General features: G+C 56.8%; 6 protein-coding genes across 11 annotated transcripts; 1 reads left to right on the top strand and 5 right to left on the bottom strand.

Moving 5' to 3' along the window:
- The first annotated feature begins 13,062 nt into the window (after positions 1-13,062).
- On the top strand, positions 13,063-19,077 carry CDK5R2 (cyclin dependent kinase 5 regulatory subunit 2). The gene is made up of 2 exons (XM_064165009.1): positions 13,063-14,335; positions 14,448-19,077. Exon 2 carries the CDS (start codon positions 17,201-17,203, stop codon positions 18,164-18,166), a length of 966 nt encoding a protein of 321 aa, XP_064021079.1. The 5' UTR covers positions 13,063-14,335; positions 14,448-17,200; the 3' UTR covers positions 18,167-19,077.
- Positions 19,078-26,514: 7,437 nt separating this feature from the next.
- Positions 26,515-30,522, bottom strand: FEV (FEV transcription factor, ETS family member). Its single transcript, XM_064166158.1, has 3 exons — positions 30,471-30,522; positions 29,392-29,466; positions 26,515-27,026 (listed from the first exon to the last, which is right to left on the bottom strand). The coding sequence occupies exons 1-3, from the start codon at positions 30,520-30,522 to the stop codon at positions 26,515-26,517; spliced, it is 639 nt and encodes a 212-aa protein (XP_064022228.1).
- Positions 30,523-35,391: 4,869 nt separating this feature from the next.
- On the bottom strand, positions 35,392-37,648 carry CRYBA2 (crystallin beta A2). Its single transcript, XM_064167621.1, has 4 exons — positions 37,488-37,648; positions 36,977-37,118; positions 35,791-35,933; positions 35,392-35,542 (listed from the first exon to the last, which is right to left on the bottom strand). Exons 1-4 carry the CDS (start codon positions 37,646-37,648, stop codon positions 35,395-35,397), a joined length of 594 nt encoding a protein of 197 aa, XP_064023691.1. The 3' UTR covers positions 35,392-35,394.
- Positions 37,649-54,564: 16,916 nt separating this feature from the next.
- On the bottom strand, positions 54,565-95,082 carry CFAP65 (cilia and flagella associated protein 65). Of its 6 annotated transcripts, XM_064164948.1 has the most exons (31): positions 94,749-95,075; positions 93,066-93,168; positions 89,783-89,949; positions 88,449-88,648; positions 87,362-87,507; positions 85,615-85,837; positions 84,758-85,023; positions 84,305-84,505; positions 82,833-83,195; positions 81,776-81,913; positions 80,950-81,195; positions 80,132-80,356; positions 79,532-79,684; positions 78,269-78,434; positions 76,933-77,061; positions 75,352-75,577; positions 73,226-73,354; positions 72,738-72,914; positions 70,830-70,896; positions 67,433-67,543; positions 65,575-65,766; positions 64,305-64,463; positions 62,880-63,023; positions 61,659-61,775; positions 60,929-61,066; positions 60,005-60,070; positions 58,138-58,352; positions 57,437-57,586; positions 56,636-56,914; positions 55,901-56,038; positions 54,565-55,153 (listed from the first exon to the last, which is right to left on the bottom strand). In XM_064164948.1, exons 1-31 carry the CDS (start codon positions 94,889-94,891, stop codon positions 55,117-55,119), a joined length of 5,214 nt encoding a protein of 1,737 aa, XP_064021018.1. In that variant the 5' UTR covers positions 94,892-95,075; the 3' UTR covers positions 54,565-55,116. The 6 variants fall into 6 exon arrangements, with proteins under 6 accessions (XP_064021018.1, XP_064021055.1, XP_064021027.1 ...); XM_064164985.1 differs by lacking the exon at positions 57,437-57,586 and having other exon boundaries at positions 94,749-95,077; XM_064164957.1 differs by lacking the exon at positions 67,433-67,543.
- A 6,248-nt stretch (positions 95,083-101,330) lies between these two features.
- LOC135186780 (motor neuron and pancreas homeobox protein 1-like) lies at positions 101,331-111,464 on the bottom strand. Its single transcript, XM_064164800.1, has 3 exons — positions 110,860-111,464; positions 102,403-102,563; positions 101,331-101,870 (listed from the first exon to the last, which is right to left on the bottom strand). Exons 1-3 carry the CDS (start codon positions 111,293-111,295, stop codon positions 101,559-101,561), a joined length of 909 nt encoding a protein of 302 aa, XP_064020870.1. The 5' UTR covers positions 111,296-111,464; the 3' UTR covers positions 101,331-101,558.
- Positions 111,465-126,440: 14,976 nt separating this feature from the next.
- IHH (Indian hedgehog signaling molecule) lies at positions 126,441-136,923 on the bottom strand. Its single transcript, XM_064167607.1, has 3 exons — positions 136,621-136,923; positions 131,227-131,488; positions 126,441-128,064 (listed from the first exon to the last, which is right to left on the bottom strand). Exons 1-3 carry the CDS (start codon positions 136,921-136,923, stop codon positions 127,403-127,405), a joined length of 1,227 nt encoding a protein of 408 aa, XP_064023677.1. The 3' UTR covers positions 126,441-127,402.
- Positions 136,924-137,373: the final 450 nt, after the last annotated feature.

Below are 137,373 nucleotides of genomic sequence, written 5' to 3'. Positions count from 1 at the left end.
TTCGGCTTTAGGCAAGTCCTATCACATACCCAAGATGGTGTTGCCCTGAATCACCAAGACTGCCTTCTGCTGCTGCCCAGTGGCTGATAGCCTTTTTCAGCAGAATCATAGAATCAAGCAGGTTGGAAGAGAGCTCCAAGCTCAGCCAGCCCAACCTAGCACCCAGCCCTAGACAAGCAACCAGACCATGGCACTAAGAGCCCCAGCCAGCCTTGGCTTCAACACCTCCAGCCACAGCAACTCCACCACCTCCCTGGGCAGCCCATTCCAATGCCAATCACTCTCTCTGCCAGGAACTTCCTCCTCACAGCCAGCCTAGACTTCCCCTGGCACAGCTTGAGACTGTGTCCCCTTGTTCTGTTGCTGGGTGCCTGGCAGCAGAGCCCAACCCCACCTGGCTACAGCCTCCCTTCAGAGAGCTACAGACAGCAATGAGCTCTGCCCTGAGCCTCCTCTGCTGCAGGCTGCACCCCCCCAGCTCCCTCAGCCTCTCCTCACAGGGCTGTGCTCCAGGCCCCTCCCCAACCTTGCTGCCCTTCTCTCAATGCCTTCCGCCACTGCAACATCTCTCTGGAATTGAGGAGCCCAGAACTGGACACAGCACTCAAGGTGTGGCCTGAGCAGTGCTGAGCACAGGGGCAGAATGACCTCCCTTGTCCTGCTGCCCACACTGCTCCTGAGCCAGCCCAGAATGATATTGGCTTTCTTGGCCACCTGGGCACACTGCTGGCTCATCTTCAGAGCCAGAAACAAGCCAAGTGGTCTGTTTTCCAGGGTTCTCTGATCTCTGAAAATCCCTCTGAGCTTCTAATGCCTGCCTCTGAAGGCAAATTGCTCTGTTCCCAGCACAGCTCAGGGAGGAGAACCCTGAGCTGAGCTGATGGGGTAGCTTGGCTCCTCTGCTTCATGGCTCCTTAGCAGGGACATAATCTTTCAAGGCTTACTGTTGGCTGTGCCTGCTGCAGAGCTGACCTGGTGAGCCAGGTCCTGGTGACTGGGATGTGCCTACCTCCAGTTGAAGCAGCAGGAGCTCTGCTGGGCAGCGAGCAGGGACAGAGGGCATGCAGCAGCTTCCTGCCATGCCTTAAATGGGGGCTATACACACAGTCTCAGGGCCTTGGGATAGGATGGGAGACTGTTCCAAGAGAGTTTTCCAGGGAAGGGATGCTAAGCCAGGCTCCTCAAACTGGATGTCCCTCAGCGAGGCAGACAACAGCTTCCATCACAGTGGACTGAGAATCTCTTCCAACCAGCACTGCTGCAAGCTTCCCCAGTGCCCAGCACAAGCACATACAGCCCAGCATCTGGAGAGGCTCTGGCTCAGCCTCGGCTGGGCTCAGCCCAAAGTGCTGCATCGACTCACTTCTGGCCGGGACAGCTCCCGCTCTACAGCGAGCACAGAGGCTGACTGCAGCCCAGCCGGGGATCGAATGGCAAAGGCAGCATCCCACAAGACCTCAACGTCTGTCCAGCTCCCAGCGCTCTTCCTGGGGCCAGCCCGGCCCGTGGAGCAGGGCTGGTGTGGCTGGGGCTGGGAACACCCTCTCTGTGGCTTCCCCCCAGATGAGGAGCGGATGACGGCATGCGCAAGCTGTTCCGACGGCAGGAATGTCCTTTCTTCCTCTGCCATGTGGTGGCTGCCTGAGTGCAGGCCTCCAGATCAGCAGCTTCCGTGTGGCTTTGCCACTGCAAAGTGTGCCCTCCACATCTGGCCTGGATGCTCCACAGCTGCAGGGGCTGCACCTTCCTCTTCCCAGCGCATCTGGGTCAGGTGAGGCCAGAAGTACGGGGAGAGGGGACAATGGTGCTTCACCTCCCACAGAGAAGGGTCTGGGGTCACAGACCCTCCTGCAGCTGGAGAGGGGACCCTGTGCTGTCTGTCATGTGCCCTACTCTGCTATAGCAGTTCTGCTTACAGGGCCAGAGGGTATTCTTTACATAACTATAGGGACCTCCAATTATATAGTCATGGAATCAGAGAATCACAGATTCAGATGGGGTTGGAAGGGACCACAGGGAGCAGCCAGTGCCAACCCCCCTGCCATGCCCAGGGACACCCTACCCTAGAGCAGGCTGCACACAGCCTCAGCCAGCCTGGCCTCAAACACCTCCAGCCATGGGGCCTCAACCACCTCCCTGGGCAGCCCCTGCCAGCATCTCACCACTCTGCTGCTCAACGACTTCCTCCTCACAGCCACTACGAATCTCCCCTCATCCAGATTTGTTCCATTCCCTCCACTCCTTGCACTCCCTCACAGCCTCAAAAGTCCCTCCACAGCTTTTTTGTAGCCCCCTTCAAGAGAGCTTGGAGCTCTCTCCCAACCTGGTTGATTCTGTGATTCTGTGATGCTTTAGAAATGCAGCCCCACTGATTGTGGCATCTGTTCCAAGCGTGTGGAAGGCTCTTTGGGTGGAGGATCTCCCAGGCAGGGGAGAGCAGTGGGACTCTTCACTGCAGATCTTACACAGTCAGTTCTGAGACGAAAGTTAAGGAGAGTTTCCAGGGCTGGGCTGTGGGACAGCAGGCAAAGGAAGGGTTTGGAACAGATCCTGTGGGTAGGGTGGGGTGAGAGTTCATCCACCCATAGCACAGGAGCACGGCAGCCGCTCTGCCCCCAGCCTGTCTCTCCTCTGCATCAACAGCGGTGAGGTTTGGGCACACATTTATCGAAACCCCGCAGTGACCGCAAAGGGCTTCCACACCCCGAGACACTGCTTGCACCGCGGCTGCACGACCCAAGCTGCTTTTGCACACCTGTTGGACTGGATCACCTTGGAGGTCTCTTCCAACCTCGTTGATTCTACATGCTTCTACATGCTTCTGGTGATGGGGGGGCAGGAGGCTGGCACACGTGCCTGCATGCGTGTGTGTGTGTGTGCACAGGCGCCGGTGCCAGGTAGGCGCCCTTGGCGTGCCACACGCCTGTGTTTGCGTTGTGCCTGCCATGTGTGTTTCAGGGCACGTGTGGGATCTGGCAGCACGGCGCGGGCGCTGCGCGTAGGCTGGGGGGTGTGTGTTTCACACAAGCCCTCGTCTAGGGCTGTGGGTTTCATTCAGAGAAAGGCAGGGCCTTTGATGTCTGTGTGTGCATGGTTGCTCTGCGGGCATCTCCATCGCTGCACGCAGCCCACATGGGCGGGGGAGTGCTTGCACATGTGTGTGTGTGAATGTGTGAGTGCATGTGTGTGTGTCTGTGCATGTGTGTGTGTATGTTTGTGTGTATCTGTGCTTGTACATGCATGTGCGTGTGTGTGCATGTGTTTGTGTGTGTGCATGTGTGCATGCATGTGCGTGTGTGTGCATGTGTTTGTGTGTGTGCATGTGTGCATGCATGTGTGTGTGTGTGCATGTAAATGTGTGTGTTTGTGTGCCTGTGTTTGTGTCCGTGTGTTTCTGTGTGCATGCATGTAAGTGTGTGTTTGTGTGTGTGTGTTTGTGTGTGCGTGTATGTGTTTGTGTGTGTTTGCATGTGTGTGTTTGTGTGTATGTGTATTTGTGTATGCATGTGTATGTGTGTATGTTTGCATGTGTTTGTGTGCATGCATGTGTGTATGCATGTAAGTGTGTGTTTGTGTGCATGTGTGTGTGTTTGCATGTGTGTTTGTGTGCATGCATCTGTGTGTATGCATGTAAGTGTGTGTTTGTGTGCATGTGTGTGTGTTTGCATGTGTGTGTGCATGTGTGTTTGCATGTGTGTGTGTGTGCATGTGTGTGTGTGCATGTGTGTGTGTGCATGTGTGTGTGTGCATGCATGTGTGTGCATGCGTGTGTGTGTGCATGTGTGTGTGCATGTGTGTGTGTGCATGCGTGTGTGTGCATGCATGTGTGTGTGCATGCGCGCGTGTGTGTGTGCATGCATGTGTGTGCATGTGTGTGTGTGTGTGTGCATGTAAGTGTGTGTTTGCATGCGTGTTTGTGTGCATGCATGTGTGTGCATGCGCGCGTGTGTGTGTGCATGTGTGTGTGTGCATGCATGTGTGTGCATGCGTGTGTGTGTGCATGTGTGTGTGTGCATGTGTGTGTGTGCATGTGTGTGTGTGCATGCATGTGTGTGTGCATGTGTGTGTGCATGTGTGTGTGCATGCGCGCGTGTGTGTGTGCATGCATGTGTGTGCATGCGTGTGTGTGTGTGTGCATGTAAGTGTGTGTTTGCATGTGTGTTTGTGTGCATGCATGTGTGTGCATGCGTGCGCGTGTGTGTGCATGTGTGTGTGCATGCGCGCGTGTGTGTGTGTGCATGCGTGTGTGTGTGTGTGTGCATGTAAGTGTGTTTGCATGTGTGTTTGTGTGCATGCATGCGTGTGTGTGTGTGTGTGTGTGTGTGCAGCCCTGCCCGGTGTCAGCTCAGCGTCTCAGCCAGCCGCCACTCGGAATGCCTGCCTCCCAGGCTGCGCTGCAGACGCATCCATTTGGAAGGCATTTCTGCAGACACTTGAAAGCGTTTCCCCCGTAGCCATGCTATTTCGCTGGGAGAAGAATAGGAACTGGGCACTTTATCTTTGTTAGCAGCTGGGAGCCTCTTGGGGCAGGTTTTGTCTAGGCGAGGCTTCCCCCGCCCCTGCTCTTATCCCTTGTTCTCACTCGTCAGCCCTTTCCAGAGAGGAATGGGTCTGGCTGGTGGGGTCCTGCAGCTCTGCTGCATCCCAGTTTCTGTCGGTGGTGTCCCCCAGCACCGTGGGCCACTCCAGCCCACTCCGGGAGCAGAGCTGGGACAGAGCAAAGCAGGTCTCCTTCCTTAGCTGCTTGGTGAGACCCGAGAGTCATTGTAGGCCCCAAGAACCCCTTTAATTGCATCAGTGGGTTTGGATTTGTCTTTGGCTGTGGCTGGCTGGAAGTCTCGAGGGGCTGGGGAAGGGGATGGAGGTGGGTCCATGACTATGTCCCTCTGGGAGGACTGGAGCTGGATGGGTTGTCAGCAACCCTTCCCTTCTGGAGCTGCTCATCACCAGAAGAACTCAGGCCTGCACCATTAATACCCAGTAACCATGACAACTGCCGTGGAGCTGTCATCCTGTCCTCAGGCCAGCCACCACAGGGGTCCTCACAGAGGGGTCTCTGGGCAAAAGCTCTCTCTGAATCTGTGCTGGGTGGTATGGGGGTTGTGCTTTGTCCACTGCCAAGCCCTGCGGTAGTTTGGATGGGATAAAGCACTGCTCCCTGCAGGGTGCTAAGGCATCCCTGGGCAGGGCCAAGTCTGCTGCCACCAGGAATGGGGCAGGATGCTGAGGCTACCTTGGCTGTAAGGAGGGCTTTGAGAAAAGATGGGTGCAGAGACAGTCTCTGCTCCCCTTCTGCTAGCCCAGATGCTGGGGATTCAGTGAGACAGCAGGGCGGGGGTGTTGGGGGCAGACTGCCTCAGGTAACATTCCTTCCCACTTAAAAGGAGCCATAAATCACTCACTCTTTATTAAAAGCTCTGCCCGACTGGGAGCGAAATGTCAGGAGCATAAATCAACTCCAATGCTCTCTTGCAAGGGTCCTAGCTTGCCAAGGACTGCTCCCTCCGCGTCTCCAGGTAGGGCAGGCCGTGGGCATGCTCTTTGAGGCCATCCCCACCCGACAAGGAATGGGATGCAGGTCAGAGGCCGGCGATGGCAGCTTGCAAGAGCCCAGCCTGCCCGTGCAAACCCTCGCCGCGGCGGGAGGTGAGGAACAAAAGCACGGCCAGTCTAGGGGACACGGCTTGGATTGTTTTTGGCACGACTCCTCCGCTTCCTCCGGCACCCCAAGGCCGCAGGGCAGCACCCGAGCAGCACCCAGGGTAGCACCCAGGGTAGCACCCAGGGCAGCCCCAGGGCAGCCCCCGCAGTCGGGTGCGGTAACGCCGCCTCAGCGCCGGTGCGGCTCCGGCGCAGCCGCATGCAGAGAGCACCCTCTCCTGGGGCCACCGGAGAGGAGAGCTCTTCTCCCACCTTCTCGGCGGCGAGGAAGATTTGCCTTCTCCAGTCACCCCCTGCTCAAGAACAAAAACAACGCAGGTGAGGCCAAACACCACTCGCAAAGCCACTGCTACCCTGCTACCAGCAAGGATTTTGCCCTGAAAGATGGAGGCTGGTCCCATTTGGCATTTCCTCCCTGGCCCAGAAGCAGGTCTGGGGGAAGCAGGCTGCAGCAGGAGGGAAGCACCCTATCCCAAAACCCTAAGGCCAGCTGTGCATGGCAGGCTGCCCCTGCCTGCCTCCTGCCTTGATGAAGCTGGGCCTGGCAGGAGGAGAGAGGCAGGAGAGAGTGTGAGCAGAAGGAGTTGCTTATGCAGTGGTGAAGCAGCCAGCACAGAGGTAGCTGTGCTTGCTTCCCCATCTCCTGTTTTTCCAGTTAGATGTGTGGCTTAATATAGCAGCACTTACATTGTAAAGCATCGCTCATAAAACACAGAGGATGTGCTGTGTGGGAGCATTTGCAAGCCAATCCCCATCTGCCTTTTGATGTTGGCTTGGAAATCACAGCGTCCTGGCAACGGCTGCTGGCTGGGTTTTGCTTGCAGCTGGGCTAGACCTTCCCCGAGTGTCAGCCTGCAGAGTTCTCCAGGCTCTGGTCAAGCTTTCTATCCATTCCAGGATCTCTGTCTGAAGCAGAGTGGATGGGAGCTGCTGGTGGATACTGGGAGAGATGTGTGCAAACTAGCTGCAGACCTCAGGCCATGCCTGGTCCCGCAGAAGCATTTCCTGAGCAAGGAATTGTTGAAGGTCAGGGACTGGGCAGTGCCCAGCGGAAGTCTGAGAGAGGAGAACTAGATGATCTTCAACATCCCTTCTAACCCAACCCATCCCTGGTGCCCAGCCTCCCAGAAGAGGAGGCTCAGGGCAGAGCTCATTGCTGTCTGCAGCTACCTGAAGGGAGGCTGTAGCCAGGTGGGAATTGGTCTCTTCTGCCAGGCAAGCAGCAACAGAAGAAGGGGACACAGCCTCAAGCTGTGCCAGGGCAGGTCTAGGCTGGATGTTAGGAGGAAGTTGTTGTCAGAGAGAGTGATTGGCATTGGAATGGGCTGCCCAGGGAGGTGGTGGAGTGGCTGTGCCTGGAGGTGTTGAAGCCAAGGCTGGCTGGGGCACTTAGTGCCATGGTCTGGTTGGTTGGGCAGGGCTGGATGCTAGGTTGGACTGGAGGAGCTTGGAGCTCTTCCTATCTGGTTGATTCTATGATTCTGTGAACTCATTGGCGCCGACAGCACCACCTGTGCATACTGGGGATGCAACAAGGACTTCTGCAATGAGTTTGGTCTTTCCAGACACTCAGCTCCATCAGTTCTGTTGGTAGGAGAAATCACTGCCTTGGCAGCACCCAACAGTGCTGGCCTTTCTCAAGTTACTTCCTCAGAGGGGAAGCAGCCTGACAGAGAAAGTTACTTGGGCAAAATCAGGCCAGGCTCAGGCAGCTTGCATGCAGTCATACTATGTGGGAAGGCTGAGCACGGGGAGGAGGGCTTGGCTCTGTGGGGTACCACCGGGCTGGAAGAGGCAGCCAAGGATAGCTCATCTTACTATCTCAGACCAGGCCTTGGCTGTAGAGGGAATGGGCTGTGGCAGGGTGGGGGAAGGGGAGAGGAGGAAGGAGCTGGGATCTTCTTTCTTGGAAACAGCTGGGACTCTTCCATCAAAGGGAAGGAAGCCCTAGGCGCAGGGCCACAGCCTTTCATGAGCCGCTCACTGCAGTCCCTGGCCCTCGTGGATCTGTTTATCCTGGCACAGGAGATACCATAAACTGCAGCCCTGAGCTGGCCTGTGGAGCACGACTTTCCTCCCTGCTGCAGCCCCAGCAGCGGGGCTGGCATGCCTGCCAGAGGCTAGGAGGGAACCACCGCCTGGGCAAGGCTGCCAAGCCCAGACGGTTTGTGGCCATTGCCCAGCTGGGCTGTGAGAAAGGTGTCCCCATCCTGTGTGCCCATAGTTGGCAGTGAACCCATCTTGCTCCCATCAGCTTTTCAGGGCCATGCCCAGTCCCCATGCAGCATCACTGCAGCAACTGAAGGTCACCAGGGAACACAGGACGTGGGGTCTCAGCTCAGCTACTCTTGAACCTGTAAGTTTGTCTGAACTCAAGGGGCCAAAACCAGCACTGGGAACTGGTCACCATAACTGTCCAGCACCCCCAAAGGGTCTATTTAAGAGTCTTTTCCAGCTGGGCTGACCCAAGGTGTCCTGTAGTTTCCCACGTTCCCTCCTGTCTGCCACCTATCATATTTTGCATTTCTCCCTCTATCTTATCTCCCTCCCAGCTCACTCCTTTTCAGCTGGTCTCTTGTTTTCCCTCTGCCCTCTCTCTTGCTCCCTAGCCCCACCTGCTCCAGCTTCAGCCCAGCTCCTAAACTCCCGTGCTGAAGGACCTCGAAGCAGGACCCTGATAAGGGGCAGACCAAACAAGAACCTTTTGTGCCACGTTCAGCTCATCTGCAGAGACTGGTCAGAGACCTCGTCTGGGAAGAGCAAGAGTGATACATGGAGGGGCCGAGCAGCTCAATGCCTTCATGCAGTGCTAGGCATGCAGCATGATCCTGCCTCGGTCTCCCCATGTCTCCAAACATCCTTCCCCTGCCCCTGCTTGCAGCAGCATCCCTCCTTCGAGCAGGGGAGGGAGCAGGGCCGGCAATGAGGACTGAGTCAGGGAGGGAGGGCACACATCCTGCTGAGAGATGCTGTCAGCACCGAGCCCTGTGTGCACAGCAGGCCTGGCAGCCAGCAAGTGCAGGGAATAAAGTCCTGCCCCCTCCCATCCCGCAGCCGGGTTAATATTCGCTCTAACGACAGACGGCTCCTTTTATCCTTTCTCGCGCTCCCGCCAGTGATTTAATCTTGGAACAAGTCGTGATTATTTCCTGTACAGCTGCCTCCCTCGCTCCCACCGCAGAGCAGGCTGCGCTGCGTCCCACGGGGCAAGGGGCAGACCCTTCTGCAGGCACTCACCGCTGAGGGCAGGAGCGATCCTTTACAGCTCTTTGATTGCTGGGGCCCTTTGGCTCTGACTGTCACATGCTGGGAGTCCCATGAGGAGATGAGAGGAGAGACAGGATGCAGTGAGATCCCTGCATGGAGCTGAAGAGCATCAGAGGGGAAAACGGACTGTGGAAAGCAGAGGACCATTGAGTGCACCCTCAGCAAGCACTGAGTGCACCCTCAGCAAGTTTGCTGATGACACCAAGCTGCATGGTGCATCAGACAGGCTGGAGGGCAGGGATCTGGACAGGCTGCAGAAGTGGGCACAAGCCAAGCTGAGGAGGTTCAACAAGACCAAGGGCAAGGTCCTGCAGCTGGGTCGAGGCAATGCCAAGCACCAATCCAGGCTGGGCAGCGAGTGGCTGGAGAGCAGCCCTGAGGAGAGGGACTTGGGGGTGCTGCTGGAGGAGAAGCTCAACAGGAGCCAGCAGTGTGCACTTGCAGCCCAGAAAGCCAAGCAGAGCCTGGGCTGCAGCAGGAGCAGTGTGGCCAGCAGGGCCAGGGAGGGGATTCTGCCCCTCTGTTCTGCTCTGCTGAGATCCCACCTGGAGTACTGCATCCAGCTCTGGAGCCACTATGACAAGAGGGCTGTGGAGATGCTGGAGAGTGTCCAGAGCAGGGCCAGGAGGATGCTCAGAGGCTGCAGCAGCTCTGCTGTGAGCACAGACTGAAAGAGTTGGGGCTGTGCAGGCTGGAGCAGAGGAGGCTCCATGGGGACCTTCTGGTGACCTTCCAGGATCTGAAGAGGGCTACAAAAAAGCTGGGGAGGGACTTTTAGGCTGTGAGGGAGTGCAAGGAGTGGAGGGAATGGAACAAATCTGGAGGTGGGGAGAGTCAGAGTGGCTGTGAGAAGGAAGTTGTTGAGCATGAGAGTGGTGAGAGGCTGGAATGGGTTGCCCAGGGAGGTGGTTGAGGCCCCATGGCTGGAGGTGTTTGAGGCCAGGCTGGCTGAGGCTGTGTGCAGCCTGCTCTAGGGTAGGGTGTCCCTGGGCATGGCAGGGGGTTGGAACTGGCTGCTCCTTGTGGTTTCTTCCAACCCTGAGTGATTCTCTGTTTCTCTGATTCTGATTCTATGACAAAGGGGTTTTCCAGGTCCCAGCTTCATGCAGCATGTCTAGGTCTCTGAGAGGAGGTTAGAATGTCTCAGATCGGCTCCCTGGAGGTAGCACAGTGTCAGCACAGAAACACCTAGCCCTGGATCCCTCCAAGCTAAAGTACAGGACAGATGGATCTCAGTCAATCATTTTGCAGCAATCCCAAGCCAAAGTGCCCAGAGGCAGTGAGAAGGCAGACAAAAGATTTAGCCTCATGGCCCTTATCATCTCACAGGGCTGCAGTGCTTGCCTCGATGGACTCCAGGCTCAGAACCACAGAGCGCACGGCCTGGGATCCCATCAACAGTCACATCAGAGGTGGCAGCATGGCCTGCAGCAGTCCCAGAGGGTCGGGGGCCTTGGGGACCCCCATGCAGCTGGGAGATGCAAGGTCAGCTTTACGTGTAGAGCTTGGCAGGGGCTGCAATTGACTGTACAATGAATGCAGTCAGCCTGAAGCGTGGGGAAAGCATGCGGCCAGGACATCAACGAAGACAATCTCCTGAGCCTCCCTTGTGTGACTGCTGGGGAGAAGGCTTCCGAAATACCGGCAGTATCCACTGTTTACCTGCACGTGAACGTCCCTATCCTACCAAGCAGGTGGAAATAGTGGGAAGTACCACCCGGGACTTGCTACCAGAGCATGTGTACAGAGCGTGCACACTTGTCCTTCACGGCCGCGCTGCCTGGGTGGCTGGGGGAGACGAGGACCGCTGCTTCCCAGGGCACGGGAAAGCAGCAGGAGCCCAAGGCTGGCCCAGGGCCATCGCAGCAGCAGCAGCAGCAGCAAAGTGCGGGGTGCAGCGCCACCTGGTGGGCTGCAAGGCTCCCTCCGCCAAGGTGTCGCCGGCTCCTTCTGCCTGCTGCGAGGTGCCCTAAGAGCTGGAACCGATGGCCCTGCCGTCCCTGCCACCACTGAGAAACAGAGCCAGGAGACAGCAGCCTCGCTCTGGTGTTTGGGCTGCTCTGTCACTTAGGGATGCTGGGGCAGCGCTGGCCTGCGGACGCATGTGCGAAAGCCACTGCATGCACGCAGCTGCATCTACACGCACACAGCCTTTACAGGGAGCACCGGGGCAGCTGGTCCAGACCCGACTATGCCCTCGGGACCTGGTCTTTGCATGCGGTGGCTCTCACGTGTCTGGAGGAGGAGGTTAAATGAAAGGAGCTACACTGTTGCCAAACGGGAGCAATCCTGGGGAGCTTCCCTGTTGAGCTCCTACTCACCAGGAAGGTGTGGGAACAAGTCGCTTCTGGAAACCAAGAGATTTCAGCTCAGCACCTGATCCGGATCAAATCCCTGCTGCCTGCTGAGGAGAAGCACTTGTGCAGCTGCTTTCCTTGCCCAGTGCTTCCTTCTGCCCTGGTCCCACAGCTCTGGGGTGCCCCTCACACACGGCACTCTGTAGCATCCCTTCCACCCCACCACCGACACCTCAGCCCCTTCACCCACAACCTTTTCCTTAACAGGAGACCCCAGAGATGCACCCTGATTCTGTGCAGGCTGCAAGCTGGGTCTTCACAGGCAAGAAATGGATAGTGGGGAAGAACTACTACCAGGGCAGCAACCAAACACTTTCCCACGGACAACGAGCAAATTCCTCCAGCCTCACCAGTGCCCCTGACAGCCACAGAGCCTCCCCAGAGCGGGGAGGGCAAAGAGCTGTAATAACGAGCTGGGCACGGATCCGCTGGAGCAACGTGTGCCAGGTTGTCTGGAGCCCCGGGCAGGGCAGACCGTGCCCCGCCGAGCTGCGAGGAGGACTGCCGCGAGAGGGCAGCAGAGCGCCGGCTCGGCACCGACCAGGCGGCCCCGCAGCGGTCACGGAATCGCAGAATCAACCAGGTTGGAAGAGACCTCCAAGATCATCCAGTCCAACCCTGTCCACTTGATTAGACCATGGCACTAAGTGCCTCATCCAGTCTTTTTTCAAACACCTCCAGGGATGGTAACTCCACCACCTCCCTGGGCACCTGATTTAGTTGGGCAATTAATGAGGCAGGAGTTCCAGCACCACTTCGCCTTTTCCACCGCACCTGCCCCTGCCCCACCCTACATCTAATTTTCCCCTTTTCACCCCAAACCCAGAGCACCTGGGCTCTGTTGGAGTCTCCTCCCACCCCAGGTGTGACCACTTTGTCCTCCTTTCCCACTCCCCTTTATAATCCCCCTCAGGAAAGGCAGAAGCCCTAAGCTTGCCCAATTGGGCAGAGGATCCTCCTCCCATCGTGACTGGTGAGTGCCCATGGTGCACGCTGGGTGAGTGGTGGAGGTGATCTAAAGGCCGGGGGGCCTGCTGGCCCCCCGGTTAGGTAGGCTAGAGACTCAATGATCGCTCTAACATCACCCACGGGTGCTGGCTGGGTCTCCTTACTCTCCTATGTTTAGCTGCTGCTTTCTGCTCACTTACGAGGGTCCCGCAGCGCCCCCTGCGCCTGCCCCGGAGCCCCTCCCGAGCAGCTCGGGGACTCGCACGACGACACCCCACCGCTTCGGGGGCTCAAGTTCAGAAGCCCCCCAGTGCCTCCCCACGCTGAGCTGAGAGGAGTTCTCCTCATGAAGCCCTAAGTGCCTGCAGGGACGCAGACAGGTGGCCTCTTCATTAACCTCTCCCAGCCTGCTGGCACAAGACCGCAGAGATGTGCCGGCAGGCATTTGAATAGCCCATGGCTACACTCGGGCCTGTTTCCTGCAGAGCTGAGACCTTATTCCCTCAAGGGCTTCCATAGCAGCAGTTCTGGAAGGGACACGGACTGTGGGGACTGCCCCTGCCACAATCCCAAGCTGTGTCCCATGCGGTACCTGCCTCCTCACCAGAGAGTGAGGGCTGCCCAGGGTTGAGGAAGCTGAGATGTCTTTCCGTGCCAGTTCAAGGCCTGGCTCTGCACTGCATGTTTTCCACCCAGAAGAGTTGTGTTTCTCTGGCTCTCCAACCCATTCCCAGCACTCCAGTTTAGCAGCTTGACAAAAATAGCTCCTCTCCAGGAGCTGCAACAGGCCTGCTCGACTCATCTGTGCTCAGCTCTGCTGCATGAACCCAGGACTCGCCTTGGAACAGGGACTGCACAAGCTTTGGTGTCTCTGAAGCCATAGCTGTAGCCCTTCTCTACTGAGAACCAGGAAGGTAAAACATGGAGGAGGACCAGGGATGAAAAAGGGAGAAGTGCCTGGGTGAGGGCGCTCAGAAGCACAAGCAGATTTCTCCTGCCTGGGTATTGCAGGCAACCAGCCAGCTAGGTCCTCTGGGGCTTCCCAGGGCTTCCAGCTCAGGCCAAAGCTCTGCCAGAGGTTGTCTGCCTTCTGTGAGGGCTTGGGTGGGGGAGCACCAGAGCTGTCAGATCTGCTCACTGAGAGATGCATCAAGACTGTGAGCTGTGTGCCCACTAGTAAAGCAGTGCAGCTCAGGAGCTGGCTGGCCATCCGCTGCCAAGGAGACAGTGCTTTTCTCTGTCTGTCTTTGCCAGTGCAGACAGACCACAGCACAGCAAGTGAGCTATTAAAGAACAGCTCCAGCCAGCCAACACATGCTCATTCATCATCCTGGAGCAGGCAGAGGGATGTGCCAGCTGCCTTCAGCCAGTACCCCTTCACAAAGCCCATGCCAAATAGCTCAGCATCATAGAGGGAGTTTGGATCAGACTAGAGAGCCAAGAACCCTCCAGCATATCTTCTTATGTCCTGAGGGTGCTGAGAGACCTGTTCTTCCCCAGGCTCGGAGCTCATGCATTTCTTAGTGACAGCCCCAGCACAGAAGCATCACTCAGAGGCAGTTTGGAGAGGATGTGTGGGTTGGCATGGGATTCACCAAGGTGTTACCTGCCTCTAGGACCCACCCCAGGCAGGTAGAGCTGCATGGGAGATTGGCTGCCAAGCACCTGCAGGGAACACTGTGGTTCCTGCAGGTCAGCACTAGTTCTTTTAATGTCTTTGTGCAGTACAGCCTGGTTTTACCCCTGCTTCCCGCCCCTGGTACCATTGTCTAGCTGCCAAGTATCCAATCCTGATGCCCAGCCAACATTGCTGGGTACCAGTGTGCTCCAGCTCCCCATCTGGAACACCTCTCTTTCAGGAAAGGGATACCCTTTTACCTAACTCATATTAGGGGCTTGGACAAGAAACAATTCCTTTATTGCTGCTGCACATAGCTAATGTGTATGTTGCCTTAGTTAGGGTAGCAAAAGATCTGTGTATACCAACAGCTTCTGAGCAAAGCCACCAACAGCTGAAGATTTGGCCAAGGGCAGGAGCCTGAAGGCAGCTTTGGGACTGACTGTGCCTGAAGCCCTACTCTGTTCCTCCCTTGCATCAAAGGGTATGTCATTCCAGCTGCCTCAGGTGGAAGTCTCCATTCTCTGGGGAAGAGAAATGCTGCCCTTCTCTCCTGTTTTGTGCCTTTCCCTGACAACTGCCCATTTACAACCAAGATCTAAAGGAAGAGCCAAGAAGAGATCGCTCCAAGGACAGAGTTTGTGATGCATCATTGCCTGTCAGCTTCAGGGCTGGAGCCTGAAGAGTAAAAACTGAAGAGGAAGGAAAAGATTCCACTCTTTCACATGGAAAAGCAACTGCCTCCCAGGTAAGCTGCAAAGCTGCTTCTTTGCTTGCTTGAGAAACATTCTGCTGTTCTTGCAGAGCCTGGGTAATTCCCCAGTGCTTTCAGGAAGCCCTTGAGCTCACTGACCTCCTCTATGCCAGAGCTGCTCCCACAGCAGGACACAGGCAGCTGCAGGCACAAGGGAAAAACTGCCCCTGGAGCTCTTCTGCTGCTCACAGACAAGGCCTCAAGCTGCATCACTGAACAGCCCTAGGATGGACTTCAGCCAGATTTTCCCTGCTGTGAGGGGTAGGAGGTGCACACAGGCTGACTGTGTCATAACTGCAATCCCAGCCGGAGGAGGCAGGGAAGCTCTCTGGGCCCCATCCTCTTTGTAACAGGTTGCAAAGTCCAAGTCATCACTGACAAACACAAATAACTCCTCTTAATGAGTCTGGGGAGTTCAATTTGGGAGAGCTCACAGAGTCTGGGGGCGGCTTCATATGTTTCAAACACTGCAATCTGAGAGCTGTTTTGCTCCAGCAGGAGCAAGCAAGTGTGCAGGAAGGTCTCTGCTTCCTCACCTGCAAATTTCAGCTGTGGGTTTCTAAGGAGTCCATTTTTTGTACACCTGAAAAATCAGTCTGTCCTTAAATGTGCAAAGACAGTGAAGACTACAAGCTCCTTCCCATCCCCTCCCCAGGGCTCCTCCATCTTCTCGGCTAGGTTGAAGCCAGCTCTGTATATTTAAACATTCTGACTTAATCTTCACCAGGATCCTTGTCCTGATTTTCTTCTTCTGCATTTGTACCCCTTTACCAAATGCTCCTGGTTAATTCAGACCAGCCTCAGCTGGCCTCAGGTTGGGGATGCTGGCCCAGATACACTTCGATTCTGGCCACTCCCAAAGCAAACCTCTGTGTGTGGTAGTCTGCTTGCATACGTGCATGTGCATTGCAGACCTCACTGCAGGTTCCTGCAAGGAAACAGCAGGATATGGCTACCCATAGTGCAGGACATGTGGGAATGGGACTTTGTCCCTGTTCCCTGCCACACTACAGAGGACACACTCTATGCCCTGTCCCCAGATACGCAATGTTAACTCCAGGCATTAGGAGGCTCAAATGGAAGTCTGAAAACACGGCTCTAAGCTTGTGCTTTCCTTCATTGAAAACACCTCCAGCATCAGCAGTGCTGGAGGAAGTGGGGACGCTGGCTTAGCTCCTCCCGGTTGGTAATTCATTACCGCCTGTTAGCTCAGATCCATCCGGCAGCACCTACATCCTGGCACAGACGTGTTAATTTCACACATAAAATGCTGTATCCAAATGCATCACTGAGACATTCTCCCCGAAACCTTTACCACGTGCCTGCTTTCACGGCACTTTACATGCAGCAGTCCTGCTAATGGGGGTGTTTTGTTCCCGATGCATGCCTGGCACCCGCCTTAACAATCAGAGCTGCAGAATCCATCTTCCGAGAAGGACAAGGGGGAATCTTCCTGCAAGAGGCAGGGAGGCAGCAAGCGGAGGCCACAGGTTTCACCCATGGAATGCTCAGATGAAGAGAGGGAGAAGCAGCTCGCGTGCGTACGGCTGGTTTATCTCATAGCATTGTGCAATGATGCAAAGGTGCAGCCTTGCTTCCCGGCTCCCTCAAGGGGTCTCCCCTACAGACCTGGACAAGGTCCCTTCCCCCTTCTCCTGACTTTGGTCTGACGGCTGTGACTGACAGTGTGGTGGTAAATCCTGCCTCCAGGAAAAGCCAGTGTGGGTGCGGGACCCAATGCTTTGTTCGTTCGCACAGCAGGTGTCGGAGGTGCTCCCGCTGCAGACAGAGGGTAGCCCAGGCTGGCTGCAGCATGGCTTTCTGTAGAGGTTTGTCCAGGGCCGGGCTGGCTCTCACAGAGCCGAGGCTCTCCCAGCAAGCCTGTTCATGGCGGCTGCCAAGCCACAGCCCAGCTTTCCCCAGCGTTATGCCTCCTCCTGCAGCTCCCCCAACACAGCTCACATGCTTCTGGTTCTCCATTCCTTTTCATCCTCCACTCTCTCATTACCCAGAGCTTTTCTTTCCTTCTGTGTCCCCCTAGAGCATACAGGGGAGGGTTCTGCTGGTCTGGGAAGGTTCATCCCTCGCCTTGTAGATACGAATACAGAGCAGGACCCGGGTGACCAGTGGAGTTCAGAAGATCCCCCTAGACCCTTCCTGTACCCCCTGTCCTCTCGGCTGGGCCCTGTCGCCCTCGCAGTCCCTAACACTGGAGTGCTGGGACATCATCGCAGACCCCAAGCCCCTCGCACCGCCAGGAGCACCAGGCGAGCTCCCCGTCGGTGAAGGTCATGCCGGGGCGGCGGCTGCCCAGTAGAGCCGCGCCGGCTTCCCCCGCCTCTCCCGCCCTCACCGGCGAGAGGGCGGGCCGCACCGGGTGCCCGTACAGCGGTGATTGGCTGGCGGCGGGTGGGCGGGGGAATAGCGGGGCCGCGGCTGGCTGCAGCGACGGGCGCGGAGCCCAGAGCGGGCGCCGCGGAGCATCCTCGGGTACCGAGGCCCCGGTGCGGGCCGCTTTCCCCTCAGCCGCCGGTCTCCTCCTATGGGCGGTGCCGGTGCCCCGGCTTCCGCACGCCCGTCCCGTTCGGCGTTAGCATGGGCACGGTGCTCTCCCTCTCCCCCGCCGCCTCCTCGGGCAAGGGCGGAGGCGGCGGGGGGGGGTTGCTGGCCGACAAGGTGCCGGGCAGGGTGCCGGGCAAGGGCGAGAGCCGGCTGAAGCGCCCCGGCGTGCTCATCTCTGCGCTCACCTGGAAGCGTCTGGTGGCTGCCTCGGCCAAGAAGAAGAAGAATACCAAGAAGGTGACGCCAAAGCCCGGCGGCGGGGCCCCGGGAGGGGGCCCGGGCCAGCCCGACCCGCTGGTGGTGCAGCGCAACCGCGAGAACTTGCGCAAGTCGGTGGTAGGGCCAGCTGATGGTGCCAAGCAGGGGCCGCTGGCCGTGCCGGTACCTACCGTGCCCTCGGCACCTCAGGAGCTGCACCCGGGCTCCGGCGGGGGCAAGCCGCCACCGCCACCGCCGCCAGCCGGCAGCCGCGGCGCGGGGTCCCCGCGGCGGGTGGTGGTGCAGGCGTCCACCGGCGAGCTACTGCGCTGCCTGGGGGACTTCGTGTGCCGCCGCTGCTACCGGCTGAAGGAGCTGAGCCCCGGCGAACTCATCTCCTGGTTCCGCAGCGTGGACCGCTCGCTGCTGCTGCAGGGCTGGCAGGACCAGGGCTTCATCACCCCCGCCAATCTGGTGTTCGTCTACCTGCTGTGCCGGGAAGCTTTGAGGGGAGAAGACATCGGGAGCCAGGCCGAGCTGCAGGCCGCCTTCCTCACCTGCCTGTATCTCGCCTACTCCTACATGGGCAACGAGATCTCCTACCCGCTCAAGCCCTTCCTGGTGGAGGGCGACAAGGGCCGCTTCTGGGAGCGCTGCCTGGGCATCATCCAGCGCCTCAGTGCCAAGATGCTGCGAATCAACGCGGACCCGCACTACTTCACGCAACTCTTCCAGGACCTCAAGAGCGAAGGCGAGGGCGGAGACGGGTCCAAGCACTGGACGATCAGCTTGGACCGTTAGGGAGGTACCGGGCCCCCGGAGCTGGGGCGGAAAGGGCCGCGCACCGAGGGGCGGGGGAGGCGAAGGACTGCCGGTTCTCCCCCCTCCCGCATCCTCCTCGCCTTCCCCCCTTCCCGGCCGCCAGCTCCACGGAGACGCTGCCTGGACCCTCCCTGCTCCGGATCTGGCCGCTCCGCGCCTCCCCCTTGCGACCCCAGCTGGGGGCTGCGCTCCGAGACACCGAGAGAGCAAAGAAGACCGGGGTCGGGGGGTGTTGAGGGTGCCTGCGTGCCCCTCCTGCCTGAGCGATGATGAGGGAGGGAGGGAGGAAGGCTGCTGAGGAGCGGGGGCCCCTGAGTGCATTTCTCTAGAGCAAAATGGAGCTGGAGACCCAGGGCAGAGGGTAGCGGAGGAGTCTCCCGTGTGCATGCCAACGGCCCCCCAGCCTCGGGCAGAGCGGGGCCCCGCGCCGCCGGAGCCGGGCCCGGAGCTCTCCGTGGTGCTGGAGCCACAGCGGCTCCGCAAACAAAGGCGGGGGGGGGGGGGGGGGGGGGGGCGGCGATGTGGGCGCTGCCTTCCCTAGGGCCCTCCGCGGGGGGACGCGGACTCCCCCGGGCACGGACGACATCGCCCCTGACCCCGCGGGAGCCGCCCGCTTGTCCCTTTGTTCGAGCCGTCGGGGAGTGGGGCGCCCACCCCTCCTACCCCCCGGGTAACACACACTTTCCCCCCCACCCTCCCCTGATGCGCCCCTCAAAACAGGGTCTTGGTGGAGTGATGCCCCCCTCCCCCCCGCCCCTGTCTTGCTGCGGGGAAAGAGATCTGTGCCAGAGGAGGCATAGGGAGGCCAGAGGGAGGGGGCCTGCTGTGGCGGGGGTGGGGTCCCCTCTCCTCTTGCTTTGCTTTGCTGGAGAATAAAGTGGTGGCCTGGATGGGCCTGGTGGTGGCTGCCTGGACTTGCTGGGCTGTGGGGTGCAAGGGCGGTTGAGGGGGCACCCCAAGCTCACATTCGTATCCCCTCTCCTCTCTAAGAGGGACTGGGAGGGTGCTGGTGCCCAGAGGAGATTTTACTCTCTGGTGTGAGTTTGGGGTCAGAGTTTCATCCCTGCTTATTGTACCCAAGGGTGGTCCTGGTCCACCCAGATGTCTTTTGGCTGCCTGTGAGCTCTTCTGGCCTCCATTCCAAATGGAAATGCCTGGTGTCTGTCTGCCCATGTAACCTCCATTTTTTAATTCATTTTTTCTTATTTCCTTCCTTCCTTCCTTCCTTCCTTCCTTCCTTCCTTCCTTCCTTCCTTCCTTCCTTCCTTCCTTCCTTCCTTCCTTCCTTCCTTCCTTCCTTCCTTCCTTCCTTCCTCCCTTCCTCCCTTCCTCCCTTCCTCCCTTCCTCCCTTCCTCCCTTCCTCCCTTCCTTCCTGTCCTTTTGTCTTTTCCCCCCCGCCCCTTCCTTTTCCTCTCACCTCTTTTCTCCCTGTCTCTGCCCTGCAGGCCTGGGCTGCGTTCCCTGGCAGCAGCAGGCTGTGGGAGCTGTGTTGCTAGCCCAGTTACCAGCCCTGTAGTTCTGCAACCCCCCCCCGGGAGAGGGGTGGAGAAGAGAAAGGCTTTGCCTTTCTCATAGCTGATTGCTATGCTTCAGGCTGCAGGGCTTCTTTAGCAGGATCCACAGCACATGCTCATGGGTTGGAGCCTGCATCCAGTGTTTCCCAGCCCCTCCAAGCCTGGTGCTTGGGCTTCCATCAGCCAGGAAAAGCTGTGCTGGCTCGGCAGGTCATGGAGGGTAAGCTGGATTCTCTCTACCTTTGTGTGCATCAGCAGAGCTGCTAATTAGGCCCAATCTGGCTCATTCAAGCAAAGCTGCGCTGCCAGGAAGACAGCACAGATGTCCCTGTGACGGGGCCTGACCTAGCAGGGTGCTGTGCAAGGCTTTTCTGTGGCTGCATAAACCCAGCAAGACTTGTTCTGCTTCCCTCCTCCCTGCTCCTAATGGGTGCTTTTGCCCTTGCCTTTAGATTGACATTCATGTGACCTTATGGTGAGCTGTCTGGGCTAAAACATGCTTGCAGCCCACCCCACATTTAGCCATATCCATGTCTTGTGATGGTAAAAGGTCAGAGCTCTGACATGCTCTGGCTTAAACAGAGGTGGAATTAGAGCCTTAGAGCTCCTGGCTCTCCCTCGTTGGCACTGCAAAGAGGGAAAATGAGGCAGCAAGAGATAAAGCAGCAAGAGTGGTCTGTGGCATTGCAGGGTAACACCCAAGCCCTTGGTGCTGGCTGCCTCCAGCCTGAGCCAGGTGTGTTTGTACAGCGACCCCCTTGCCTCCACAGCTGTAGGGTGTTAAAGACTCATTTGCAGAGCTGAGCAAACTGCCAGCACTGGTGGAGGTTTCTCAACCTACAGATCCCCTTCAAAGACTCTCAGAACCCTTCCAGCCTCAAGCTCTTTTGAAATGCTTGCAGCTGCAGTGAAGCTGTGTCCTTCCCCTCCTCCCTTATGTTTCATTGATTAAGAGTGCTGGGGTTCATTGGGGGATTTAGGAAGAGCTAATTGCAGACTGGTGATTGAAGACAGCTTGGAGTCTCTGGAAATGTCAAGGAACGAGAGATGAGCTCAGATGCTTCCATGCATTTAAATATGTATCATTGACTCAGCCAGAGCCATACTGAAGCAGGAGATGTCTGGTTTTCCCTCCCCCAGAGGACCTTGTGCAGCTGCTGAGGGCAGCAGGGTGGGGCAAGCACTAACCTTACCTTGCCCGGGAGCCTCCTGCTCCCCCCATAGCACAGGGGAGGTAGGGAGGATGTAAGAAGAGGGTTGGTACTGAGAGTGGGAATCCTCAGGCAGGCTTGGAGCCTTGGATTTTTCCTATACCAGAAGCTGCTGCACAATGCCAGAGGGGTCTAGGCTGCAGTGGGTTCGACCCCTCCTCTCCCAGGGATGTCTCTTCTCAAGCCATAGCATCCTTCTCTTGCTCCCCAGGGGTGCATGCTAGGTGGTCCCCAGGATGTGTGAAAGGGGAGGTTCTGTCCAGAGCTTGTAGAGCAACAGCTCTGTGGGACTCCCCTTGCCGTGCTGCTGTCTGTAGAGCAGACTCCACGCACTGGACATGCTGGCTGTGGCACTGGGGCAAGGAGGAGTGGTGGGCAGCTGGAGCAGCCAGCCTGGCAAGCTGTGTCCCCTCCTGCTGGACAGACAGCATGGAAGCTATGCTCTTGCTATTAAAAGAGTCAGAAGCATCCCTCAGAGTGACTTGAGCTGCTCCATGGGGAGGAAACTGCTTTGGCTGAGATAGATCCAGTCCCCAGGTGGCTGGCAAAGGACCTGTCTCACCTCAGCTTTCTGTGCAAGCCTTTCTCCTCTGTTGGGCTGTGAGGATGGTAGAGAATGTGTTCCTCAAGGCAGATGGACGTGGGAGGTCTCTTTTCTGCCTCTGTGGGAGCTACTTGGACGCTGGCTCTACTGCAGCTTCCAACTGTAGCTGCTCTGCTGAATTTGGGATGATTTGTGAGTACAAGTTTCAGGTCCCCTCCCAGCTCCATGGCACTTGAGTCACAGATGCTGGCAAGGTATCAAAAAGGGAAGATGTGGACAAAGTGACCCAGGGAGATGGTGGCAAACATCAGAGGGAACATGAGAGGTCTTAGACTAAACTGAGTGAGGAGATATTTGTAGCCATGTAGTCACCACAGGGTCTCAGCTGCTGCAGGGTGCATGTAGTCTGCAGTAGGAATGTGCACAAGGCCTTGAGCTCTGCCTGTGCCCAAGGTAGCCCAGTGTCAGGCAGGAGACTCAGGCAGGTGCAACAGAAGACATTTGGGTCCTTGCTCTAGTCAAAACATGGCCTGTGGCATTTCCTGGCTGGGGGGTGTGGGACTGAGGAGCACAGTCTGGGGACAGCTCTGTGCTAAGAAGCTGTGGCAGGAGGAGTAGTGGAATCAAATGAATTAGAGCCCTGCTGTGATGGTTAATTCCACTGCCACAGAGCCTGGCAGAACAGAGGGCCAGCACACTGAGAGCTGAGCATGGAGTTTACCCTGTGCTGTCCCCCCTGGCTGTGCCACAGTCCTGTGTCACCCCTGAGGACAGAGGTTCTTGGATAAGAGCCAGACAGGACCAAGCTGTGGCCTGGGGTAGTGAGGAATGGGTGCCCCTCAGGGCTGTGCTCTAATGCAGGACTTCTGATGAGGGAAGTCCTGCATTAGAGCATAATCTGGCATTAGCACATTAATCCAGTCCTCCCTGCTGCCCAGCCCCTGTCCTCGGCTGAGGCCAGCCCAAGGTCTCAGTGCACCGCTGGGCAGGAATAGCACCAGGACACTGTCACCCCAGCAGCCCTTCCCTGGGCACCAGAGAGCAGCTGACAGCAGGGTCAAGGTTTGGGGCTCCATCCAGAACACCTCCAGCTCTGGGGAAGGCAGTGCACAAAGTTCCCCCCAGGTGCATCCAGGACCTGAGAGAAGAGAAGTCCAGGCCAGGAGAAACCTGGGGCAGTACAGCCCCAGTCCTGAGCATGTTTGCAAGGGAGAAAGCAACAGCTTTTGGAAGCAGCATGGTTGAGTCCTTGGTGGGGGGGGGGGGTTCATGAAGGGTTTTGGACCCCAACTGCCTGCACCTGCGGGCTCCATCTGAGCAGCACTGTCACAAAGTGCTTTGTGGGGAGCAAGGCCAAGGGAAGGTGGTGTCTGGAGAGAGGATATGAGTCAGCAGCTTTGGGGGAGGGGGAGGAGGTGGGGGCGAGCTGAGGAGCCAGCACAGCCAGCATGCAGAGAAGAGGAAATAGGTGGAAACTGGGAGACTTGGAGGGGGAGCAGGGGTGGGCAGGAGGCAGCCCACATCCTCCAGGGCAGACGTGACCTGATTGTGCTGTGAAGGCTCTTCCCAGTGTGAGAAATGAAGCCTGTTAAAACAGCAGAGGCTACTCTGTCCCCACTCTGATCTCTTACTTTGGGGCAGGGAGGCTTTGAGGTAATCGGAAGGGTCCTCCTCACCATCCTGGCAAGAGGCTGAGACCAGAGCAGAGCTCAATCCTGCCCTCTTGCAGCTAAGCAAAGCCAGAGACATGACTTTTAAATTTGTATTTTTTTTATAAGTAGGCAAAATCTCCTCTGCTTTTAGTCAGAGAGCAGCAGTAGAAGCTGCCAGGCCACACGCTCTGCTCTCTTGCTCTTCCCAGCGCAGGCTGACTCTTGGAGACTGCACTCCCGCATCTCACCCTGGGCAGGGTACCCAGGAGCTCCCCACAGGTAGGTCTGAAAGCCGGGAGTGCACCGGGTCCACGCAGCCTGCTGCCAGCCACCTGGGACATGCTCCCCACCCAGCCGCTGCCAGGGACGGTGCTCCCCCAAGCAGCGCCCCAGGCTGGGCACCCCTGGCTGGGGTCAGGGATGATGCTGTGCGGGGAGCCGAGCCGGGCTCAGCCCCGCTCACCCATTGGCAGGATTTTGCTGCAGTCTGCTCCGAGCCGGCGGTTCTGGTGACTGAAGAACGCAGCACTGCTGGCAGGCTGGGTCAGACGGGGCTCTGGGGAGGCAGGAGGCTGCATTGGGTGGGAGGTGATGCTCGGTCCCCCGCTCCGGTAAGCACGACATCGGGTGGGTGGGCTGTTCCCAGCGGAGCCTAGGGAAGGGAGCATCCGGCGTTGCCATGGTGACACTGGCTGCATTCTCAGGCAGGTGATAGCATCGCTGGTGCAGTCCCGCATGGGTGTCCCCTAGCTTCCCTCCTGGCTGCTGTTCCTGGGGAGTGCAAGGCTGGTTCCTGGCTTTTGCGGTGGCACTGGTGGGTACAGGGCAGGGGGGCCGTGCTAGGTGAGCTCAGAACAGATCAAAGCAACCCCTCAGCTGCAGCCTGTTACACTGGGCGTGTGCTGCAGTCCTCCCTCTCTAAAGAAGGTGACTCCTCCCTTTACCCAACGAGTCCAGCTTCTGATCCAGCAGGGACCTGGATTCCAGGGCCCAGAATGAGAAAGGAACTGGGCTCACCTGAGCTTTCCTGGAGCAGACACTGGAAGAAGGACAGGAGGGATAGGAGCAGGATGGGGGGTGGGGAGCTACTAGTGACCCACATCCCTTAATCCACATCCTGGCCTGCGTCATGCAATTAGCTGAGCCCCAAAGCAGGCCTCTGGGGGGGCATGGCCCCCTGCCCAGGCTCTGAGAGAGCCAGCTGTGGCCAACCCCCACCCTTACCGTTTTGCCCTTGCAATGCCAAGCTTGGGGAGTGTGTGTGTGTCTCCAGCCTGAGTGCTGGTTGCAATGGGTGTAACTACTTTCCCCCTCCGTTTCACCTCCTGCCATCCCTGGGGACCAGACTGTACAATGCTCAGGGACCCTGGCACGAGGGACTGCCCCCAAGAGGAGACCCTCCCAATTCCTGTAGCTCTTTCCCATGCATGGCCTAACTGCTGGCAGCATTAACTCTCCCACCCTGCAGCCTGAGCCCTCCCAAGAGGAGACATCAGATCCCACTCCCTTAAGCTGATTAGGGTAGTAAAGACACGTCCAAGCAGATGCCAACAGGGCCATGTGAGTGATCAGAGCCTGGGGGGATGCAGATGGGGCAGCAGGCAGCCCCCAGATCTGGGGACTGCTCCAATCTGGGAGGTACCTGGAGAGGGACTGAGGGATGGCTACCCCTAGATGGGCTGGGTAATTGCACACCACCAGCCCACACAACTCGTTTGCTCCCTGCAGCGAGCCTGGCCCCAGCCATGGGCACGTTCCTGCATTTGGGCAAGCAGTGTTTCCTTGCTTACCCCCACATCAATGCCACATGTGAGCCTGGACCCGCAGCTTGGGATCTCCTCACTCCTGGCACAGCACAGCAGAGGCGCTCCTGCAGGATCAGACTGTGCTGGGCCCAGTGCATTGCCCCAAGGCGGTTGCACAGCACTCTCTGGGTCATGGGAGCTCTAGCTTCTAGTGTTCTAAATGTCCCTGGGTGATAGCAAGGTGGCAGACATCCCACTAAGCCAACGGCATCTCCTTTTTACCTCCATCTGCCACATCCCCTTGCTGGCCTGGGAACAGGGTATGTGGCTTCCCTGGAGGCCTGTCTCTAGAAGCACAGGGGTTTAAGCTCTGTCCTATCTCTTGGGGGCTGGAAGAGCCAGAGGTGATGCAGCATGGTGGCCACACCCTCCCCATCTCAGCCCTGCAAGTGTTCTGCCTTAGACAGGAGGAGATTTGCTGCAGGGTTTCTCCTCTCACCGAGCCCTGCGGACACGAGAGGACACAGGTCACAGCACCTCACTGTTTTATTGAAGACCAGTGCCTCCCCACAGCCAGCCCAGAGCCCAGCATGCTCAGCCTTTCTACATCTGCCGGGCCAAACTCTTGCTTTGGAGGATGGAAATACCTCCTTCAGCCTGAGGGGAGAGACTCAAGGCTGCCCCTCGGTGCCTGGAGCTCCCAGCTCTGCTGTTATCCTCGCTCCATCTCCCACCCAACCTTGTCCCAGGGGATGTCCCCACCCATGGAGAGTGTCCCACGAAGCCTTGCATGCAAGGGACTGGAGCCACTGGAAAACTGGAGCATTAAACTGGTAAGTGACTTCTAAGTAAAGGCATGTGTTCATGTGCAGGGCACCAGGGACTGTTCCAGTCTGTGGTGTGCTCCTCAGGCATTGGAGAGAGGACAGAGTTGCAGGGGCCAGGCTCTGCTGCCTTTGGGCCATGCCCTGAGGGCTGGCAGTGCCCCTCACACCTGTTGCTGGCACCTCCAATTCCAGAGTCCTGCCCTGGGTAGGAGCTAACCCATGAAGGCCATCTGCTTTCCAGACTGTGGTTACTCATGAGGTCTGGAGGGAGCCACCATCAGCAGGAGATGGAGGAGGGCTGGAGGAGAGGAAGGCTTTGGAGACAAAAGTGGGGGAGAGACCAAGATGCTGCAAGAAGGGTCCCCTTTCCCTGTCCCTGCTCAGTGGGACCCTCACCCATTGAACACAGCTGTCTTGGAGCTCCAAATCCTGTCTCTGCAGGGAGAGGGGAGGGGAGGGGAGGCAGAGGCTGGGGACAGAGCTGAGGACATTTATGGGGTGAGCTGCATGTTGCAAAGGAAAGGGGAGACACAGCCCTTGCCAGGAGGTGAGTCCAGGGTTTCTTCCATTTACACCTGTTTTTAGGTATCCACATCCTCTCCCAGAATCATGGATCCCTCTTCACCCTAAATTCAATGGGCTTCCCTCCTCCAGCCATTGACATCAGGGAGCCAACCCAGCTATCCTGTGAGCACCTCTCACTCCCCCATGCCACTTTCCAAGTCTAAAAGGGGGCAACTGAGAGCAAGGCATATCCCCCCCCACCCCCCTGCCAAGCTCCACAGCCCCATGCTGCCAGGAACAGGGAGGTCTGCCTGGCATGGCCCAAGCTTCTAGTGGTAGTGGTTGTTCATGTTGTTGAGGTGAGAGGCTGCCATGGCACTGAACGGGGCAGAGGGCTGCAGCCCGTGCCCAGGGTAGAGAGATGGGCTGGAGCCAGGCCAGTAGGAGAAGCCAGCCGGCGTCACGCTCGAGGTCATGAGGTTGAGTTTGGAGATGCCAGAGAAGGGCAGCGGGGCCAGGTTGCCCTGAAACTTGTAGAGGGCGTGGTCGGGGGCGGCCGGCTGGCACACCTGCGCCAGCCCGTGGAAGTCGAACTTGTAGGCGTAGCGCTTGCCGTGCACCTTGGTCATGATGTTCTTGTCGTAGTAGTAGCGCAGCGCCCGGCTCAGCTTGTCGTAATTCATGTTGGGCTTGCTCTTGCGCTCGCCCCAGCGCCGCGCCACCTCGTCGGGGTCGATCAGCTTGAACTCCCCGTTCGTGCCTTCCCAGGCGATGCAGTTCAGGTTGGCACGGTCGGAGAGCAGCTCCAGCAGGAACTGCCACAGCTGGATCTGCCCACTGCCTGCAAGGCCAGGCCCCGGAGAGGTTAAAGCTCCCTCTCAGGCCACAACGAGTGGGGCAGGATGTGCCCCGGTCTCCTCAACCCCCTGCTACGTTGTCCCGTCCCAGACCCAGGCATCAGACATACCTCACTGCATCTTCCCTGTTCCAGAGACACAGAAGATGTCTGTTTTGCAGCATCCCTGCTCTATCCTGTCTCCCAAGCAAGAGCAGGAGAAGATGTCCCTGCACCTCAGGACAGCAGTAGGAGTGCAGTGGGTCTAGTTCCAGGGTTCTCATGTCCCTCCCACCCTCATCCACACCCTACTGAAGATGGATACCTGCTCATTGGCTTTGTTGTGAGGATCTGATTCTCTCTCTTGCAGCCCTAAGAAGGTGCTGCCTTGACAGTACTTAGATTGATCCCAGCACCAATGTTCCCCAATTTCACCTCAGCTTCAAACTGGGTGGGTGACACAGCACTGCCTTTGCCCATGCTTAGGGGCACTGTGCCCTGCAAGGATTTCCCCATAGTGAGACAAAGACAGGGTGGGAACACTACTCTGATCCGTACCTCTGGCAGTTGCAAGCAGATAAAGGAGAAGGAGAGACCAGGGCAGGGCCTGTTGTAGCTTTGAATCAGGCACCAATGGTCCTTATTTACAGAGGAAAATTGCTCTCTGTGCCATGGCCCTTGCACCCACAGCTTGCACTGAGAACCACCTTTGGTAAGCGCCCAAGATGCCTTTGTGCCCAAGATGTCACTGTGTGACAGGAGCCTGTCACGCTGGGACACATCCATGGTGAGGCATGACAGGCTCCACTGAGTCTGTCCTGAGGTCATAAGAGGTGAGGGTCCCTGGGCACAAAGGTGATGAGCAATCCAATTTCTAGGACTTATCCGCCCTGCAGAGCAGTCCTGCACTTACCAAGATGCTCCTCCACCCCTCCAAGCATCATCCCCTGCACGTCCCTGCTCCCAGCCCAGGCTCCTGCAGCACAGGCCCTTCCCACAGCAGAGGCAGGATCTGCCTCTCATCTTTCCTTCCCACCGTTTTGTCTAAAGGTGCTTGGATCCCCCACGGAAGTTTGGCACCCACAAGCCCTGCAGCAGGCAGTCCCACAGGTCAGCTACATTTCCCACAAAGAACCACCTTGTCCTGCTTGCTTCACACCCACCTATTTTTCCTAGTGCACCTCAATTCTCCTTCTGGAAGAAGCAGGGAGCTGCTATTCCTTACCCATCCTCATTCCACCAAGTGGTACCCAGACATCCCAACCCAGGCACATAAGCTCAGGACTTATGTGCTAGGTTGGACTGGATGATCTTGGAGGTCTCTTCCAACCTGGTTGATTCTATGATTCTATGACTTTCCAAGGTATTGTGTTTGCAAATCTCCCATCCTGGAAGGAAGGTGCAATATCTCTCCTCCTCAGGGTACGCTGACAGCCCTTGCCTCTTATCTGGCTCCACAGCCCTCACCCTGAGCTCCTGCTATCCCTCGGCCATGGGGTTCCCTCCTCAACTGCAACTGGGTGGGGTGGCGAGGTTCAATCCTTCCTACCACAGAAGGGCAGCACCTAGCAGCTCCCAGAGAAGACCTCCTGGGATCCAAAAAGAGTCCTTCTCAGCATAGCTCCATGCACAGAATACAGATGAGTCAGAGTCCACAGTACAGAGGCAAAAGGTTCCCTGCCCACTCAAAGTCCCAGCTTTACCCTCCCTCCAACTCCTAAACCAGGGTTCCCCTTTGCCCACCTAGAGCATCCCCTAGCCCCTTGTTAGGCAGGCAAGCCACATGGCCCAAACGCCACGGCTCTGGCCCTGTGACTCCCTGATGGCCAGCCCTGCTGCTCTCCCCAGCAGGCTTCGGGCTGCTCCCTGGCAGACCCCCAGGGCCCCTGGGCAGCTCTGCCCGGCTCCCGGAGACGGCTCGTCTCCCTGCCTCAGCTTCAGCCCCTCACTGGCACCACCCTCCCGGGTGAGTTCTCGCCTAATTCCCTGGCTCCAGAGTACAGCTTGCCCAAGCCCGAACGAGTCCCACTAGCTCCCGGGCTGGCTGACAGCTGCTTCCCCGTCAGATGTCCCCGGAGCACTGGGAGAACCAGCGGGGTTCCCGGGGCGATGGGCGCCCCCACTCCCTTTCGCTGCAACGGGCCGGCGGTTCGCGGCCGTCGAGGCTCTGCCGGCGGGGCTCAGCCGCTCTCCTAGTGGGTTTCGACGGCGAGATGTTCCCCGCACAAGCAGCCCGTAGCCATGTCCCGTGTGGGTACTGTTCCACACACGGACGGGGGTCCCCGACGGCTGCGGGGCTGGGGAGGGTGCGTGTGCCCCGAGAGGTGCCGGCTGCGGGCCGGTCCCGAGGAAGGGGCAGCGGTGCTCTTACCTTTCTGCACGCCTGGGCTGAGAGACCCCCACGCCTGGCTCTTCCCGTCTTTGAACAAAGTTTCTCCGACTGGATCTGGGGGTGGGGGGTGGGGGGAGGGGGGTAAAAGGGGAGCGTGTGGGAGTGGAGCGGGGGCTGGAGCCAGGCGGGACTTCGACCCCCCGGCGCCCACCCGCGGGCAGCCTCCCCGCAGCCCCCGGCCGCTCCCCCTTGCCTGCCCAGCCGCCGCCGCAAAGCCAGGAAACGCGTCCAGGAAAAAGGAAATCCGATTTCCGACCGAGCAGGGGAAGCTTTTAAATAGGAATAGAAAATCCCGCGGGCTGGGGCAGGGAGAAGAGACGGAGCGACGGAGAGAGCTGCGGAGCAGACGGAAAGGGAGAAGAGACGGACGGGGTGGAAAGAAGGACATGTGTCAGTGTTTGAGGAGCAGATGGCTGGGGAAAGGAGAGGTAGATGGAAGCGTGGATGGAAGGAGGAAAGAAGGAGAGGTGGGTAGATGGAGGGAAGGACAAGAAGAGGCAAAGAAGGATGAGAGATGGATGGAAAAATGGATGGATGGATGGATGGATGGATGGATGGATGGATGGATGGATGGATGGACGGACGGACGGACAGACAGGCAGACGGGCAGCTAATGGGTAGATGGGTGAAAGAACAGGATGATGGAAGAGTCAGAGGGGAGATAGAAGAGATGACTTGTAGAATAGACAGAAAGAGGGATAGAGGGACAAGTGGGTGGGGTGGAATGATAGAAGTACAGAAGGATGAGTAGGTGGATGGGTGAGTTCGAAGGACAGAAGGGTGGATGCAGGGACAGTAGGACAGGGAGACAGTGGGTGAATGAAGGATGGAAGGGAGGATGGATGTGCAGGCGTGGAAGGCAGTGAGGGTGGCTGGAAGGAAGGACGAAGGGATGGTTGAGAGGCTGGAAGGCAGGAAGGGAGGACGGACAGAGGGAGAGGGGAAGGCAGGGTGGGCGCTGGAGGAAGACAGGACAGAGAAGGGCCCCGGGGCAGCCACCGGGCAGGGCGGGCGGGGCCCGGGTGCAATGCAGGGCAGCGGCCGGGGTCCGCCCGTACCTGGCAGGTACATGTTGAGCAGCAGTGGCACCGCTCCGGCGCCGTGTCTCATGGCAGCTGTGGGGGCGGCCCGCAGGCTGCATGTTTTAATATTCCTGCCCCTATTATTATTATTATTATTCCACTTTATCAGGGAGCAGCTGATGGCGAATAAATGGCAGCGGGACGGGCAGGGGACGGGAGAGGCGGGGGTGAGGGGGGGGAGTTTCCAGGCAACTCGCAGGGGCTCGGGGCCCCGGCTCCAGCAATTTCCTTTGCTGTAATTAAAGCGGGCGCTGCCCCCCCCCAACCCCCACCCCAACCCCCGGCTATCGGGCCCGCATCAGACTTTAATCACGGCCGCGGGTTTCTATGGAGAGAGCTCGGGCCGCTTCCTGCCTCTTCCGCCTCCTTAACTCTTCGCAAACACGGCGCTGCCACCCCGCCGGCAGCGGGGCTCGGGCACTGCTTGGAGACCGCCCGGGCCCGGCCTCCTGCTACCGCCACCGCCGACCCACTCCCCGGCCCGGCTGGCACGGTGCTCCCCGCGCTGCTGGCATTGCCTGCTTCTCGACGTCTCACCGCATGGAATCGGCATCGTCCCACCTCGCCTTCCTCCCTCCCTTCCAGCCACCCTGCACTGCCACATCTGGGGCTCACTGCCCAGCTCCGGGATCTGCAGCACAGTCCTGGGGGCTCCTTGCAACTGCCAGAATAGGTCAGTTTGGCGTCTCCTGTATCCCTCCATCTCCAGGACATTGGTGATGGGTTCCCTTTGCAGTGCCCAGTGCTCCAGGGTGCATAAGTGCATCTCCGGTGACATTAGGAGGTACCACAACCTCTCTGTACCCTCTCGTACAGTTCTTGCCTCGGGAAGGGTTAAGCCTGTGACCGTTCTGGGGTCCCCAGCCCTATTCAGATCTCTTGCTCACACTTATTAGGTGACCCCAAACACCCACCCAAACCTGTCCAACTGCTCGTCCTTGGCAGCCCTGGGTGTTGTAAAGGCAAGAGGGTGATATGGGGAGAAACAAGGAAAGGGTCTGGGGTCATCTCAGCTCCCCAAAGGCTTATCTGATCAGGCTTCCCCCCCCCCTCATCCATGATTCCATTTGCTATATGCAGCTGCAGGGAGACAGTGGAGTGTTGGCTCTTGACTAGGGAGGATAAAGCCATCAGTAATGGATTTGGCTGGTCTTGTCCCCCAGCCAAGAGTTTACCTTCCTCCTGCACCCTATGGCTTGAGGCAGCCAGGCAAGGTGCCAGCTGTGGGCACTAGCTCTGTTCCAATGCCATACAGTCAAGCTGTCCATCAGCCCATGAGCTCTCCCGTGGTGCTTCAGTGATGTCTAGTGAAAAGATGCTCTCTCATTCTGCACCTAGCCACACTGCCTGGAAGTGGTCATCACAACATGTGAATCCAAAGCAAATAGGATACACTGATGTTAGACTTACGGATACAATTTACCCTGCAGCTGACCTGTGTCCTGCATAAGAAGAAGCTGCAGTCCACGGGCAGCAACAGTCAGCTACTGTGTCTTGGGATATCACAGCCCAGTGGTGTTGGTGGGGGTGTCCAAAAGGTTTAGAAAACAGAGGGTCCCACGGGTACTAAGCTGGGCTCTGGATGCTCCACTGTTGCTGCCCATCTCCATGGGGGACAGAGGGCAAATGCTGGCAGAATGATGCACAAGCACAGAATAGAATCAACCAGGTTGGAAGAGACCTCCAAGCTCAGCCAGCCCAACCTAGCACCCAGCCCTGCCCAACCAACCAGACCATAGCACTAAGTGCCCCAGCCAGGCTTGGCTTCAACACCTCCAGGCACAGAGACTCCACCACCTCCCTGGGCAGCCCATTCCAATGCCAATCACTCTCTCTGCCAACAACTTCCTCCTAACATCCAGTCTATACTTCCCCCTGCACAACTTGAGGCTGTCCCCCCTTGTTCTGTTGCTGGTTGCTTGGCCCCTATGGTACTCCCCCACCAATCCTGTGTGGATATAACAGCCCTTAAAAAAAAAATCTGTCTTCCCCCAGCCTGTCCCTTGAGCAAACCTGAACCCCACAGAGGGCTGTTCTGTCTCTGTGCAGCCCAAGAGCCCTGGCTTCTCCCCTCACCCCTCTCCTCCCCAGCCTTTTGAGCCCCATCAGCCATTGTGCAGCTTTCCTGGCAGTGGCTCCACAGCCTCTCAGACTTGCTTTCGCTGCCTGAGTCACTGCAACAAACCGCAGGCAACGGAAAACAAGCCCCAGAGACAGCGAGGTGAGTTGGGAAGAGAGCCAGATCCACCAAACCCTTCTCCTTCTGGTAGTCCTGGTGACCGGGGTCCTCCCCCAGCAAACCTGCATGGCACAGAGCAATAAGTCAGGGAGTTTGGGCTGAGGACTCTGTGTCAGCCCAGAAGCAGTTTGGGATCACCCTGAGAAGCAGAGTTCAGACTGTGGGAGCTGGAGACAGGGACCCCCTGGGGGCACAGGAGCTGCAGATTCAGGGGGCCCTGGTAAAGCCAGAGTGCAAAAAGATCTACAGTGGAGCATAAGGGGACTGAGGGCTTCGAGAGCTGATGGGTGCAGAGGGGCAGGGAGTGTGGGGTCCCTTGGGAGAGATCCAGGATGCAGCAGAGCTGGGGCAGACTCGCAGGATTGGGAAGGGGCAGGGTACATGAGGAATAGGGGCCCAAGTCCACGAGAGAGCCAGAGGATTTGGCTTCAGGTCTATGGAGGATTCAGGGAGGTGAGGATTCAGGTCTGTGGGGACCGGACATGTGGAGCACCCAGATGGCAGCAACAGAAGGTCCCTTTGGCTGCAAGCAGGCAGTTTGCCTCCCGACCTCCCAACCCAGCACTTCATCCCTCTAGGACAGAGCAGTAAAGACCCCACATTTTGCTGTGCCCCCTCCCCAGCTCCCCCCAGTAGCAGCCCTCTGAGCAGGCGCCCGGAACAATTTCACCTGTCTGCTGGCGGTGTCGTGGAGTGGAGCCGAGCTGACGTGGCCTTGGGCTGGCTGCAGCCCGGCTGGGTGTGCAGGAATGTGTTTGTGCAGGGGGAGAGGCCATGGGGCCGTGGCAGGGTGGGGCTAGAAGGGACACGAAGGGGACAGGGGAGGGCCAGGGGCACCCTGTAATGGAGACGCCCCGAGGGGTGGGGACGTGCAAGTTGCTGGGACTTTTGCAAGGGGCTCACTGAGGTGCAAGAGGAGAGGGAGCAGAGGTGTGCAGGGCACACATGGCCACACTCGTGTGCACACTTGCACGCCAAGTCCTGTGTGCAGCGCACATGCCCTCGCACACACATCCCCCCCGGGCTCTCTGTGCAGCCCTGCGTGCAGGGTGTGCACACATCCATTGCCAGCCGAGTCTGTCCCCATCTCCTAGCACCCTTTGGAGCACCCACAGCTCCGGTGCCCCGAGTGTTTGTAGCGGCGTGAGTATGCAGGGACCCGGGTATCCAAGAGACCCAGCACTGTTCCACCATCCTGCGGCTTTAGAGTGTATGTCGTGGGTGATGAGACCATCTTGGGATCAGTACCTGGCCCCAGGAGGGCTCAGGGTGCTGAAGCAGGATGGAGGAGGAAGAGGCCAGGAAAGGGTGCTGGAAAAGGAGGAGGAGGCTGGGTGGGGCTCCAGGTGTACCTGAGCAAGCAGGAGCCGGATGCTGGCACGGATGTGCTGGTGTGGCCAGGCTGGGGGTGGGGGGACCTGTATCCTAAGGTTGCTGGGAGTAGTGAGCTGAGGTCCCTGCCAGGTCTGGGACATGCTCCTGAGGATCCTCTTCCCCTTCACGGTCCCTCTATAAACCGGTGGCTCCAGCCCTGCGGTAACTGTGGCCATCCTGTTCCTGGCAGTGTCCTGTCCCCCAGGGTGATCCCAAAGCTCCTCCCCGGGCTTGAAGCCTGCAGGGACATTCTTCTTTGCTCCAAGCTAGGGTGCAGAGAGCCCTGCTCTCTGTGAACACCTTATGTTCACAGGCTTTGTGGCAATCACTTTCCCTAGCACTGACCCTGTGAGCAAGTCCTGGGGCACAACCCTACTGAATGCACCCTCTTGGGAGCCCCCATTACAAGAGGGATGTGGAGATGCTGGAGCAAGCCCAGAGCAGGGCTAGGAGGATGCTCAGAGGGCTGCAGCAGCTCTGCTGTGAGCACAGACTGAAAGAATTTGGGCTGTGCAGGCTGCAGAAGAGGAGGCTCCCAGGGGACCTTCTTGTGGCCTTCCAGGATCTGAAGTGGCCTACAAAAAAGCTGAGGAGGGACTTTTGAGGGTGTCAGGGAGTGACAGGACTGGGGGGAATGGAGCAAAGCTGGAGGTGGGGAGAGTCAGAGTGGAGGTGAGGAGGAAGTTGTTGAGCAGGAGAGTGGTGAGAGGCTGGAATGGGTTGCCCAGGGAGGTGGTTGAGGCCCCATGGCTGGAGGTGTTTGAGGCCAGGCTGGCTGAGGCTGTGTGCAGCCTGCTCTAGGGTAGGGTGTCCCTGGGCATGGCAGGGGGGTTGGCACTGTCTGCTCCCTGTGGTCCCTTCCAACCCTGACTGATTCTGTGATTTATGATTCTTGGCTCCAGTCCATTTTTTTGCCCAGTGAGGCCACTAAGTTCCCATCTCCCCACATGGCAGAGGACAGAACCGTTCTGCATTCCCTGTTTGCTCTGCATGGACCAGAGGCAGAGCGAAGAGAGCTCAGGCCAGGGGGCATGTGGCCACAGGTCCAAAACCACCCGGGAAAAGGCAAACTTCTCACAGCTGCTGAGAGCTGGTGGCCAGCAGGGCCGGGAGTAGGCGCCCTGCATCCCACCCCCTCCCCCAGCGTGTCCCTCTGCATGGCAGCCCCTGAGGAGCAGAGCAGAGGCAGGAGCACTCCTTTTTTTGACAAATGCCTTTATTTGCTACCGGATAGAGGTCTATTGCACAGCAGCCCAGGGGCTGCGGGGCACGCAGCGCCACCCCTGCTCAGTGCTGGACACGGCGGATGGATTGGATCTGGTTGGTGTGAGCCTGGCTGCTGTATTCATTGTACTTCTTGAACTCACCGTTCTGTCTGTCCCGCTCCAGCACGTACTGGTAGCCCCTGTATCCTGGGTACTGGTATGCCACCCACCTGCAAGCAGAGCCTTGACTCAGAGCCCCAACCCGAATCTCCCTATCCCCTCCCCTCCTCTCCCTTCCCCTCTCCTCTCTGGGAGGGAAGGGACAGAAAACATCCACATCTTGACTTTTCAAGGGAAGGGGAACACTCTTTCATTTTCGACATCCCACTTGCCCACCCTTGGGGCTGTACAAGAGGGAAATGCTTGCCAAAGCTCTGCTCTCAGCTCCCCCTTCCCTCTCCTTGCCAGCAGAACTCACGCTCCAGCATTCACTTTGATGGATGCCACCTCCTTGTTGCCCCAACCCATGGCCTGCAGCGAGGGGTAGTCATCACTCAGCTCAAACTTGTGCCCTTGAAAGTTCTCAGCCTCGTAGAGGATGACTTTGCTGTCATTGTGGTTCTGTGGAGGAAAGAGCTGGGATGTCAGCGAGGATGAGGTGGCTCGCAGAGTGATAGGGGGTGCAGCATCCGGGGAACATACACCAAGGTACCACGGCTAGCCTGGGACCATGCCCAGCTTTGGCACAAGGCATGGGGGTGTCCTTCAGCTCAGCATCCCCTGGCTGTGCCATGTCAGGGCTGCCCAGAGGATGCTGCTGTCACGTCCCTGTGTTTCCAGTGGACATCTGCTGGTTAGAGTGACAGTGGCCACATCCTCTGTACCCACACTGTCTCCCGCCCCCCGCATCCTCACACTCCCCAAGGCTGCAGGACAGTTTCGGGGCAAGATGGGCTGTGGAGAGCGGTTCTGCTCCTGCTTTGTGGGGCTTTGCTGGGTGCTGGGCACCAGGGGGTTAATTGCTGGGACACTGAGCGATGCGGCACTGTCCCCCTCGTACCCAGCCCCCACATGCCTCTATCTGCACCGAGGAGCAGTCCTGCCAGTAAGGATTGATCTTATCACATCCCCTTTATTAAAGCCCAAGCATATCTGCCTGGTGATTATTAAAAGTTGGGGGGGCCCCCCCCGCTCGGAGGCACAGACGTGCCGCTGTTGCAAGCACCAGTGTCTCTGCAGATGGAGCGATAGAGGCTGCATCTGCCTGGGCACGGCTCGGGTACTCCATCGGGAGGGGGACAAACCCCACCCACCAAATGCACCAACCATCCCTTCGCTCCTGCCAGCTCCTCTCTGCTCATCCCATCCACAGGTATCTGAGGTGAGGTGACAAAGCCAGAGGACCCCAGCCTGGGAGGTGGCTGTCCAATGCACCAAGCAGAAGGATCTGGGATGGCTTTGCAGGATAAATTTCATCCCTAAGGAACATCCCAGGAGCCTTGCGGAGAGGCAGGAACCAGCGGGTGCAGCCACCCCTCCTGCCCCACAGCCCCTCCGTGGCTGCCTCGCCCTCCATGCCAGTCCCAGTAACCTCATCTCCTGCTGGGCTGCCCAGAGGAGGCACTGCCTGCCCAAGGCCTAATCATGGTGTCCTCGTAACTCACCGCACACTTGACGGGCCGGAAGGAGAGGAGGTGCTCGGTCCGGTAGCCGCTGTTCCCGCTCCAGGCCTCCCACCGGGGATAGTCTCCCTTCTCCAGGATGAACTGCTGCCCCTGGTACTCAGGGTACTCGAAGCCCACCCAGCTGGAGGGGAGAGGAGGGGGGAACTCAGCCTAGGGCTGGCTTCTCCCTCCTGCACGTGGGACAGAGATGTCCAGGCAGGGCATGGGTCTATCATGGAGGTTGGGGTTCTTGCTATCAGGAAACATCCCTTTTGAGAGTGAGCCCCCTCTCTCCAGGGCCACAGCCCTGCCTTCAACCCATGCCTTGGCTCAGCAGAGTTCTCCCTTCTTTGTAAATGGGGAAACTGAGGCACCACAAGAGGAGCAGGGAGAAAGAAGTCTCAGAAGGAGGCTGTGCCTGAGCAATGGCTCGGGTGTCCTGGCTTCCCGGCAGCCCCCTGGGATCAGAGCGGTGTGCGCTAAGGGGCCGCGGGGCTCAGAGGGCACTTACGGGCCGGACTCCACCTTGATGGAGCGGATCTTGCGGAAGCCGCGCTCCATGATGCTGGGGCACTCCATGAGGAACTCACAGCGCTTGCCCTGGAAGCTCTCCTCCTCCCATACTGTGATCTTGTACTGCCCCAGGGTGTCCATGGCTTCGCTGCTGGTCATGCGGGTCGCTCAGCTGCTGGCAGAGCCCCATGCATCACCCCGGGCAGGTGCCCACCATCAACCCCCAGCCATTCCACTGCTTGCCACCGAGCCTGGGATGCTGACCGTGCTGCCGTCACACATCCCGTGTCGTCAGCCCCTCGCCCTTCCGGGCTGCCCCATTCCCCTTCCCTTGGTGCTGGGGGATCTCTGTCCAGTGCCTCTCGAACTGCAAGGTGCACTTGCTGTGACCTATCACTCTACGGGACGTACCCAGGACTGATCCCAGCCTCCCTGCGACTGCTCCTGGAGTCGGCCAGGTGCAATGCCACCATACCCGCTGCGGGAGTGGCAGCGACCCAGGCATGGGTGTGGGGTGTAGCCCTAAGGCAGAGCAGCCCGACTCTTGCAAAGATAGGTGCCAGCATCCCCTCCTGTCCACACAGGGCACCCCTGTGTGCCATGCCACACCCCGCGGCTCACCCTTCCCCAGAGTGTGCACTGCGGGGTGGAGGTGGGGGGGGGGGGGCTTGGTGTAGGGGTCCAAAGGCAGCATGGCAGCGCCTATGCAGTGGGGGGGCTTGAGGGTTCACAGCCTGGTACTTACTTGGTCGGCAGGGCACAGTGGCGAAGGTGGCGGTGCCGGCGCCGGCTTTTCCCCTTGCCCTTTATAGGCGGGCGCCGAAGTGCCGATGGTGCATGCGGGAAGGGCGCTGTGTCAGCAGGCAGGGGATGGGGGGGCACGGGGGTGTGCGCCCACCCCAGACTCCAGCTGTCCATTCCAGTTAGGCAGTGTGGCGAGAGCAGCCCCCCCGTGCCCCGCAGGGCTGACAATGAAAGTGCTGGGCTGTGTTTGCGAAAAGGCTCAGGGCACAATGGGCAAAGGGCCTGACACACTGCTTTCCTTTCTGCCCCCGGACAATGTCCCTGTTTGGCCCGGGGATTAGGTAGCCAGCCTTTCCCAGGGCACACACAGCCTTTGCCAGGGTTGAGGCTGGTGGGAAGGAGGTGCCAGGGTGAAGCTAAGATTTGCCTGCTGGATGCCGAGGGGACGCTAATATCCTCACACTGGGACGCAAAGCTTGCCTGGGGCTGCATCTGCCCCTCCGCCTGGGGCTCTGCCGCCGAAAGTCCCTCCTCTGGCCAGACTCTGCCTTGCACGGCCAGAGCTGGCAGGGCAGGGACTCGGTCTGCACTGGCAGGGCTCCGTGTGAGGTGGCTGAGGAGCGGAGGAAGTGTTGGCAGCGGCACAACTTGGTCCATCCATGCTCTGGGAGATGTGCAACACCCTTAAGAGGTTCCTTTGTTGGCTCTGAAACGGACACTGATGTACACCAGTGAATGCTCCCTGCTTTTAGTGCCCTGGGCATGTCCCCTGGCCTTGCAATGGGCTTCCTTTGCTCCTCACATACCTCTTGCCCATGCATAGTGTGAGGAGACCAGCTTGGGGGCAGAGCTATGTCCTTCACCTGGGCAGCAGGATCAGCCCTGCCTAGGACTGCACCATGCCATGCAGACAATTTCAGTGCCTTCCACGAGGACTTGGACTGGATGAGGCCAGCTCAGGCTCGAAAGGAAGAAGAGTGCCTCGAGGAGCCTTGCAATCCCAGACCTGTTGGCAGCAGCATTTCCTGCAGCATCCCTCTGTAGCCTGCAGTGGGCTGTGTGCTCCCCACCCTCATCTCTGCAGGCACCGCGCTGGGCTGCGCGCAACGGCTGGACAGAGCACCCCAAACCTTCCCAGCTAAACCCCAGCCCTCCTGAGGATCCTGAGCAGAGGGTCAGCATTCCATGAGAGCCTGGCAGCGCTGGTGACACAGGTGCAGCTGGCACGGGTGTTAGGACGCCTGGCATCTCTGCCCCATTTTCAACCGGAATCGGGGACTGAGGGGCGATAGCAGGACCGAGCTAGAGGCAGGACCGGCCAGTCGCCTTCGTGTGTCCTCCACTGCTCGACAACGCAGAGGTTACCGCCCTGCTCCGGGGCCCGGAGCGCCGATGCCGTCAGGTCCCAGCAGAGGGTGCAGCCTGGCAGCGGTTGGAGCTGGCTCCAGCTAAGGAACCGTGGCTGGGAACAGCTGCTGGGGGGGCAGCCCTCAGCTTGCGATGCCCTGAGTTCACGTAACAGGGTTTGGGGGAGACACCCTGGGACGTGTCCGGGAGTGCAGAGGATGGAGGAAAGAATAGGAATGCTCTCCAAGGAGGGAAGGGGATGCATGAGGACAAGCAGACTCAAAGTGCTGGGGACACACACGCAGATTTGGGCAGCCCTTAGGGAAGCCAACAGCCTCGGGAAGGTGAGGCACGATGCAGAACTAGTGCACTAGAGGGCCAACCCATGCTGCTGCTGCCCCTCACCAGGACACTGTGGGCAGAGTGTCAGGCACTGGTTAGTTTGAGGCGCTATGGGGTGTGAGGACAGTCTGGGATGCAGTTATGGGATGCAGTACACTGCAGGACGTATTACAGAGCTTCAGGGTGTGAGGCACCACAGGATGTGTGGGGATGCTCTGGGCTGTTAATGGGAGTGTGTGGGGGGCACTCTCTAGTGTGCTAGAGGATCTATGGGGCATTGGTGGTGTGCCATGGGTGGCATCATAGAGTCATAGAATCATCCAGGTTGGAAGATTCTATGATCTTCCAAGATCATCTAGTCCAACCTAGCACCCAGCCCTGTCCATCCAAGCACCTCAATCACGTCCACACAACTCTTTGGATAAAAGAATTGAGGAGCAGGCCAGAGGCAAAACTGGGGGGGGAGCAGAGTGCAGGGGAGAGATAAACTGTCAGATGCAGGCTGTCCCCTCCCTCACTTCTCAGCATGTGCCACACGCTGGGATGTGCCTTCAGGCACCGCTCACCTCACTCCTATCAGCCACAATGGAGCCACAGCTGCGTCCAGGGACAGCGGATTGGGACGGGTCACCTATGAGGTACCATGCCAAAGGTCCTTCCCCACTGCACCCCAGAGTGCTGGCATGACCTGGCAACCCTGGAGCATCTCCCAATACCACTGGGCAGTCCCCGTCACCAGTTAAGCCCCACTGTGGCTGGTTGCCTTCTAGCCCCCAGTCACAACTGCCCAGCCAAGGGCAGGGGCAGGAGGAGGCTGGTGCGGGGGCGGGCAGCAGCCCTGCTCAAGGGCAGCTGCTAATCTTGGCTCTGGGAGCTGGGTAGCAGCAGCCCAGGGCCTCCTGCATAGGCTAATTTAATAAGGACCCCGTGTGGCTCCCGGCTCAGCCTGTTCCCTGCGCTAGCAAAACAGATCAGGTTTCTCTGTGCCACCCGGCACAGAGCGCGCAGCCGGCGGTGCTGGCAGGACAGACTTGCCCAGGTGTGCCATGCCGAGCCCAGACCGTGCCACCCCTAGTTCCCAGCCGTGGGGCTATACCTCTCACCCTGTTCAGGCAACGGTCCCAGGACGGTGCATGGCTTAAGGGGCTGAGCAGACTGAGAGGCAGCCTCAAGGGAGGTGATGCCAGCAGTGCCAGGGCATCCTATCCCTATGCCACATCTGGGACACGCCCAGAGTTCCTGGTGGCATGCTGCCTTGCTCATTGCTGTTATGAGGATCTGGGCTAGCTGATCAGGCTGTGACAAGTGCAGCATTTGGCTAACACCATGGGCTGAGTCCTGGCCACCATCCCCAAGCCCTGCTAGCTCCTCTCTCTTTGCCCTATGGGCTACACTATCACCCCAAGGGTCTGGAGGCCCAGGGGCTGGGCCAAGCAGGAGCAGATGGAGCTGGTGCCGGCCCCTGTTTGTCTTTCTTGCAGTTGCCTGGTGCTCTGTTTGTTCTGGGGAGAGCTTCCTGCTGCCAGGGCCAAAACAGGTGGCTTTTATTTGCAGGGTCTGGCTGATTAGATCAGGGGCAATATGTAATCATTCCCTCCACCCAGTCCCACCTCTGCCGTTTCTTCTCCTTTCTCCCCCAGCCTCATTTCCCTGAGAGATCATTCTCCTTGTCAGAGATGCAAGAACCTCCTTCCCTCCTCAAGCATCTCCCCTTCAGGATTGCTCTGAAGGCGGCCACCAGGATTGGTAAATCCCAGCCAAAACCTTCACTTGCACCTGCTGGGTTCCCAAATCCTGGAGCTGAGAGGCTCAATGGGGTCCCCAGTGCCACTTCTCCCTTTCTGGACACAGAGAACACACATGTGCAGGCAGATACCCACCAGGGAAGCCCTGCACAGGCGCTGCCTTGCACAGGTTGCCCAGCACATGCCAGCTGCTCTGCAGACACGTGCCCCCCACGCACCCAGCCCTCCCCTCCCTGCGGCCAGGAACTCCTGGGGTCACAAACAGCCTGGCAGATGTTGCTGGGATTAGCTCCCACACAGGCACAGGCTCCTGCCATGGGCTGCCAGCCCTTCTGTCCCGGGCACTCGTGCTCTCCAGGGACAAAGCTTGGGGTGTACCTGCCCCAGCCCCTGCTGCACCCAAGGCTGGATGAGTCCTTAGGGTAAGCAGACGGTGGGAGAGGAGCCCCAGTAAGGGTCAAGATGCTGAGTGGTCTCTGGGTACGACCACTAATGATCAGAGAAGGGTAGGGATTAGGTGAGGGGCACAGGTACTTGCAGCGTGAGGGGCACTCACATATTCCTGCTCACAGCTCTCTCTCACAAAGAGCCTGCTGAGGTGGTTTTCCATGCAGCACCTCTCACCCCAGGCTTGACTCTCCCCATGCACCCAGTCATCACTACCACCATTGGGTTGGCTCTTCAGACTTGCATGCCAGGTGCCCCTATCATGCTGGCCACCCTAGGCTCCATGTTGATAGCCCCTGGGCACTGCTGGTTGCACTATTCCCCCTCTCCCTGTGGAACTGTGGGTGCCCACTCTGCCCTGTGATGCCCACAACTCCAGAGGCAGACCCACAAAGACCATCCAAGACAAAGGTACTCCCAGGAAACACATGTGTGCTCCCTGACGCCCATCCAGGACCTGCCTGCTGTGTCTCCTTCCTGGCCCCGGCTGCAGGCTGCCCCTGGCACAGGACTGTGCTCAGTTCCCAGGCTCTGCCAGCCTTGCTCAGTCCCCAGGAGTTGTTGGGGAAGCTGTGGCCTCACCTGCCTGCTCCCCACTGTTCCCATGGGTACTAATCCCACCTGAAGGTCAGGGAGGCTCAGCCAGCTGCTCACCTCCTGCCTGTGGATTACAGCCTGGGTGTGAGCAGGTGGCAACTGCTGCATCCCCGGGCTGGCCCAGCCCCACTGTGGGACTGGCAGAGGAACAAAACACAGCCAGGCTGATCCAAAAGGGGCCCCAGCGTGGCAGATCCCTCGCAGCTTTAGGTGTCATTCCCCCCACTGTCCATCATACCCTATTCAGATGGAGATGCAAGGCACCAGGACAGAGGAGCTGGTATCTGGTCCTCATGTCCAGATCCTAACCTGAGATGCAGCCTGCTGGTGCCAGCCGCTGTGACATCCTGCCTGTTAACCCAAACAACCCTAGCTTGGCACCCACAGGGCACTCCACAGCTGCAGAGTGCTGAAGAAACATGCTGGTGCCCACAACAGTGCCCAGGCTCAGGGAAGGACTGATGGAGAGGAGGGAAGCATGCCCAACCCCAGCCACAGGCTGGCCTCAATACAGCTGCAGGTGCATCTCCTTCAGTGCTTTGCGTCATATCTGGAGGCACCATGGCATGGGCACAGCTTCCCAGGTGTCAACTTTACCTGTAGCACCTGAGGCACTGCCATAGGGGTGCAGGCTGCAAGGACAGTGCTGCAGGGGTTGTGGGGTCTGTGGACTTCCCTTCTCCAGCTCCTTCAGCTCCACAGCCAGGGGATGGTAGCTCAGTCAGCACCTGGCCAAGGTCCCAGTCCCCTCTGGTGCTCTTCCACATACTTGTTGACTACATCTGTAGTGTCAGGTGCCCTGGGCCAGTGTGACACTCAGCAGTAGCAGCAGCAGCTCCCCTCCTCCAGCAGCTTTGAGCTTGTAGTGCAGGTGAGGCTGAGCCAGGCACTGCAGCAAGATAGAACATCCTGCCTTGGGGTTCCCGAATCCAGCAGCAGCTGCACCAGGAGCAGTGGCCCTGGCACCCTGCTCAATGTCCACCCCCTGGGTAGGCTGCTCACATGCTTCCTGAAGCCATTGGCTAGCTCAGGGGAGGGGACCCCCATGGCTCAGCCCTCCCCCAGAGCCCCCATGGGAGAATGGGACTGATGCAGGACTAGGGCAACTTGAGAGATTCTCCCTCTGGCATCTCGAGTCCTTCAGCAGCAACCTCCACCCTTACCCCTTTCACTCAGGGGCATTCAAAGCCCTTTCCTGGGGCAATGGCAAAACTTGTTCCCTTGCCACATGGCCTGTGGATCCAGAGGGAGGATGCCAGGTATACCAACCCTGTGCCTGATGCTGCCCACAGCCAGAAATGGGCTGAGGGTGGGCAAAGCTACTTGCTTTCACCATGGCAGGATGTCACTCCATACCTGAGACCCACCTCTCTCCCACTCTGTCTGCCAAAAAGCAATAAGCTTATCCCAGACCCAGCTGGATTGCAGGCTGCCTCTCCCTGTGGGAATTTGTGGGATGAACCCATTGCCTGGGAATGGTATCTGACACTACAGCCTGACATGGGGAGTGCAGGACCCCAACACAGATCCAGGACAGTCATTTATGCTCCCTGCCCCAGTCCTTACCTCAGCCAGGGGCAAGCTGAGAGGCTAGAGACAACCAGAGGGTGTTCAGCACCACTATGACCTCCAACAAGCCCAGGGCTGGGGACAGAAGTAGCCTAAATCTCCTTGTGAAAGCTGGCTGGGTACCTACAGCACTACTGTACGAAGTCACCTTCAGGGACAGGAAGGCTCTGCTCAGCTTGAACATCTCCTCTGTGCACAACAAAGCCCTGGCAAGTAGGCTGAGTGGTGGACAGTGTGGGTTTAGGCATGCCTGCACTCCATGGTGCTCAGCCCCTGGGGTGCCCTGGTGAAAGGCCTGGAACACAAACCCTTTGAGGAGAGGCTGAGGGAGCTGGGGGTGTGCAGCCTGCAGCAGAGGAGGCTCAAGGCAGAGCTCATTGCTGCCCACAACTACCTGAAGGGAGGCTGTAGCCAGGTGGGGTTGAGACCTTCTGCCAGGCAAGCAGCAATAGAACAAGGGGACACAATCTCAAGTTGTGCCAGGGGAGGTCTAGGCTGGATGTTAGGAGGAAGTTGTTGGCAGAGAGAGTGATTGGCATTGGAATGGGCTGCCCAGGGAGATGGTGGAGTCACTGTTGCTGGAGGTGTTGAAGCCAAGCCTGGCTGGGGCACTTAGTGCCATAGTACAGTTGATTGGGCAGGGCTGGGTGCTAGGTTGGGCTGGCTGAGCTTGGAGGTCTCTTCCAATCTGCCTGATTCTATGGTTCTATGACTGTAACAAAGCCCTGTGTGCAGTGGCAAGCAACCTGGACTGATCCACCCAGGGTGCTGGGGTTGGGAAGGTAACCAGCTACCTCTGCCACATCCTGCAGTGATGAGGAGCTGCCCTGGGATGGCACACCCCATCCGGGCTAGGCAGGATATGCAGCCCACAGGCAGCACCACACAGGTAGCCAGCCACGAGGCACACCTCTGCTCACACCCACACCTTCGTGGGACACACACAGAGAGCAGGACATGGAGCAGCGGGCACGGCAGGGGCATGGCCAGCTCCATGCGTTTTGCTCTGTGGGAGCCCACACGCATCACTCACATGCACACAGGGCAGTGAGTGCAGCAGGAAGATGCACCACTGCCACGCTGCCTGCCTGCCCCAGACAGGCACACCCCGGGGCACACCCCCCCCCGCCCCCAGGCAGCTGCACCTCTATGCAAATGCACAGCATGGCACCCCTGCCACCCAGCGCTCTGCCTGCACCCTGCCCTCCACACACAAAGCCTCCCCGGGCAGAGCTGCACCCTGGAAATCCCTTGCCCAGGTTCTCAAAGCCGTGCCAATGGCTACCCAGGGCCCCTTTGGCACAGCTGTGGGACATGTGGATGCTTGAAGCCCCCACCTCTGCCCAGCCTGGGGTCCAGCTCACCCTTGGGTGCTAACCCTGCCACAGGACCATTGCCCAGGCAACACAGGCTGTAGGGTGATGTGGCTTCCTGGGTCCACCCCCAGCTCTGAAGGGTGTCAAACCTTCCCAGTGCCATTGGGCTGGCAGAGCTGGGACAGAGAGAGCTTGCTGGGAAGATGGCAAAGGATTGTGTATAGGGGGACAATTTCCAGTGCTCCCACTTGTGGCTGTCCCCTTCTGCTTGGACACACATTCTGTCCTGCACACAGACCTGCTGCTGGTACCAGCACAGGGTCTGGCTCCCTGGATGCTGCCTGGATACTCTCAAAGCAAAGCAAACCAAACCCCAAACCAATCAAACAAAACCCAACACAGGAGAGGTTTTCTGGAGCATCTGGGCCACGTACAGGGTGCACCATGGGTCCCATAGGGTTGTCAGGTTGTAGAAGGACACAGTGCAGCCCTGTGGAGCCATCAAGGGAGAGCAAGGCAGCCTGGCAGCATCTCCACAGGCCACTCTGCCAGACACCATCTCCGCCAGGCTCTGCCGCCGCAGGGATGCACGTGCAGGGGCAGCAGCAGCATGGGCAGCAGGGTCTGGCTTTGCTCAGTGTTATTAATTGGGCTCTCTTTGATCCCAGCCTGTCTGGGGCAGCTGCAGGGGGTTAGACATATCAGGCATGTGTTGTGCTTGCTTAGTTTTTTCAACTTTGCCAGGCTGGTTGGCAGAAATCATAGAACAGAATCATAGAATCACAGAATCAAGCAGGTTGGAAGAGACTCCCAAGCTCATCCAGTCCAACCTAGCACCCAGCCCTGTCCTGTCAGCTAGACCATGGCACTAAGTGCCTCATCCAGTCTTTTCTTGAACACCTCCAGGAATGGTGACTCCACCACCTCTCTGGGCAAGAGACAGAGCCCAAAGGCATGACCCAAGGAGGATCCTGATCCAGGGTAGTGTGTCCCTGCCCATGGCAGGGGGGTTGGAAGCAGATGATCCTTGTGGTCCCTTCCAACCCTGACTGATTCTGTGATTCTAGGCCTGTGGCCAGTCTGCTGGCCAGCCACCACACAGTGTGGTGGCTGTCCCCAGAGTAGGATGAGCACTCGGCTCTGGAGAGATACAGGGAGCTCAGCACCCTTGGGGATGCTCTTTGATTTTGTAGCTTTCCCACAGTGCCTGATGGAAAGTCTCCAAACATCTGCACAGGCAGGGAGCCCAGGAGTCCATCCCTTGCAGGGGTACCCCAGGGAGACAATAGGTCTCTCTCTCTCCAAGACAGGGGTTCCTGAGCCTGGTCCTGCATTGGATGGGGAAATGGGAAAGAAAAGGAATCATCTTCTTCCCTGGTGTATTTCTGGGCTTTCTTGCCTCCAACATCTCCTCCCTGCATGCTGTGGAGCTGCACTCAGCCTTCATGGCATTTGCAAGAGAGGCTGCAGAAAGGGCTCAGGATGCACCTGCAAATTCAGAGCATCCTTGAGCATGGCAAGTCCAGAACCGGATCTTGTCCTACAAGAGAAGTGTCTGTGGGCTAGGACAGGGCAGGAGCATGCTCAGAGCTGTCAGAGGAATCACAGCCAGGTGTGGCCAGACAGGGCTGTGTGGAGCTCTTTCCACCCCTCAACATTCTGAAGCAGGAGGAAAACAGGTCCTTTGGTGTCCCATCTCCAAGCTCTTGGGGATTCTGTGCTATCTCCATCGCACTAGGAGCACCTCTGAGCTTTGAATGCCTCTGTGCTGGTTGCAGGACAATGAGTTAAGGGACAGGACACACGATGGAGCAGGAGTCCAGGTCAAGCACTACACTGTACTATGAGAGCAGGGCAGGCAGTGGTCAAGGCTGTCCTGGAAGAGACCTTCCAGCTTGTCAGATCCACCCACCTCATACCCTTCAACAGCAAGCACAGGCAGAGGGATTAACACCAGCAGGAACCAGTACCCAGCCTGCTGGGTGAGGGTGAGCAGCAGGCTACACCTGCTCCGGGCAGCCCAGTGCACAGGCCAGCAAGGGCAACTCCTGGGAGCAAGCCAGGGCAGAGATGTGCGGGAAAGGATGTGACACCCTCCCATCTGCTGCCCTGCTCCCTGTTCCTGCACTTCATCCCCACTACCCACACTGTGTCACCAGATAAAGCTCTCTCGGTGTCAGCAGACTGTTGAGACCTACCTGGGCATTTGGCAGAGCTCCACCCTGGGCCAGCTCTGTGCCAGAACAGGGCAGTGCTGCCAGGCCTCCCCATGCCTGCCACGGCTCTGCAGCACTACTGGGGTGCCAAGACCAGGCTGCCCTTCTCTACAGACAGCTGCAGGCAGTGGTCAAACACAGGAGCAGAATGCATGTGTCTAGCATGTTACATGTGCCTACTGTGCTGTGGGCACACAGACGTGGGTCCTGCAACATCACAGCCTGCAAAGCTGAGCGTCCAAAATACCACAGGTACCGACGCCAAGCGGCTCTCCTGTCCCGTGGGGTCCGTGTGATGCATGCTGCGTGTGGCTGCCATCGACCTGTGCGCACTGCCTGCCCACTGGCACGTCAAGCAGGGCTCACACCCCGCCCGCTGCGTGTGCTCGGGTGGGAGCTGCACGGCGTGCCCGGGGCACGGAGGCTGCTCGCTCATCCTGGCAGCTGCCGCGGGGCTGCAGGTCGCGGGCAGGCTGCGGAGGGGTGTGGGGGATGTGGCACGGGTGAGTGCCAGCTGCACCCTCGCAGACTGGGCTGGACCTGCCTAACGCGAGCCGAACGAACAAAACGTTCAGGTCAGGTCTTGCACGTGGGGCTCGACGCCAGGCAAGTGCAGAGTCGTTGCAGGCTCGGACAGCGCGGGCGGGAGAGGTGCTCTGCTGTGGGCTGCTGCCGGCCCCGTCCCATCCTTTCTCCCGAGCCGGCTCCCTGCAGGCTGGGAGCGGTGTCCTTGCTGCACCCACTGCTCCAAACCAGCTCCTCTGGGGGTAAAGTCCGGAAGGTGGATGCTTGACACCTGCCGCCTGGGAAAGCCAAACAGAGCAGGGGCTGGTTAAACTGGCACGGCAGGGTGGGGAGGGAGGGAGGGTGAGGAAGCAGGGAAGGAAGGGAGGAAGGAATAAAGAAAGTAAATGAAGCCGGGGAGGGGAGCAGAAAAGAACAGAAAATAGAGGCGAGAAAGGAAGAGTTAAGGGAAGGGGACAACCAGCACAGTGTCCCCCAAGCCCACTCCCTTCCATCCCGAGAGTTTGGAGGTTCCATTGGACTCACAGTGCTTGTCCGGGGAAAGTCCTCATGGTGTCCTCCACATCCAGCACTCAGCTCCCAGCCAGGCAGGCAAGACACTGGCCCAGGTGTGCCAGGCTACAGCATCTCACCTGGCTCCGGTGACACGCTGGCAGCTGGCAGGTGAGTGGCTTCGCCTTCCCCTGCTGCCTCAGGAGTAGAAAATGAGGGTGATGCCGGCTGGATGGGGCTTTTATAGCCCTGATAAAAATAGCGCTGGCTGGCCGATGATCGGGGGGCCGGAGAGATGTGTCTGAGCAGAGACAGGCGAGAGGGCTGGGCTGGTGGCGGTGAGCCTTCTCCCCAGCACACCTGTCACGGCTCTGTGTTTGCTCAGAGCAAATATTGACCCAGGGAAAGCAGGCTGGGCAAGGGAGGCGATTAGCCCACCTAGATTAGAGGCAGAGCAGGTCTCTATGCAAACTCTCCAGGGCTGCCTTTGTTAATGGGAGCCTGATGGGCTGATAGGAGCCAGGAGCTTGGGTGCTGGGGCGGGCTGTGGAGAGGAGGAGGGGGTGGGAGGGTTGGGGAGAGGGAGAGGAGGAGACATTCATTAACCTGTACTGGAACAACACCAGCTGTCACTTTTCCACCTACCTGCTTGGCTCACTTTATAGATGGAGATTAGGGGAGGCAGGTGTGGGGGTACCCTACCTGGGCACCCCTGGTATGGGGGCTGCTGAAAGGTGAGGGAGCAGTAAGGTCTAAGGGCAGGAAAGCAAAGCTATTGCCTACCCCAAGCAGCCTAGCACTCAATGCCTATGATGGCAAGGACCCCCTTGCCCCAGCTAACCCTCACATGCTGAAGACCCCTTGGGCACACCAGAGGCAATGCACATTTGGTTGACAGGAGCCCACAGCCATCTGAGGCAGGTGGCAAAGCAGAGCCCAACAAAACCACCTCTGCTTGCTCTCTCTAGAAGCTGTTCCAGCATGGCCCTGTGGGCCAGGAGCCAGCTCTCCCAGCACAGCCCCAGGAGCAGGGTGTGTTTGGCTCCATGTGCACACGCCTGCCCGCGGGGTCACTGCATCCCAGTCACAACACTCTCCCGCACCCTGGCTGTGTCACTGCCCAGCAGGGCAACCACTGCTGACACCCCTGTGTTGGTTCTGGGAGAAGCATGCAGAGCCCATGGGGGGCAGGAGAATTTTGAACCTGCTGCCACAGCACTCAGCCCTGCCCGTCCTCAGCTGATCTCAACCAGAGCCAGCAGGAGCTGAGCTATCTCTCTGGGTTACTCTGGCACCCACAGCTCCCTGGACAACAGAGCATGAAGTGCAGTTGCAGTGGCAGGAGAAGCTCCTTTGTGCGAGTGCACTGGCCTGTTTGTTTGCCTAGGTAGGTGTGTTTGAGGGTGGGACAGGGGCTAATACTGCTCTAACCCCCACAGTAGGCACCTGCAGATGTCCTGATCGGGACTATCCTTTAGGAACCACCACATTGTCCTTTCCAGAGCCAGAGTGCTTACAGTGGATTCCCAAACGTAAGTGGACAGTCACAGGTCCTTATCAGTCACTGCCACTCAGCTCTTCTTTGGAGACATAGCACTTTCAGAGTCAGGACTTTGCAAGGCAGGCTCCATTCTTCCTGCCTTCTGCTGTCTCCGGGACTGGGGTCCTGCAGGCTCTCAGCCCAGCAAAGCCTGGCATGGGAACGAGTTGGAGTGATGCCAGCCTGCTGGTTTGGTGTCCCTGATCCCCTTGTCCAGTTTTGACAGCAAAGGAAATGCAGAACCACCTCTGCCCTAGATTGTGTTGCTAAGAGGAAATACGATGTGCCCTCTCCAGCTGACACTATGCAGGTCCTGCCACTTGGGCTTGCCCACTTCTCCTTCCCCAGCGTGGGAAATACACTGGGCAGGACTCCCGTCTGGGCCATGCACCGACAGAGCGGAGCAGCAGCTCCTGGCATAGGATGCTTGGCTGCTCCCACACCTTCCTGTAGAAGCCAGAAAGAATAAACCAAAACCAAACAGTGCAGTGGTGCTGCTGCAGTTCCAGCAGACATCTCCAAGCCCAGGTGTTGCATCAGAAATGCTCTCTCACCCCAACCCCTCCCCTGTGAAAGAGCATAGCTCCACCACGCAGCAAATAGCATGCAGAGCTGCCCTGTGGAAAGTGAGAGAGGAGCAGGTCCCTTGAGCTTGGAGAGCTCCCTGCACCAGACAGCTATGCTGGGGAGCATCTTCCACATGGCCTGACCCTGGCATCCCTAGGATTGCATCTACTGGCATGTGCCCTTCCCTGGCACGGCAATGCCAGGACCAAGCCCCTGCTCGTGGAGGCTCAACGTCCTCTCACAGCAGCCAAAGAGTTTGTGCTGCCTCACATGAGACAGTTCCATGACTGACCAGTGCTCATCAGAGCAGCTCTCCTGTCCCTTGTGCCTTGGCCTGTCCAGAGCATGGAAAAGAATGTGCCCATTCCCAAGCACCAGAGCAACAGCACACAGCCGAGCCAGCGAACTCCAGGATCTCAGACATGGGAGGTCAGGGCCCAAGGATCTCCCTCTAGCTCTGTCTAGGGTTTTGGGAGGATCACCTTCACGGTTTTGCTCTCCAGATTTTGCCCTGCCTGGGCACAACCTTTCCAGTTTTCTATCTAATACTCAGTCCAAAGAAAGGTCTGATCCCAAGCGGGGGTTGTGCACACCTGCAACAAGAGCCCCGTGGAACTGCTCCCTAACACTGCCACCTTCCCCACACGGACACACAGCCGCAGCCAGTGGGTCTTTGCAAGAGGGCTCAGAGTCCCCAGCCGCAGTGGGACAACACAGCCTTGCAGACACCCTGGCAGAGAAGACGGAGAGCAGCTTTGTTCCCTTCCCTTTATCTCCCAGACAATGGCACAATTCAGCAGGTGTTAAATGTTTTAATGGGATTCAGGTTAGCTTCTGTTGCCCACCTGCCCGAAGGCCATTTCACCCCTCCCTAGGAGCCAGGACTAACAGCCAGGAAGAAAAGACCTGTTGTGCGTTCCATTAACTGCCTGATGACTGAGCACTGCTGATAACCAGCACGGGGAGAAGGGGAGCCCCATCAGCCTGCCAGGCTCACGCTCGGCCATCTTCACGCTGGCTGCATGTCCCCAGCGGCCTGGCCATCAACCACAGGAAGGAACATCACCCCAGTTCGCCACCCAAACACCGGTGGTGAGCAGCCAGACCTGTATCCAGAATATCTGTCAGAGACACGCATTAGACACATGGGTGGCGTTGGAGCGGGGCCCAAATCCAGCCCTGGAAGCCACTGCAACAGTCTTAGACTTCCTCCTGCCTGAGAGTCAAACGCAGTCAGCAGAGCCTGTCCCTCTTCTGGAAGCCAGGCTGTGCATCTGGTGCAGTCTCACAGCTCGTTGCCTTCAACCTTGGCAGTGGGCAGCAACAAAGTCCCTTGCTAAAGGCAAGTCTTGCCCACCAGCACTGCACAGCTCTGCCTGCACATCACCTCACCACTGCCCCGGGATCCAGACTCGGGGAGAAGCAGCAGGGAAGCATCGCAGCCCCCGGGGGAGTGCACTGCTGTAGGCACTCCACCCTGCAGAGCTCTCAGGCAGTGCCTAAGGTGCTGCTGCCTCCCTTTGCCCAAGGGGTTCATAGAATCAACCAGGTTGGAAGAGACCTCCAAGCTGGTCACCCATGCCAACGATTTCTAAAACCAGGGCCTGGGTCAACTTCCCAGCCTGAGAAGAGGAAGCAGGGATTTCCCCACCCTGGGGAGGGAGCTGTACCTGGTATCATTTTAACTTAGGATGGGCTAAAATAAGAAAAGTGTGTGGCAGCTGCTGGTGGCTTTGCTTAGTGCACGCTGAGAGGTTCTGCTGGACTGGCACCAGGGAAGACCTACAAGAGAGGTAACACACTACCTTCTCACCCCACCTGCACAGGGGGGAAAGATTTCTCTTTCAGACAGATGGGTAGCTCTCAAACTTCTTGTTCCCTGACTCACCTGTTGTTCAAGGCACTATTTCAGGGCCATCTCCTACCAGAGAGACAGAGAAGTTAATTTACTTCTGGTACTGCTCCAAGAGGCAAGCAGAGTGTGAGTTTCATTTCCTCCAGGTCCAGGCTGTGTGAGAGAGTGGGACAGACAGGAGCTCTAATGACAAATATTCTCTGCACGTAGAATCATAGAATCAAGCAGGTTGGGAGAGACTTCCAAGATCGTCCAGTCCAACCTAGCACCCAGCCCTGTCTGCACTCAGCCTCCATCCATTCACTCCTGGGTGTTACAGCAGACTAGCATAGAGCCTGTGCCATGTTGACCCATCTGTCTCACAAGGCAGGGGAGTTAAGCAGTGACACAGTCCAGAAGGCACAGATCATGCAGCAGATCTGAGGATGGACAAACTCAGTGAACCTGTAACTGCTGCACCAGACTGCCCTTGGGCTCCTGCAGGCAACTGCATCCAGCCTGCTTTAGGACAACCACGAGGCTCCTTCTCCTGCCTGTGTTGCCAGTCTGGGAATCCTGTCACAGGGTACAGAACATTTGCCATGAGCAGATCCTAGTGAGGAGCCTGTACCAGGCAGAGCCATCCCAGCTGGACTGCACAGTTAGGCTGTGCTGCTGCCTTGCGCCGGAGGGGCAGGACATGGCACTCTGACATCTGTTCAGCACCAGCTTAAGCCCGGAGGAGGAAAGAGAAGTGGGTGTGACACTGGAGAGCTGGCACCCGGAGTGCCGGGGGGGAGGAGAGGACCTGCACTCCTGCCGAGAAGGATCCAGGCCCCACGCAAAGGCTGCAGGCAGCCAGGCTGTGCTCCGGAGCTGGCAGTGCCTTTGCCGTGTCTCTGACAAGGGGAACAGCCAGGCCCTCGGGCTGAGTAACACTCACACGTCCAGAGCTCCGAGCAGGGCGCTGGGGTGCTGCTGGGTGAGCTGCAGCACCTCGGGGCACGGGAGGCACTTGTCCTCTGCTAAGCAGGGCAAAAGCCTCCTGTGGTAACTTGTGTGGCTCGGGGGCTGCAAGGGGAGAAGATGCAACTGCAGTCTTGGCTGGTTACCGGCACTGGGAGGGTTCATAGAATCATCCAGGTTGGAAGAGAGCTCCAAGCTCATCCAGTCCAACCTATCCCCCAGCCCTATCCAATCAACCAGACCATGGCACTAAGTGCCCCAGCCAGGCTTTTCTTGAACACCTCCAGGGACGGTGCCTCCACCACCTCCCTGGGCAGCCCATTCCAATGCCAATCACTCTCTCTGGCAACAATTTCCTCCTAACATCCAGCCTATACTTCCCCCGGCACAACTTGAGACTGTGCCCCCTTGTTCTATTGCTGGTTGCCTGGGGGAAGAGGCCAACCCCCACCTGGCTACAATGTTCGGAGTGGGACACCAGCTGCATCCCCACCAGAGTGGTGAGCCCGAGGCAGGACTGAAGGAGAGGGGAGATGCTGCCTGGCACGACAGCCTTTGCCAGGGAGCAGGCAGGCGGTGCCCAGCAGCAGCTGCAGCTCTGCGCTCTCGCTGGTGGCTTCCCACAACTAACACTGCCACCTCCCGGCTGTGCCCATCCCTGCTCCTTCGCCGTGACCCCTCCCGCAGCTCGCCCACTCCCCTCTGCCGCACCAAGGCTCAAGACATGCACGTCCCCGGGGCACAGCCTCGCAGCTTGGAAAGAGAAGAACCCCTCCAGGGTGACCCCAACCCCAGGCGCACGGATGACATAAGTTACACTCTGGCGCCTGTGTGCCCAGAGGCCAAGCTGCTTTTATTGGGCTGCCGAGTGTGCTGCGTGGGGCTGCAGAGGCTCTCTTGCACTGGGTCACTCCAAGCAGGGCCCGCAGCAACCACGGAGCAAGGAGGGGAGAAGGATTCAGGACCTGCATCCTGCTGATGGTGGCAGGGGCTCAGCACCGAAATGCCCACCTGTCAGTCCCTCCTCAGGACTGACACTGCAAAGCAGATCCCACTCCTCCCCTAGCTGGTACAGACTGGGGGCAGTGGGAATAGTCACAGAGGTTGCCCACATGCTCCATGTAGCCTAGGGATGTTCTTCTCTGATGATGTGGCCAGCCACAGAGAGAAGAGATCTCACAAGCCCTGCATTGGAGTGGCCAGAGGACTCAAACTGGAGCTGAGGACACAACCAGGACACAGGTCCTTAGAGGCAGCCAGCACTCTGAGCCCAGGTCACGGTGTGGCAGGATCAGGGTTGGTCTGGACATCAGAGGGACAGGATGAAGAGTGGAGACAGCTGATGTGCTTAAAGAGCTCAAGCAGCACAGCGTCCAGCAGCTATGCTCTTGAGGGTGGAGGTGCTGGACTGGTGATTCTAAAGAAGAATAAGAGATTTTTGGGGGCAGGGAGAGTGCAGCCTGCTGCTGCCTACCCCCCCAAGGCAATCATTCCTTCCTATGGGATCATGAGAAGCAGCACTTATTGTTCATCTAGACGAGACTCCTCCAGCTCTGGTGATGACAACATCAACCCTCTCTCATCATCCCTCAGTTCCATCTCCCCAAGGCTCCAAATCTGCCTCCCAGTCAGTGGCCATTCCCTCAACCTAGACTGATCCCAGACCATCTTGGACTGAAAGAGCTTTGATCTTCCCCCCTTCCCCCCCTCTATCAGAGGCTGTGCTGCCTGCACCACACTTCCCAAGACATCTCCTTGTGCTGGGCTCTCCAGTGCCTCAGGCCAGCCCCTTCTGCCAGCCCCTCACTCAAGAGGTGATGTGCCAAGAGCGGCACGATGGTGTCAGGCCCACGGGAGGAGTGAAGCATTATCACCTCTGGTCTGTGGCTCAGAGCAAGCCAAGAAGGGGCAGAGGCTTTGGGAGTGGATCCCTCCTTTTGCCCAGGAAGCCTTGGCATTGATAGGCAGCAATGACTGAATCAGTCAGGGCTGGAAGGGACCACAAGGGTCAGCCAGTTCCAACCCCTCTGCCATGCCCAGGGACACCCTACCCTAGAGCAGGCTGCACACAGCCTGAGCCAGCTAACCCACGTGGCAGCTGTGCTTCAACCTGACACATTAAGGACAAGTCCTGTCCCACCACAGCACAGATACACTCCACTACCTGGGGGAAGGGGCAGTGGGCACAGCAATGACCATGGGCCGGGCAGTCAGCACCACCTCCCCGCGGCTGGCTTCGATCAGGATGTTCTGCAGAGTGTTCTCCAGCACCAGCTCCACCAGGCTCCCGAGGGCCGACTGCCTGGGGGGACAGAAGTACAGGCAGAGGACAGCTGTCGGAAGGCAGATAAGGCAGGCGGCTCACCGTGACTCCTCCCAGGACACGTCGAGCACACTCTGCTACGCTGTTTCCTGAGGCCAAGGCACCAACGATTGCAGCGATAAGCTGCTGACTCTCCTCCCAGAGCTGCCACCAGCTGGCATCAGGTCCTCGCTTCAGACAGAGCTGGCTGACTCTGGTTGTGCTGCTTTCTCCCTCCAAGCTGTGCTGTGTTTGTGCCTGTGTATGTGGCCTGCAGCAGTGTGCAAGGCTGTAGCCACAGCAAAGTCAAGGTGCAGTGAAAGGAAAAGCTGAGGGAAGCAGAGAGTGCACTCTAATGTCCCATACAGCCAGGAGTGTCTGAGTGTAAAGCAGGCTTCACTCACCAGCTGGCACTGCCCAGGGCTCAACCCAACACAGCAAAGTGGCACTCTTCAGAAGCCACCGTCAGGACAGGGAGGCCAGCACTAATTTCCCCCCAGAATTGCCCAGCAGAAATGGGTTTCTGCCCAGGCAGTGTGCTGCCATGGCTCTTTTGCCTGTGCAGCTCTTGCCTTTTCTGTGTGACCTCCTCCTCACCTGCTCATCATCTCCTCATGCTCCTTCAGCTGCTCCTTCTTCTCCCAAGACACCAACAAATCACAGCTGGGAGAGTTTTCCTGTCTCAGTTCCTTCCTCTCTCCATCCTTCTCAGAGTAAGGATCTGGCAAAGTAGAGACCCTGGAGGGGAGGCTGGAGCACAGCCTCCTGTCCTGGAGCTCTGCTGATTCTGCAGACTGGAACTGGGAAAAATATGGGATGGGCTCATCCAGGCTTCTTCTCATTGCATCATGGAACTGAGTGTCCTCCAAGAGACCTCTGGTAAAACAAGGGATGAGTCCCAGGAAATGAGATATCTGTATGACCCCAGAAGATGATTACAGGACAGTACAAAAAAGGAGGAAAAGCCTGTCTGATGCCAATGCTTAGCTGGTCCATTCTTTCCTTCTGGGCCTAAGGCAGGCAGCAAGATGGCCTGAGCTAAGCAAACCATCTCTGCCTCCCCAGCACTGGTTCTTTGGTTCTTTACTGCTCTAGACAACTCAAGTGGATCCCAGTGCAGCCTGCCCCCAAGATCATGGCAGGCTTCATTCCTGGGCACTGACACTGATCACTATGCAGAGAGAGGTGCAGTCCCTAGCTGGGGAGCAAGGTTTTGCTTTTAGGTGTCACACCAGGCCTCCCGAGCCCATAGTCCCCAGGGCAGCATTTGGCAGGCTGAGTACCCTGTTCTGGAACCTCCTGAATGCACAGACTCCTCTGGTATCAGCGGAGGGATGGTTATGCTGCACACACTCCCCTGGAGGACAGGGGCTGCACAGCAAGCAAAGGCACACTCACCTGATGACACCTGTCAGTATGTCAGCCACTAGCTGCAGCTCCTGCTTGGAAACAGCACCCAGGGACAGCCTTTTGGGATCCATGTCTAGTCTGGCTCTATCCCTGCTCCTATCCACAAGCTTTCCTTCCAAGGTCTGGTTGGTGAAGGGCCTGGGAAGGAAGAAGTTGTTCCACTAATGGCATCACTACAGAACTGAACTGCCAAAGACCTTCACTCCCCTGGTTGAGCAGCAGCACTGCAGGCAAGTGAGGTCTGCTGCACTTGTGACAGCAGCACAGAATCACAGAATCACTCAGGGTGGGAAGGGACCACAAGGAGCAGCCAGTTCCAACCCCCCTGCCATGCCCAGGGACACCCTACCCTAGAGCAGGCTGCACACAGCCTCAGCCAGCCTGGCCTCAACCACCTCCAGCCATGGGGCCTCAACCACCTCCCTGGGCAACCCATTCCAGCCTCTCTCCACTCTCATGCTGAAGAACTTCCTCCTCAGCAGGGTCACTGCTACAAGAACTGAGCTCTGACAGTATCTCCTCTTTGAGGGAGGGAGCCACTGCCAGCTAATATGCTGGGGAAAGCAAGGCACCTCCTGCCTGATGCTGAAGCACTGGAGAGGAGCACAGCTCTAACTTCAAGTACACATCACAGCATGGACAGCCCTGGCTCAGCTGAAGAGGTCAATCCAAGAATCTGGATCTCTTACCGGGAGAAGAAGTATTTGGGGAACTCTGAGGTGAAGCTGCTGAAGAAGTCCTCAACACAGTAGGACCTGGCTGTCACAGCAAGGTGTAAGAGCATGGGTTTGGGAGGCTCTGGTTTGACCCACACCCGACTGGATCCTTTGTCCAACAGCAGTCTCCTCTCACAGCACCCAGCTGGCAGATTTGGCTTAGGATGGGGTTTAATAGGAGGCAATATCTATTGGAAGGAAAGAGATGGCAGGTAGTTAATTGCTCCTTTGGCCACAGGCAGGCTGGTGTAGATGTGAGCACAGGCATGACAACTGGAAAGCCCAACAACCAGAGCCACCTGGTCAGGAAAGAGCATCAGAATGATCTTGGCACCAGTGTATAGGTACAAGGCACATGCAGACACATAGGAAGTTTGGTCCAGTCCCTCCTCACTGCCCCTGTGCCAGCCCTGAGTGTCTGCAGGGCTTCGGATTCCCCAGGGCACTCAGGGCTGTTGCACTCCGATCCTTGTCTGTGGAAGCCTGGGATACCATCTCTGCTCTTCTGAGCACACCAAGAGTGCTGTGGGAGGAGGGATGTGCAGGAATGCATGCAGAAATTGTCTCTAAGCCTGGGAGCAAACCAGGAACTGACTCCAGCTGCACTACATGGACTGGCTTAAGACTGCATCAGCAGCAGTCATCTCAGGGCCATTTTCTTAAGGTAGGCAGGAGCAGAGCAGAAGCCTGGTCTAGATGGACACCACCCAGTTCTGGAGAAGCCCTCAGGCATCACAGGACTTCAATGACCTTTGAGACAGAGATGTCCAGCCCCTGGCAATGAGGTCAGAGGCCTTCCACCATTCCTGACAGACACAGCAGGAGATTTCAGGCTCCAAATTGTCACTAGGAACCAAAACCCTAGAGGATTACATGAGCCTGGTTTTACTTTTCCCCAACCACCCTTATGTTCATCTCAGTGAATGCTTTAGCCTGCACCACTGATAATTAGCAGCACAGGACAGAGCTGCCCAGAGCTGACACCTTCACTGGACAGTGCCTGGCATGCAGAGGAAATCTGCAGGGTCCCTGTGGTGGCAGTCCTAAGAGAGCAACACTGCCTCCCAGCTGAGGCAGTCTACTCCAGCACAGCCTCCTGGCAGCTCCCCTTAGCCCTTCTACAGCTTGAGTTAGATGGTTCTCCATCAGCCCTGTCATTCCTACAGCATGGTCTTGCTGACAGCTATAGATGCAGCACAGCTCAGCCTTGGGGCCCAGGCAGTTGTGCAGAGCATCCACTGGGACCTTGTCTCACAGCTTGCCCACTGCTGCTGGCAAAGCAGTGCACACTTGTGCAAACTTGAGGGGACACAGAGATGAAGCAGGCAAAGTTGAGGGGACACAGAGATGAAGCAGGCAAACTGAGCTTTAAAGCCCTTCACACAAGCCAGTTCTGCCTGCAGCTTCTCCCAAGGCACACAGCACAGCTCTCTCAGCAGTGAGGACAAAGTCTGCACCATGTCACACCAAGGTCCTGTCACTGCCTGTTGTGGCACATATTTCACTGTGGCCCCAGCCTGAAACCAGTCCAGGTCCCAACTGCCCTGCCCAACAGCATCTTCTCTGCTTATTCAAAAGCCTTTCCCCTTTCTCCAGTCATGGGTGCACATTTGGTTCCAATTTTACTTTCCATTCACCTCAGCTGGAAAGTTACTGCCCACAGGCCACAGCCAGACAGTCTGATTCTTCTGGCTCCTCCAGACAGTCTGTCTCCCAAAGCCTGATGCTACAAATCCTGCTGTGCTCTCTGCCCAGGCTCCCACGCTGTGACATCCAGCACTTGCCTCTTTTCTAAAGCAGTCAGTTTAATTCTGTTATGGGTGAGACAGGCCTGACTTACTTTGTATTTCCTGAGCACAGCTGAGGATTCAGGATGATTTTTTATCTCAGCAGAATCTGATGAGCTCTGAAAAGAAGAGGAAAAAAGGGAAAAATGAAAGGAAAAAAGAGAACAAAAAGAAAAAAGGAAGACAAAATTGACATGTAGGAAAGATATGGGATAGAACAAGGCTCCAGGGCTCTGTTTTACTTTGTCCCACCCCAAGAGTCAGTGACCTGATCCCTTCATCCTTCACTCATGTCACATTCTTGCTGGCAGTTACACAACTTGTCTCCAGTGTTTATTCATGGTTAAAAAATTCCAGTCACTGATTTTCAGAGCCACTGGCTTTGAGTTTCCTAAGGCTTCTGATCCACTTCCAAATTGCAGATGACCATCAGCAACTCAGAGTTTGCAAGGTGATGCTTGGCTAGAAAATGAGATCTCATTTGCCACTATCCACAGATCAGCTATGAGACCTTGAGGAGATCAGCCCCTCCTGGCCTGTTACCAACTTGGCAGATTTTCTTTGGTGACTTTCTGGTGGCCTTCCAGGATCTGAAGGGGGCTACAAAAAAAGCTGGGGAGGGACTTTTGAGGCTGTCAGGGAGTGACAGGACTGGGGGGAATGGAGCAAAGCTGGAAGTGGGGAGAGTCAGAGTGGAGGTGAGGAGGAAGTTGTTGAGCAGGAGAGTGGTGAGAGGCTGGAATGGGCTGCCCAGGGAGGTGGTTGAGGCCCCATGGCTGGAGGTGTTTAAGGCCAGGCTGGCTGAGGCTGTGTGCAGCCTGCTCTAGGGTAGGGTGTCCCTGCCCATGGCGGGAGGCTGGAACTGGCTGCTCCTTGTGGTCCCTTCCAGCCCTGACTGATTCTATGCTATTCCATGTTGACACTGGTTGCTCTTCCTGAGCTGACCTAAGGTGGTGTAAAGTTCTGGCAGCACTCACCTCTGCAGGTGACTTTGGCTTCTTCTTAGTCCCAAAGTCCTCCTCTGTGATGGTGAATTCCATGGCTTGGTGTTTCTTTGCTTTTTCCCACTCCTGCAGGTCACTCTGGTACTGAACCAGTGACTCCTGGATATAAACCTATGAAGCAAAGCAGGACTGCAGGCCTAGAAGGGAGCTGCAAACAGCACAGCCTCTGGCCAAAGTCCATGCTTGTCACCAATTCCTCCCTTCCAGGAGGTCCCATCCAGAAGCTCAGACACTTTCCATGTTTTCCAGTGGCAGGAAGGGGAGAGAACAGTGCTATTATAAGACTTGTACAGAGAAGAAACAATCTCTTGCCAAAGGACACCTGGACACTACTGCAAGTCTCTGCCCTTGCTGATATTAAAGAAGCAAGACTTGCTTTTCACAGACACTTAAGGCTTCAACATCCCACTGAAAACCACTCCCATTCAAGCTGTGACTTCTAGTAGCTGAGTTCAGTGCACAAAGCCACATGCTGCACCAGCAGACCTCACCTAGTGAGCTGCATAGACAGAGAGACACTAAAAGTATCAGCAGAGATGAAGCTCAGGGTGCTCAGGAAGGAGAAGAGCTGCTCAGTGTTATGCAGTGAAGGCCTGTTCCTGCAGCTGGAAGCAGCAGGCTGCTGACTGCTGGTGCCAGCCATCTGAGAAGTGCAGTGATGTTCCCAGCTGATGGAAATGCACAGGGACCTCTTAGCTCTCACCTCACACACCAAATCTGTGCTACAGATGGAAGCACTCCCTGAAGGTTGCAGTGTGATGAAGCAGGGGATGCTCTCTCCAGGCTGCAGAACCCCAGACTCTGGAGCAACCTGCAACAACTGATGGGAAAAAAACAAACAACAAAACAGAAAAACAAGACAGAGAGGAGCTAACTGGAGTGCTGTGTCCAGTTCTGGAGCCCCTGGGACAAGAGGGATGTGGAGATGCTGGAGCATGTCTAGAGCAGGGCCAGGAGCATGCTGAGAGGGCTGCAGCAGCTCTGCTGTGAGCACAGACTGAAAGAGTTGGGGCTGTGCAGGCTGGAGCAGAGGAGGCTCCCAGGTGACCTTCTGGTGGCCTTCCAGCATCTGAAGGAGCCTACAAAAAAGCTGGGGAGGGACTTTTGAGGCTGTGAGGGAGTGACAGGAGTGGGGGGAATGGAGCAAAGCTGGAGGTGGGGAGAGTCAGCCTGACCATGAGGAGGAAGTTGTTGAGCATGAGAGTGGTGAGAGGCTGGAATGGGTTGCCCAGGGAGGTGGTTGAGGCCCCACGGCACCTTCCAGCACCTCAACATCTCTCTGCAATGGAGGAGCCCAGAACTGGACACAGCACTCCAGGGGTGGCCTGAGCAGTGCTGAGCACAGGGGCAGAAGAACCTCCCTTGTCCTGCTGCCCACACTGCTCCTGAGCCAGCCCAGGATGCCATTGGCTCTGCTGCCCACCTGGGCACTGCTGCCTGATCTTCAGCTCCTCTCTCCCAGCACCCCCAGCTCCCTCTCTGCCTGGCTGCTCTCAGCCTGTAGCACTGCTTGAGGTTGTTATGGCCAAAGTGTAGAGCCCTGCATTTGGCCTTGTTCAATCTCATCCCATTGGCCTCTGCCCACCCATCCAGCCTGGCCAGGTCCCTCTGCAGGGCTCTCCTACCCTCCAACAGTTTTCAGGTTACCCTTCTGAATTCCTGTCTTTTCCTCTCCAGTCATAGAATCAGTCAGGGTTGGAAGAGACCACAAGGATCAGCCAGTTCCAACCCCCCTGCCATGGCCATGGACACCCTACCCTAGTTCAGATCTAGTCCTAATCCTTGTACCTTTCTGTGCCCTGCCCTCTCATCACAATCAGCAATTCCCTAGAACAGTTTCTGAGTATCTGATTGAAATGGAGTTGCAAGGTCATGGTATGACAGAGGTGGGCAAGAAGGCTGTGGAGGAAAGAGGAGGACTCACCCTCTTGCTTTTGGAGGCACTCATCCGCCAGGAAAACACAAGAGCCCTGCTCGCCGAGGCGCTGTTGAGAAAGACGAGCCGGCTGGCTTTGCTGCAGCTGGGGACATCCCCAAGGCAAATCTTGTGCTGTGACAAGGTGGCTGCCTGAGGGAAGCGAGGTGAAACCAGGAGGAAGAGCAGAGCAGGAAGATGGAATGTGGGCATGGGGGGAGGAGAGTCACAACAAGGTCACCTTTAAGTTCCCCAGCGACTCACAAATAAACCACCCTCTTACTTTCACCACAGCCTGAGGGAGTGCTGTGTTTCTTGTGTTTCTGCTGCAGCTAGAGTGACTTTACAGCAAGAGGACACCCCTGCTGCTGCCAGATGTGAGTGAGCAACGAATGGAACATAACTCTGGTGCTGGGGCATGAGAGGATCACAGAGGGCAGTAACACCTAGATCCTCTCGGAAGGCTTTCAGTCCAGACCTTTCCCTGTTTCAGGTGGCAAACACAGGAGGTGCCTTCTTGTGCAAAATCCTCACCGGCCTGAAAGCCAGCTGGGGGAAACTGCTCCCTACCCCACCCTGCTGTCAGTAGGATATTCTGTCCCACTCTCCAGGCACAGAGCAAACTCCAACTCATGAGCCGGATGATTAGAGAAGTTAATGGCTCTTGTGAACAGACCACAGAGCCTTGTGGAACGGTGTCTTTGTTAGCAGCCCAAGATAGGTTTTCAATCACCTTCTCTTTGCTGTTCCCAGGAATGCAGTGGCCCTCCTGAAAGCCAAAGCTGTGGCTAGGCTCTAAGGCAGGCACATTAGTGTCACACAGAATGAGGCCTTTACCTGCCTCTGCTGATGCTCCTTGATGTGGGTTCACCACACTGGCATCTGTGGCTGAGTTTAACAACGGATTGAGCAGCCTGGCAGGACTGCCACAGCCACGCAGAAAAGGCTCCTGCTGAGCCAGTGGAAGGTCAAACAAGTCCTTGGGATGTGCCTGCATTAGTGAGCAGCCTGCAGCCCGTGTTCAAGTGACACATCAGCTGGGTTTGGCTGTGGAATGGTGGCAGCCAGAGTCTGTCAGGAGTATAATGCTGGTCTTGTGAATGAATTACCAAAGGAGTAAGTGTCATAGTGGCACATAAAAAAGGTAGCTGTGACTGGGGGAAGAGGGGGGTTAACCTTTAATAGAAAACTCAAAGCCTTTTTGTGTTCTAATGGCAGTGGAAGCAGCAAGCTGGAAGGAGAGCACATTTCAGAACTGCTACAGTGAGTTAGGCTCTGGATGTCCTACTGGAAAGGAAATGTCTTGTTCTGTCTCATGGCAAAAGAACTCTGGTGCAGAACAGGCTACTGCTAGGTGGGGCCAGCTTAACGTTTCAGCCTCTCTCACACACCTCTTGGTGATCATATTGCTCATATCAGCACTCCCAGCCTTACCTGCCCAGGCACAGCTAGCTTGGTAGAGCCTGGAAAGACTGAAGGAGACAAAACTTCACTCCATGTCTCAGTGTCTCTTGCAGCATTTGGATCGTAGCCTACTCCCTGGAAGGTGATCAGAGCTGGTTCACCCCCTAGGATGTGGATGGGAACATCAACCTGCCTTGGACAAGACAACAGCTTTAAGCCCAGAGTCGTGTTTGGCAGTGGTGTGCAATACACAAGTACACTCCCCGAGGGACTGCTCTGAACACACCACACAGCTGGAGAAAGAGAAATCCAGTCTCCTTTGCTCTCTCAGGCCTTGAGCTGCCCTGCTCACTCAGGGAAGCTGCTTCAGTAGTCAGTTAGGCAGTGACTGTTTGAGATGGGCAAGGGACTCCCTCTGGGAACAACAGTGCAGCTGTGAAGTTAAATGTGTTTCTTTTTCCCATGCATCCAGCACAGAGTGAGGCAATGAGCAGTGCTCAGTCCAGCTCCAAGCCACCCCTGCAGGAAGAGCCTGGATGGGGCACTTAGTGCCTTGGTCTAGCTGATTGGCTTAGGGCTGGGTGCTAAGTTGGCCTAGATGAGCTTGGAGGTCTCTTCCAACCTGGTTGATTCTACTCTGTGAGTCTATGAGCACAAGGGGGAACTTCTTTGCTGTAAGGGACCCAGAGCACTGGCACAGGCTCCCCAGGAGGGTTGTAGAGTCTCCTCCTCTGGAGACTCAAGGCCTGTCTGGATGTGTTCCTCTGTGACCTGAGCTAGATTGTGTGGTCCTGCTCTGGCAGAGGAGTTGGACTCAATGATCTCTTTGGGTCCCTTCCAACCCCTGACATCCTGTGAGCCTCTGGCCCTGCATCCCTGTTGCAGCCTAGGACTTTGGGAAGGTCTTTGGGAAGATCTCTTTCAGACTAAGTATTTGGGAATGCTGTCTCCAGAGAGCTACAACAGTGTTCACTGCAACAACAAGACACCAACTTCAGCCTCTTTGATGGAAGTTACTGGAGGCCAACAATGGACCACAAATATCAGAGCAGATACTTTTGACTATCTGATCCTTGATTGTGGGAGACTCTGCTCCTTGGGAAGAAGAAACCTATGAGACAGTGACTTATCTGCTCCATTTTCTGACTGCACCACCCACTCATCTGCTCTCAAGACTCAGAAATGGAGCTCAATTCAGCTCCTACATGACATGGACCAATCATTAGTAAGAGATCTAAAGGATTTTAGGCACAGCAGAACAGAAAGAAATTGGTTTTGTCAGCCATGAGGAGGGCCTTACCATGTACTTTCTGGCTTCCAGTGGTGAGAAGAGCCACTCAATGTGGCCTGTTGTGCCAGGAGGGATTTCTCCCCTGGGAGTTAGACAGACAAACACAGGATGCTGAAAATTATCCCTCTGGAGCCCCAGAACATTGTCCAGCTGAACTTCAAACATCACAGGCACAGAACCAGCATTGTAGAGTTCATAAATCTGAAACAAATCAGACAGAGCAGTGCTTCTGATGCCAAGCTCAAGCTAAACTACTTAACACTTCCCCAGAGGGCTGTCAGAAGCATCAATAATTAATTAGTCAGCTTGTCTGCTAAGAACTGAGGAGACCTCATGGAGGATTTATCACTGAGGCTGTGCTGAAGGTTTATCTCTACATGTGCCTTGATAACTGCACTGCCTCTCCAAGAGGTGCTCTGCAAATTCAGCCTAGGAGAAAATGAATACAAATTAGCTAAAGGGATGAGTGCAAAGCAGATTGTTTGCAATGCAAACCACTCACATTCAAGTGATCCTAATTCAATTCAGCCTTTGTCATTTCCCAAGTAATTTAGACAGAACAGAATCAAGGATGGCTCTTTTTTTCCCTTCCTCTCTCTAAGTGTTTAAGGAAGTTTAATTAATTTACTAAAAAACTAATTAGGATTTCTTTCCAGAGTGCCTTGAACAGCTCTGCAAGTTTTAACTGGTATCCAATGCAAGAGAGCAGGAGACTGGCAAGAGAACTGGGGAACAGCCCAACACACCTCATCGGTTCTGCACTTTGGCCACAGCAACCCCAAGCAGCACTACAGGCTGGGGCCAGAGTGGCTGAGCAGCCAGGCAGAGAGGGAGCTGGGGGTGCTGGGAGAGAGGAGCTGAAGAGGAGGCAGCAGTGCCCAGGTGGGCAGCAGAGCCAATGGCATCCTGGGCTGGCTCAGGAGCAGTGTGGGCAGCAGGACAAGGGAGGTTCTTCTGCCCCTGTGCTCAGCACTGCTCAGGCCACACCTGGAGTGCTGTGTCCAGTTCTGGGATCCTCCATTGCAGAGAGATGTTGAGGTGCTGGAAGGTGCCCAGAGAAGGGCAGCAAGGCTGGGGAGGGGCCTGGAGCACAGACCTGTGAGGAGAGGCTGAGGGAGCTGGGGGTGTGCAGCCTGCAGCAGAGGAAGCTCAGGGCAGAGCTCATTGCTGTCTGCAATTCCCTGCAGGGAGGCTGTAGCCAGGTGGGGTTGGGCTCTGCTGCCAGGCAAGCAGCAACACAACAAGGGGACAGAGTCTCAAGTTGTGCCAGGGGAGATCTAGGCTGGATGTTAGGAGGAAGTTCCTGTCAGAGAGAGTGATTTGCATTGGAATGGGTTGCCCAGGGAGGTGGTTGAGGCCCCATGGCTGGAGGTGTTTAAGGCCAGGCTGGCTGAGGCTGTGTGCAGCCTGCTCTAGGGTAGGGTGTCCCTGGGCATGGCAGGGGGGTTGGAACTGGCTGATCCTCGTGGTCCCTTCCAGCCCTGACTGATTCAGTGATTCTATGAAGTGCTCCACCTGGAGTGAGTGCCAGACCTTGCCACACCAGAGATTATACAATCACAGAATGGTTTCGGTTGGAAGGGACCTCAGAGATCATCTAGCTCCAACCCCCCACCACAGGCAGGGACACCTCCCACCAGAACAGGTTGCTCAAGGCCTGAGATGGTGAGAGGTACTCTCCCTGCTGCCATCCCAGCAGCCATACCCAGGCTCTGTCTTGTACTGGTCTCACAGTTCTGCTGTGATGCTTTCCTGTGGAGGCCATTCTGCTCCCTAGGCAATGCTCCAGGCACTGCCTGTCTTTTAGCCACAGTAACACTAACTCATTCCCTCTTCCTGCTGCTGGGCTGGGCCCCAGGATGCTCACCTGTGTGGGGGGCTGGGTGGTCCCAATGGCAATGGGTGTGAAGTGATGCTCAGTGGATGCAAAATGAACATATGGCTGGTCCCGGTCCACCGTCACACCACTGAAGTTCAGCTGCAGTGGAAAGAAAGGCAGTGTGATGGTTTGGGTGTTACCCCCCACACACACACACAAGAAAACACCCAGAGCAGACTCAGCTGGCTGGAAGTTAAGGAATGGAGCTATACTTACAGCTTAGCACAATTTACAAGCAGATATATAGAGAACAGTTACAGTTATATACAAGTTAAAAGTAACACAGAAACACAGAACCCCTCCCAGAAAGAGTCAGATTGCCAGGAGGGCTCCTGACCCAAACCTCCTCCCCCCTCCCCTCTTTCCCACCCTTCAGAAATAAGCAGATCAATCCATGTAGTTCTCACAGGATCAATCTGGAGAGATCTGAGATGAGAAGTAAAAAAGACAACAAGGAGGTTAGAGGGAAAAGGGTTAGGTTATAATATCTTTACTGATGATCTGGACCAGGGGATTGAGTCCAGCATCAGCAAGTTTGCAGATGACACCAAGCTAGGAGCAGGTGTGAAGCTGTTGGAGGGTAGCAGAGCCCTGCAGAGGGACCTGGCCAGGCTGGATGGGTGGGCATAGGCCAGTGGGGTGAGATTGAACAAGGCCAAGTGCAGGGTTCTATACTTTGGCCACAACAACCCCAAGCAGCACTACAGGCTGGGCACAGAGTGGCTGAGAGCAGCCAGGCAGAGAGGGAGCTGGGGGTGCTGGGAGAGAGGAGCTGAAGATCAGGCAGCAGTGCCCAGGTGGGCAGCAGAGCCAATGGCATCCTGGGCTGGCTCAGGAGCAGTGTGGGCAGCAGGACAAGGGAGGTTCTTCTGCCCCTGTGCTCAGCACTGCTCAGGCCACACCTGGAGTGCTGTGTCCAGTTCTGGGCTCCTCCATTGCAGAGAGATGTTGAGGTGCTGGAAGGTGTTGAGAGAAGGGCAGCAGGGCTGGGGAGGGTCCTGGAGCAGAGCCCTGTGAGGAGAGGCTGAGGGAGCTGGGGGTGTGCAGCCTGCAGCAGAGGAGGCTCAGGGCAGAGCTCATTGCTGCCTGCAGCTGCCTGCAGGGAGGCTGTAGCCAGGTGGGGTTGGGCTCTGCTGCCAGGCAAGCAGCAACAGAACAAGGGGACACAACCTCAAACTGTGGCAGGGCAGGTCTAGGCTGGCTGTGAGGAGGAAGTTGTTGGCAGGGAGAGTGATTGGCATTGGAATGGGCTGCCCAGGGAGGTGGTGGAGTTGCTGTCCCTGGAGGTGTTGAAGCCAAGCCTGGCTGGGGCACTTAGTGCCAAGGTCTGGTTGATTGGGCAGGGCTGGGTGCTAGGTTGGGCTGGATGAGCTTGGAGCTCTCTTCCAACCTGCCTGATTCTATGATCCTAATGACTCAAAGCCTATTCCCTCACTGGTGTGAGCTGGTAAAATGCTCACATCCAAGCTCAGGATTGTGCCAGGCAGGCAGAGCACAGGGAGCCTGTCCAAGGGCTTTGAGGGAATGCACAGTTAAGCCACTGTTTGAACAGCTTGGTGAAAGGGTTGGATTTTCAGCTGACAACAGTCCTGAAAGAAAAGGAAAATAAAAGAGATGGATGAAAACAATGCTCTCATTGGGAACTTCAGAGGCAGACAGGAAGGCTCAACTGGGCATGAGCTGTGCCCGGCAGAGCACAAGGTGACTTTGACTCTAACTGACAGTTTGAGAGAGGGAGAAATTAGTTCCAAGCCTGAGGAAATGTTCAGGGAAAAAACCACTTTGGATCAGTTCTGGGATGTTTTGTCAACCAGTGAAGTAGGGAGAATCTGTAGGAAGCTTCACTGGAAGCATCACTGGAAGGGAGTGGACAAAGGCAGCAGGGCTGCAGGGGGAACTCTGACTGACAGCTTGAGAGAGGGAGAAATAAGTTCCAAGTCTGAGGCACTTTGGATCAGTTTTGGGATGTTTGGGCAGCAGGTGAAGTAGGGAGAATGAGTAGGAAGCTTCACTGGAAGCATCAGTGGAAAGTGAGTGGACAAAGGCAGCAGGGCTGCAGTAGGAGTGGTCAACCAGAAGCACAGGGAGCATCTTCTGGGCCTGGAAAAGTGGCTGACTGTACCTCCAGAGCCAGTGGAAACTGTGCCACCCTGTGCCAGCAAGCAAACTACAGCCAGGGCAGGAGGCAGTTCTAGAGAGAAGCACAACCCATGGGGGTTTGAAGGACACAGAGATGTGAAGAGATGAAGGCATTCAGGAAAGCTGGAGAAGAAGAATGGGCTGCAGAGCTGAACTCCAAGGACACCGAATGGAAGAGCTCACAGTGAGGCATGTGCAGAAATCTTCTCCATAAGGAATATACCTGAGCATGGAAAGCATGCAGGGACTGGAAAGCCCAGGGGGCTCTTTGGATTTGCAGCTGGCTTAGAGAAGAAGCAAATCTGCACTAACACCACCAATAACATCACTGTAAAATAACCATGTAAAAAATCCCCTTGCTGGGGAAAGCAGCAGAGGCCACATCTGAGGGCCATTTGTCAGTGCACTGCCACAGCACACTGCTGGAACCACAAGTTTGGCAGGATGTTGGCTTTGTGACTCTTCTGGCCCTCATGCTACTGCCTCACCAGGGCAAACTCCAGGAGGAGTCCACAGGCCATGCAGCTTCTGGGGAAAACACTTTGTAACTCACCATCACAGAATCAAGCAGGCTGGAAGAGAGCTCTGAGCTCATCCAGCCCAACCTAGCACCCATCCCTGGACAATCAACCAGCCCATGGCACTAAGTGCCCCAGCCAGCCTTGGCTTCAACACCTCCAGGCACAGAGACTCCACCACCTCCCTGGGCAGCCCATTCCAATGCCAATCACTCTCTCTGACAACAACTTCCTCCTAACATCCAGCCTAGACCTCCCCTGGCACAGTTTCAGACTGTGTCCCCTTCTTCTGGTGCTGCTTGCCTGGCAGCAGAGCCCAACCCCACCTGGCTACAGCCTCCCTCCAGGTAGCTGCAGACATCAATGAGCTCTGCCCTGAGCCTCCTCTGCTGCAGGCTGCACACCCCCAGCTCCCTCAGCCTCTCCTCACAGGGCTCTGCTCCAGGCCCCTCCCCAGTCTTGCTTCTCTGGGCACCTTCCAGCAACTCAACATCTCTCAGCAATGGAGGAGCCCAGAACTGGACACAGCACTCCAGGTGTGGCCTGAGCAGTGCTGAGCACAGGGGCAGAAGGACCTCCCTTGTCCTGCTGCCCACACTGCTCCTCTCCTCACAGAGCTGTGCTCCAGGCCCCTCCCCAGCTTCATTGCCCTTCACTGGACACCTTCCAATTCAGCTCCTACCTGCTGCTGTTGTGCAAACAGGAGCAAGAGGCACCTACTGCCTTACCAGAATCTCGTGGCCATAGGAAATCTTCATCAGGACAGGGAGGTTATCAGTGCCAATGAAATCATGTCTAGGAGTGCAGGGAGAAAGAGAGGAAAACATCAGAAATCAACCCTGTGCCCAGGGTGGCAGAATCAGGATCACACAATACATTAGAGACAATTCACTTCCCAGCTAAAGAGTCACTGTTGCATAAGGGCCACTGAGAGAGGGAGGGGGACAGTTGTGTTTGAGTGGGAACAAGTGATGTGATATTGATTTTAGTCACACACCAGTCCAAGGAGCTATGTTTCTAGGCCAAGGCCAGTTGAAATGCCCACACTTCCCAGATCAGCTCTGCTGTGAAAGAGAAGCTTTCTTTGTGCCCTCCACATGACCACAAATCCTCACAGCTTGTGACTGTTTGGGTGTTCCCTGCCCCCCTACTCTTATGAAATCACCCAGACTAGACTCAGCCAGCTGGAAATTAAGGAATGAAGCTTTCTATTTGCAGCTTAGCACAAGATACAGGCAGATAGTTACAACCTACACATAAATATACCTGTTAAAGGTAATACAGAAACACAACAGCCCTCCCAGAAACCAGTCCTCAGGATGGGCTCCCGACCACCCTTCCACCTTCATTCCACCTATCCACCTTATCCCAGGGTTTGCCATGTGTGCAAAGTGAGCTTGGAGGGCCAGCAAGGGGAGTTAGAAAGCAGAAGGATTACACAGAAGCAGGCCAGGGAGAAAGCACAGGCACCAGCTGTGACAGAGACCCACACTGTGTTATCTGTGTTTGTGTCCTTGTTTTTATACACCTCAGCAAGCCTATGAGTGCAGCAGACATCAGCATTGTTTCCTTTTCATGGCCTAGAATCACAGAATCAAGCAGGTTGGAAGAGACCTCCAAGCTCATCCAGCCCAACCTAGCACCCAGCCCTGCCCAATCAACCAGACCATAGCACTAAGTGCCCCAGCCAGGCTTGGCTTCAACACCTCCAGGCACAGCCACTCCACCACCTCCCTGGGCAGCCCATTCCAATGCCAATCACTCTCTCTGACAACAACTTCCTCCTAACATCCAGCCCAGACCTCCCCTGGCACAGCTTGAGACTGTGTCCCCTATTCCAGCTAGCCTCAAACCAGCACACAGCTCCAGCTGCTAACAAAGGGTTTAGGTATCACTGTTTCACCCAAAGCCCAGGAGGTGCAGCATCTCCTTTGTCTCTTCAGCTGTCAGGTCAAGGCAGAGCAGTGTCCCCAGCACGTCACACTAAATGCCTTTTGCACTGCAGTGTAAAAGGACAGCAACAACATTTCTCCAAGGGAGACAAGGTTTGAGTGGGCCCAGAAATTGAACACACTCAGGGATTGTTTAACTTGCCCAGTCCCTGCTGGGCATGAGGAATGTGAAGGGAGAAGATTCAACATGGAAACAGAGGACTCAGATGGTATTTACTGTCCTGATGCACAGCATGAGCAGCTCTGCTATGAGGACAGGCTGCAAGAGTTGGGGCTCTGCAGCCTGGAGAAGAGGAGGCTTCCAGGAAACCTTCTAGTGGCCTTCCAGTATCTGAAGGGGACCTACAGGAAGGCTGGGGAGGGACTATTGAGAAGGTCTGGTGATGACAGGACAAGGGGGAAGGGGTTTGAACTTGAATAAGGGAGATTCAAAATAGATATTAGGAAGAAGTTCTTTATAGTGAGGGTGGTGAAACACTGGCACAGGCTGCCCAGAGAGGTTGTGGCTGCTCCCTCCATGGAGGTGTTTAAAGCCACTTTGGATGAGGCCTTGAGCAACCTGCTCTGGTGAGAGGTGTCCCTGCCTGTGGCAGAGCATTGGAACTGGATGATCCTTGAGGTCCTTTCCAACCTAACCCATTCTATGAATCTCTGAAGCTCTGAAGTACAGGAGCTTGCCATCACCTGTGTGAGAGCTGGACAGGTTCCTCCTCTCCTGGAAGAAGTTTCCCTGACTTTGGGGAAACACTGAAGAGCTCATTATCCTCAACTCTCATCTGGTGTAGCTCCTGGGGACTTAAATCAGCATCCTCTGCCCAGTGCTCCACGTCTATCTTCTGATCAGAAGGGAAGAGGAAGGCCCTAGGAAACCAATCAGTCTTTCAGCAACAGGGACACACAACTTCCCCAGGGCCATGAGGAGCATATTCAACCCAGCTAGGGTAAACCCTGCTGATGGACATACCACATTTCATCAGAGCTGACACACAGCACTCTGCCATTCTTGGTTTGCTCCCCCATCCAGACCCACCACCACATCTCAGGCACAGCTCCACAACACAAGCCACACCTACAAAATCCACCCTATTCATTTGCAGACACTTTGTGGCCCTCTGTGAGCAACCCTGGATGGACCCCAGGAAGGTGGCTGAGCTCCAGCAAGCACCACTTACCACTCCACAGGCACCACACCCTGGTTCACCAGCAGGAGCATCACAAGGGTAGGCTCTGAGCCTACTGAGGCAGCTCCAAAGTTGAAGTTCAGCATCAGAGGGGTGTACACTGGAGGGATCAAACGTGTGCTGGTCACAGGAGAGAAAGAAGAGATTCAGCTGAGGCAGGGAGAAGGGTTTTCAGCACATGACAGGGGAAAGAGTCACTCTGCTCTGGCACTCTTCTTTATTCTTCTCTCACTTATGTTGTTGGACCTTCTGACAGATACTAGACTGGACATGAGGCAGGGCTTCTGATTTTCACCAAGAAATCTTTACAGGTGCCTCCTGAGAGTGTGTGGTGCAGGAGTCCTGCTTAGCTGAGGTCTGATTTTGGCTCCCCTGTGCAAGGATGTCACTGACATACTAGAGCAGGTTCAATGGAAGCCCATCAAGACAGGTGAGGGCTGAAGCACACTTACAAGGGACAGCCAAGAGACCTGGGTTTGCTCAGCTTTATGAAGCAAGGGCTCAGGGACAGCAGCTGCACAAGTTGCCACACAAGATATTCCCATCTTAGCAGATGGCAGAAAGAAAGCTTTTATCCCATGTACAGATCATAGAATCAAGCAGGTTGGAAGAGAGCTCCAAGCTCAGCCAGCCCAACCTAGCACCCAGCCCTGCCCAACCAACCAGACCATGGCACTAAGTGCCCCAGCCAGCCTTGGCTTCAACACCTCCAGGCACAGAGACTCCACCACCTCCCTGGGCAGCCCATTCCAATGCCAATCACTCACTCTGCCAGGAACCTCCTCCTCACTTCCAGCCTAGACCTCCCCTGGCACAGCTTGAGACTCTGTCCCCTTGTTCTGTTGCTGTTTGCCTGGCAGCAGAGCCCAACCCCACCTGGCTACAGCCTCCCTGCAGGCAGCTGCAGACAGCAATGAGCTCTGCCCTGAGCCTCCTCTTCTGCAGGCTGCACACCCCCAGCTCCCTCAGCCTCTCCTCATAGGGCTCTGCTCCAGGTCCCTCACCAGCTTCGTTGCCCTTCTCTGGACTCCACCTGGCTACAACCTCTCTTCAGGTAGTCAAACAATTGCAGCCCCCCCCATACTCCACATATTGGCCCTATTTCAGTGTTCCTGCTTGGCCACTCACAGACTGCATTGCCCATGAGCCAGCAGCTGCCATCATGCACATCAAGGTCAGTGCTATCCTGGCATGCATTAAGAATGTGGTCAAAAGAGGCTCTCCTCCCTCTTTGCTCTGTCCTGGTGAGCTCACACCTGGAGTGTTGTGTCCAGGTCTGGGCTCTTCAGTTCAAGAAAGACAGGGAACTACTGGAGAGCATCCAAGAGGAGAACACAAAGGTGATGGACTGGAGCACCTCTCTTACTAGGAAAGGCTGACAGAGTGGATATTTTTGGATGGAAAAGAGAAGACTAACAGAGGATCTTCTCAACGCTGAAGAGTAGCTAAAGGGTGATGGAGAGGATGGTGCTGGGCTCTTTTCAGTGGTGCCCAGTGATAGGACAGGAGGTAATGGGTACAAAGTAGAGCACAGAAGGTGTCACTTAAATATAAGGGAAAAAAACCTTTATTTTGAGGGCAAAGGAGCACTTGATCAGGCTGCCCAGAAAGGTTGTGGAAAGTCTCCTGAGCAGGAGACTGAGAACCCACTTGGATGTGCTCCTGTGCAACCTGAGACCTCAAGCGACCTGCTCTAGCAGGAGGCGTCCCTGCCTATGGTGGGAGGTTAGAAGTGGATGAGCTTCCAGCTCCCTTCCAACCTAAACCATTCCATGATTCTACACCATGAAAGTGCTCAGACACTGCCATCAGCTGCTCAGACAGACTGTGGTTTTCTCTGCCCTTGGAGATATTCAACACTGAAGTGGACAAGGCCTCACCTGGTCATCTCTGCTTTGAGCAAGGAGTTAGATCAGAGACTTCTAGAGGTCTCTTGTAATTCAGTGAACCTTTGTTTCTCTCTAGGGAGAGAAGTAGAGGCGAGCAGCCGCCTGCAGGGGGTAGGATGGAATAAGAGAGCCAAGCAGAGCGCTGCTTCACAGAGCCAACAGCCACACCACCTCTGCCCGGCTCACGCAAGGGGCAGACGGACCCCTGGAGCCATCTCCTTGTCTCACCTGTGCCTTGTGGGAACTCTGTAGGTAAGCTCGCTGGGAGCCAGGTCTCGCTCCAGATACTGGTTCAGTGTGTGCAAGGAGAAGAGGCTCCAGAGCTGCAGCTTGCTGATGGCAGCAGCGCTGCCTGCCGCGCAGGCATCTGCGACGCGCAGCCTTGGGTACACACCTCTGGCCACAACGCGGCAAAGGGGCTGCTGCTCTGCTCTGCTGCTCCTCAGGTCTGCACCTTGGGGCAGAAAGAAACACCAGAGAGCACTCATGCACAGTGAAAGGGTGGCTGTGTGGGACAGCAGAGCGGAGAGAGGCCTTCCCCAGACACGACAGAGAAAGAGCAGGACTTGCACACAGGCTTTTCTTTGGCAGCTTCTGGAAAGCTCTAACCCACTGACTTGTAGTTGTGCTTTGATTGCTGCATTTAGAAGTCACCAAAAGGCTGTGAAAGTTTTTAACCAGAGTATTTACCTAGGTCAGTTCTGCACTGTGGGGAAACTCCCTTTTTTCTAGTCTAAGCCTACAGCTTGGCCATTTCATGCAGTGCCTCTTTGTCCTCACACTGAGAAGCATCACACAGCTGCTTACATCTTCTCCACAGCATCCATGTGCTGATGCCATTCTCCACTTCCCAAGCTGCAAATCCCTTGCATAACTAGTCTCTGCTTGTACAAACACTGTTGTCCACCTCTGAACACCCCTATTGCCCCTCTCCAAGTCTTTCCTAGTTGAATTGAGTTCTTCCCCAAGTGGGGCCAATCCAAACCTGCAAAAGCACTCTAGCTTCTTGCTGTGTGCATGAATAGTTGCATGAGGCTCTCACAATGCTTCAGGGCACATCACAAAAGCCCAAGATCACCCAGATGACCTTGTGACCACAGAAGTAGGAAACTTGCTACTCTCACTGTCTGTATCTCAATCATATTTAATCCCCAAAGGTGCAGCAAAAAAAAGGAAGCAGCAGGACAGGACCTGGCTCAGGTGAATTGTTCAGCCCAGGGATTTCTTTAGGCAGAACTCCTGTGCTGGCAATTGTTCAGCTCAGCCTATTGTGCACAGCCTACTTGACTGGAAGGGAAATGTCCAGTTCTGGGCTCCTCCATTGCAGAGAGATGTTGAGGTGCTGGAAGGTGTTGAGAGAAGGGCAGCAAGGCTGGAGAGGAGCCTGGAGTACATCCCTGTGAGGAGAGGCTGAGGGAGCTGGGGGTGTGCAGCCTGCAGCAGAGGAGGCTCAGGGCAGAGCTCACTGCTGTCTGCAGCTGCCTGCAGGGAGGTTGTAGCCAGGTGGGGTTGGGCTCTGCTGCCAGGCAAGCAGCAACGGAAGAAGGGGACAGAGTCTCAAGCTGTGCCAGGGGAGGTCTAGGCTGGATGTTAGGAGGAAGTTCCTGGCAGAGAGAGTGATTGGCATTGGAATGGGCTGCCCAGGAAGGTGATGGAGTCTCTGTGCCTGGAGGTGTTGAAGCCAAGCCTGGCTGGGGCACTTAGTGCCATGGTCTGGTTGATTGGGCAGGGCTGGGTGCTAGGTTGGGCTGGATAAGCTTGGAGCTCTCTTCCAACCTGGCTGATCCTATGAAAATCCTCATCTCTCACCTGTGGAGGTGCAGAGGGCATATCTGACTGCCCAGCTGTACTGCCGCCGGCGGGCTGGCCGGGCTGTTATTCGGACGAAAGCTTTTGACCTTGCAGGGATTGTCCCTCTGGAGTGTTCCAGCTCTAGAGCTGTAGGTAAAAAGAGATGGTATAGGCTTTCAGCACCACTCATCTTGTGCCACGCATGGGTTTAGCACTCAGTGCCCTAAGTCTACCTGCACTCGATCCACTGCCCCCTTGTGCCTAATCGTTAGGACCAGCTTCACAGCTTCAGGTATTGAAGTTGCAGCCCAGAAAGCCAAGCAGAGCCTGGGCTGCAGCAGGAGAAGTGTGGCCAGCAGGGCCAGGGAGATGATTCTCCTCCTCTACTCTGCTCTGCTGAGACCCCCACCTGGAGTCCTGCATCCAGTTCTGGAGCCCCTGGGACAACAGGGATGTGGAGATGCTGGAGAGTGTCCAGAGCAGGGCCAGGAGAATGCTCAGAGGCTGCAGCAGCTCTGCTGTGAGCACAGACTGAAAGAGTTGGGGCTGTGCAGGCTGGAGCAGAGGAGGCTCCCAGGTGACCTTCTGGTGGCCTTCCAGGATCTGAAGGGGGCTACAAAAAAGCTGGGGAGGGACTTTTGAGGCTGTGAGGGAGTGGCAGGAGCTGGGGGGAATGGAGCAAAGCTGGAGGTGGGGAGAGTCAGGCTGGACCTGAGGAGGAAGTTGTTGAGCATGAGAGTGGTGAGAGGCTGGAATGGGTTGCCCAGGGAGGTGGTTGAGGCCCCATGGCTGGAGGTGTTTAAGGCCAGGCTGGCTGAGGCTGTGTGCAGCCTGCTCTAGGGTAGGGTGTCCCTGGGCATGGCAGGGGGGTTGGAACTGGCTGCTCCTTGTGGTGCCTTCCAACCCTGACTGATTCTATGACTCCATTCCAAGTAGGGAATCCCAGACTACAGGTGTGAGCAGCTCACTGGCAGTTGCCAGCCCACCCTTGGCTAGCAAAGAACTGAGAACTTCCCTAGAGGAGATCCTCTGGAAAGGCAGCTAAGCATTGCACTACATTTTCCTGGGAAGCTCCTTTCTTTAGCTCCCTTCTCTGCTGGGAATTCATATCCTATTTCAAGGTCCAGATTGGGCTAACTTCAATTGTCAGGCTCTGGTTTATGCTTTTTTCCAGCAAGACAGAAGAGTCTTCTGTCACCCAAGAAAACAAGCAGACACCTCAAGGTACACCAGAGAATCAGTGCAAGCTAGCCAGCAAGCTTCTGAGCTCCTGAATTCATCCCAGAACTGTCTTGCAGAAAAGAGAGGAAGGCCAAGGCCCAGGCCCCAGCCCACACTCATCCCCTTACAGTACCCAGCGGATCGCTGTGGATCTCCTCAGGGTCACAGGGCTCAGTGATCTGTTGTTCCACGCTGAGGATGTACTGCAGAGAACAGATCCCATCATTCAGCAGCACAACGTTGCAGCTTTGCAGGTCACCAACTAGAAGGTTTCCAAAGTCCAGGTGCTCTTTTTCTGCCTGCAATTGAAAGGCACCGTGCAAAGGTCACTGCTACGCAGCGAGTGCGGCGCCCGAGCGCAGCCGCTGCTTATCTCACCACCTGTGAGCCCTTGGCACACACAGCCTCCTGCAAAGGGCTCCCTACATTGTGTGGGACCTATCATGCCCTTGGAGATGTTGGAACAGGGCTGCAAGAGGCTCAGCCTCTCCTCCTGCTGTTACTGGGCTGCTGGCTGGGTAGGATGCAGCACATCTGGGGCCGTGAGGACGCTGTCTGGTCAGCTGCACCCAGGACAGCATGTCCATACCTCCAGGAATGCACTAAAAATCCTCCTCTCTCTTGGCTCATCAGCCACTTGCATGCAATTTACAGTGACTAAACACCTCTAAGACATTTCTACCCTGGGTAATGACTTGCAGAGTATGATTTAATTTAGCTCTGGCTCCTTAAGAAAGCTGTCTGAAAACAAAGGTGGCTGCACAGAATGCAGACAACAGCAGGGGAGGCAGGTAGATATGTCCTGGTCTTCTAGAAACCAGATTGCCCAGCAGAACAAACGGAGAAGACAGAATGAGAGGTGTCCCTTGGGTGTTCCAAGGAGCCAAAGGTGACTCTGGAAGACAGGAGTCAAGAGTGGTTCCAGAGGATTTGGGCAGATGGCATTGGAACTGACTGGACACTTCTATCATGCTGCTGCCAGCAGGCTGCCAGGATCAGCTCAGTCACCTCCCCTGAGAGCAAACTGGTTGCCTGCAGTACAGATTATGCAAAAAGGGGAACCCTCTACATCCAACCCTAGCAACTCTCCTACTGCCCAGTGGGCTCCAGTTCACAGGCTCACAGGATGTTAGGGGTTGGAAGGGACCCAAAGAGATCGAGTCCAACCCCCCTGCCAGAGCAGGACAATGCTATCTAGCACAGATCACAGAGGAACACATCCAGACAGGCCTGGAAAGGCTCCAGAGAAGGAGACTCCACAACCCCCCTGGGGAGCCTGTGCCAGTGCTCTGTGACTCTTACAGTAAAGAAGTTCCCCCTTGTGTTGAGCTGGAACCTCCTGTGCTGCAGCTTACACCCATTGCTCCTTGTCCTATCCCAGGGAGCAGTTCCTTACCCTGATGGTGCCCAGAGCTCCCTCTCCAACGATCCGTAAGGCATAATGGACGCTTCTGGGAGAGGCAGAGTCTGGAGTTTTCCTCCTCACCAGCACCCTGGCATGCAACAAGTACTTGGTCTCCTTGTCAGGAGTAAAAGTCCATGCCTGAGCCTGAAATCACATGAAGGAGAGCACTCACAGCAGCTCCAGACCAGACCCAAGCCTATCACCTGCAATGGTTATCATAGAATCAAGCAGGTTGGAAGAGAGCTCCAAGCTCATCCAGCCCAACCTAGCACCCAGCCCTGCCCAAGCAACCAGACCAGGGCACTAAGTGCTCCAGCCAGGCTTGGCTTCAACACCTCCAAGCACAGTGACTCCACCACCTCCCTGGGCAGCCCATTCCAATGCCAATCACTCTCTCTGCCAACAGCTTCCTGTTTGGACAAATCCACACGGTGGGAACCTGCACAACTGCAGCTGCTAGCAAGCAACCCAAGCTAAGACCCTGACTAGTGTTCTCTGACTTCAGGCAGCCTCCACATTTCTGCTCTAAACACTCCAAAGCTGTCTTGTAGAGTGCAAAAGAAAGCTTCAGCACAACCTGACCTTACTTACCATGGCTTCATGGGGCTGGAGGATCCCTGTAGAGGGGCTGACAGACAGGACCTTCCTGCCATGCTGACGGATCTTCCACGTGAAAGCCATGGGCAGCCTTGTGCAGTTTTTGATGCTATACATTCGTGTAGAGGAGGTCCCAATGCAGACAGGCTTGAAGTACAGATTTCCACCACCTTCTAAGAGCAACAGAAGAGACTCCCCACAACTCCAGAGAGCAACCTCCTGTGGGATGAAGGGAAAAGTAACAGACATCAGCTGCCTCTGGAAGGGCCCTGCAAAAATGCTGCTCCTTCCAAGAGAGAATTAAAAACACATTGTAGGAGGACATGAAGGACATTAGGTTGCACTGTCAAGGAGGGCCCTGTGCATAGTACAGTGCATTCCAGGAGATGGAAACCAAAAGGAACAAGGGGTACAGGCTGCCTGGCACCACAAGAACCTTCTACCTGCAATGTTGACCCCATTCCTGCTTCCAAAGGGAAAAATCCAAATTAACCATTAGGAAATATAACAGAGATCATAGCACAAGTCAGACTGGATGTGAAGAGGAAGTTGTTGAGCATGAGAGTGGTGAGAGCCTGGGATGGGTTGCCCAGGGAGGTGGTTGAGGCCCTGTTCCTGGAGGTGTTTAAGGTCAGAGTGGATGAGGCTGTGGGTAGCCTGATCTAGGGTAGGGTGTCCCTGGCCATGGCATGGGAGCTGGAACTGGCTGATCCTTGTGGTCCCTTCCAACCCTGACTGGTTCTTTGATTCAATATGAAAATACTAGAAGGGAACAAGACTTGGCTCACCATCTTCTACTTCCCTCTCCTTACCTTGGTGTATCCAGGAAAAGAGTTCAGCTGCAAAGGCAGGACAAGCTGCTGAGGGACTGTGTCAACTGGGTGAGTGCAGAGGAAGAAAATCTTGTGGCATCCTGGAATGATGTGTCCTGAACAGGGCTTGACCAAAACAGAGGGACAGGCAGCTTGGTTCACACTGAAGGTTATTGGAGCAGTGCCTGTGTTGGAAAGCAGCATACTGCAGTAGGTGTCAGTGTTAGGAGCCACAGGAGGAAAAGCCTGGGGGAGAAAAGGAAGAAGGGCTGTATGCACTGTGTGTAGAAAGGCAGCTCAGATACAGTCTGCATATCCTGGACTACCTGATAAGATTTTCCAAGAGGTTCTCCAGACTATTCTTACTTCCTAGGGTCAGATCTCACTTTATGTCATAGGGGAAATACTTTCTTGTCCTACAGAAACCAAAGGAAGAGGCAGGGAAACCTCTGCTCCACCTTGCAACCACTTCTCTTCCACAAGTGTGAATTCCCCATGCTACCTTCCCCTCTGTGCATGGAGAGTATCTGAGGCTCCTGGGAGGCGACCAAGCACCCTTGTCAGTACCTATGTCCACTTAGCAGAGAGCAAGGAGACCCCAACATCTTTCCTTTCGAGCCAACGAGATGTTCAGTGCAACTTGGCACTCCCAAGTGTTATCCCAGGTTGCTGGGATGGTAAGGCAGGAAAAAAAGCATTCTACTCCTGTACCAAAGCACAGGTCTCCACATTAGCAGAAAGCAGCTAAGCCACACCTCAGGGTCATGCAATGGGAGGTAAACACTGAGTAGCTCAGCAATGAGCCAAGCACTGATCAGCTACACACCTTGGGGACATCCAGCCTGTACTGCGGGACGAAGTGCTCCCGTCCTGCCTCAAACGTGTGTGCTCTCAGGCTGACACTCAGGCACCAGGGTGGACAGATGGTGGCATCCTCCTGAATGTTGCTGTAGTGTCTCAGCACCTGCAGGCACACAAGGGACAGAAGGGAGTGGGTGCAGGCAGAGTGTGACAAGGTGCAGGTGTGATGCCATGCAGCCATTAGCAGGGCAGCCATGGGGCTGAGGAGCTGGCTCTTTCAGGGGAGAAGGAAGGACCACTGCCAGATGGGAAACATGAGTGATGCTATTGTGTGATACTCCTTAGGGAAGGAAGGTCTACAGACACCCTCATGCAGTTTGGGATACCTGAAGGTGCTGAAGGTAGCATTTAACAATGAGACACTGAAAATAATGATCTGTCCTTTACCCAAGCCTAAGAAGAGATCATCTAGTTCCAACCCCCCACCATAGGCAGGGACATCTCCCACCAGAACAGGTTGCTCAAGGCCTGAGATGGTGAGAGGTACTCTCCCTGCTGCCATCCCAGCAGCCATACCCAGGCTCTGTCTTGTACTGGTCTCACAGTTCTGCTGTGATGCTTTCCTGTGGAGGCCATTCTGCTCCCTAGGCAATGCTCCAGGCACTGCCTGTCTTTTAGCCACAGTAACACTAACTCATTCCCTCTTCCTGCTGCTGGGCTGGGCCCCAGGATGCTCACCTGTGTGGGGGGCTGGGTGGTCCCAATGGCAATGGGTGTGAAGAGATTCTATGATTCCTATTCTATTCTATTCACATTCACTGGGGGTACAAGCAGATGTAACTGTCCATAGCCATGAGCTGTGGCTTGCTGTGCTGGCTTACCTTTGCCAGAACACAGGTGAAGGAGAAATGTCAATCCACAAGTGTGCCAAAACGGTGGCCAAAGGAGTTGGTGAAGATGCCAGCTTGAGGGATTCAAAGTGTAAGCTTCTATTTGGATTTTATCTCCTCTAAGTGCTTCACCCTGTGAATAGCTGCTTGCCAACCCCCCTCTGGAAACTGGTGTGAGTAATACCTACTAACCTTGTAGAAGGCAAAGCCTTCCAGCTCTGCTGCATAGAGGCTGTTGAGCTGAGTGGGCTGGAAGAGGACACGGAAGGCTGAAGACTTCAAAGGTGGGATGTCACACATCTCAGGGCTCACTTGGAAGGTGCTGCCGTGGCTCAGGGTCCAGACAACAGTGATATTTCCTTTGGTGTGGTTGGTCACGCAGAGGGGGAGTGGTTCTGCCTTGCAGAGCGGCACACAGCAACCAAAATCATGCTCCCTGGGGCTGACACTCACATGAGGAGGGAACAAAGCCAGGTTGCAGCTTACACCATCGTAGAAATATTCAGTCATGGAGTTGGCTTCAAAGTTTTCTTTGGGAGGTTTGTCCTGAGGGACCTACAGGATGGAAACAGCTCAGTGTGAGCAGGGGAAGTGTGCCTCTGGGAGACACCAGGCACTACAGTCCCAATGGCCTTCACAAGCAGAGAAGCATGCAAGATGCACTTCAGTAACAGTTCTCAGGACAGCTCAGTTCAGGCTTCAAGGAGGCTCCTGTTTGTAAGCCAGCCCTCACTCCAACACTGCACGAAGCAAAACATGCTGAGAACAAGTTCAACCCAGAAAATGGCTCAGTGTAAGACCCAGCAAACAAAGAGTGCTGATGTCCTGGTGTGTGTTTGGAACACTAACAGAAAATCACTCTGGCATCTTCTAGATCTGTCTGGTCTGTGCAACAGAAGCCTGATATCTACAGAGAACAGCCTGGGAGTATCTCAGCATCATAGAATCAGCCAGGTTGGAAGAGAGCTCCAAGCTCAGCCAGCCCAACCTAGCACCCAGCCCTGCCCAATCAACCAGACCATGGCACTAAGTGCCCCAGACAGGCTTGGCTTCAACACCTCCAGGCACAGAGACTCCACCACCTCCCTGGGCAGCCCATTCCAATGCCAATCACTCTCTCTGACAACAACTTCCTAACAACATCCAGCCTAGACCTCCCCTGACACAGCTTGAGATTCTGTCCCCTTCTTCTGTTGCTGGTTGCCTGGCAGCAGAGCCCAACCCCACCTGGCTACAGCCTCCCTGCAGGCAGCTACAGACAGCAATGAGCTCTGCCCTGAGCCTCCTCTGCTGCAGGCTGCACACCCCCAGCTCCCTCAGCCTCTCCTCACAGGGCTGTGCTCCAGGCCCCTCCCCAGCCTTGCTGCCCTTCTCTGGACACTTTCCAGCACCTCAACATCTCTCTTGAACTGAGGAGCCCAGAACTGGACACAGCACTCAAGGTGTGGCCTGAGCAGTGCTGGGTACAGGGGCAGAAGGACATCCCTTGTCCTACTGCCCACACTGCTCCTGAGCCAGGCCAGGATGATATTGGCTTTCTTGGCCCACCTGGGCACACTGCTGGCTCATGTTGCCCAGGTGGCCAAGAGAGCCAGTGGCATCCTGGCCTGGCTCAGGAACAGTGTGGCCAGTTTAGATCAGATTCCAGGAAGAGCAACTCATACCTCAGGAGGCAGCATGAGGGCTCCCTTTTCATCCACCTGCAACTTCCCATCCTTCAGCATCACACTCAGGATATCAGGGGGGTAGAAGGTCAGTCCCCTCATCGCATTGGTTCGGAACCAGGAGAGGTGCCTGGCCTGAAGGAGGGCTGGCTTAGCTGTGTCTGAGTGGCAGGTACCAAAAAAATCCACAAAGATGGGCTCCTGGAAAAGCACCAGAGAGAGAATAAACTGCCCTGCTGTGAGCCCTGTGAGACTCACACCATCCCAGCAGCACGCTTCAGGAAGCACGCCTGGGGAAGGCTTAGCATCTGCAATGTTAGACTGTGGTGTACTTTATTTCTTGCTAAGGCTCAAGAACTTCCTTAGAGCTGGAGTGAAAGTTGAAGGCAACTGGTGCATAACTGTGCAGCTAAATCTTAATCAAAGACCTAACTGAGCAGGAGCTTCTCGTACCTGATGGTGGACAAGGCACACCACTCTGCGGTGATAGCTGATGGGGTGAGTAGGTCGAAAGGTCACCTTCAGCACTGCTGTGCTTGTGCCCTCCAAGACTCCACAAGGGCAATCCAAAGAGAAAACACTCCCCCTGCCATCAATATCAAATTGGTAGTAGGCTGGGACATCTGAGATGTTGCTGATTTTCAGTGTCTGCATCAAACTTTCGCCAAGGCTGATCCGGCCAAAGTCCAAAGCATGTTGGTGAAGAGACACTAAAGCACCTAGGACAATGACATGCAAGACAGATGTTAGACATGTCACAGCTGTTTGTCAACATGTTACAAGCCACTGCTGCACTTAACTGATCTTCCTGAACCAGACCTATCTCATCAGCAAAACCATCAGTCCTAGCAAACAGCTGGGCAGTCACTTGCAACAGCCTCACACCTTCCTTATGGAGCAAGGCTGGAGGTGGGGAGGGTCAAGCTGCACCTCAGGAGGAAGCTCTTCAGCTTGAGCGTGGTGAGAGGCTGGAATGGGTTGCCCAGGGAGGTGGTTGAGGCCCCATGGCTGGAGGTGTTTAAGGCCAGGCTGGCTGAGGCTGTGTGCAGCCTGCTCTAGGGTAGGGTGTCCCTGCCCATGGCAAGGGGATTGGCACTGGCTGCTCCTTGTGGTCCCTTCCAGCCATGCCTGATTCTATGATTCTCAAGCAAACCCAAATAGGGCAGCAGGGACAGCCTGGATCCCAGCAGAAGGTAAGTCTGCCACTGAGGGCTGTGACAGCCCCTAGTCCTTCCCCAGGCTGCAGCCCTGCCCCTGCAGTGCTAAGCAGAAGGACACCAGGAAAAGCAGGAAAGCTTTCATTCTGGTACCTTGACATGATCCAACCACCTTCAGGACAGTCTGCAGGAGGCTTCCAGCAGATGAAATAGTGAAGTAGTTGGTACTGTGCTCTCCTGCTGTCTGGGGCTGAAATCGTATGGACAAGACCAGCTTCCCTTTGGCAGGAACAACACCTTGGGACACATCACAGGAGAAAACATGGTCTGGAAGCCAAGGATCTTTTGCTGTTTCTATCCTGCATGGTGCATCAACCTGCAAGCAAAAACCAAATAGCAGCCAGGGTTGTTCTGAACGCAGAACAGGAGGCAGTGAGGAACTGCAGCTTTCAGCAGAGCTCAACATCATCAAGAACAACAAAGCCACTGCAGGCCAGTACAGAAATGCTGTGCAAACCTCTGCAGCTGTGTCCTGCTGGAGTGCTGCTGGCAGCAGGCTCCCACAGTATGTTCAGAAGTCTGCTGGTTGGAATAGAATCACAGAATCATAGAATCAGCCAGGTTGGAAGAGAGCTCCAAGCTCATCCAGCCCAACCTAGCACCCAGCCCTGGCCAATCAACCAGATCATGGCACTGAGTGCCCCAGCCAGGCTTTGACTGAACACCTCCAGGCACAGTGACTCCACCACCTCCCTGGGCAGCCCATTCCAATGCCAATCACTCTCTCTGCCAGGAACTTCCTCCTAACATCCAGCCTAGACCTCACCCAGTACAGCTTGAGACTCTGTCCCCTTGTTCTGTTGTTGCTTGCCTGGCAGAAGAGACCAACCCCACCTGGCTACAGCCTCCCTGGTAGCAGGAAACACAGCTCAAGGAGCCAAGAGTACAAGGGCCAAAGCAGCCTAAGTGGTTGCTGTGCCCAGAGGGACAGACAAGCAGATAACTTATTTCCCTCCTTCCACAGTTTCCACTCATCTGGGGATCTTGTTTTCACAAAAACACAAGATTGGACATCTGATGCCTTCATCACACTCTTTTAAAAAGGCCCTGATCCTTGTCTGGGGATGCTGAGCACTACTGCAGTGTGCATAATAAGAGTACTACAAATGATTATGTCTTTGCCACTCCCAAACTGCAAAGCCTGTGGAGGAGTCAGAAGTGTTGTCACCTATGTCAACAGCCTCTTTAGCATATTCATCTTTCAACAGGCCGAGCTGGCACAGAGAAGGTGGTGCTCAGGTGCAGCCCACTTGATTTTGAGAGCAATTCCAGAATCAGTCAGGGTTGGGAGGGACCACAAGGATGAGTCAGTTCCAACCCCCCTGCCATGGCCAGGGACACCCTACCCTAGAGCAGGCTACCCACAGTTGGGGCTGTGCAGTCTGGAGAAGAGGAGGCTTCCAGATGACCTTCTGGTGCCCTGCCAGGATCTGAAGGGGGCTACAAAAGAGCTGGGGAGGGACTTTTTAGGCTCTCAGGTAGTGACAGGACTGGGGAGGATGGAGCAAAGCTGGAGGTGGGGAGAGTCAGGCTGGACCTGAGGAGGAAGTTGTTGAGCATGAGAGTGGTGAGAGGCTGGAATGGGTTGCCCAGGGAGGTGGTTGAGGCCCCATGGCTGGAGGTGGTTGAGGCCAGGCTGGCTGAGGCTGTGTGCATGGCAGGGGGGTTGGAACTGGCTGCTCCTTGTGGTCCCTTCCAACCCTGACAGGTTCTATGATGCTATGATTCTAAGTTTAAACCCATTACCCCTTGTCCTGTCATTACAAGACCTTGTCAATAGTGCCTCCCAAGGGAGGGACTCACAAGAGGCTTCCCACAAGTAGTCTCACTCTCCACATACCACAGACATGTTGACGATTTCAACACACTTCTCCACAGTTGTCCCCAGTGGCACTGATCCAAAGCACAGTGTATCCCGAAGCATTCCAGGCTGTGCACCTTCATGTTCCTCCCCTGCCACACTCACTCTCAGGTAGGGGTATTTTGCTGTTGAAAGGAATCATATACTAGGTTAAGAAAGAGAGGTGAAATCTCTATCCTTGGATATTCAGTGCTCAACTGGACAAGCCTCTGCTTCACCTCGGCTAACTCTGAAGGTGAACCTACTCTCACAGCTGGCCCTGCTTTGTAATGGGTGATTTCCCCTCCAGCCCAAATTTACTAGACTCAGAGTCACATAGAATCAGTCAGGGTTGGGAGGGACCACAAGGAGCAGCCAGTTCCAACCCCCCTGCCATGCCCAGGGACATCCTACCCTAGAGCAGGCTGCACACAGCCTCAGCCAGCCTGGCCTTGAGGCCCCATGCCTGGAGGTGTTTAACCACCTCCCTGGGCAACCCATTCCAGACTCTCACCACGCTCAAGCTGAAGAACTGCCCCCTCACATCCAGACTGAATCTCCCCACCTCCAGCTTTGTTCCATTCCCCCTAGTCCTGTCACTCCCTCAGAGCCTAAAAGTCCCTCCACATCTCTTTTGTAGCTTTTTGTCAGTTGCCACACAAAGCACAGAGCAAAAACTTGCTAAGAAAACCTTTGCTTTAACCTAGCTTGTACCCAGAGAGCTGCAGAAATCTCTCTCTGGCTCTGGCAGGGACAGACAGGAGAGACTGAGCATAGACCAAGTCAGGACTTTCTGGAGACTTTTGCTTTGTGCCAATGAATTCCTCTTGTTTCTTTCCCTCTCTACTTAAGCAGGCTCCAGAAATGCTGGTTTGGCCAAGGCACTCCCTGTGCCAGAGTCTCTTCTGACCACACTTCCAAAGGGGCAAAAGCACATGAGAGCATTTCCCAGACCACACTCAATCCCTGGGCTTCGCCACCGAGTGGAGCCAGCTGTTGAGCACAGCCGCAGAGCACAGCCCTGTGGAATGCTGTCCCACTTAGGCATGACAAACACTTCTTACACTGCTATATGCAAGAAACTCACCCAGGGCTTTCAGCTGGATTGTCCTTTTGTGTTTCTTTTCCCTTCCCAACCAGCATGTTCCTGACACATCATAACCTGCTGCCACCTTGGGTTGGAAGACCACCTTGACCATGCACTCAGCACCTGGGTCCAGCACGCCGTGGTCAGGAACCATGTAGAAGGGGCTTGGTGTCTCCCAGGCAAACGTGGTGACCAGATCACTAGGGCATGGAGACAAGGTTTTGAGTGACTGACCCTTGGCTGACTGCACAACCACACATGGGACTGACCTTCCCTAGTGGGTTACTTGGGTAGGATGGGAAGCACCCACTGCTGAATGGCAGAATCTCTGGCACACAGAATCAGAGAATCAAGCAGGTTGGAAGAGACCTCCAAGCTCATCCAGTCCAACCTAGCACCCAGCCCTGACCAATCACCCAGCCCATGGCACTAAGTGCCCCATTCAGGCTTTGCTTCAACACCTCCAGGCACAGCTTGAAACTCCTACTCCCCTGCAGTGAGTAGCACAGACTTTCCCTAGGGCTCCAGGCTGCCTTTCATCTGTTAAGTGAGGCAAAGCCATTATGTGGCTAAACTTATTCCAACTCTTCTGATTCTCCTAAATAAATGAATTGCCCAGAAGCACCCTTGGGAAGATTTTCCCCACCCAATTAGAACCCAAATGTAACTCATTACTATAGAGTTCTGGGTGGGGCTTTCTGGAAACAAAATTAACTGCCTATTTTCTAATTGCTGCCTCCTTAATTGCCCCAACTAAATCAAATGGTTCTCAGCATATGCTGGCAAGGTGCCAAGATGTGCCCACCCTAGAGCAGGCTGCACACAGCCTCAGCCAGCCTGGCCTTAAACACCTCCAGCCATGGGGCCTCAACCACCTCCCTGGGCAACCCATTCAAGCCTCTCACCACTCTCATGCTCAATAACTTCCTCTTCACCTCCAGCCTGACTCTCCCCACCTCCAGCTTTGCTCCATTCAGTCTGTGCTCACAGCAGAGCTGCTGCAGCCCTCTGAGCATCCTCCTGGCCCTGCTCTGGACACTCTCCAGCATCTCCACAGCCCTCTTGTCCCAGGGGCTCCAGAGCTGGATGCAGGACTCCAGCTGGGCTCTCACCAGAGCAGAGCAGAGGGGGAGAATCACCTCACTCAACCTGCTGGCCACACTGCTGCTGCCTCTCCCACCATGAGCTCAGAGGAAGCAGAGCTATGCTGCCCGTCGAGGCAGCCAGCAGGTCTAACAACAACTGGGATGAGCTGAACTCATTGGAGGCTCCAAGCAGGTGCCAAAGCACCTGACAAAACCGAAGGAGGATCTGCACAGCCACCCCTCACTCACCCGAGGTTGCGCACAGGGAACGGTGTCTCCGTGACGTTGTGGACGGCACAGGCAGGCAACTGGAGAGCAGCTGGGAAGGACAGGCAGAGCCGTGGCAGCAGAGCAAGTAGGGTGACAGAGAATTCACCCTCGGCCTTCTGAAAGCAGATGCTGTCTTCATACTCCCTCTGTGCAGAAAAGAGCAGTCAGAAGGGCTCCACCTTGCAGGTAATGCAGCCATGGACACAGAATCATGGAATGGTTTAGGTTGGAAGGGACCTCAAGGATCATCCAGTTCCAACCCCCTGCTATAGGCAGGGACACCTCCCACTAGAGCAGGTTGCTCAAGGACTCATCCAGCCTGGCCTTGAACACCTGCAGGGAGGGAGCAACCACAACCTCCCTGGGCAATCTGTGCCAGAGTCTCACCACCCTCACTATAAAGAACTTCTTCCTAACAGCCAGTTTAAATCTTCTCTCTGCCAGCTTAAACCCTTTCCCCCTTGTCCTGTCATTGCCAGACCTTGTCAATAGTCCCTCCCCAGCCTTCCTGTAGCCCCCTTCAGATACCTGAAGGCCACTCTAAGGTCTCCTCGAACCCTTCTCTTCTCCAGGCTGCAGAGCCCCAACTCTCTCAGCCTGTGCTCACAGCAGAGCTGCTGCAGCCCTCTCAGCATCTTTGTGGCCCTCCTCTGGACTGGATCTAGCAGTTCCATGTCCTGCTTGTATTGAGTGCTCCAGAACTGCCCCCAGGACTGCAGGTGGGGTCTGAGGAGAGCAGAGCCAAGGACAGAATCCCCTCCCTTGCCCTGTGCCCACACTGCTCTTGCTGCAGCCCAGCACAGGGTTGTGTCTGGGCTGCACTCACACTGCAGGCTCCTGTGGAGCTTTTCATCAGCCCAGACCCTCAGGTCCTGTTCCTCAGGGCTGCTCTCAGCCATTCCCCACCCAGCCTGGAGCTGTCCTTGGGATTGCACCCACCCAGGTGCAAGACCTTACACTTGGCCTTGTTGAATGTCATGAGGTTGGCCTGGGCACAGCTCTGCAGCCTGTCCAGGTCCCTCTGCATGGTATCACCTTTACCTCTGTGAGAGTGCTGGGAGAAAAAACGCTGGTGACAGAAGCACCAGGGGAGGCCTCTGTGCAAGACAGAGGGCATATGAAGCACTCAGAAAAGGCAGGCATTGAATGAAGCACTTGGGTGTACCACTCACTGTCAGGGAACACAGAAACACCCTCAGAGAGCAGCTGAAGACCACATTGGTTCCACCTGATTTGTTCCCAATGCAGGTGGATTTCTTTCAGTGCTTGTGAGATCCCAGCTCAGCTACAGCAAAGCACAGAGCTACTGGGCTCTGATTCAGTGCTTTGTCAGCTAGAGCCCTGAGCACATAACACAACTTAAAGGTGCAGTGTTGACAGCACTGTGTATAAATAGCCCCAGGGCATCTGCTGGCCAGCTGATACAGAAGGAACTGCAAGATAGCTGTGTCTTCCACGCTTCCCCACCAGCACCTCGCTCAAGTACCACTCAGGCAGGTAAGGAGAGACCTTTGGCACTGCAGCAGAGGCAGTCACTGCTCTCTGAGGAAAGCAGCTTCCTGCTCTGGCCATTCATGTGGTGCAGACTGAATCACAGAATCAGTCAGGGTTGGAAGGCACCACAAGGAGCAGCCAGTTCCAACCCCCTGCCATGCCCAGGGACACACTACCCTAGAGCAGGCTGCACACAGCTTCAGCCAGCCTGGCCTCAAACACCTCCAGCCATGGGGCCTCAACCACCTCCCTGGGCAACCCATTCCAGCCTCTCTCCACTCTCATGCTCAACAACTTCCTCCTCACATCCAGCCTGACTCTTCCCACCTCCAGCTTTGCTCCATTCCCCCCAGTCCTGGCACTCCCTGACAGCCTCAAAAGTCCCTCCCCAGCTTTTTTGGAGCCCCCTTCAGATGCTGAAAGGCCACCAGAAGGTCACCTGGGAGCCTCCTCTGCTCCAGCCTGCACAGCCCCAACTCTTCCAGTCTGTGCTCACAGCAGAGCTGCTGCAGCCTCTCAGCATCCTCCTGGCCCTGCTCTGGACACTCTCCAGCATCTCCACAGCCCTCTTGTCTCAGGGGCTCCAGAACTGGATGCAGGACTCCAGGTGAGGTCTCAGCAGAGCACAGCAGAGGGGGAGAATCACCTCCCTGGCCCTGCTGGCCACACTTCTGCTGCTGCAGCCCAGGCTCTGCTTGGCTTTCTGGGCTGCAAGTGCTCACTGCTGGCTCATGCTGAGCTTCTCCTCCAGCAGCACCCCCAAGTCTCTCTCCTCAGGGCTGCTCTCCAGCCACTCACTGCCCAGCCTGCAGTTGTGCTTGGCACTGCCTTAACCCAGCTGCAGGATCTTGCACTTGGTCTTGTTGAACCTCCTGAGCTTGGTTTGTGCCCACCTCTGCAGCCTCTCTAGGTCCCTCTGGATGGATCCCTGCCCTCCAGCCTGTTTGCTGCAGCACACAGCTTGGTGTCATCAGCAGAGTTGCTGAGGGTGCACTCAATGCCTCTGTCCATGTCATTTACAGAACATGGAAGGGGGCCAGCAGTTTATTTCATAAGGGAAACACTGAACACTCATCAGAAACTCATGATACTGGAAGAGCAGGGTCCTGGGATTCCACCCAGTGAGCATGCTCTAAGACTGAGCTTCCTATCAAAGATACACAACTTTAGACAAGAGCCACAGATCAACACACAGAGCCAAAAGAGATGCCCAGAGTAGGCTGAAAGGCAAGCAAAGGAGCTGGGTTAAAAAGAATCATTGCTGTGGGAAACAACTCTTAAAGACCCCCACCCCCTATAAAAGAAAGGAGGCCCTTGCCATACCCCTTACAGCAAATCCATAGCCCTCCCATTTACAGGCTTTGGAGCCCCCTGTAAGAAAGCAGAGCCTGAGTCTCTCAACACGAGGTTCTGCAACAAACCCACCCAGCTGAGGGATCAAACCACGCGTGGGCAGCTCAAGCACTTTGCTTCTTGCCACAAAATCAGTGAGAGCGAATGTGGAAAACCTGGACATTCTGTTTTGCCTGAGGATCCCTCTCACAGGTAGCAGAACCCTGCCGAGAAGGCAGGGTTAGGGCTCCCTCAGGCGATGAAGCTGCGGGCAGAGCAGGAGGCCATTCTGACCAGTCTGTCTGTGCCAGGACCTTCCCTAAGGGCCCATTCATTCACGGCAAAACAAATCGGAGAGGACAAGAGAGGCAGAAGCTCACTGCTGCCCTGGAAGCCAACCTGAAGACCAAGAGCAGTTCTGATGTTGGCACTTTACCTTCTCAATGGGCCGGAAAACAACAGGCAGGCTTAAGGACATTCCCGGGCGCAGAGTGATGGGCTGCGGGAAGGCGGTGCAGAAGAAGCGCGTGGAAGGAGCTCTGCAGGACAAAGCCAGAACCAGAGATCCTGTCTGAGGGCATGCAGCTGTGGAGATCACAGAATCAAACGGGTTGGAAGAGACTTCCAGGCTCATCCAGTCCAACCTACCAGCAGCTGCAAGACATTGTTCCTTCTTTGCCCGAGTAGCTGGAACCAACCTCATACTCTCAGACTCCACTTCCTCCTCATCCCTTTGCTCCTTCCCCAGTGAGAAACTGCAGACCATCTTTCTCTACACTCTCCCCAAGTAAAGCATCCAGGGGGCTTCAGGGAAACATGGATGTGAGGAGGAAGTTCAGCATGAGAGTGGTGAGAGGCTGGAATGGGTTGCCCAGGGAGGTGGTTGAGGCTCCATTCCTGGAGGTGTTTAAGGCCAGGCTGGCTGAGGCTGTGTGCAGCCTGCTCTAGGGTAAGGTGTCCCTGGGCATGGCAGGGGGGTTAGAACTGGCTGCTCCTTGTGGTCCCTTCCAACCCTGGATGATTCTATGATTCTGTTCTATGATTGAACTAGTAGCAGGTCTGAAGCCAATCACTCTGTCCAGGAAAAACTTCCTCCTAACATCCAGCCTAGGCTTCCCATGCCACAGCTTGAGGCTCTATCCCCTTGTTCTGTTGCTGGCTGCCTGGCAGAAGAGCCCAACCCCACCTGGCTACAGCCTCCCTTCAGGGAGCTGCAGACAGCAATGAGCTCTGCCCTGAGCCTCCTCTCCTGCAGGCTGCACACCCCCAGCTCTCTCAGCCTCTCCTCACAGGGCTGTGCTCCAGGCCCCTCCCCAGCCTTGCTGCCCTTCTCTGGACACTTTCCAGCACCTCAACATCTCTCTTGAATTGAGGAGCCCAGAGCTGGACACAGCACTCAAGGTGTGGCCTGAGCAGTGTGGAGCACAGGGGAAGAAGCCTCTCATAGAGCTGTGTTCCAGGCCTCTCACCAGCTCAGCAGAAATAGAGCATGAAGACACAAAACCTCCAAACTGCCACAATTAGAAGCCCTCTACACACCTGACCTTCAAGGGTATCTTGGTAGCAAATCAGCAGCAACAGGGGCAGAACTCAAGTGTCCTGGAAACACATTCCCAGCTCACAGTAGCTACCCCTTCCTTGCTCAGTACTATACATTCCCAGACCGTGTAGCCTGAGAAAAAAAAACCCCAAACATTTGGCAGAAATATCTGGGGTTTGGAGCAGGGAAGGTCACAGGGAATGCTGGAGTGGTTCAGCATCCAGCAGGACTCCTGGGAGCAACGGTTTTTAGGAGACACTAGTGACTGGCTGGCATACATCCACAGCTAAAATCTCACTAGACTGGAAACGCCTCACAGACAGAAGTATCAGCAAAACAGAATTAACAGCAACAAAAAAAAAAAAGGCATTTCATTTAAAAGACTCCTGCCAGGAACCAGGGCTGGGCATCTGAATTAGCAGCTTTGTGCCCTGCTATGGAAGTCTGCAGCACACAGCCCAAGGGGAGAGGGGAGCAGGTGAATCCCAGGAAAGGTGCTAATGTGACTGATACAGCTGGAGGGGTGGAGATGCAGCGAGAGCAGGAGGAGTAGGAAGGAGAAAGAAACTTCCCACGCACCTGTAGCTCAGCTTCTGGGTTTTCTCGTGGACATTTTTCAAGACCAGGTGCTTGATCACCTCTTTTCCCAGCTCCCAGCCACGCCACCTGAGTGTTTCGGTCACCTCAATGCCCCAGAATATGCCTTTCTTCTTCTTCATCATCTTGCTTGCAGGCCAGTTTAGGGAGCTGCGAGGGGGGCATTAGCAGTTTGAGTGGGAGAGAGGAGGAATCACTCAAATAGTAGTTTCTCTACGTTAAAAGCCTCTGGCTCTGGCAGAAGACAGGAGGAGCCACCCTGCGGCAGGAGTCACTAAAAGCCCTGCTCCAGGAGCCCAGAGAGGACACCTCCCGGCCACAGACGCTGCGGAACGAGGGATGCTAAAGGGTTGGGTATTTTCCTCCTCCTCCTCTCCCCACCCTGCCGGTAAGCCCACCCACAGCCGTGGCACCTCTGTCGCCTCCACTCGCCTTCCCGACGCAGCCTCGGCGCAGCTCGCAAGCGGAGGCGGAGTCCTGGGGCTCGCCGCACACCCGGGCGAGCAGCTGGAAAGCAAGAGGGGAGTCCGGACGCGTCCTGCTCGGGCACCCAGGCAGCCTCCGTGCCCGCACCTGTGCGCTCCCACAGCCCCCACCCGTGGCCCCGTGTGGCACCCCTCCCTGCAGGGGGGTCCCCACTTCACCGCCCGCGTCCAGCCCTGCTCCACAGGCCGGACCGTCCCCGGGCTGCCACGGCCATGTGCTCGGCAGGCTCCTTGGCACAGGACGTGACCCACCCCACGGCAGAGCTCACCTCGGACCTTTATAGCACAGCCCTGCCCATAGTCTTGCCTGGTACCCTACAAACCCATCCAGACTGTGGCACGCCCCCGTTCCGCGCAACCAGCGCCTGCCCGGCTCCCGGCACCACGGCCTCGTCCGTTATAACCCTGCCGGGCCGCCGGAGACGAGCCGGGGTCCGGTACCAGCGCCGCCCCCGGGCCTGTGCAGCCAGCCCAGCTCCCGCAAGCCCTGTCCGGCTTCCCTGCAGCACAACACAGCTCCGACCGCCCGATCCACCTCGAATCCCGACCAGCTCGGCTCCGTCCTGCCCGCTCCGCACCACGCAGCCCCGGGCCCCGTTGCCGTGGGGACCGGACGCGCTGGCGGCGCAGCAGCGGCGGCGGCGGCGAGAGTCAGGCCGCGCGTGGGGCGCGCAGCAGGCGCCAGCGGCGGCCGCCAGGGGGCAGCAGAGCGGTGCGTGGGGGCAGCCGGGAGGGGTCAGGGGGCAGCGGGGAGCGCTTGGGGGTGCAGGGGCAGATGAAGGGGTCAGGGGGCAGCGGGGGGCTCTCGGGGGTGCAGGGGCAGATGAAGGGGTCAGGAGGCAGGCAGGGAGCTCTAGGGGTGCAGGGGCAGATGAAGGGGTCAGGGGGCAGCGAGGAGCTCTCAGGGGTGCAGGGGCAGATGCAGGAGGGTGGGAGTAGATGGGTAACAGACAAAGGGATGCAGGGGGCAGATGGGTGCCTCGGGGTGCAGATGGAGGAGCAAAGGAAGCAGGTGATGAGTTCTTGGATTCAGGAAGCAGATGGAGTTATGCAGAGTGTAGATGGGGGGGCAGGGAAGTAGGGTGGGAGATGATGGAGCTATTCAGGGGCAGGGTGATGGAGAGATGTGAGTGGCAGCCTGAGGAGTGCAGGGCATGCAGGGGGCAGGAGCAGGAATGAAGAAGTCATAGAATCATGGAATGGTTTGGGGTGGAAAGAACCTTAAAGATCTTCTAGCTCCAACTCCCCAGCCACGGGCAAGGATACCTTCTAACTAGGTCAGGTTGCTTACAGCCCCATCCAAACTGCCTTTGAACACCTCCGGGGCTGGAGCTGTGTCCAGCATCAGAGCCTGGGGAGAGGGCTGATGAGGGCAGTTTGAGAGCATGGAGACAGGAGCAAAGCAGAGTTGGCAAAGGGGGTGCCATGAAGTACCTGGGTGCATGGGACGAGTGAATGAGAAAGCTGTGGGGCCAAGAGGTGAGGATGGGGGGGGGGGGGTGGCGGACGACAAGGGGACATGGTGTGCAGTAGGCTGGAGAGCGTTGGCACCTTAATGAGGCCAGGTTACTTGTGTCACCCTGCTCCTTGGAGCACTGGTGACACAAGTAGCAAGTTGTGACCATTGCTAGAAAACGCTGGGGGCTGAGACCAGCAAAGGGACAGGGGACCTCAGGCCAGGAGCCCTGCCTGCTCAAGTCCATCAGGTGTCCCGAGTATCACTCCATGGAGCACCAGCACCCCTAGAGGTCACTCCTACATCTTCCCGGGACCCTGGATGTCCTTCAGAGATGGGGGTCTTGGGGAGGGTCAGGCAGCCTCTCTGAGGCACACAGCTACCAGCATGGTGGAGAGCAGGGCTGTGAGGACGGTGCCAGGGCAGAGGCAAGAAGGAAATGCAGCTTTAATGGCATTTGTCAATGTTTACAACATGAGTCATCCAGCTAAACAGCCATAAATCAGCACCCCAATTCCTCCAGCATCAATTGTGCTCCCTCCCCTGTTCCCCCACTACTGGATGAGTGCCTGGTTCCTGCAGAAGCAGCCTCATAAATAACCGCATCTAAACAAAGCCCCTTGCAGCCGCGGCAGGCGATGACTGCCTCCCATCCATCACTTTAATGCTTGTACTCTGAAAATTAAACCTGGCATGGCCCAGCAAGGTGAACGTTTTAAGTCTGTGGCATCCCTTCATCTCCCCCTCTCCCTCCTGGCACTCTCTTTTTCGTTGCTTTCCTTCTCTCCTTTTCCTCCCTGTGCCTGCCGTTCCTGCCCTGCTCAACTCACCCTTGCCTCAGTGCGCTTGGCTCCAGCCTGTGGTCCTCTCTGTGCTCCCCTCCTGCCAGAGAAGCAGGTTGTACATTGGCTGGAAGATGTCTTTGCCCCTTTGGTTCCTGCAGTTATGGCCTGGCAGCTACCAGCGTCTCAGTACTCAGCTCTGTGTGCCTGCTTTGGGGGCAGCACAGCTCCCCTGGGGTGTTTTGTTTCCCCTGCCCCACTCTCCCCGCCAGGCAATGACAGGGAACTGGGCAGCATTCCTTCCTGCTTTGCCCTCCCCTCCTCTCTCCCTCTCTGCCCTTTATTTCTCCTCTTCATATTTATTCCTCTCCTTCTCCATGTTACATCAACCTTGCAGGCTCCTGGCACCCATCACCTGCCCTGACTCACATGTTGCACTTGGAGCAAGGGATGCCCTTGCACCATCTGCATGACCACAGCTCCCCCAGACAGAGTCAGCAGTTTGGGTATCTCCTGTAAGAGCAGCAGAGCACTGCTGTGCCCTGAGCTGGGTTGCCTGGGGACAGGGGACCTGGGCACCGAGGATGCCACAGATCTAGGGAGAAGCTGATCATAGAATCAGAATCATTTCAGTTGGAAAAGGCCTTTATGATCTTTGAGCCCAGACATTGTCTAACTACCAAGTCTGGTGCTAAGCCACCACATCAATGTGTCTTTTAAAGTATCTCCAGGGATGGGGATTCAACCACCTCCCAGAGGAGCCTATTTCAGTGTCTGAAAACCCTTTTGATGAAGAAGTTTCTTCTAATATCCAATCTAAACTGCTCCTGCTGCAATTTGAGGCCATTTCCTCTTGTCCTATCACTTTCACCAGGGAGAAAAGACCAGCCCCCACCTCACTACAACCTCCTTTCAGGTAGTTGTAAAGAGCAATAAAGTCTCCCCTCAGCCTCCTCTTCTCCAGGCTAAACAATCTCAGTTCTCTCAGGTGCTCCTCCTCACTAGACTTGCTTTCCAGACTCTTCACCAGCTTTGTTGCCCTTCTTTGGACCTGATCCTGGACCTCTGTATCTTCCTTGTAGTGAGTAGCCCAAAACTGAATGCAACATTGCAGGCATGGCCTCACCAATGCTGAAGACAGAGCCACAATTGCTTTCCCAGCTGTGCTGACCACACTACTCCTGATACAGGCCAGGATGCTGGTTGGCCTTCTTGGCTACCTGAGCACACTGCTGGCTCACATTCAGCCAGCACCCTCAGGGTTTTTTTTCTGATGGGCAACTTCTCAGCCACTCTGCCCCAAGCCTGCAGTGTGGCATGGGGCTGGTGTGAAGCCAGGGCAGGACCCACCACTTAGATCTCATGCAATTGGTCGCAGTCCACTGATCCAGCCTGCCCAGATCATAGAATCAAGCAGATTGGAAGAGACCTCCAAGCCCATCCAGTCCAGCCTAGCACCCAGCCCAGTCCAATCAACTAGACCATAGCACTAAGTGCCTCATCCAGATCCCTTGGTAGAGCTTCCCTATCCTCAAGCAGATCAACAGTTCCCCTCAGCTCAGTGTTATCTACAAACCTACTGAGGGTGCCCTCCATTGCCTTATCCAGATCGTTAATAGGAATACCAAAGAGAACTGACTCTGGGGACCACCACTTATGACCAGCCACCAGCTGGATTTAACTTCTCTTTGGACCTGGCCATCCCATCCATCATTTTTCATCCAGCAAATTGTCCATGAGCAGGCAGTGTCTCTGTAAGGATGCTGAAGGAGGCAGTGTCAAATGCTTTACTAAAGTCCAGGTAAACAATATCCACAGCCCTTCTGTCATCCACTGAGCAGGTCACCTTGTCCTGGCAGAGATCAGCATCATGAACCACACTGATTGGGCCTGATCACTTTGTTGTCTTGCACATGCTGTGTAGTGGCATGCAGGAAGATCTGCAACACAACCTTCCCCAGGACCTTCCCCAGACTGGCCTGTAGTTCCACGGATCCTCCTTCCAGCATTTAGCCTGGAGAAGAGGAGGCTCAGGGGTGACCTTATTGCTGTCTACAACTACCTGAGGGGTGGTTGTGGCCAGGAGGAGGTTGCTCTCTTCTCTCAGGTGGCCAGCACCAGAACGAGAGGACACAGCCTCAGGCTGCACCAGGGGAGATTTAGGCTGGAGGTGAGGAGAAAGTTCTTCCCTGAGAGAGTCATTGGACACTGGAATGGGCTGCCCGGGGAGGTGGTGGAGTCGCCGTCCCTGGAGCTGTTCAAGGCAGGATTGGACGTGGCACTTGGTGCCATGGTCTGGCCTTGAGCTCTGTGGTAAAGGGTTGGACTTGATGCTCTGTGAGGTCTCCTCCAACCTTGGTGATACTGTGAAACTGTGATTCCTTGTAGATGGGTGCCGCACTTGCCAATCCCCACCCATCTGGGAGCTGAGCTACCAGCAGCCACTGTGGGTCACTGTCCCTCCATCCATCCTCATGCCTCTTTCTCCCATCATCTGCTTCTCTTGCCAACCCTGTCTCAAAAACATTGCACCTCCCTCCCTGCCCAAGGTGCGGCTGTCCCCCCTCCCCCAGCGCCATGGCAGCATCAGCCACTGCCAAGCAGTTCCCAGCCCTGCAAGGCATCACAGCCCTGCACCAACGCTTACCTGTGCCATCCCTCACTGACTTGCTGTCAGAAGTGACCCGGGGCTCCTACCCCTTAGCATCTCCCACCTCCACAGCAGGTCCCAGGGGCAGACAGCCCATCCTGCCACCCTTGGCAGGGACAAGAAGAGAGAAGGGGACAGCAGCATAGGAGGCATACACCATGAGCTACATGAGAACGCAGCATGAGAGCCCAGCCTGCACTGCTCCTGTGTGCTCTGGAGTGGTGAAACAGAGCTGTCCCAGCGGGCTGCAAGGGCTGAACACGGCAGGGCTCTGCCCCAGCGGGCTGCAAGGGCTGAACACGGCAGGGCTCTGTCCCAGCGGGCTGCAAAGGCTGAACACGGCAGGGCTCTGTCCCAGCGGGCTGCAAAGGCTGAACACGGCAGGGCTCTGTCCCAGCGGGCTGCAAAGGCTGAACACGGCAGGGCTGGCTCCCTCCTCTCCATGCCATCTCAGCATCCCCAAGCATAGGCCATAAAATCTGCAGGAGGCACACAGGGTCTCCTAGGACTCTCCAGAATCCAAAGGTCAAGGACAGCCTGCTTGCTTAGGGTAGGGGGGAGTCACTGGGCTGGTGGTTCTAGGGAGGTGGCAGAGACGTTGCCATCCTGCTCTCAGTGGCTGATTTGAGCCTAGCCAGAGTAAGCAGTGTCCTGAGAAGGTCATAAGATAAGCCCAGAAAGGGACTGAGAGAGCTTCAGTCATCACCATGGGCAAAGGAAGGCTCAGTACAGCATTGAGTCCTCACGAGCAGCCTGAGAACTCTCAGAATCCAAGAGGACACTGTCCCCACCCAATTTCGGGGCAATGTGACTTCAACACGATCAGGAAAACAGCACAACTGCATCGGTTAACCAACTCTGTTCTGCAGGACAGACTCATTTTGCCCTGCAGTGCACAGACCCCACTGGTGATGCTGCAGGTGCAGAAGGGAACAGGGCAGGCTGGCATGCATCCTGGGCATCCTTCTCTGCACTTCATGCTGCCAAGGGAAGGGACAGCTGGCACTACACAGGAACATGCTGCTCCAGATGCTGTCATATCTGCAGGGAAGAGGCAGTGCACAATAGGAGGATCCCTCTTCCAGCTGTGCAGGTCTGCTGTCCCCACTCGATTCCCCAGAGACACTGGCAGGACAGGACAATGGCAGGAGAGGGATGGAGTCTCCTGCCCACTAAAGAAGAGCACAGGCATCTGGATAACAGCTTTATAGGGGAGGGATGTGGGGACTCCCCAGGGTACACATGGAGGAATAATTACAAGTTAAATAGGATCCAAACACACATAAGTTAAAGGGGGGCAGGTGCCCTGCAGTCCCCCCACTGCCCCCCAGCTCTGCCCAGGCACAGTCTGTGTCTGCCAGCAAAGAGACCTCCAACACCACAGCCTGGCCTCTCTCCCCAGCCAGCTCCATCCACCCTTCACAACACAGAAACAATCTTCCTCTCTGTGGCACCCATCTCATCTTCCTCCTCTTCCTCCTCGCCCCCCGAGCAAGAGGAGTCCGGGCTGCAGCCCAGTTCAGTGGAGCTGTGGTGCAGGAAGCCCGAGCTGGGGCTGCAGCCCATGAACTCAGGGCCTTCAGCATCTTGTTCCTGGGGCTCGCTGGGCAGCAGCTTCTCGCAGGCTTTACTGAGCCCTCGCTGCCTGTCGGCCTCTGCCTGAGCACTCTGCTCCTTGGCTTTGCGGCTTCGCTTCCACTTCATGCGGCGGTTCTGGAACCAGATCTTCACCTGTGGAGGGAGAGTTCCCAGGGAGGAGTGTGTCACACTGCCCCTTTCTGTACCCACTCTCCCCCTCACCTTCCCTACACGAAGACCCCCCCTACAAAGCCTCTCTGTTGCAGGGTGTCCCACGGTAATGTGGGTCTGTGCAAGGAGGCTGAGGCTGTCAGGAGGAGTACCTGGGGTGCTGCTGCCTTTCCCCTGCCCAGCTTCTTCAGGATACCCAGAGGTGTGCATGGGGGCATTTTCACTTAGCCCCACAGAGAGCCTCCTGTCACAGTGCAGTGAGGGATGGGAAGGCTGAACCCTGATCTGGGAGTGATGGGTAAGAAGAGGAGCAGTATTTCTGGGGTGACCTTCACAGGAGAAGAGACAGGAACCTACCAAACAGGTCTGTGTAGAAAGGGATGGAAGCTACTGGGAGCAGTGAGGTGTGGGGGTGACGGCAGCCAAGTGAGGGGCATGAGCACTGCCCATGGCCTTGACTTCCCTCCCTGGCAGCTGCCTGGTGCTGCACTGCATCCCCTCAGGACTCAGGTACCTGTGTCTCGGTGAGCATCAGCGACGTGGCCACCTCAAAGCGCTTGGGTCTGGACAGGTACTTGTTGAGCTTGAACTGGTTCTCCAGCTCCAGGAGCTGCTGGCTGGTGAAGGCGGTGCGGGGCCGACGGCACTTCCCCATCAAGCCAGACTGCGGGGCAGCTGCGGAGCAGACAGCAGGCAGGGGTCAGAGGACAGTGGGGCTGAGGGGGACATCCCCGTGACAAGCCCGGGATGAAGAGGAAGGCAAGCCTCTCCTCCATCATCACCCGTTCCAGTAATGGCTTTATTGCCTGGCTGATAGGAACCACTGAGATACCTTATCAGGCCTCGGTGTGCAACTGGGATCAGTCCTGTGACTGAAATTAAACCTCCTCCTTTTATTGCCAGGCCGTGCAGGTGGCAACTGCCAGGGGCTGCGGTGGCAGAGCTGCCCAGGAGCTCCGCTATCTTGCCCACAGGCCTTGAAGGCAGCGCAGCGCTGACCCGGGAGGCTGCAGGAACAAAGGGACCTTTGAGAGCCCAGCATGGGGTGGCTGCCGCAGAGTGTTTGATCCCCTCTTATCTCTCCCCCGCTGGCTTTATTGTCTCACTGGGGTTCAGCTTTTACTGCTTCTGCCAGCACCACAACAGCAGCAATCAAAAGCAGAGGTTTGCAGCTGGGAGTAAAGTGCCAGTGCAGCAGGGCAGGGTGGGGCGGGGGGGTGGGTGGGATGCACAGAGGTCCCTTGGCATTTCCCCGCCTCATTATCTCAGGGGGGTGAGGCAGAGCACTGTGGCCCCAGGGATGCACCCTGATTGGCATGGGTCATTCCAGCTCACCCACTTCGCAGGGCACAAAGCACCCTCCACATTATCTCCCGCAGATTCCAGCTTTGATCTCAGCCTTCCCATCTCGCCGAGTGTCCACCAAGCCCTTCACAAACACGGCAGTGACACACGGCAGGAATTTATGAAGGGGGCATTAACTGACTGCAGTCTGGGTTTGATTCCAAGTAGCTGGATGCTGGGTGGGATGAGTCAGGCAGAGCTCAGGCTGAGCTGAGGATTAAAAACTCCTCGTGGAAGCAGAGGTGGCCTTGGCCCCTCAGTGCCAGGAGAGACAGCCCATGATACTCACCCTGCAGCCACTGCCCACTTAAACTCATAGAATCAGCCAGGTTGGAAGAGAGCTCCAAGCTCAGCCAGCCCAACCTAGCACCCAGCCCTGCCCAACCAACCAGACCATGGCACTAAGTGCCCCAGCCAGCCTTGGCTTCAACACCCCTAGGCACAGCAACTCCACCACCTCCCTGGGCAGCCCATTCCAATGCCAATCACTCTCTCTGCCAACAACTTCCTCCTAACATCCAGCCCAGACCTCCCCTGGCACAACTTGAGACTGTCCTCTTCTTCTGTTAGGCCCAAACAGAAGCATGCTGTGCCAAAGACTCTGATGACCACATGGGACATTACTCTGCTCACAAAACATTCAAGCCTAAAACCAGCTGAGATGCTCGAGGGATTTCCAGATCAAATACAAACATCAGATGAGAGATGGCTCAGCCCTGCAGAGCTTGGCTGCTGTCTGGGCTATGGCTGGTCATGGATGCTCCAGCTGTACAAACTCCCACCAGAGACATGGAACCAAACAGCCCTGAGATGCCTCCCCATGGCTAGGGAAAGGAGATGTCAACGGGATCAGCATCTGCAGGGACAGGGCAGTCCAAGCTAAAACCTTCAGATGCTTGAGGGGGAAGGCAGCTGAAAGAACTGGAGGGGAAATTCCTTCAGTGATGGTGGAAAGCAGCACCCAGGCAGTGTCTGGCAGCCCAGGGTCTCCAGCATGCAGCAAGCTCTTTGCTGCCAGTACCAGGTGGGTGCACTGAGGTATGTGGTGCCTCAATTCCTCCCTGGTGCTGTGTGGGCTGGCTGCATAAGGTCCTTTGGAGCAGGTCCTCTTTCTGGGCATGCTCTGTAGAGGGTGCTTTAGGGAAAGAAGGGAAGAGTATGTACCCACGTCCCAGCATCCAATAATCCTGGCTTTCTGGAACTGGAGGCTGTTTTGCCAGAGGCAAGGAAATATATTCCCAGCCTGAATTCTCCACCCCCAAAGCTGAGAGCTCAGAGTTCATCTCCTAAGGCACTGCATCCTGGCTCTGGGGAGCACAGAAGTCCTTCCTATCACCCACAAAAAGGCTCCTCTATGCTTCCTCCTGCAGTGTCAGAAGTGGCCAGACTGGAAAAAAAAACAGATGTGGGAAGAATGGAAGCACAGAAGTGAGTCTCAATCCCAGAAAGCAATGAGAGTTCAGTCAGTCCAGCTTCAGGGGAAGCTGGAAGGCAGCTGGCTTGAACAACCTGCTCACAAGGGGATCACTCTTCCCCAGGTATGACACTGAGAACTGTGTGGTCTAGCAGGGAAAAGAAGAACAGAGGACTTTCCCAATAGCCAAACAAATCCAAGTGGGATATACTTCAAACAACTACCAATCCAGGGCACTGACTGTTGGTCCCTCTGCTAGCTCCACCTCCAATACAGGCTCGGTGCACTGGTGCCTACTACAAACCTTTTTGCAGATTCCAGCTTCCCTGGAAACCCACTCTGCTTTCTGCCCCACTGCTGGCAAAAACCCACACACATAATCTCCAGAAGCCTCTGTGCTGCTGTCTTACAGCTCGAGACACCACCAGTGTAGAGCTCTGCTGCTACTGTCCACCACTACTGCTCCCTGATGTAACTCGTTTAAGACCTGGCCTGCAGGGAGCTGGGGGTGTGCAGCCTGCAGAAGAGGAGGCTCAGGGCAGACCTCATTGCCTGCAGGGAGGCCGTAGCCAGGTGGGGTTGGGCTCTGCTGCCAGGCAACCAGCAACAGAAGAAGGGGACACAGTCTCAAGCTGTGCCAGGGGAGTTCTAGGCTGGAAGTGAGGAGGAAGTTGTTGGCAGAGAGAGTGATTAGCATTGGAATGGGCTGCCCAGGGGGGTGGTGGAGTCTCTGTGCCTGGAGGTGTTGAAGTCAAGCCTGGCTGGGGCACTTAGTGCCATGGTGTGGTTGGTTGGGCAGGGCTGGGTGCTAGGTTGGGCTGGGTGAGCTTGGAGCTCTCTTCCAACCTACTTGATTCTATGGAACAAGCCCAAATCAAAACAGCTTTAAGGTCCACCTGACCTTCAGACACCCACAAGAGCAGGTCAGGCTGAGTGACCAACATTTCTGGCCTCAGACCTGCTGCTAGTTCCCCTGAAGCCCCCTGGATGCTTTATTTGGGGAGAGTGTAGAGAAAGATGGTCTGCAGTTTCTCACTGGGGAAGAAGCAAAGGGATGAGGAGAAAGTGGAGTCTGAGAGTATGAGGTTGGTTCCAGGTACTCATGCAAAGAGGAAACAATGTCTTGCAGCTGCTGGCAGCTTCAGTCTGTCCTGCCAGTGTGCTTCATGGAGTCCTGTCCCATGAACATGGACAGCATCCTCCTATGGGATGCTACCTGAGCTGTGAATTCATCCCCATCACAGCCATCTCTCCTTGTCCAGCTTCTGCCAGAAGACCAGCAACAACCTCAGCATCTCCTCTCTGCTTGCCAAAGGATTTCCTACCTGCCCAGCCATTTCCTCCAGTGTTATACCCAGGATCAGAGCTCATCCCAATATCCCTTCAGCCTGGCAGGGCTTGGACCCCCTGATGGGTGTCTGGCGTTTGGCTGCAATATCAGTAAATAAATTGCTTGGCCTGGAGCCAGGAATGGCCTCTGAGTCTGAGGCCAGGAGCTCTACAAGGCAGCTGCCTCCTGGCTAATTAGATAAAGCTTATAAAGAGTTGTTGGTTTATTTGATACCGTTCAGTCTAGTTGATAACAGAGGTAATCCTAGGTTGATATTAACCCACTTGGGTTAAATTCGGTTTGTTTAGCTATAGTTCACTTCACTTTGTGGGCTGGCAGATAAAGGAGAGGAAATTAGCACCCGTCTGCTTTGGAGGTGTTTCTCCAGATGTCAGGTCTCACCAGAGGCTTCTCTGGGCCTGCCAGCAGCCCTGGCTGTTGTCTGAGGGGCAGCACATGTACGGGCACTTGCTGGCTCTGTCAGTCCCTTCCTTCCTCCACCATTGACCCATGACTGCTGCTTGCCAGCTGTTCTCCAGCCCGTGCTTCCTGCTGATACCAGACCACTGTGCAGCACCTGGTGAGCCTTGGAAGACTTTGAAGCAGTTTGATCTGACCTGCCTTGCCTGCTCCCCTAGCCCAGCACAGCTCATTAGCCAGATCTCCACTACTGAAATCCAAGTCATCAAGGTAAGGTGCTAAGAGGATGTCCCAAGAGGGCCAGCTGAGCATAGAATCCTTTGCCCTTCCTGAGGATCTGAGGCTACATGTCATTGCTCCTCACTCCTACGACTCTCCAGTGGAGTGGGGCTCCAGGCTTGGTTCCCACGAACACACTGCATTCCCACACCTACAGACAGGACAAGGAGAGCCCATCTCCCAGAAACACTCAAAGGCAAGGCATCCTGGTGACAGATGCTCTCCCTGTGTGCTTCAGGAGGTGCTCAAAGGCATAGGACAAGGACCCTGGCAGGGAGCAGCGAAGCCCAAGCAAGCAGCATCCCTTCTCTGTCCTACCCAGCCCTTGTAGTCCTCCTGCTGCAGCACAGGCCCTGCCCACAGCTCTGCAGAGGCAGCTAGCAAAGAAAGCACAGTCTGCACTCACACACAGCAGGAGCAGTCTGCTCTGAGCCGTCCCAGCACCCAAGCCCAGGCCAGGTTTTTAAGAGTAGCCACTGTCCCACACCATCTCCCTGGCATTCCCTTCCCCATGCACAGGTCAGAGCAAGACAAGTGTGCAATGCATCCCCACAGAGCTTTTGGCTCCCATTCAGGGGCTGTTCTGCTTTCTTCCTACCCTCACTGTCCCCAGAACACCAAACTAGACTGTGCCTGCAAAACATCTCTACACATACAGTTAAAGAAGGAATTCATTCCAGGATTTAGTTCTGAATTTCCTTATGAATCAATCACAAGGATAACCTCTCTGGGATGCCCCAGAATGTGGCTTTCAGATTCATTATTTCCAGCTATCTGTTCACTGCTACTGGAGAGCTAAACACGACCAGCACCATCAGCATGGGCATTTGAGATCAGTCACTCTGGAAACCTCAGCAAAGCAGATCTTTACACCTCTCTAGGCTGGGTGTTGGGACAGGGGAACTCAGGAATCACAGGCAGCTCAGGAGCCCTGTACCAACCACCTATCCCATCAGTCTCCCCACAGAAATGAGGAAGGGCAGCCTGCCCTAAGCAGATGCTCCTCTCTGTCCCTGCATACTTACAACATAGTGCACTGATACACAGATGAGCCCAGATGCAGCCATGACATGCAGCTAGGACCAGTTCTGGTGACTACAAGGTCAAGGTATGCTGCAAAGGGACCTGCTTTGAGAGCTTGCAGTGAGCCCACAGGAGGGACCAAATGTTCCAAACAGAATCAAACAAGAATCTGAAGATGAGGAAAGGAACAGAGTCTGATGACACAATCTACATAGCATCTACATAGAGACTACATGAAATAAAGGACCAGGAGAGCAGGACTCATGGAAAATGTGTGGAGCTGAGAATTGATCCTCAAGTCAGAATAGGACAAGAGAGGTTCTTCTGCCCCTGTGCTCAGCACTGCTCAGGACACACCTTGAGTGCTGTGTCCAGTGCTGGGCTCCTCAACTGCAGAGAGATTTTGAGGTGCTGAAAGGTGTCCAGACAAAGGCAATGAAGCTGGTGAGGGGTCAGGAGCAGAGCCCTGTGAGGAGAGGCTGAGGGAGCTGGGGGTGTGCAGCCTGCAGAAGAGGAGGCTCAGGGCAGAGCTCATTGTGGTCTACAACTCCCTGAAGGGAGGCTGTAGCCAGGTGGGAGTTGGTCTCTTCTGCCAGGCAACCAGCATCAGAACAAGGGGACAGTCTCAAGCTGTGCCAGGGGAGGTCTAGGCTGGATGCTAGGAGGAAGTTGTTGGCAGGGAGAGTGATTGGCATTGGAATGGGCTGCCCGGGGAGGTGGTGGAGTGGCTGTGCCTGGAGGTGTTGAAGCCAAGGCTGGCTGGGGCACTTAGTGCCATGGTCTGGTTGGTTGGGCAGGGCTGGGAGCTAGGTTGGGCTGGATGAGCTTGGAGGTCTCTTCCAACCTGGCTGATTCTCTGATTCATGGGGAGGTACAAGCAGGTGGAACAGCTGCAAAGACACAAAGCTTTGTTCTTCTGCTTCAAGGAGGCATCAGCTCAAGCTCTGCACCCAGCTTGGTCCTTATGCTTTAAGGCAGACAGTGGGGGAGGGCGGGGCAAAAAAAAAAACAAAACACACCACCACCAAACAAACAAAAGAAAACCAAACAACCCACCACAGAAAGCAGTCAGAACAGAAACTCGACTGAGAGGAGAGAGAAGCAGCTGAGCTGTGCAGTGAATGAAGTCGGAGGCTGAAAGGGACCTACTGACTCTCCTCATGCACCGACCAGGCAAGCAAAGAATGGATTTGCTGTGTTTAAAGTGACAAATAGCACTGGGAATAAACTGGAGCAAGAAAAGCTTCACAGCAGAGAACTGCTGGAGTACTGAACAGGACATCCTGGAGAGAAAGATTCTCCAGTGCAAAGGGCTCCCCAGAACTGGGAACAGACACCTTTCAGCAAGGATATGGCCTGGGACAATGGTCACTGGTTTTAAAGTCTGTAGCACTGGCAGCTTTTGTTGCACCCTTGTTCCACCTCCACTTCTCCCTTGGCTCTACCCCACTTTGGGCTCTCCAGGGCCCAGTCAAGCAACACCCGAGACAGAAATTGTTTTTCCTCCCCTTGTGTTACCACAAGAGCCCAGTTCAATACTTCCTACCAAGACTCATTGATGTATTGTTCTTGCACATCCCAGCACAGCCCAAAAGCTCCCTGCACAAGCTGTTTCCATGCCCATGATTTAGGATTTGCCTTCTTTCAGCAGAGTTTCAGAGACAACCAACTCCAGAGCAGATCCTGTGCTTGAAAGCAACGGAGTTGATGTGCAAATGAAAACTCCATGCACAAATACCTCTGTTTTTTGCCAAACAGAAGCTACACTTGAAGCCAGAAGGGAAGATACAGTGGTGTGATTCCAGCCTGGTGAAACAGCCTTGCTGGGGTACACCAGCAAACCTGGACCCTGTGAGGACAATACTTCCTGCCCCTGCAGAGGAGCAGGAAGGTTCCACACCACCCGACTAGTAGAGATTGTTTTCATTATTCCCCCCCTCCCTGGCCTTTGCGACGTGCTTGAGGACGGCACAGAGCCTGTAGCACCAGAGCCTTAAGTGCCACCACCATCACTCCATTGATGGACCTAGACTATAGTCTGGGGAGAGCGAGGGAAAGGGAGAGAGTCTGAGGAAAGGAACAACCTCTTTTTCTTCAACCTGCCCAGCTGTAATTTGGGCTCCCAGATTGGTAGGACACTAACCTCAGCTAATAAAACCAAACCACTCTGCTGGGGTATTATTAACACTCGGTTCACTCTCCAGTGGCCCCATCTTTGTGGCAATGAAAACTTCACCCACCCCAAGCACAGGGCAGGGTCCAGGTCACACTGCGAGGAGCGACACTGACAGTCCCCGGGGGGACAGGAGCGTGAAGTCGGTCCTCACGTAGCCCATGCCCTGCGGGACCCTCCCCACTCGTGGCTAACCGCTGCAGTGCAGGATTTAGCGCCTGCCCGCAGCCCCGGGCCGTGCCCACCGTGAGAAGGGCTGTGCGCGGAGCCGGTACCTTCCTTGCATTCCCGGAAGGACCGGAGCCAGCCTGGAACCAAGCAGGCTGCCTGGCTGCCCGGTTCCCGCAGCCTTCGCTGACCCCAGGCTAGCACCGGCCTGGAGCCGGCTCCTCAGATCCCGCTGTGCTCCGGCCCCCGAGGGCGGCTCCCACTGCAGGGACCCGGGCGGATTCGTTCACAACAGCAGCGTGTGGGATTGATTCGTTTCCCGGTGCCGGTTCCGAACGCCGCTTCTTTATTTTCGTTTCCTTCTCGCCGCAGCAGAGCTCAACGAGCTTGCAGTGGCTGTGCGGGGACGGCAGCTGCGGACGCCGCCGCCGAACCCGCCCGGGAGCGGCTTTGCTTTGCCGGTAGTCGTGCGGGCAGTGTCCCTTGGGGCCGTTCCGCAGCACCAGGCCGCGGTAGGGCAAGAGTTTGGCCTTCGGATTGAGTTCCGCAGCCGTCGGAGGTCTCTGCAGCACAAGTTTTGCCCCGCTCCACGCGCCGCCGAGCCCCCTAAACCCGCCCTGGTTGGGGAGTGGCTCAGGGCACAGCAGGAGCCCCGCACTGGGGTCAGCCGCCCCTGACAAGCAGCCGCGAAGGGGGGGCCTCGAAGAGCCTCATCTGCCTTGATATCGAGCGGGCCTGCGCCCCGCTGTACCAGCGGCCTGTTGAAACGGACAAGAGCTGCGTTCCGCCCGACGGGAGAGTCGGTCCCTGGGTCACTCACCGTGGAAGTCGGAGAGCCTCGGCACCAGCATCCCAGCTCTGATCCAGTGCTCCAGAGGGAAGGAGCCGGCCACGGCCGCCTTCAGGTGCTCGGCTCCGGGTGGCGGCAGGTGAGGAATGCCGGTGTAGGCAAAAGCAGGGTGCTGGCCCCCCAGGGTCGGGAGCGGGTACACGGCGGGTGGGTACAGGGCTGGCAGAGCACCAAGCCCAGGGCCGGGGAGGTGAAGCAAGCCAGGCTTGGGGACGAAGCCGGCCGGGGAGAGGGGCGCGGCGGTCCTGGGCGCCCGCGGCGAGGGGGTGTCGGACCGCCCGGCGGGACCGGGGCTCACCGCGGGGCTCCCGGGGCTCAGCCCCGGCGGGGAAACGCTTCGCGCCGGCTCTTCGGCCAGGAGCGCCTCGATGCGGAAGTTCTGGGACTTCTCCATCGGCTTGTGCATGGCCCAGCCCCGTGCGGAGCCTCTGGGCTCCCCGGCACCCCGCCGCTACCCTGCCAGGGCACAGCCCCGCCGGGCAGCCCCGGCACCGGCGGGCACCCACCCGCGGGGCCCCGCCGAGGGCAACCCTCCTCGCCGCTCCTCCTCCCGGGCACTCACTCACTCGCCCGCCGGCACCGGGGAGGGGTTTTAACAGCCGCCCCCCTCCCATCCACCTGCCCCAGCTGCCCATTGGCTCCGCGCCGCCCCACCCCGCCCCGCCCTGCCTCCTGAGGGCCCCGGCTCGCCGCAGGACTCACTCCTCTGCCTTCTGCACCCCAGCCCCAGCAGCGGGGACACTCCGGGGCCCGGCCCGGGCCGCTCTGCCGCTTTCGGAGCCTCACAACCCTGCCCAGCCTGGTCTAAACCCGGCGGCTCTCCCGGCCCACAGGACCCGCTGCCCAGGGTGCCAAGCTCACCGTCCTGCTCCAGAGCCAGTCTTGCCCACTTTAGAGCCCCTCGGTAGGAGGAGAGTTTGTGATTGCAGTGGCCGGAGGAGACCTGGTGAGACTAGTTGGGCTATGGCACCTTAAATAGACCCCTGATGGGCTCCAGTACAGCACTGGTTCTGCAGAACCCTTAGGCACTTGCAGGGCAGTGTACTCGGCTGGGAAGACCAGGGAGGTGCTCACTTGCCAGCATGGCGTGCACCAGAGCTCATCAGCAATGCCCAGCTGTGCCATTTCCCATAGCACCACTCTGGGCCAGGGAGATCACTGGACCTGAGCTAGACATGCACAGGAGCCACCATTCCATCATCATGTCTGCCCAAGATGCCAACATGCCAAGAGAGCAAGTGCCTACAGGCAGATTGTTGCTCATTTGTCTAGTCCTGTCTTTCCCAGGCAAGACACAGCTTGGTGAGTGGCACCAGCAAAGGGCAAAGAGAAGAGCCTTGGCTGGTTTGGGAGATGTGGGTGAGCAGGAACAGAGCTGGCCCAGACTCCCTGGTACTGGCCTTCAGGAAGACACAAAGCATGTTCCAGTGCATCTCTGGTCTCTGGCATTGAAGATCTGCACCTGTCTGCCTCTGTCTCACCTTTTTGTGCCATGCCGACACAGTGTGGCAAACCCCTGCTTGTTTGTGTCTGACAATGGCAGCCACTATCACCCTGCCTAAATGACTAAAGGGAGCTCCCATCCCTGTACTTCCTCCTCTTTCATTCTTTCAAGCCCTGCTCTATTCCTCGAGCAAGAGGTGGGTCCAACCCCTGCACTACAGAGGCTGGAAGCAGATGCCCAGGGAGGAGAAAGGCAGGGACATACAGGACCTTCCTCAGCCTCCTGTGCTCCAGTAATCCCAGGCACTTCTCTTCTCCACACCCATCCAGTCTGGTTTGGAGCCTGCTGAGATCCCTGCACACATCATCTCACTGCAGGGAGCTTCAAAGATCCCATATGTGGTGCAGCTTCCTTCCTGCATTGCCTGAGCCCTGCACCCAAAAGCTGCACTGAATGGCCTCAGACACTCAACATCCCTCTTCCAGCTGCCCCCACGGGAGGCCCATGGATTTCCTAGAGATGGATTTGCTCAGAAGGGGATTTGGGGTGGAAGTCACCCCACAGTAACACACCCTGCTTGGACAGAGGGCACTGAGGGTAGGACAGTATTCCTCTCCACCTTCAGCACTCCTGTGCCCCTATCCATCCTCCTTTGCTTTCCCAGGACAGAGGCCAATGTCCCTGCTAAGAAAAAATACCCCAACCTCCTTCCCCTCTTCTTCCATGTGAGTCCTGCCAAGAAGCAGGCATGGGAAGGACAAGATTTGGAGATCAATGCTTCTGTGCACAGGGGGAATCTGTGCTGGAGGTTAACAGCCTGAAATGATGACAGAGGCAAGAGAGGAGCCACTGCTTCCTTCTCCGACTCCCCAGAACTGGTTCCAAGGACTGCAGTGGCTTATTAGCTTTGCACACAGAGCATGCCTTAAGACTTAAAGCAGAGGCTGGGGCAGCTGCACTGCAGCACAACAGTGAAGACACTACTGAAGTGACCACCACAGAGTGTCAGACAGGCAAGCAGCTGGCCCAAAAGAGCCTAGGTCACTTCTGACAACCATTTGTGGCTGTACCTAGTGAAGCTCAGGCAGCGAGCGCTGGGGGTCTGGCCACCAAGTCACAGCTGTCCTCAAGGAAGTCCCCTGTACTACTCAAGGAGGCTCTCTAAAGACAAGCAACTCCTCCAAGTGATCCCTGGAGCAGCCCAGGCTGGTGCCAAATTCACTGATCCCAGGATGATGCCATCACAACCACGCTGCAGCCTTCCAGCTGCATGAGCAAGGAACCGTTGCAGACACCACACCAGCCCGAGTGGAAACACCACAATAAATACATCTAGGGAAATCATGGAGGGGGTTCCCTCCTCCAGGTGAGTCAAACCCAGATGCTGGGACCCTGTAAGAAGGTTGAGGGCTGAAGCAGCTGGCACACAACCCACATGATGCAGGGCAGAGAGACGGAGCCCAGGGCTGTGTGCAGGAAAGCCTGCTGGGTGATGGCTGGCAGAATGGGCGGGATGCAAGCTGTGATAGATGCCAGGATGCTGATGAGTTCACAGTCTTCAGAGTCATTAATCAGATCAGAGCTGGATTAAGGTGTCTGAGGTCTGATTAGCTTCATTTCCCACCTCAGGAAGGAGGTAACTCTCTTCCCCATCCATCAGGTCCTCTGGTGACAGCTCACCTGGTTGCTAACTAGATCTGAGGACTGTAATAAGTGAGCATAAGTGTGGCCTGGCCCCTTACTTCTGCCCAGTATCCTTTCTCAACGGGAAGGTCTCCACAGAGGATCTAGGGCAACCTCAAATATCACCCACAGGTAGCAGACCCTGAGATACCAGCCTGTGACAGCTCATTCCTACAGCCTGGAGGTACAGGGCACTGCTGGGACAGGAGCTGCCCCAGGAAACCAGCCCAGGAGTGAAGGTGGAGTTAAAGGACAGTATTCCCATCAGGCACCATATTGCTCTCAGTCCTCACACAGCTCATCCTGTGTGTTGCCTCAGGGCCTCCTCTGCTTACCTTTGCAAGGTGACCAGCTCTGTGAAACTCACACACAAGCAGCAGCTTGTTGCTGTGGAAGATACTGGACACATCCAGGACAGATCTCCTGAGCCCCACTCATACCTAGATGGACCAGCCCTGAATCAGCCAGGGTGCTTCTCCCATTCCCACACTCTTGCTGCCTCAAGCCCACCTCACCTACATCTCTGTCCCTTGCCTGATGCACCTCGTGTTGACTGGACCTCCAAAGTGCCTCTACACATAACCAGAGCCTACTCCTGTCCAGCATGTGCAGAGCAGGGGGAGGTCTACACTGCTCAGGTGTGGTCCTCAGCTCCCTCACATCTCCACGAGGGCTCTGATCACCTCTTACTGGGCAATAGGCAGTACAAGAAGTGTTCACATAGCCAAAGGCGTCCTGGGGCTCTGATTTTCACAGGCATTTTTGGAGGATGTTAGGAGGAAGTTGGCAGGGAGAGTGATTGGCATTGGAATGGGCTGCTCAGGGAGGTGGTGGAGTCACTGTCCCTGGAGGTGTTGAAGCCAAGGCTGGCTGGGGCACTTAGTGCCATGGTCTGGTTGATCAGGGCTGGGTGCTAGGTTGGGCTGGATGAGCTTGGAGCTCTCTTCCAACCTGCTTGATTCTGTGGTTCTATGATTGAATGTGCCTTGGCTGGACATTCAGAGCCAGTTCCTTCTTCATGCACCTGAAAGCAGCAGTCACAGCAGCACCTGGGAAGACAGGCAGAAGATCTGTAAAGCCTTTTCTTGCTGTTGTGAAGGGGCCTGGCTAGGCAACAGGAGGTCTCTTTGCTATGTCCTTAGCTTCAAAATGGATTGTCTCCATGGAACTTCCATCCATGCCAGGTCAAGCAGCAGGAGTAAAAGTAGATGAGCAAACATAGAATCATAGGATCAGTCAGGGTTGGAAGGGCACACAGGCACTGCTCCAATAACCTTCAGTGTGAACCAAGCTGCCTGTCCCTCTGTTTTGGTCAAGCCCTGTTCAGGACACATCATTCCAGGATGCCACAAGATCTTCTCCCTCTGCACTCACCCAGTTGACACAGTTCCTCAGCAGCTTGTCCTGCCTTTGCAGCTGAACTCTTTTCCTGGATACACCAAGGTCAGGAGAGGGAATCATAGAACCAAGCAGGTTGGAAGAGATCTCCAAGCTCATCCAGTCCAACCTAGCATCCACCCCTAGCCAGTCAACTAGACCATGGCACTGAGTGCCTTATCCAGGCTTGGCTTCAACACCTCCAGGGATGGCAACTCCACCACCTCCCTGGGCAGCCCATTCCAATGCCAATCACTCTCTCTGCCAGGAACTTCCTCCTAACACCCAGCTTCAGCCTCCCCTGGCACAACTTGAGACTGTGTCCCCTTGTTCTGTTGCTGCTTGCCTGGCAGCAGAGCCCAACCTCACCTGGCTACAGCCTCCCTTCAGGCAGTTGTAGACAGTGATGAGGTCACCTCCGAGCCTCCTCCTTTCCAGGCTGCACACCCCCAGCTCCCTCAGCCTCTCAAGTCTTGATCCCTTCTATTCTTTTCATATTGAATCATAGCATCATAGAATCAGTCAGGGTTGGAAGGGACCACAAGGACCATCCAGTTCCAGCCTCCCTGCCACGGGCAGGAACAGAGGCTTGCAGCCATGTTTTCAGCATCTGCAGAGACCCATAGTGCTTCCCACAGCAGCTCACATACTTCCCCAAACTGCTGCCAGCAGTGCCTGAGCCCTCAGGGGAGGTAAAAAAAAGCCATGGGTGTCACAAGCAGCGTTTAGGGGCACAGTTCAATTTTACAGCCCTGCCACTTCCTCACTGTCACCTTGGGAAGCAACGTAACGTCCCTCAGCAAACCCAACTGCCCCAAGATCAAAGCCAAGGTGCCGAGGAAAATCCATGCCCTGATAAAAAGTGGCTGATGGGGACCAGGCTTTCATTTTCCCAGGGCTGAGGCTTTGTCATGGAATCACTCAGGGCTGGAAGGGACCACAAGGAACAGCCAGTTCCAACCCCCCTTCCATGCCCAGGGACACCCTACCCTAGAGCAGGCTGCACACAGCCTCAGCCAGCCTGGCCTCAAACACCTCCAGCCATGGGGCCTCAACCACCTCCCTGGGCAACCCATTCCAGCCTCTCACCACTCTCCTGCTCAACAACTTCCTCCTCGCAGCCAGGCTGACTCTCCCCACCTCCAGCTTTGCTCCAGACATCAGATGTTTATCCCAAACATCAAGTGAGGACATGACCTGTGCTGGGGCAGTGCCTTGATTTCCACCTAAGCTGCCATTTGTTTCTAGATGCACACTTTAGCATCCTTCTGATGGGTTTGGGTCACCTCCTGCCTTCAGCTGATAGAAATTACCTTTGAGACAGTGACCAGTGCAGGAATTTGTATGTTTAGCCTGTTCCAGAGAGAGGTGGCAGACAGCCTGATTTCTGTCCAAGTTAAGATTTCAAGCCTTGAAAGGGCTCCTTGTCCCCAGGATGGCTGTACCCACTTGCCAAGCATTAACTACTCCCCAGGTCACAGCCCCCTGAGCCCTCTCCTGTGAGGACAGGCTGAAAGAGTTGGGGCTGTGCAGGCTGGAGAAGAGGAGGCTCCCAGGTGGCTTTCTTGTGGCCTTCCAGGATCTGAAGGAGGTCTACAAAAAAGCTGGGGAGGGACTTTTGAGGCTGTCAGGGAGTGACAGGACTGGTGGGAATGGAGCAAAGTTGGAGGTGGGGAGAGTCAGAGTGGAGGTGAGGAGGAAGTTGTTGAGCATGAGAGTGGTGAGAGGCTGGCAGGGGGTGCCCAGGGAGGTGGTTGAGGCCCCATGGCTGGAGGTGTTTGAGGCCAGGCTGAGGCTGTGTGCAGCCTGCTCTAGGGTAGGGTGTCCCTGGCCATGGCAGTGGGGGTTGGAACTGGCTGCTCCCTGTGGTCTCTTCCAGCCCTGACTGATTCTGTGACTCTGTGACATTACTTCCCTGTAAGAGACCTCTAATGCAACAACCTTAAAGTCCTCCTCAGGAAGGAGTGAGTTTTGCTGCTCTAGCCCTGCTACCTCAGGTCATCTTGCAGTGCTCCAAAGTCCCAAGAGAAATACAGCCCAGAAGCATCATCAGTGCTGCAGACACTGACTGTAAGCCTGCTTGCAGGTAGTTTCCCAGCTGCTACCCTATGACACTGGGTGCAGAAGTGTCCTGCTCTGATCTGTGCTGTGCAGCCTCCAGCCCAGGTGAAGCTGAGCCTCTGAGGAGAAGTGCTGGGAGTTAGTAGCCCTTGACCTGCTCCAGTTTTGGGTGACCCAGTTGTTGTGGAAGCCCTGACTACTGCCCACAGTGGGATGCTGCCCTTGCCCTGCCCCTCGCAGGAGGGCCACTTGCTATCTCTGGAGTCTGGGAAGCCACAGAGAGCTGGTGGGGAAGGCAAACAAACTGCCAGCCCCATGGTGATTTGTAGCTAAATTAACAGCTGAAGTCACCTGTGAGCGGCCCAGGGGTTGTTAACCAACCAGATTATGGCTCTTAATCAGCCCTGCAGTGGTGAGACCTGAGCCCAGCCCGCATCAGACCTGGCACAGCAGGGTACCAGGCTGCTCGGTGCCCATCCTCTCTGCAGAAGCACTGGCAGAGGCATTCACCCCACTGTCCTGGGAGCAGAAGAGCTGTCTGCAGAGCCACTCAGAGATGTTCACAGGGCTCCTCAGCTGTCTTTAGGGGTCTCTCCCTGCTCTGGTGATAGCAAGACACAAGTACCAGGCAAGCCACCAGAGCCACCTCCCTCCCCATTTCCAGGGCTGCTGTTCTCAGTCCATGACCCATCCCATGTCTTATCCCTACCTGCACCCCCTACTGCCTACATCTGCCTGCTTCTGCCCATTCCAGGGACTTCTGAGCCAACCACAGGCTCCCAAGGGCTCCTCATCCCAGGACACATCAGCTTCTCCACCTGACAGGTAGGGATCTGTTCTGGAAAGCAGAAATCCACCATGCCTCCACCCCCTGGCCAGTGCCTGAGCTTGGTGGAGTAGCCAGCTCCCCCTGCCCACCTTACCCAGCCTGCACACCTTCCTCTGATGTCAGCCCCCCACCTCCCTGCCCTGAGCAAAGGGGTTAACAGGCAAAGCAAACACAGCTCAGTCCCTCCTAAATGTGTCTCCTGCAGGGATTTCTGAGCAGATGTTTATTTAGCCAAGCAGTTCCTCAAATAAGCAGCCCCATCTCTGGTGGGACGTAGCAAGGCTGAGCAGAAAAGCATGTTAATAGCTCTCATCATGATGCAGAGATGACAAACCAGCATGGGAATGCTGGCAGGGCAGGGAGGGTGCCTGTCCCGAATACAAACAGCCAGGGTAGCTCTGAAGTGTCACATCTGATCCCAGCACAGGGACACTTCAAAGGGCTAGGACACCAGTCTCCTGCAGGACCAGGCCATATGGCTGCAGGTGACAGGCAGGGGCTGCCCTCTCTGTCAGCTGTTGGCTTACCTTCCAGGGGTGCAGCAATAAGCTGCCTGAGTGCTCAGACCTGGGGACAGGTGGCTTGTCCCGTTGTAAATGCCTGCCTTGAACAGGGAACACACAGGTCAGGTCTGTTTCTTGCACACACTCAGGTCTGTTTCTTGCACACACTCAGGTCAGGTCTGTTTCCTGCCATGACCCATGGTCTAATTGCTACATTTCTGGTTCCATTAGCCCTGACCCTTTTCCTCTCAGATCTATCCTACTGCCCCCCAAATAAGCTATGGCAGCACCTGGGTTCATCCCCAATGTGTGTCCTCAGCCCAGAGCTTGACTTTGGAGGGGAGAGCTTGAACAACTGACATCTCCACAGCCCAGCATCACCCAGGAGAGCAGGGAAGTGCCTGAATGGAGACCATGCCTGCTGCTGCTTCCCTGTGCTGCCACAGCCCTTGCCCAGCACATGGTGCCCAGTGCCACGTGTCCCTTGCACTGCCAGGCTTTCCTGCTCCTGGCACCTCCCTTGCTGAGCACATCAAGGGATTCCCCCAGCCCTGCTTTTCCTGTCACCTCAGGATGTTTATACTTCACTGGGTCTTGTCCCAAGAGTAGAGTTGCTCCCCGGGAGGGAAGGGAGCCAAGGCTGGGCCCCGGGAGGGGTGGGGGAGAATCAGCACAGGGATGAGTGCAGTGACACACCCCCCACCCCCCAGCAGCACAGCCTCACCTCTTCCCTGCTAATGGCCTTTCCATGGAGTCAACTCCTAACCTGCTCCCAGGGTGACTGGATAAATCAGCTGCTCCTCCCAGGACCTTGGGTTCTAATTAATGTCAGCTCATTAACGAGATAACAGACATTTATTACCCTGTCTCCCTGGTTGCTGATTAACTCTTTCCCAAGGTGGGGGCTGTGATGCCGTGGGACAGGGGTGGCAGGAGAGGCTGATGTCTCAAGAGTGAGATCCAGGGACACTTCAGTAAAGGGGGGGACAGATGGAGGGACAGGCAAGCAGCACTGATAGCACTGCAGGAGGGCCTGAATTAGGGACGGATGGGACATGGGGGTGGTCTCTGGACACTTGAGTGTTATCCAGAAAGGGTTTGTTAGAGTTGAGCTCTGAAGGAGCTGCTAAGTCTTGTGGGCTCCTCTGGGTTGTCCCCATGGCTTCCAGCATATCTCTGTGCCTCACTGTCCCCAGATGTACTCATCCCAGCACATGAGAGAGTGTGGACAAGACCTAGCTCAGCACAAAACCTCTGCACGACCCTAGCCCTCAGCCCCTGTTTTGGGGAGCTGCCACACAATCCCACAACCAGTGGGAAGCCACAGGCATGTCCTTGCCTCTAGAGGCCAAAGCAGCCCCCCCCAGCTCTAGCTCTCTACACACTGCCTATGCCAAAGAGCAGGTTGATTTTTTGTCCCAGGGCAAGAAGGAGCCTTTCTTTTGCCCTTGACCTGAGTAGGGAGGGTAGGATCAAGGGGGCTGGAACGAGCAGGGTGCCCCCAGCAGCCCAGCACCGAGCTGCGGGGGTTAACGCTCTCGGTACATCAATCAGGCTGCTCGGCGGCTCCCTATTAGCGGGAGCAGCGGCTGGTTAATCAGGCTGAGCGCTCCGGCTCGTTAAGCTGACACCTCCGCCGCAGGAGTGAGACATGGGGGCACGCAAGGTGCCACTTATTTATTTTCTTCTTTCCCAGGGAATATATTAAATAAATTAAATTCCTGGAGCGTTGGGTAAGCGCAGCTCCGCGCCTGGCCCAGCTCCGCCCAGCTCAGCCGCGGGGAGGGGACCCTCTGCCCCCGGGCTGCGGCGAGCGCCCGGCGCTGCTGCGCGGCCCCGGCTGCCCCCCGCCTGCCCTCCGCCTGCCCTACCTCCGTGCGATACGGGCCCCGGTTTTCCTGCCTGCTCTGTGCCGAGACACGGTTAGGAGTGCAGGAGAACCTGTGGGAAATGCAGACCGTCATTTCCCACGGAAAATCGCCCTAGAACCTGCCGGCTGCCTCCGAAAGCCTCCTTGGCTCTGCAAGGAGCGCAGCTCCAGGGCAGCCTCGGGTGCCTCCGGGGCAGCTCTTCTGTCTGGGAAGAGCCAGGGGCTGGATTCGGCCATGGCACCAAGCCTTTTTCTTTGCACTCTGGTAGTGGGGACACAGTGAGCTAGCGGCAGGCTGGCACTGCAAGGTCACGTTGCAAGTGGGAGCGCTTGCAGGGAGTGCACTTACCCTCTGTCAAAGTTGAATCTCTGTCACAGGAGCCAGGAGCTTAGAAAAACACCACCACATATCCCAACAACAGCTTTCATGCCACGAGCAACAGCATCACTGGCACTGGCCTAAAACCATACAGAGCTGAGAGAACAAAGGTCTTTGCTGAAGCATTTCACTGCACTGGACCCTTCACCTGTTTCAGCATCAGTCACCTCTTCAAAATCAAGTGCTGTCCCTGCTGGGATGTGCTTCCCTCCCTGCTGGGATGCTCTACTCCACCTCAGAATCATCTCCACTTGAGACCTGCTCTGGGTCTGGTTAGGTGACAGGCATGTATGGAAAACTTGCTGCAAATTAGTTGTCAGTCCCTGGAGATGTTTAGTTATTGGCTATTTGCAACTCCTCCCTCCATCATCACCTTCTCCTTCCCCATTCTTCCAGCAAAGTCAATGGTTGCTTGTCTGATTCTGCTCTTCCACCCCACCTCATCTCATAGAATCATAGAATCAGCCAGGTTGGAAGAGAGCTCCAAGCTCAGCCAGCCCAACCTAGCACCCAGCCCTGCCCAATCAACCAGACCATGGCACTAAGTGCCCCAGCCAGCCTTGGCTTCAACACCTCCAGCCACGGCCACTCCACCACCTCCCTGGGCAGCCCATTCCAATGCCAATCACTCTCTCTGCCAGGAACTTCCTCCTCACAGCCAGCCTAGACCTCCCCTGACACAGTCTGAGACTGTGTCCCCTTCTTCTGTTGCCGTTTGCCTGGCAGCAGAGCCCAACCCCACCTGGCTACAGCCTCCCTGCAGGCAGCTGCAGACAGCAATGAGCTCTGCCCTGAGCCTCCTCTGCTGCAGGCTGCACACCCCCAGCTCCCTCAGCCTCTCCTCACAGGGCTCTGCTCCAGGCCCCTCCCCAGCCTTGCTGCCCTTCTCTCAACACCTTCCAGCACCTCAACATCTCTCTTGAACTGAGGAGCCCACAACTGGACACAGCACTCAAGGGGTGGCCTGAGCAGTGGGTGGCCACAGCACAGGGGCAGAAGAATCTCCCTTGCCCGGCTGCCCACACTGCTCCTGAGCCAGCCCAGAATGCCATTGGCTCTGCTGCCCACCTGGGCACTGCTGCCTCATCTTCAGCTCCTCTCTCCCAGCACCCCCAGCTCCCTCTCTGCCTGTCTGCTCTCAGCCACTCTGTCCCCAGCCTGTAGTGCTGCTTGGGGTTGTTTTGGCTAAAGTGCAGAACCCTGCACTTGGCCTTGTTCAGTCTCACCCCATTGGCCTCTGCCCACCCATCCAGCCTGGCCAGGTCCCTCTGCAGGGCTCTCCTACCCTCCAACAGCTCCACACCTGCTCCTAGCTTGGTGTCATCTGCAAACTTGCTGATGCTGGACTCAATCCCCTCATCCAGATCATCAATAAAGATATTGAACAGGACTGGGCCCAGCACTGATCCCCTCCCCTGCCATCATCCCTGTTCCTTCACAGCTCTTCTTCATCTTAGGAATGGGCCCACCCTTTGCTGGTGGAAGGCTACTCCCTAGAGGTTAGTGAAGAATTAGGAATAATTTAATTTACCTCCCTATTCGGGCTCTTTGATGAGCTGAAAGGCTCCTTGTCAGGCAGCAAATCCATCTTCCTCCAGCCTTACATCAAATTTCATTCACTAATTAGAAACTCCTGCCCTGGAGCATGCTGCCCCCACCCCAGCCACCCCTTCTCCCCACCAACACCATTATGAAAATAAATCGTTCCATTAGCTGCATTGTTGTGGCTGTGGGGCCCAGCACTGGGAGTTATTAGAGCAGGGAGGAGGGCACTGGATGAAGACAAATGATTTATTAAGGATAAGGACCCTGATTAGATTCTTCCTCATCGCCGGTGCTTGGGTGCATACTCACACACCCCTCTCTGTCCAGGGCACCCCAGACCCGCTCATGGAAGGTCAGCTCCAGATGGCTACAGGGTTTTTCCTCTGGGGCTATATCCTGCTGGCTGCTCCCACAGCACTGGGAGCCCCCCCCCCCCCCCCCCCCTTCCTACTGGAACTGTGTACAAGTTAACAGCTGATGCCTGCCTCCAGATTCCCAGTATGGTCCTCATCTGCCCCTGCCTCCTCCTCCCTTGTACAGAGGATGGGGCACCACCAGCATCACCCCCTGCAGAGGGGATGCACAGCAGGGAGGTGATTCTGCCCCTGTGCTCAGCACTGCTCAAGCCACACCTTGAGTGCTGTGTCCAATTCTGGGCTCCTCAATTCAAGAGAGATGCCAAGGTGCTGGAAGGTGTCCAGAGAAGGGTGATGAAGTTGGTGAGGGGCCTGGAGCACAGCCCTGTGAGGAGAGGCTGAGGGAGCTGGGGGTGTGCAGCCTGCAGAAGCTCATTGCTGTCTGCAGCTGCCTGCAGGGAGGCTGTAGCCAGGTGGGGTTGGTCTCTTCTGCCAGGCAAGCAGCAACAGAACAAGGGGACACAGCCTCAAGTTGTGCCAGGGGAGGTCTAGGCTGGATGTTAGGAGGAAGTTGTTGCCTCCTCCCTTGTCCTGCTGCCCACCCTGCTCCTGAGCCAGGAACAATTCACAGTGAACCTCCTGCTACTGTCATAGGGCAGGCTGTGGGGTCCTGTTTGGACCCAGAGCTCCCAGAAAATGCAGACAAGCCTCCTCTCTTGCCTGGAAAGAAAATCCCACCTCTGTGGGGAAGGTTTGGCCTTGGAGTCCCACAGCATCCAAACCCTGCTGTCATCTCCTGCCCATGCTGCACAAAGGTGCAGTTCCCTGCAAACAGGAGATAGTTTTGGGGTGCTCTGCTCCCACTCTGCGTGCCTCGGCACTTCACTCTGCTCCTCGCTGGGACCCCAGCATGCTAGCCTGAAGCTGGCAGCAGGGATGGGTGCTGCTGCCAGAGCAGAAGGCCACAGCCAGCAGGACAGACGGGAGAGGCGGGGACGGTGCTCTCTTGTTAACAACAGCGGAGCCTGTAGCCTTTTCAGGGCTGTGAATGGTGGGTGGAACCTCTCCTCCCCTGAATTAGGGCCCGGGCTGTAGGCGCTGGTTTAACACGCTCAGGCAGGGCTGGAGGGCTGGGGGGGGACACGCTACCCCAGATGGGAGCATGTGAGGGGGGTTTCTCCTTCCACCACATGCCCTTCCTGTCCCTCCCGCCCACCATTCACATGGTGATGAGGACAAATTGATGGAGAGACATCCATTGTGGTACTCTCCAGCCCAGCCCTTCTGCCGGCCACCCACCAGCATACCCATCCATCATCACCTATCTAGGGCTCCCCCTGCCCAGGACTGGCACCCTGGGAGATGGGGCTGCTTCAGATGCCCACAAGCAGTGAGACAGATCCCAGGCAGTCCTGGATCTCCTGCAAATGAGTGACAAGAAAGTGGGGGACATCCAGGGAAGGAAAAGCTCCCCATAAATCCTGCTTGTCAGCTGGACATCATTCTGTCCTCAACATACTCATCATGAGACTGCATGGGACTAGGGGAGAGTTAATAGGGGTTAAGGGTGGGGGGGAGGGACTAGATGACATTTGGAGGTCACTTTCAACCTAGACCATGCTGTGATTCAGAAAGACCCTTAGAAGCTTATTTTTGTGTGTCCTCCCTTCCTCTCACCACCCTGGAGTCAGGACACCCCTATTTTCCCCACTTCTACCCCAAAGCAACCCCCCAGTACACTTCAGCACCTTCCTAGTTGGGCAAAGAGTGATTGTCCCATACTCACCGACAGCCTGGTCCTGGAGATGGGCTGCCCACGACCTTATGGGGCACCCCAAAGGGTGCATCCTCTCTCCATGCACCCATTGCCTCCAGCTTCCCTCCCTCTGCCTGTGATGGCAGCCTGCTTGAAATTTCACTCTCTAAAGCGTCTCTCGAAAGCCTGACCCTGTGGCCTCCCTGGGGACCAATTTGTCCTTCTCTGTAATAAGAACCTAATTAAATTAGCTCAACCGCCTCACAGAGCCCTTCAATTAGCTGTGGTGATGAGGACCCTTGCTGACAGCCTGCTGCTGAATTGCTCCACACCTGCCGTGCTGCAGGCTCCGGCGAAAGTACCGGAGGAACCCTGCTCCCCAGCCCCTCCAGCGAGAGCAGGGCAGGGCAGCCGTGGGGTGGGTCAGTGGCTGCACAGAGGAGTGCACGGGTGGGAGAGGTGTGGGGAGGTTGTCTGGTACTCTGCCTGGTGGTCTTCCCTTCTGTGGGCATAGGGATGGGACAGAGTAGGCATAAGGTTAGCAAGTGGCAGGTGGACGGAGCCATCAGTGACAGTAGAAGCCCTGTGTAAAGGGTTCAGGGTCCCTCTCTGGCAGCACAAGGTTACTGGGTGCTAGCTTGATAGAGACGATGCAGGAGCATGTCCCAGCACGGCTGGATGCTGGGGCACAGGGCTCAGACTGGAGTGAAAAACTGCCCTTGGCAGTTCCAGGGTAGGTCTCTTCCTGCATCCTGCTCCACTTGCCCTAGTCTCCAAGCGGCCTCAGTGCAGCTTGATCCCTTGCAGACTGCAGCCTCCAGCTGCCCACCTCCCCAGGGCATAGGAGAGTGGGAAGGGAGAGCTCACCCTTATTAGTGAGGGGCACTGAGATGGCCAAATCTTGCTCCCAGAAAAGTGCAGGATGCCCTCTAGCCTTGCCTGCCCTGTTTACCATGGGAAGTATTCCCAGTCCCTGCCTGCCCTCCCCACACCAGAGCACCTGCCTGGAGACGATGACTTTATTGGGCCAGGTCCCACGAGAGGTACACCAGCAGGGAGACAAAAGCACACCTTTGATCGGCCACACTTGTGCTCTCTCACTTTGCCCTGGACAACAACCACCACCAAAACTGTGCTTTAAAATCATCTTTAAATATTTTTTTTTGCTTTTTGTTTAAAAATGAAACAAAACAAAAAACAACCAAACCAACCAAAAAAAAAACAAACCCAAAGTCACCCTCCCCAGGCAAATAGCTTTCCCCTCCCACCTCACCCACACTGCTTTCCATCTATGGTACATACAAAGAGCAGATAAATAAATAAAGAGGCATGAGGCTGCTTGGGGGGGGATGTGGGTCACAGCCTCCCCTGGTCCCCTCATCTTCACTAACAGAGCTTAGATGAGGTCGAAGCTCTGGCTTGGATTTGGGAGTGGAACTATGGCTGCAGAACTGATGGGGTTCCCCCCACAGGTCCTGGGAGCAGGTGAGCAGCAATGAGTTATCCTGAGGGTTTAGGGTGCTGGGGGATCAAGGAGGTCAGACCAGATAGGGTCTCAAGTTTGAGGAGTCTTTCAGCTTTGGGGTGTGAAAGGAATGGCTTTGGGATGAGCCAGCTCAGGGTGGGATGGTGGGAAGATGAGGGAGGGAGGGAGGGAGGGAGGGAGGGAGGGAGGGAGGGAGGGAGGGAGGGAGGGAGGGAGGGAGGGAGGGAGGGAGGGAGGGAGGGAGGGGAGGGAGGGTGAGGGAGAGAGAGAGGGAAGGAGGGAGGGAAGGAAGGTTCACTTTCTCTTCAGCCACTTGGCTTCCCCCAGCTCTGGCTGGCTGGGGCTGCAGCCCTGGCTTTCCCTGTCCCTGCTCCACCAGTGTGTGCCTCTCCCTAGCTGGCACTTGCACCCTCTACGCTTGTATCCTCCTGCCCTCCCATCTGCCTCCACAGCCCCCTCTTGCCAGCCAGAGCACTTCATGCTGTCACAGCCCCCCCCATGGGCATGACTGGTTGGGTGGCTGTGGCACTGGCTTTGGGCAGAGCTTGAGGTCCCCACTACCCAGTCTCTCACTGCAGCAGCACTTGTGTCACTAAGTCAGAAGTTTTGTGCCACAGCTGCCCCCTTCCAGCCCTGCCCATGCTTGGGCACCCATAGTCAGGGCAAGACATAGTCCCAGTACCCAGGTCACCCTCCTGCCAGCTGCCATGTCCCAGAGGTGGGAATAGCATCACCCATACTTCTGCCCAGAAAAGGGCTGTGGGCCCCCTCTCCCAAAGGCCCCTGTCAGGTGCAGGCAGGCTGGAAGCCCTGTGGGAGCAGCCTGCAGCCAGGGGCTCTCTCCTCTTCCTGCCCCCCCTTGTTTATAAGACCTCCTTTGTTAGCTAATTCTGCACACACACACACACACACACACACACTTCACACACACACAAAAATAGCAGCATGTGGATCTACCCAGGGGCACCCCCGCGTTCAAGGGGCACCCTTTGTGTCACCTCCCTTCCCCCAGGCACAAGGAGTGAGGAGGGGGCAGTGGGCACGGAAGAGGCACACCAAGGAGTCATGGTGCTCCCCCACCAGGAGGTGGATGTGCACCAAGCAGGTAGGGCTGGAGGCAGCTCCCCACGGGCACTCAGCTTTGGGAGGGGGCGCTGGCCCCCGACGAGCCACCCTGCAGCCACCGCCTCCACCAGCAGCGCTGGCCACAGCCAGGGTGCACCCTCAGCTCTCTATCCGGGGTACCTCCAGAGGGTGGAAACTGTCGGGGGGCAGGAGCAGCCTGCCCAAGCGGTAGAGCAGCCACGAGTACCAGTGCACACCATCCCCCTGCGTCCCTGGCCACCCCACCAGGCCGTGGTAGAGACGGAGCGGCCAGAAGGCCACCTGTGCCAGGCGATGCTCCTGCACCAGGGCAAAGCACGAGGCCACCATGCCATCCACCACCAGCGTCCCGTGGCGCGTCAGCGGGGCATAGGCTCCGACGTCCCTCCGGTCCCGCACCCCCACCACCTCAGCGGGCTGCAAGCCACCTCCCCCTGCCACCACCAGCACAAAATGTCCAGGGCGCACACGGCTGGCAAAGGTGGGGTGGAAGCGGGAGGCTGGCGCCGAGGCGTTCTCAGCCACGAAGAGCAAGTGGGTGGGCGTCAGAGCCAGGCGCCGGGGCGGCTCCCGCGTCTCGATGACGTGGAAGGAGGTGAGAGCTCGAGGCTCCTTGTCCAGGAAAGCCAAGAAGTCACTGTAGGTGGGCCTGCCTGCCCCGTCCATCGCCAGCACCCGCTGGCCCGGGCGCAGCGCCCACAGCGGCGTCTGGGCACCGTCCTCCAGCGTCGCCAGCGCCCGCCCGGGGAAGCAGCCGCCTGTCTTCGCAGCGGCCGAGTGCTCTGCGCGAGGAGAGAGAGGACAGGAGGGTTACCCATCTGCCACACCCCAGCATCGCCCTTCCATGATGCACAGACCCTATGAGGCTGCCCAGCTTTGCCCACCCGAGAACAGCCCCGCCCTGGCATCACACGAATAGGCATGGCCCTTACACACTGCCAGCCACCAGTCCAGCCTCCCTGGGCACCTGCTTCCCCAGCCACTGTGCCATGGAGGGTGGCACTTGAGGACTGGAGCTACACACTGCAACACATCCTCCCTGCTGCGACGCCTGAGCACTGGGACCGCTCACGCAGAGCCACATCCTAAACTCCACCCGGCAAAGGGAGCAGGGCAGAGACACAGTCCCAAAACGTGGCAGGTGGTGTCAAAGGGCACCTGAAGCTGTTTAGGGGAGGCAGAGCCCTAAGCCAGCGAAAGGCTGAGGAGCACAGTGCCTGGTCACGCTCTGCATGCCCACAGAAGCTTCATTCCCTGCAACGCTGGGTGCTGCCGGGCAAGACGCTACAAGGAACGGCACAGAGTGCCACGTCCTCCCCTCAGCCCCACAGCACCCTCAGCACCTCTCCACCCCACACGCAGCTCTGCTCCCTTCTGCCAGCTCACCCATGCACCACTGCTGCCAGCAGACTTCCTCTCTGGGCTGCAGGGGGATGGCCTGTGGCCATCATCAGGCAAAAGCCACCAACCTCACGGTCAGGGCTTTGCTAGTGGCTGCCACAGAGTAAAGCACCCAAACTCACTGGGACTTGTCCCCTGGGATAGTGGCACAGCAGCAATATCCTTCCACAGATGAAAAGATGCAGCAAGTCACCCAGGGTCAACAGGAGCCCATCCTGGCACTCTAGCTTGCCAAGGAAAGACAGGCAGCTCCCTCAGCAATCCCCATCTTAGTGTCTATGTCTTGCCTTCCCACCACCCACCACGGGCATATCATCCAATGGTCTGTTCCTGCCTGCTCACAGTCCCAGACTCAAACTTCCAGATTCCCTTAGAGTCCTCTCCCAGCTCTGGAGCGTCCCCCACCTGGATGGCACTGCCACCGTCACTCCCCAGCTTTGGGTACAACCAAATCCCAGCCCCCGGGCCCATGAAGAGAGGCATCCATCTCTGGGACAGAATCCTTTTATTGCTCAGATGAGGTGCAGTATCCGCCCCACGTCTGCCCCTGAGGCCAGACCCCAAATCCTGCACCCTTCACCCTCAGACAGGCAGCAGAGCCATGGGGAGGGACTGGCAGGAGGGCGAGAGGGGCGCCTGGCAGAAGTTGGGGCATAGAGGGGTGCACAAGTGCAGGGAGGGCCCAAGGAGATGCAACACATACAACAGGCCATGTGCCATCCACACCAAGATAAAAAGCCATTTACTAAGAGGCAGGGGCAGCCTGGATGCCCCTCTGTACACAGCTCTGGGGCTGCCTCTCTGTACACAGCTCCAGGGCTGCTCCCCCTCTGTACACAGCTCCAGGGCTGCTCCCCCTCTGTGCACAGCTCCAGGGCTGCTCCCCCTCTGTACACAGCTCCAGGGCTGCTTCCCCTCTGTACACAGCTCTGGGGCTGCTCCCCCTCTGCACACAGCTGCAGGACTGCCCCTGCTCTGTACACAGCTGCAGGGCTGCTGCCCCTCTGTACACAGCTCCAAGAGGGCTTAAGATATGCATCCCACAGCCTCCACTGCACACTCTTAGGCTGCCCACGGCCTCAGGAATAAATATGGGGGACTGAGACCCCTGGGGAGATGCTGAAGAGCAAAAGGGGCTGTAGCCAGCCTCCAGCGCCCTCCAGGGCCTCGGGGCCCTGGTCTGCTGCCTAGATGATGGCAACCCTCTTCATCTGGTCCAGGATTCAAGTGCCTCCATCCTTCTCCAGGGACACAGGCCCGCTCCTCTGGCCAGCCACCAGGCTGTGAGATCATGCTTCTTGCTTCGGAGCCTGGCCTTTTTCCTCTGGCCCGCCCCACAGCGTGCCCCGGGGCACTGGAGCCCTGGTCCTTCGCCCGCGTTTTGTCCCTCTTCTTTGGAGGCACGTCGCTCCCTCTCCGCGGCGCGGTCGGACCATCTCCATCGCCGGCCGGCATTGCGCCCGTCCTGGCATCGGCACGGGGAGCGGGGTCAGCGCGGGGGGCCAGGCTGGCGTCGGGGGGCGTCGGGCCGCTGGGCGCGGGCTAGGGCAGGACAGGCAGAGTGCGCTAGGAGCCGGGCCCTGGGGCGAGATGCGGGGCGGCACCGGCGCAGCAGCCCCGGCAGCGCGGCGGCACACGGGTGCGCGGGCTCGGCGGCGGGCGCGTCTGCGGGCTCCCCCGTGGGTACGTGCTGCAAGCCGCAGCCCTGCCCTGCGCGTGTGAGTGCCGCCGGTGCGGGCACGCTGCCGGGGGGCTGTGCTCGCAGCCCAGGCCGCCTCCGTGGCCGGGACGGTCCCTGCCCAGCCGCGGGGCCGGGGCCGTGCGCGGGCCGCTGCTGCCCTCTGCCGGCCGCAGCCAGAGCGACCGCGCCGGCGGAGCTGGGGCTGCGGCACCCCGGCAAGGCAGCTCCGCCCCGGGCTGGGGCAGGTTGTACCTGACACGATCCCGTACCGGCGACGGGCAGGGCCTGAAAACAACCGCTCCACACGCGCACTGCACCGCACCGCCAGCTACGGTAGCGCCACGCACTGCAGCCCAGCTGCACCCTAGCTCTGCTCCCCTTCCAGAGAAAAGGCTGCGCAGCAATGAGCTCATCCCACGGCACCCTGGCCCATCCCTGCCTGGGTGTCCCTGTCCTCAGCCCTCGGATGCTGCTGTGGTAGCAGAAATTCCAGAGCAGCTGGCAGCGGAGGAGGGCAGGGATGGACGGGGCTGAGGAATCCTGCCAAGGTAGGGGCAGTGGAGGCAGATGTGATGGGCAGGCTAAGGGGACAAGCTGCAGCAAAAGAGACTGTGAGGTGAGGAAAAGAGGTTGCTAGAGAGGCTGGGTCAAGTTGCAGGTCCGCAGGAGTTAGATGGGGCATTTGCCCCGTGGCACTGCTGCCCACGGGTGTGTGACTCACTTCCCACTGGGTTCTCTACACTATGCAGGGAAATCTGCCTTTGAAAGCCAGCACCGCCCAGTGCCAGCCAGGCTACCCAAGCATGCCTCAACAGGGTGGCTGACCCCTAACTCTGCTCACTGCCCCCAACACCAGCCTTACCTGACTTGACGGAGCAGTGGATGTGTGCCTTGGACTCGTAGTAGACCCAGTCAAAGCCAGCTTCCACGGCCAGGCGAGCCAGCATGCCGTACTTGTTACGGTCCCTGTCTGAGGTTGTGATGTCCACAGCTCGGCCCTCATAATGCAGCGACTCCTCCGAGTGGTGCCCATCCTCGTCCCAGCCCTCCGTCACCCGCAGCTTCACCCCTGGCCACTGGTTCATGACAGAGATGGCCAGGGAGTTCAAGCGGTCCTTGCAGCGCTGCAGGGCAGAGAGGCAGAGTCAGTGACAGGGTTTTGGAGGGGCTGCTTAGCTGCCCAGCTGGCAGGTTGTATCTCATCTTGCTTCTGCAAAACCTGTTGGAGTTTTCAGAGCCTCTGGGGGCAAGTCCAGCAGAGAAAGACGTGGGCATATGAGGTGCCTTGTCTATTCCATGACCTCCACACTCCTCACCATGCCTGCTACCCCACTGTTTGACACATTATCTCCCACCTCAGCAAGATAGCCACCTCCTCCTCCTCCATCTCTCCCCCCAGTTCCAGGCTCACTCTACACCTCGTTGGGCAGCACAGCCTAGGCTGAGGTGAAATATCTTCTACTTGCAGGACACCTATCACACAAGCAAGGCAACTGCCCTACCTCATCCTCCCACCACGGTCCTCCCCAGCAAGCAGAGTTGTTGCCAGCCCAAATGACTAAAGGCCTAAAAACCAGCCACCGTGGGGGACATTTCCACATGCTTCCCAGTCCAGTCCTGGAACTCCCCACCACAGGGTTGTGAGACACAGTCACAGCAAGCAGGAGCCAGGGCTACAGCACCTGATGCTGGCCACACCCCAGGCTCAGAAATGCCCCAGCACTGCTTCTGCAGAGAGCTATCCCTCTCAGAAATGTGGGCCCCCATCCTATCCTCAAGCACCTGCTGCTCTCGGGGAAACCCACTTACACTTGGCAAGGCCCTGGGAAGGGCAGTGCCAGGCAGGCCTTTGCCCCACATGGGGTGGAGGAGCACCTCTGCCCTCATCCCACACTCCTTGGGTGTGGGGAGATAAGCCAAGAAAGTGTTGGACAAACAGTTGCCAGGTGAAGGGAGGGAGGGGAGCGACTTTTGTCCCCATCCAACACCACCATGGTGCCATTTGGCATTCGACACAAGCAGCCCTCGAGGTCCCTAGCCCCACAGAGATCTCACAGAGCAGGGCAGTAAGGGGGTTCAGGGATGAGGGCAGGTAAGGGAGTCCCTGGTATCTCTGTACACCACCCCCAGCCATCACTCCAGGCATCCTCTTGCTACTGCCATGCCAGCACCCTGATCTGAGCACCTCTCCTGCCATCACTGCCAGCCTTTGTGTCCTCCAGGGGCACCTTGCCCACATACAAATACCAAGACCCTCCAACCCCTGTCCCCAGGCAGGGACACTTCCTGCCACCAGCCCTTGGGGCAGAGCTGTTCTTTCCTAGCAGAACCCACCTGGGCTGCCTTGTGCCCTGCATGTGCCTCTTCCAGAGCATCCCCGGCCCAAAGGTGCCACTCGTTTCCCCCCCTGCCCAGGACAGTCCCCATCTGCCTTACCAGCTGGGCTAACAATGTCAGGTAGGGTCCCGGAGCACTCTGCTAAGTTGGGTGGCTCTGCCTGTGCCTATGGCGGCCAGCAGGTGTCAGAGCACGGGCAGAGAGCGGGCAGGGACCGGCAGGGACCAGGTACCGGCGGACAGGGACCGGGGACTGATGGGCGAAGAGGGTCGGGGAGGGAGCAAGTACTAACGGGTGGGGAACAGACACGGGTAGCAGCAAGCAAGGAGCTGGAATGGATAGGCAGACCACAGGCAACTCTGAGGAGGGAGCAAGCAGGGATGAGCAATTATCAGCAGGGAGCAGCCAGTGATAGGAAAGGGCAAGCAAGTTGGGGTGGGCAGAGAACAGGCACAGGAGGCAGGGAGAAAAAAGAACAACAGGCAGGAATGGCCAAGGATGGGCAAGGAGCAGGCAGCAATGGGCAGAGAGTGAGCATGAGCAGAAGCAAGCAGGCACAGATGGGCAAGGAGTATGTAGGGATGTGTAGTGGCTACCCGAGAGCTCTGATCCCTTCACAAACAGGTAGACAGGGACCAAGAAACCCATGGGCCTGGGCCCTCTGCAGTATCTGCGAGCTGGGAGCTGCAGGGAGAGCCCACCTCTTCCCCACACAGAACCCAGAGAGGCTGCAGCATCCCTGGGGACCAGGGTGACCGTGTTTGCCCCAGGGCAGTGATCCCCCTCCTGCCTGGAGCCAAACGCAAGGTCTTGCAAGGTGACTACCAAGATGTGGCAATGTCACCATAGTCCAAAGGCCCTGTGGGGCCCAGGCTGGAGCGGCAAGTCCAAGCTCAATCATGTGTCAATGAGCCTTGGCCACAGCTCAGCAGCCCCAGTGCTGTTCTGGTGTCCAAATGGGTATAGTAACAGGTCTATGTCAGGGTCTGGGAGCAAGGTGGGTAGTCACAGTGTGTGAGGGGGGAGAAACAGCTCATCCCTGTAGTGACACTGGTGACTGGGCACTTCCAGACCACAGTCAGAACAATGCTCCATCCTACCATTTTTAGCTGAGTGGCCCCATGCTGTCCCATGCACATCACAGTGGACACCCTGGGGATGTTGGGCTGGGCTGAGCAGAGATGTTCTCTCTACCAATCTGCATTGGCATGTCCCTTCCATGTCCAGAATGAGAATGGGATTGGGACTTTAGGGAAGGCAGCACGTCTGGAAGGAAGGCAACAGCACCAAAACAGAGCAGTCAGCTGTGGCTCCAGGGCTATCTGAGGGGAGGCACACAGGACACTCAGGTGTGATCACAGTCTCAGCAGAAGAGCTGGGGATGAAGTGTGCTTGGCCACAGGTTATCTTCATGTCTAGAGCCTGGCCAGGAGGAACCTCACAAGCATCTTCCCCACAAGGTGAGGTTTCTCCCAGAGGAAGCCAAGAGTCCTATCCCAAGAGCTCCATAAGAAATTCTTCACCACTGCAGAGCTGGCCTCTGTGCCAGCTTAGACTAACTGTAGCTGCAAGGGGTGATGGCTAGAGTAAGGAGAACTTTGGGAATGGGACTCCATGAGAGCTGGGGGCCCTGGACATTCCTGGGCCAGGCTGCTGGGGAGAGGTGAGGCAAGCTCTACCTCCAGCCTTATCTCAGCACCTCCGAGTGGGACCAGCAAGAGCAAACACACTGGAATTCTTGAGGAAGATGAAACGATAAAGGAAAGGCAGGTAGAGAGCAGGGCTACCCACCCCCTAGAGCAGGCGGCATCTTCCGGCTGCCTGGGACACCCAGACCCTTGGACTTGGGGAAAGAAAACAGGTTTAAAGTGAGTCAACAGCAGTAAAAGCCAGTGCACTGGGGGAAGGGACAAGGAGTTGGGTCAATGGCCTTTCCCAGTCTGCAGCAACACAGGCTATGGTGCCACAGCCAGAGCTCCCACGTCTGGAGGTGTCTCACACACCCAGGGGGCACAGGACAAGCCCAGGGGGCTGTGGAATGGCAGCAAGATACCAGAAGTCATGACACCTCTATAAGCAATGGGGACAATTCCCTGCAGAGCTGCCCAAGGCACCACAGTACCCATCTGTGTATGGATGTGTGGTGCTTAGGGACCCTGCTGGGATAAGAGCTCTCATTTGAGCACCCCAAGAAGGCAGGGAGCTGCCAGGTACCCTGCCAACAAGGCAGCGGGACAGCAGGGGGTGTGGGGCATAGAGCTTCTGAGACATCCTCTCTCAGGGGTGGTGAGGGGCACCGGCTAAGTTAGGGCAAGGTGGTGAGAGCATTCTCAAGGACAAACGTGGCCAGAAGCTCTCTCCTGCCTCCAGCTTGAGTGATATGATGTCACTTACTTCCCTAATGCACAGACCAGTGGAGCTCACTGCTTCCTTAAGAATACCTGGAGCTGTTTACAGAGGATGCCAAGCCCCAGAGCTCCAGCTGCCCACAACCATTACTTGTGCAGCTCCTCAAGCTTCGTGCTGCTTCGCAGGGGGTCTCGGTCTCTCTGCTGCAGTCCCCAGAAAAGAACCACCTGGACCGTAGCACCTGCCCTGAGGCACCTGCCTCTGGGATATGTGGGACTGCAGAGCTGTCAACCCAGCACCCAAGCAGCTTCTTCTCTCCTTGTTACCAATACCTCGGCCAGAAAGTATGGCTAGAGCCCCACTCTGTACCCAGCACCACAGCCACCCACGCTCACCCATCTGCCAGCCTCGGACCCGGGGGTGCAGTGGTCATTGGGGCAGCCCTGGCTCACACCCGCCTCCCCCGGGAGCTTGCTCAGGCTGCCTTACAGTGCTGAGGCTGGTGGCCAGGTTTCTTAGCAAGGCCGTGTGGCTCCTTATCTGCATTCCTGAAACCCTCAGGCATTCTCCTGGCAATATTAAAACACAGAGTAACCTTCGTCCAGCATCACCCCCACCTTCCTAAGCTGCCGTCCGCTGTCTGTGTCCCACTCCTCCACCCCCCACTCCTCCTTCCCGCTGGCCCAGGGCATCTGTAAGCTGGCTGCAACAGAGCACTTGCAATAACAGGTTGTCTCCGTTCCCGAGTGCAGCAAGCATCCCCCATCGGGCATCCTTCACCATCCCACCTGAGGCAGGAGAGAATAAGGGGCACTGAAGGCACGGAACAATGTTTTGGAGACAGAGTGGGGACAAAGTCAGCAAAGATGCTCTTGAAACCCAGCTGGTGACTCTGCCTGCTCCCCTCCCTGGCAGCACGCCGGGCTCTGCTCTGTCCCTCGGCTCCAGTGGGCAGGCTGTCTGTTCTGCCAGCCGGCAGACAGAGAGGAGAGGGAGGATGGGTGTTGCGGGGCAGGTTGCTATCCTTTCGGGGAATAGCAAGGCACAGCACTACCGGCCTGGGGGTGTTTGGCAGGATGCTGCCGAATCGGGGATCTCTGTGCCATGGCTTAGGGGACACTGCTGCCAGGTTGGAGGGCAAGATACTGCCATCTCATGGGGTTGGAAGACGTGGGCTGGGAGATAGCAAGACAGGGTGCTGTCAGCTCGGGGCGCAGTAGACATGGGTGCCACGGACCTGCCCCTTCGGGGGACGGGGTGCTGCAGGCTCCGGGAGCGGGATGCTGCCGGCTGCGGAAGCAGTGTGCCGCCGTATCAGACGCAGCCTGCTGCCGGCTCCAGCGCGCCTAGTCGAGAAGGCAGAGCTTTTCGGCGCCCGAAGACGTGACCGCGCTGCACAGTCGGCAGCCCGGGGCGGGCACCGGGATGCCTGGGGCACGACGGGGAAGCCGTAGCATCGAATCCCCCGCTGCTGCCACGAGAACGGGGCGCGGGGTAGTTCGGGGCAGTCCCGGTGCCGGCAGGTGCCCGGCAAGGGAGTAGAAGCGGGCGGGCGGCGGCGAGGCCGTACCTGGGTCATGAGCCGGTCGGCGCCGGTGTTCTCCTCGTCCTTGAAGATGATGTCGGGGTTGTAGTTGGGCGTGAGCTCCTTGAAGCGCTCCGAGTTACGCGCGATCTTGCCCTCGTAGCGGCCGCTGGCTCCCAGCGTCTTCTCAGGGACGTTGGGGCTGAACTGCTTGTAGGCAAGCGGGATGAGCTTGCGGGGCGGGCGGCGGCGGCTGCCCACCACCCTGCCCGGCCCGCAGCCCCGCACGGTCGGCGCCAGCAGCAGCGCGCACCCGCTCAGCAGCAGCAGCAGCCGCGCCGGCTTCATGGCGCGCCCGGCGGCCCCCGGGGCGGCCCGGGGGACCGGCGGCTCCGGGGGCCCCCGCTAGGCTCGGCCGCCTCTCCCGCCGCCCGACCCGGGGCTCCCCATGCGGCGCGCAGCCGGCGGGCAGGTGCCGGTGCCGGTAGCGGAGGCGGCAGTGGCGGGGCACGGAAGCTGCCCGGCGCGAGTGCGCCCCGGCTGCCCGGTGCGGCGGGCTGGCGTCGGCCCGCTCTGAGCTGCCGTGGCCCGGCGGCGGCAATAAATAGCGAAGGGCCGTTTGTTTTGGCAGGCGAGCGGCCGCTTGCGGGGCGCAGGGCTCGGTGCTTGCCGGAGCCCCCCGCGGTTTGAGCCTCGGCGGTCAGCTCGGCGGGGCTGGAGCCGGAGCCGCTGCTGCCTCCGCTCCCTGGGCAGGAGTGAGAGGGGAAATTGAAGAGATCCGGGACCGGGAACCGCCAG

This window comes from Pogoniulus pusillus, chromosome 2 (assembly GCF_015220805.1).
Source record: "Pogoniulus pusillus isolate bPogPus1 chromosome 2, bPogPus1.pri, whole genome shotgun sequence".
Lineage (NCBI taxonomy): Eukaryota > Metazoa > Chordata > Aves > Piciformes > Lybiidae > Pogoniulus > Pogoniulus pusillus.
Note: the sequence above shows the minus strand (reverse complement) of the source record. Positions and strands in the feature narration are given on the sequence as shown.

Bases quoted from the DNA above. Each gene is read 5' to 3' on its own strand.
- FEV (XM_064166158.1), bottom strand. From the start codon at position 30,522: ATGAGACACGGCGCCGGAGCGGTGCCACTGCTGCTCAACATGTACCTG. The intron at 29,467-30,470 runs GTACGGGCGGAC...CCCCACCCCCAG, and splicing joins GCTCAACATGTACCTGCCAG to ATCCAGTCGGAGAAACTTTG. The intron at 27,027-29,391 runs GTAAGAGCACCG...CTGGCCTTGCAG, and splicing joins CAGCCCAGGCGTGCAGAAAG to GCAGTGGGCAGATCCAGCTG.
- CRYBA2 (XM_064167621.1), bottom strand. From the start codon at position 37,648: ATGACCAGCAGCGAAGCCATGGACACCCTGGGGCAGTACAAGATCACA. The intron at 35,934-36,976 runs GTGAGTTACGAG...TTTCCTCCACAG, and splicing joins TCCGGCCCGTCAAGTGTGCG to AACCACAATGACAGCAAAGT. The intron at 35,543-35,790 runs GTGAGTTCTGCT...CTCTGCTTGCAG, and splicing joins ATCAAAGTGAATGCTGGAGC to GTGGGTGGCATACCAGTACC.
- CFAP65 (XM_064164948.1), bottom strand. From the start codon at position 94,891: ATGATGAAGAAGAAGAAAGGCATATTCTGGGGCATTGAGGTGACCGAA. The intron at 84,506-84,757 runs GTACGAGAAGCT...GTGCTTTTCCAG, and splicing joins TGTGCCTTGTCCACCATCAG to GAGCCCATCTTTGTGGATTT. The intron at 61,776-62,879 runs GTGAGTCCTCCT...TTTTCCCATCAG, and splicing joins GTGCCTCCAAAAGCAAGAGG to TTGTTGCAGGTTGCTCCAGA.
- LOC135186780 (XM_064164800.1), bottom strand. From the start codon at position 111,295: ATGCACAAGCCGATGGAGAAGTCCCAGAACTTCCGCATCGAGGCGCTC. The intron at 102,564-110,859 runs GTGAGTGACCCA...TCTGCTCCGCAG, and splicing joins GAGGCTCTCCGACTTCCACG to CTGCCCCGCAGTCTGGCTTG. The intron at 101,871-102,402 runs GTACCTGAGTCC...CTCCCTCCACAG, and splicing joins TGATGCTCACCGAGACACAG to GTGAAGATCTGGTTCCAGAA.
- CDK5R2 (XM_064165009.1), top strand. From the start codon at position 17,201: ATGGGCACGGTGCTCTCCCTCTCCCCCGCCGCCTCCTCGGGCAAGGGC.
- IHH (XM_064167607.1), bottom strand. From the start codon at position 136,923: ATGAAGCCGGCGCGGCTGCTGCTGCTGCTGAGCGGGTGCGCGCTGCTG. The intron at 131,489-136,620 runs GTACGGCCTCGC...TCTGCCCTGCAG, and splicing joins CCGACCGGCTCATGACCCAG to CGCTGCAAGGACCGCTTGAA. The intron at 128,065-131,226 runs GTAAGGCTGGTG...CTCCTCGCGCAG, and splicing joins CCACTGCTCCGTCAAGTCAG to AGCACTCGGCCGCTGCGAAG.